The sequence below is a fragment of the Vanellus vanellus genome (genome assembly GCF_965231255.1).
Source record: "Vanellus vanellus genome assembly, chromosome: 1".
In the NCBI taxonomy this organism is placed as follows: Eukaryota; Metazoa; Chordata; class Aves; order Charadriiformes; family Charadriidae; genus Vanellus; species Vanellus vanellus.
This window is the reverse complement of record NC_138905.1, coordinates 121,107,989-121,252,167: the sequence shown is the minus strand read 5'-3', so window position 1 is coordinate 121,252,167 and position 144,179 is coordinate 121,107,989. Positions and strand designations below refer to the sequence as shown.

Sequence of the window (144,179 nt, the reverse complement as noted above, 5' to 3'; positions counted from 1 at the left end):
TTACGGTAATATTCAAGTTGTGGTTTCACGGTCAGCTTGAACCATGCCAAGCCCACGTCCGCTGCCGACAGGGGCAGGTCTTACCTACCCACCAGCCCGAGCCAGTACGCGCTCCCTCCTGCCGCGCGTTCCCCTGGGGGCTCCAGGGGCGCCACGAATTGCTGCAGCATTGGGGAACTGCTGCTGCTGGAAGGGAGTCCCCTCAGAAACGTGGTGGTGCTGCCGGTCAGACCAGCACTCTGATCGGACTGACAGAAAAAATGTTAACATTGTGTGAGGGGAAGACCTTACCAGCATGAGTCGGTGATAAAACCGAACCCTCGGGAGGCTTTTCAGGGGGAGGGCTGGGTGGGGAAGTTTTCTTTATTACCAGAAAAAAAAAAGGGGGGGATATTTAGCACTCATTTTTTTTTATTAACTTCTTTAGGTGTTTCTTGAAAGTGAAAAATCTTTCTGTTTTTAGCTGCCAGAATTGAAACCCATCAAACAACCAGTCCCAGCTCAGCTTTTGGGTTTCCCACTGATTTTTTTAAACAAATAATGCCATATTATAAAAAAACAAACAAACAAACAAACAAAAACCACAAACAAACCAAACTATCAAAGAGATGCAATTGGAAAAATATCAATGAGTTATTCTTCTATTTAAATTGTTCCCAAAGAACTTACCTTTTATTTAATGTGCTCATAAGTACAGACGTGTACTAGATCCACAGGTTAGGAACCTCTCCTAGCCCAGATCTATTGATCCTAATTTACTGTTGTAACAATCAGCACCACTTAGTATCGCTTCACTCCTGCAGCGAAGCACATGGGATGGTGCACAGCACATCCATTGATGCAAGGGCAGGATGAGTACACAAAGTTTTCATTGAGAATAGAAAGTTGTAGAAACGTTGACTGACACATATTTTCCTATTTTGGTTTTCTTGTCCTGTATTGTTGTTTTATTCATGGTATCCACCTGCAATCGTGAAGTCCTACCCTAACAGCAGATGTGCGCTGACTGCACGTGAACGGCCTTGGCAGTAGTATTTCTTGAGTGTAGCAGGATCTTTCCTCGGGGTTTTATTGTTGAGGCTGTTAAAATGCAGAAGGGTTACAACAAAAGAAGCAAAAAAACCCACACCAAACTGAAGTGGTCATACCCAACCACAAGTTAAACATTAAAGCGTTAAGCCCACGTCATGTAGCTTACTGTCGATATTTGGCCCTGGGTTGGAAGGGTTGTATTGCACAGTCTGCTCATCAGAGCCCTGGTTTACAAATGCTGAATTATAAACATTCCTGTGACTTCAGTTCTGGGCTTCTCTTCACTAGATGCTACCGGATTTCGTTCGTTGAGCTGTTTCCCCCCAGAAATAGGCATCGCAGACGACACTAAACTGGGGGGGCGTGTTGATCTGCTTGAGGGTAGATTGGCTCTGCAGAGGGATCTGGACAGGCTGGACAGATGGGCTGAGGCCAATGGTATGAGGTTCAACAAGGCCAAGTGTCGGGTCCTGCACTTGGGTCACAACAACCCCATGCAGCGCTACAGACTGGGGGCGGAGTGGCTCGAAAGCTGCCTGGCAGAAAAGGACCTGGGGGTGTTGGTGGACAACCGGCTGAGCATGAGCCAGCAGTGTGCCCAGGCAGCCAAGAAGGCCAACACCATCCTGGCCTGCATCAGGAATAGTGTGGTGAGCCGGACTAGGGAAGTAATCATCCCCCTGTACTCGGCACTGGTGAGGCCTCACCTCGAGTACTGTGTTCAGTTTTGGGCCCCTCACTACAAGAAGGACATTGAGGTGTTGGAGCGTGTCCAGAGAAGGGCTACAAAGCTGGTGAAGGGTCTGGAGGACAAACCTTATGAGGAACGACTGAGGGATCTGGGGTTGTTTAGCCTGGAGAAGAGGAGGCTGAGGGGAGACCTTATCACCCTCTACAACTACCTGAAAGGAGGTTTTAGAGAGATGGGAGCTGACCTCTTCTCCCTGGCGACAAGTGATAGGACAAGAGGAAATGGGTTCAAGTTATGTCAGGGCAGGTTTAGATTAGATGTTAGGAAGCATTTTTTCACTGAAAGGGTTATTAAACATTGGAATAAGCTGCCCAGAGAGGTGGTGGATTCACCATCCCTGGAGGTGTTTAAGAAAAGGGTAGATGAGGTGCTTAGGGACATGGTTTAGGAGTGGTGGTGTTTTTATCAGGGTAGGTTAATGGTTGGACTTGATGATCTTAAAGGTCCCTTCCAACCTCACTGATTCTATGATTCTATGATTCTATGATCTGCGGTGCAGAGTGGTCCATGGGGTGCCTCAGCCCCCGGGAGGGCTCCCCTCCAGCTCTCAGCACACCTCCGGCGTTGGCAGGCGCTGAGTCCAGATGCTCGCCTGGCTCTACGGTGCCTTCTTCTAAACCTGGAAGTGTTAGAGAAGGGGAGGCATAAGCTTACAGCACTATGCCATGCAAGAAGGTTATTGTTTTGTTTGGTTGTTTCGCAGTTTCCAATCTTCTGCTCCTGCGTTTTGCACATATCAGCTAAGGCAGAGCGGGTGAATTTCTGGCCTGCTTCAGACAGTGGCAAAAGTCCAGTTTATTTAAGTGGATGAGGATTTCACCTCTTCTCTTCTTAGTCCTGTTAAAGGACTTCATTTAAAGAACTTAATAACTTAATGTAATATTTTCAATAAAGCCCTATGAGATGAATAAAGCAGCAGCAGCACCGGCGGAATGATGGCACACTGGTTTTCAGTTAGTGGTCCTTGCAGCTCCTCAGACCTGCAGACTACTTCTAAAGTGTAGCAAGCCTAATTTTGGCTTAAATTTGCTATACAAGGGCTCCCACCACAACTCGAGCGATTTTAGCTGTCCACAAATCACAGAAAGGCTGAAAACCACATGTAGGGCATTCGTTCATCTACCAAAGAAGTGCAGCTCTAAGCTACAGCAGCAGGAGTTTACGCTGGGTCTACACACCACTGAGAGCAGGTGTACAGTCCTTCTGCCTTTTGAATATCCCAACATTTCTCTCTTTTACGCACTGTCTCACCCGTGCTGGTAGGACCCAGATGCACAAGGAGAGATTTCCTGAAAAAAACAATCTAGAAATGGATGCCTCGAAAGTTCTCCAACAGCTGAAAAACATCAGTTCTTATAAAATATGTGACAAGTACCGTGTGAGGGGGTCTGAAAGTCCTGCTGGCACTCACTTGGGACGGTCTGCATAACTGTTCAGGGATTCACCTCCTGTGAGTAATGGTAAACATCCTAAAGTTATGCTGGTAGAAATTCGGTGCAATGCCACTCTGTATTATTCATCGTACCGGAGCGTGTGTCTGTGCCTGCGTGTGTCTGTGTGTGTGTGCGCAAATCTCCAGTGCTGTGTGGCACACGTAGCTCTCCGTGCTGCCGGACATTCGCACATTTGTAAAGGGCAGGCGCTTACTGTCCCCGCAGCAGTGATACAGGGCTCTTTGGAGACAGCCTCTGCCCTGCAGGCAGAGCTTTGGCACTGCTCTCTCCCGTGCAGCCGGTGCTTGGGTAACGGTTTAATATCGCCCTTGCTTTCACTGCACCAGGAATCTGGCCCAGCAATTCTGGCATCTCGTTTGTCGTTGATTAAGCAGCCCTTCATTATCCGGTATGGGATACGCACTGTGGTTGAATTTTGAATATTATTCCCTTTGCAGATAAGTACTTTGGGCCACATTCATCCCCAGCAGAACAGCGGTGCGGACAGTGTTTCTTTATTTGCTGCAGCCGAGCTCTGCTCCGCGTGGGCGTCGCTTTGCCGGGAGTTTGGCCCAGAGTCTTTTTCCGTCAGTTTTGCTGACTGCCCGGTCATGCTTTCTCCCCAGCGCTTTAGTGTGGGTTGTCGGACACGTCGGGAGGAACCTGCTGGGTTTTTTTAGGTGAGCATAGCATGCCAAATTAAGGAAAATAGACCTATGTTCCTGTCTGCAAGGTAACATGAGTGAGAAAATGTATGAGAGAGGGGTGCATACTGCCCTCCATATAGAGGGGACGCTCAGCCTCTCAGTAATTTGGCAGTATATGTGTACATTGAAAAGTCTAATGCTTTTGATACGACTATAAATGTAATCACATCTGGTGAACTCTAGAGCTGTATGTAATTCTGCAACCCTTTGATGTATTTACATAACTCCAAAAACGCGGGTTGCGTGCACGCGTGCACAGAAAGACAACAAACTCCATAGCTTATCTGTTTCCTCCCGAGTGGGGTAGCACAGGCGTACCCAAGTCTGGCTGGTTTCGTACAATAACATGGTTTTACCTTGATATTTTAATCGATCCTGAACATCTGAGGGGAATTTGTGTCTCCCATCAATACTGTAGCAATATTGCCACTTTTCACTATTGCTGTTGTTCTTCTGTGATGCTTTGGATGCGTCAGGGGGATGAAGACCAGTACAAAAAGCCAGATCCTGTCATGAGTATAAATGCTGCCCACAGCCTGATGCCAGCTATCCTCTGTTCCTGGGGCATGCTCAGTACATGCTGTGTCCCCCATATATAACTCAAATACAGCTTCTTTTCATTTGGTGGGTGCGCCTTGGTTGTAGGGTGAGAGTGCATGTGTGCTCCAGCTCCACTGAGAAGCCATTGCTTCCCCATCCATGCTGCACCACAGCCCCACAGCAGCTCTGTAGCTCCAGTTGGGTGACTAGGCGGGCACAGTCCCACTGGTTACACTGGCCTGATGAATGATTATTTGTTTCATGTGGCAGGAGGGAGTCTCGTTATGTGACAGGGACTTTTTCCATTTCGATCGTATGATGGACTTGTGTCTGGCCACGTTCCAGGAGAAGCTGCAGGGTCCATCCCTTGGGTGCTGCCGTGACTGCTGCCGTCTCTCTGCTCTCCAACGTCCTGTGAGGTGGGGTGCCACGGGGACCCGTACATCTGAAGCAGGGTTAACGAAAGCTAGTCTTGACTCAGGACACTGGGAAATATAAGAAAACCTGCTCTGTTGCTACGAATATATCCTTCCAGGGTTAAACCCTAAATCAGGAAGGCACTCAAGCAAGCGCTTAACTTTCAGTTTGTGTTATGATTTCCTTGTTTCAGTTTCCTGAAAAGAGATGTCTCCCTAAACCAGGCTTTAGTGTCGTTTTGGCTCTTACATTAGAGTCATGCTAGCCAGGGGATGCAGGGCAAAATCCATAGCCACGTGCAGACCCTGTGACAGACTGTCAAGCACAAACATGACCAGCATGAAATTTGGGGTGGGGGTGGAGGAGGTTCTGGCAATAAATACCATCTGGTTCAGCAAGTTAGTACCAGATGTCTGGAAGCTTCCAATTCCAGCCAGTAAAGGTGGAGCTGAAATAATTAAAACTGTATTTCTGTTTCGAAAAAGCAAGGAAAGCTCTCACAGCTTTTTTTAAACAATGATTTCCAGAAGTAAAAAGACAAAAGTCGTGCCTTTTGCAAACTAGGACATGTCCCATTTAGACTAGCTCTAAATGAACGTCCAGGTGAGAAAGAAGAATAAACTGTCAAAGGCTGACTTTACAACAGAATTCACCCCTTTTAGGATCACCACTACACAGCAGTATGGGGGAAAAGTCAAATGGTCAGAACAGTTGCATATGCATCTTTCCAACTCGTATTGGCTAACATTTGCTTGTCTTTGATTCCCATACCATGTGGTGTAGAGTTGGCAACTGGTTTGCAAATGTTCTCCGTCATCTTCTCTTCTATAAAGAATCCGTCTTCTTGGGGAAAAGTTGTGATATGAATGGGCCTGGCATAGTTCAAAAAACTTGTCTTAAGCCCCAATAGCTTCAAGCAAGTCTGAGCTCTGAAAGAACAATCTGTTTCCCACCCTAGAGTGACACGGGGCATTTCTGGAATGGAGTCCGCACCTCTGAGCTCAACACGTGCTTCCTAAGTGCAAAATCCTGCTTTTGTTGGGTGAACCACCCAGGCAGCGAGAGCTCAGGAGAGGCAGAAATCCCTGCGCCGCTGTCAGGCGTTTCCAGCTCAGCGGCTCTCTGAGCTGTAGCAGACTGGGCACGCTGGGGGTCCTGCATGCCCCGTCTCCACCACAGTGCGAGATGGCACGTGGTTGGTCCTGTGCAGGGGACGGGCTCCAGCGCAGGGGACAAGCAGCATTTCTGGGCTACAATGAGAGGCGGAGGCAGCCAGCTCCGTAAGGAGCATTGGGGCCCCTTCTCTTTGTCTAGGTGTCGTTGGAAGTTGCTTCCCAAAGTGTATGTAAAAACCTGGGTTAACCCACTTAAATAGGTACATAGGGAGGAGAGACCCAGTGCATACTGGCACACTGAGCAAAGATGTTCGAGAGGCAGAAATAAACACTGATGCAGATCAAGTCCCCTCTTTTCGGGGGATGCTTCTTGGCTGGGGGTGAGGTACTGTTATGGCAACACAGTGATAAAAGTAGGCATGCTGTGAAAACATGACCTAACATGTTTGGGTTCAAAATATTTTTCTGTTCAGTTTCAATGAAATTTAGTAGTTTCCGTATTCTGTGTACGATGTTTCGAAAGCTTGAAATACGAATCCCATAAATCCAATGAATAATGTGGTGGGCGGGGATTTACTAAGGAAGGGAGGAAGGGAACTAAAAGGCATGTCATTGTTTCTATGGGACTTAAATCTGAACAACATCACTGTTGAAAGTTTGCTTTTACCAAAACAAGTGTCTACTGCTTTTGAAGATATTTAAATTCCATGGAAAGAAAAATCTTCACTTAAAACCATCGCATTGGTATCCCATTTGGTCATCCACAGATAGCTGAAGAAGGTGTACAAAATGGGACTTTGCCTTGTTTTGGGGTTTCTCTAATAGGCCATCAAATTAAGTACATCGTTTTCATGGATCTGAAGAGGGACAAAGCTGGCTCCTTTAAGTAGTAAGGGGGAAACGTACCAAGATCTAGATGGTGATACCTTTCATTGCACTGTGTGGTACCATGGTTTATAAATGGTTCCCTTACATCATGAGGACTGCTTCTGGGGCAAGCTGCAACTCTGTGTTAGTCAGTCTATCAACGTTTCTCGTGAGTAAATGGGTAAAAGCTATCTGAAGTTTGATTTGCAAGTTAGTGTCGATGTGAGAACAGATAACGAACGAAAAAAAAATGCTGAGGAAAAAGATTTTTTTTTTCTGATAGTGCCTCACTGCTTTAAAAGATGAAAGAAGTGCAAGGTCATGGGCAAAAGGAAACCTCTTGCGTGAGAAATGGGAATTTCCAGGCTTTTAGGGAGAACGGAGAAAAAGCCAGAGTATTTTAAATGACATCCACATTCCTACATTTTTCCACATTTTCTGGTTTCCTGACTTATTGATCCTAACTTATTAGCAGTTATTTGGTGTTCTAGTTACTGAGCAGTACTTTACATTATTTACATTATATATTGTTATTATTTTAAATTGTTTTAATGGTCTCCCAACCCCTGCACATGCAGACAAATGCACCCCGCCTGCCTCAACTCCTCTGTACTTTATTACCGGACATGGATAAGGGATCCCAGAAGATCCATGCTCTGAAGTGCTGTTAATTGAGCGGCTGGACCAGATTTGCAGCTATTGTAAATGGGCACAACTTCAGTGAAATGATATTTATTTATATCAGCTGCAGATCTGTCCCAATCCTGCTGTATGCTTCTAAATTGGGAAGAAGGGATTGTGGAAATCCCCGATATCTCAGGTGAATAATGGGGCTGTGCAGGACAGAGCACATCCCAGAGTTCTTAATTCAGGAAAATCATCCACTACAGAGAAAGAACAATTTTCCATGAGAATTTCAGGGCTGACTGTTTTCTCCTGTATGAAATATTTCCTAAACAGACTGTATGGAAACAGAAACATCTTAGAGCCTCAACTGTACTAGTTCTTGAGGAGGTCTGGGGAAGGAGAGATGCTTATCAGTCTATAAAAAGATAAGGCATTTCCACTGAAAATAAACTTTTAAAATATTATCATATGACTTTTGTTTCTTTGGTTATGCAGCTGCCTTGGGATCTGAGCTCCTGGTAAACACGTTGGCCTGTTAAAGGACATGATTCAGACTGTCCCAGATCCAGCAGCTCACATCAAGGTTAGTTTACTGTTTATTATGAGTCCTCAGATGTTTTGAGAGTCATAAAATTAAAGAATATGTATACATACTGTAGGTTTTCTTGCACGTTTATAAATTGTGCTATTGTACTGCACTTTTATTCCTTGATATTTATATGCTATTGTCTGAATCAGTCCTGCAGTCTTTGTTGCTGACACCTGTACTGATGTGCTCTGCAGTATGTGGATATTTTGAGGATAACTTTTTCTAAGTTATCCTTTAACGTTTGGTACGCTTGATCAAATACCCCTACTTGAAAAGTACTGAATTCATATGTCCCCAGTTCTGCTCCATGAAAGTCATTGGCAAACATTAAGTTCAACTGAAGAAGGAAAATGAGCATAATGCAAAAATTCAAAGCCAAAACAAGCATCCCTTTGAAACGACTCAGTGTATAGTATTATGTCATAGGAATGTAGACATGTAGTTATGTAAACTGTGCTATTGCCTTAAAAACAGCGTTGTTTTGCTACATTTCAGAAGGTGGTGTACTGTTTTTACTGTATTGTTACTATTACTATTACTATTGTTACCGTGTTTTTCTTACCCTTCTTCACTGAAGACTAGGAACCTGCTAGATGTTACAGGCGTAGCTGATGATGTGTTGCTCAGAACAAGACATTTTGCGGTATTGCACATAAACAACAGCATTTCAACCTCACAAACTGACTGGTTTGGGGGATACTGTATTTCTGCCTCACTATTTCATCATCTAGGGGGTTTGTTTGGAAAAGGTTTCTGGACTGCTTCTAGGGAATAACAGTAATTCTCTTTTGCAAAATAAAAAGACACTCGTATAGCAATGCCTTAGGTGGGAAGAGCCATCTGATCCTTATATGGAAACAATATGGTGAAACTGCATGCTTCTCATTCACATGGATTTTGCCATCTGAAAATACTGCTTGTGTAATAAGATTGCTCTAATCAAATAAATAGATTAGCCACGCTAAGCAGGCTGTAAGTGAAAAGTTTTCTTTTAGTCTTTCTGGCTGCCTTTCTGTCTGTCTTTCTGTCTTTCCTTGATGTTACATTTTCTACAACTTCTTTCATGGAGCTTCTTCTCAGTTGACTGCTACCTACCAGTCAGCAGCTCTCTACAGAAAAGCTTAATTTTACAATTTATTTTTAACTGAATAAAAATTAAATATTATTTTAAACAACTCACTTTCCCTGTAAAAAGGCAGTGAAGGAACAAACCTCTCTCTGTACCTCCCTACAGCGTTTCTGCATTGTGTTTAGATACTGGGATGACTAGCAGTAGCATGAGAGCTTGTCCTTTCCCTCTCTCCAAGTTTTCCAAAACCCAGCATTTTTGCAGTCTTCTGGTCCTCGGTTGTTTTTATGGAAAGAGCAGAACACGGCTTTCCCCCAGTAAGCAATCTCAACATGTCTCGTCACCTGGGTTCCAACCAGTAAGACTTCAAAAAATCGAAGGGGATTTAGTACCTCTTCATGCTGTCTAAGTGTCCGCAGCGCCAGAAATAACATTAGGAAGAACTGAGTTTCATGGTTTTTGCCAAAACTGGTATCTGAAGTAGGTTTTTTTAATCATGGGAGTTAGAGTTTGAGAGAGCAAGGCTGGGTATGTGTGCATGTTATTACAGCGAGTAAAAGACAGCTGCATAAAAATCTCTTTAATGATGTGTGCAAGGGAACTTGTAGAAGCCCATTTTCAGCAGAACAGCACACAGAAATTGCTGTTACATTGAAAAAGGGTGCGAGGAAGGCAACTACTTCAATACTGTGTTTGGGATGGGAAAGCTAGCCAACTAGGCATCAAATCCTTCACATTTCTGTTTATGTCATTAGGGTCTGCTTTGGTCTAAACACATTCTTTAGAAAGCTGCCATGGATGCTCTGTTCAGTTAGACTTTAAAGTGGACATAACTGCATTCTTAAAACTAAGCCATGAGAAAGTATAGTGCATGTGACATGGGGAAAAGACTATTTGGTGTGATGGTCTTTTCTAGCTCTCAGTGCTGTGGTGATGTAGAAGGGATAAATTGGGTTCATTACAGTCATTGTTGATATGGTTTTGTTTAATTAACTGTACTCTGTCAGGTAGTCACGTGGTATCATTGCTTTTATTTTCTTGAATAAGCAGACACAGCCTCGTTCATGCACATTTAGAGCGGTAACTTTGAACATCACTTTCTAGGAAGTGTCTGAATTATTAACATTTGACAGATTTTAAGATTTAAGTTTTCTGCCTGAACATGTACAGAACATTAATGCGAAAGATAAACGAATATGGCAATATGAATATTCAGAGACATCTTATTTTGCAGAAAGGGTGATTTAGTTTGCATTATGTGAGTTTTTATGTGTGCTATTTTGAAATCAGCCTTTCCCAGTACCAGGAGAAAATGTAACCAGTCTCGCAGCTCTTGTGCTCCATTCCTGAATGAGAAATGGCAAGAGCTGGATTCCAGCACCCAGGCAGATCCTGTCCAATTTTGGGAATGTTTTGAATGTCTTAATGTGTGTGTCCTCATTTTGTTTGGGCAGCTTCGTTCCATAGCTACTAAGGGTTGAGCTTTACATTTTTCAGCTTGAATGAAGCATCCATAATTGATATGGTGAACCTGTGTTCTTGTTGCTCCCTAATGCCTAGTATCACCTGAGTCACAGCCTTGTGTTTTGCCCAAGCATAAAGGAAAAAAACAGTTGATGTGGACAAGAAAAAGGATGTATGCACTTGGACTTCTAGTTTGAGTTCAGCAAAATGTGGGGAACTTTGACCCTGATCTTTGAGCAGTTCCACACACGTTTAGTGCCTGTGAGAGGGTTGAAATAAGTAAGACTACTCACATTGATGAAGTTGAGTGTTTTCCCAGTGATTTGTGGGTTAAGCACCCTAGTTTAATAAGGTTTGCTACTGCTAAAGGCTTAAAATCGTACCATTAGTTTGGATTAGTGGCAAACCGTTAGGAAAATAAGTGTTTATTTGATTTAAAGCAGGACAAATGATTTCTTGCTATCCAGTATCCCCAATTAGAATGAAGAAATTATTTTTGGACAGTCATTTTGACAGTTTTTGATAGTTGAAAGGGCCTGGATGCAAAGTGCTCAAATTTATATTGAGGTTTGTGTATTCCCTCACTCTTCCGGAATAGGTTTTCTTTAACGAGTCTGCACGTTGGAGAGGAGTTTGTAGACAAGACTCTTTGCAACCAACTCTGTCCTCACCTTTCACCCTGCCCATGCCACTGAAAGGGGCTGTCATTTTAATTGGGAGCTGCAAAATTTTTGATGTTAGTCAATATTAAGGAAGATTTTTGTCCCTCGGGGGATCAAGGTCTTTCTGTCACCAATAGAAGTTTTCAAACACAGCACAAGTGGATTTCTTGTCCTATGTATGCTAAGGGTCACTTCTAGAAAACACACCATTTTTGCTGTCTTTCCATATGGGCTGTTGCATAAATGTGCTTAATTCAGTTTTCACCAGGAAGCTGAGACTTTGCTTGTCAGTCTGAACTAGTTTGCGTTGGGTAGTTCATCATTTGGAAGCTACATAAGGATCTAGCTGCTTAGACTGCTGTTAGATAAAACGTCTTAACAAGAGTTATATCTCATCAAACTCAAAAGAAAGGTTAGAGATGTTTTCAAGAAGTCAGTGGCTACGTTATCTGTTTCTATGGGCAAGAGTAACTGTCATTTACACGCATTTTTTAATGTGATTCCCCCCCCCCGTTATTAATTGAACTCTATACTGCTTCATTGAACTATATTCTGCTTGGTATGGTGCCATGGGATGAAGTGCTGGAGGGAAGAGGGGTCCAAGAAAGCTGGTTAATATTCAAGGACCGTCTCCTCCAAGCTTAGAAGCAATGCATCCCTAGAAAGAGGAAGGCAGGCAGAAAAGCCAGGAGGCCTGCATGGATGAACAAGAAGCTCCTGGACATGACCAAAAGGAAAAAGGAGGCCTATAGGGAGTGGAAACAGGGACGGGTAGCCTGGGAGGAATACAGAGGAATAGTTTGAGCAGCCAGGGATCGGGTTAGACAAGCCAAAGACCAGCTAGAACTAAACCTGGCCAGGGACATTAAGACAAACAAAAAATCCTTCTTTAAGTATGTCAGCGAGAAAAGAAGGACTAGGGAAAATGTGGGCCCTCTCCGGAAGGAAACGCAAGAACTGGTTACCCGGGACAGAGACAGAGCTGAGGTACTCAATGACTTTTTTGCCTCAGTCTTCACTGGCAAGGACTGCAGCCACACTACCCAGGACGCAGAATGCAAAGGTGAGGATTGGGAAAACGGAGAACCGCCCACTGTAGGTGAAGATCAAGTGCGAGACCACCTAAGGAATCTGAGGGTGCACAAGTCCATAGGACCTGATGAGATACATCTGCGGGTCCTGAGGGAACTGGCAGATCAAGTCGCTAAGCCACTAGCCATCATATTTGAGAAGTCATGGAGGTCTGGCGAGGTTCCTGCCGACTGGAAAAGGGGAAACATAACCCCTGTTTTCAAAAAGCGAAACAAGGAAGACCCAGGGAATTACAGGCCAGTCAGTCTCACCTCTGTGCCTGGCAAGATCATGGAGCAGATCCTCCTGGAAACTCTGCTGAGGCACATAGAAAACAAGGAGGTGACTGGTGACAGCCAGCATGGTTTCACCAAGGACAAGTCATGCCTGACAAAGCTGGTGGCCTTCTATGAAGGGACTACAGCGGAAGTGGACAAGGGAAGACCAACTGATGTCATCTACTTGGACTTGTGCAAAGTGTTTGACACTGTCCCACATGATATCCTGGTCTCTAAATTGAAGAGACATGGATTCGACAAATGGACCACTCAGTGGATAAAGAACTGGCTGGATGGTCGCACTCAAAGAGTTGCAGTCAATGGCTCAATGTCCAAGTGGAAAGCAGCGGCATTCCTCAGGGGTCGATACTGGGACCTGTACTGTTCAACATCTTTGTCAGTGACATGGACAGTGGGGTGGAGTGCACCCTCAGCAAGTTTGCCGATGATACCAAGCTGTTTGGCGAGGTACACACGCTGGAGGGGAGGGATGCCATCCAGAGGGACCTGGACAGGCTGGAGAGGTGGGCCCAAACCAACCTCATGCAGTTCAACAAGACCAAGTGCAAGGTCTTACACCTGGGTCAGGGCAATCCCAAGCACAAGTACAGGCTCAGCGGGGAATGGCTGGAGAGCAGCCCTGAGGAGAAGGACCTGGGGGTGCTGATTGATGAGAAGCTCAACATGAGCCAGCAATGTGCAATCGCAGCCCAGAAGGCCAACCGTATCCTGGGCTGCATCAGAAGTGTGGCCAGCAGGTCAAAGGAGGTGATTCTGCCCCTCTACTCCACTTTCATGAGACCCCACCTGGAGTACTGCATCCAGTTCTGGAATCCCCAGCATAAGAAGGACATGGACCTGCTGGAGTGTGTCCAGAGGAGAGCCATGAGGATGATCCGAGGGCTGGATCACCTCTACTATGAGGAGAAGCTGAAAGAGTTGGGGCTGTTCAGCCTGAGGAAGGGAAGGCTCTTGGGAGATCCTATTGGTGCCATCCAGTACCTAAAGGGGGCCTACAGGAGAGCTGGGGAAGGACTTTTCACTAGGGCGTGTAGCGATAGGACGAGGGGGGATGGCTTTAAACTGAAGAGGGCAGGTTCAGATTGAACATTAGGAAGAAGTTTTTCTCTTTGAGGGTGGTAAGGCACTGGAACAGGTTGCCCAGAGAGGTTGTTGAGGCCCCATCCCTGGAGGTGTTCCAGGCCAGGCTGGACGTGGCCTTGAGCAACCTGGTCTAGTGGGAGGTGTCCCTGCCTATGGCAGGGGGGTTGGAACTCAATGATCTTCAAGGTCCTTTCCAACCCAAACCATTCTATGATTCTGTGATTCTATACATCACATCTTACACTCTTACAACAGTAGTCACAGAAATACTGTGCAAAAGCTACCTGAGTTTTTCATTTATTTTTTTTTTTATGATGTATGCTTTGTATATACTGACCATTCAATAAAGCTTTTATTTTTTTAAGGTTTCACTTCTGCTATCAGCAGCTTCATTTGCAAAGATAAAATGCTTGTTTGGTTTTAGTTAGCTTGTGCCATCACTGCAAGGGAATTTTGTGGAACCAGTTCTCAGGAAAAAAAATGAGTTACAGCTGTTCCTTTGGCCCTCACTGGTAGAGGCAGAGTCCAGGGTATGACTTGTAGGTAAAGAAATTACTGCATTTGTCATGGAATGGAGTCTAACCTGGGGTAAATGGGTACAATTTTCATTGAATCGAGGCTGATTTATGCCAGTGGAAGACTTGGTCTGTGTATATTTAGATTGTCCGATTTTTCTGTTTGTTGGTGATGATTTTGAGATCTGGGATGACTGAAGAGACAGGTGAATAGCAGCAGCTGAACAGAGCCTGCTTTTCTCTTGTAGAAGGTGAAAAACAGGGACACTTCTTGTCCCAGATAGCTTTATCAAAGAGGCCATTTTTTATAAAAAAATCTCAAAGGGCATCAAACACTTTGAGCCAAATTTAGCTGATCTGTATCCGTGCAACCTCATTTCTTCTGTGGATGTAACTAGAAGTTGTTGCCTCTGAATCTGTCAAATTGAGGTTACCAAATCTGAAAACTGTACCTAATATTACAATGAAGGAAAACCTGGTTTCTCAGAAGAAATGAAAGAATTAGTCCATAGCTGCTTCTGAAGATTACTCCTGAATTTAGCCCTTATGCACCTGGGCTATGAATTAGTTTGCACATGCACATTGATGGGAACAGTCTTTTTTCTTTTTTCAGTGGTGCCCAGTGATAGTACAAGAGGTAACAGGCACAAACTTGAACATAGGAAGTTCCATCTTAACATGAGGAGGAACTTCTTTACTTTGAGGGTGGCAGAGCACTGGAACAGGCTGCCCAGAGAGGTTGTGGAGTCTCCCACTCTGGAGACATCTAAAACCCCCCTGGATGCCATCCTGTGCAACCTGCTGTAGGTGACCCTGCTCTGGCAGGGGGGTTGGACTAGATGATCTCCAGAGGTCCCTTCCAACCCTGACCATTCTGTGATTCTGTGATTTCCATGCACAGAATCCCATATTGTCATTACAAGTATTACAAAACCTGATCCCGGAGCTCCTTTGGTGGCTAAAGAATATCTTGGATTTCAAATTGTGGTAGTGTAGAGATGCTGCTGGATGTACCTGATCTGTTGTGTTATTGTTAAATTGGATTTTTTTTTTTGACTGGTATTATTCATTAAGGAGCATATTCTAGGTCTGATATTATCTGTTATTTTTCCTGGAATTGTAGAATCTCTAAATAGGATTCAAGACTTCTTATGCTGGGAGTTTTGTATGCACAATGCAGTCTCTGCCTCAATAGGCAAGGGGGACAAGAAGGGAAGGAGGATAGAATTACTGTTATCCTCCAGGATAAGGAGGATAAAGCCAGGCTTTTCCTCCTACGTATTTTTAGGGTCTTGACTAAGCCAGGAGCCTAGTCTTTGTGGATTCTTTGCATTGCTAAAGCACTTCTTTCATTGCTTATAAAATGATATTTGGGCAGATCAGCTAAGAGTGAGAGTGTGGAAATCTGAGCCAAAGATACAGAGACCTTTGCCCAAAGTTACATGTGAAGTAAGATAATGGCAGATACATTATAGCTTAGTTGAGTAGGTGATCCATATGGATAACATGATACTACTGTATCACAGTATGTCACCACTGGAGTCAATTTGATAACATACTCCCATCCCCTCCAGAAAATCAGAGAATCGTAGAATGGTTTAGGTTGGAAGGGACCTTGAAGTTCCAACCCCCCTGCCATGGGCAGGGACACCTCCCACTAGACCAGGTTGCTACAAGCCCCATCCAGCCTGGGCTTGAACACTTACAGGGATGGCGCATCCACAACTTCCCTGGGTAAAATATGGAATAAGTGCTCCTGATAGTTGTTGGCTAGTGAACAAAACCTCCCACAGGTATGAACTGGTGATTACCCCATGGAGATATTGCCTGCAATGGCCTCTAGCTGTGAGACGGTGCCTTTAGCCCCAGTGGACAGAGGTGAACAAGCTACTGTGGGTTATCTGGGATGCAAACTGGGTGCCTGACAGCTGTTCCAGGATAACTGCTGCATGCAGGCTCTCATCTTGTGGGTTACAAACGTCCCTCGGTGACAAATGTGAAAAAGCATCGGTATCAGCAGTCCCTGAAGCTGCTGTTGCTGAGTAGCTGTAAGCCCCATCCCCTTTGCTTACCCCTCACTGTGTACTTCATTCATTATTCTGGCAAAACTTTAAAAGCTCTTCCCCTGCTTTTGTACTGTCAGGGTAACACCACTGTTTCAATTTCACTCTACTTCTTACTAATTATGCTAGCTGGATCACAGTTGCTAAATCTTGTTTGAACGATAGCCATGGTTTACTCTGGATTCTCATGAAATAAAGAAACTGAGTTTATCACGACTGTAGGTGACGCTCCCCCCACCAGCGCTCGTTCACCGAGCCCCCAATGTACCAGGTTTAAAATCCGGTGCGTTATTTCCATCCTCTGTCAGCGTACATCAGTTACCTGTAATAATGTCAGAAACACTACTGTATTTGAAAGCTAGAATCTCCTTATATGCAGAAATTGTGATTTACTTCTCAGAAGTTTTTAATTCTGGATTGTAACCAAATGATTGCCATAGAGTTTACATGAGTAAATTCTTCTTTTTTCTTTTTTCTTTCCTTTTCTCTTGAACTCTACCTCCTCTCTGCCTGAGCAAATACCTCCTTACTAAAGGAAAAGAGAGATAATGGCTTCTGTGTACTATAATTGATGAACTTTCAGCAATTCGGAGCAAATCCAAGATTGCTGCCAACAGCCAGATGGAAAACAGTGTTAATGACATGCTCAAAGAAAAGTATGTTATTTTGATAGGAGATGGTCTAGAGACTTTAATCTCTATTGTTCTGGGGACTAATGGCATGGATAATTCCTTAAGTGAGGCCATTTTAAAACAAAAATTATCTTTTTCATAAGCAGGAAAGAGCAAACTAAAGAGTACCAAATGCATTTTCAATGCTCTGGCTGTTATATATGCTTTACACTAACCCTTTGTTATGTGGAGTCAGATGTGTTCAAATCTCATTTCTGCAGTCTGCCAGACGGTTAAAAGTCTGGACATTTCTACTGCTGATGGGTAGAAATCATAAAGTGGATGGTCCTGGAAACTAGAGCCAGGGTGGCAAGCTGAGGGTGGGGAGAAGTTATGAGAAGAAGTTGGGAAGGACAAACAAGACAGACTGGGACAAGGACAGAAAGGGGAAAAAAAGGCTTTGGCAAAACTGGGAAAAAAGATTCCTCCCCTTCCTCTTCCTCCCCTCTTGGGCCTGGAGTGGGGTGGAGGGCTCCCAAATCTCCAGCCTGTTTTTGCTGCCCGTAAATCTCTCTCTAGTCCACTGCTAAAGTAGGTGTCTCCTCCTTCTTAGGTCCTAGCCATCACAGCAGATGGGGCCAGCCACTCCACTAGCCCAAGTGTCCATGCTGTGTTTCATGCCTCCAAGGCCGGGCCTTTTGCATATGGCGCAGTGAGAGCACTGAAGGGAAGGGGTGCAAGAAAGTCTGCCTTGGGGGGCTCCACCAGCATGGTGCTTGGGAAGCCTTGGGACTCCGAGAGGCTGTAATGACAATCTCCTCCTTCCTTGACATGTGGTTAGAGAAACCACCTGCCCAGGACTATCCTCACACAAATACACAGTGCAAATGCTAAAGATGTTTAGAGATTACTGTTTAGTGTACACTGGATTTGCATTTTACATTGATCTGGCCACAAATATCCTAAGCAATGGATCATCTTCAACCTTTCTTGAGAGGTTATTCCCCATGACCCATTATTGTGAAGCATTTCCTCATATGCAGCCACCCTGCTCCCCTCTTTGACCAGCCTTTGTGTATCCGCTCTCTACAGATCCACACTCGTTTAATTTCACACTGCTTTTGCTCCTCCTCACCTTCTTAAAGAGGGAGATTTATAGGGATGGCTCAGGGGAGGTTGCCAGGCATCCCACAGCCTGTCTGCATTAGTTCTGGTCACAGTGCATTTCAGGTGATGGGGGCCAGGCAGCCTTTCCCCCCCATCACTGCTGCAGCTGCATCCAGCCCTGCTGTCAGCTGTACTTGCCACTTGGTCACGAATCACCAGATTGTTATCCTTCTGGTAATGCCTCCTAGAGCTGGAAGCATGCTCCAGGGGCTGTTGCTCCTGCAGCCCACAGACAGGAAGAGATGCTTTCCTTGGACTTGGTGATGTGTTTCCTCTGCACATGATGCTCAAAATTAATCTCTCCTCTCTCTCACTCTCCCTTCTCTCTCTCTTCCCCTCCCCACTTCATTCGGATCTCATATTGCATATTTGTACTGACAACCATCCTCCTTAAATCTGGATTCTTGCTTCATTATTTCCTACCCATGTTCTAATCTCCTCAAGACTCTTTTGGACTATTTCAGCAGTCCTGTTGGTGTCCCAAAGTTGACTTTAGTGTGTAATATCTTTTTCTGATGTGCTGTTTAATCACCTTCTTTAGATTATTAATACAGACATTACCTCATAAACAGTTACAGGCATTTGATTAGATACCTTCCACCAACTTACTATTTTATAGTTTGCCATAAGTCTTTGCCCATTATTCTGCAGGACATTTTGAGACTCAGTGTTCTTTCCCAAGCCAATTCAAATTCTTGCTGTGAAAAATATTTCTTCTTTGGCTTAGGCCAGTAGCCAGTATTTGTGTATTTCTAGGCATGTTTCATTAGAAAAAAAGAAACTGATTCTGCACTAGGTGTATTCTTGGTTCAATTTTGATTTGTTATTGAAAATGTGCATCCTGTCCTTTTTGCCCTAGAAGAACACAAAGGATGACAGGACCACTGCTGTCTCCCTAAATTCTTATGTCTCTCTTGCCAGTGAGCCCTGTACCCAACAGGCTCTACAGTGTGCTCCCTTCACTGTCATGTCCTGCTCAGAAATAGAGCTTTTTGTTGCCTAATGAACTGCAAAACCCAAATGTTACCCTCCAGATCTACAAAACCATTAAACTCAACTAATGTGGGCGAGCTTTACTGTATTACACACAGAATCACAGAATGGTCAGGGTTGGAAGGGACCTCTGGAGATCATCTAGTCCAACCCTCCTGCCAGAGCAGGGTCACCTACAGCAGGTTGCACAGGATTGCGTCTAGGTGGGTTTTGAATGTCTCCAGAGTTGGAGACTCCACAACCTCTCTGGGCAGCCTGTTCCAGTGCTCTGCCACCCTCAAAGGAAAGAAGTTCCTCCTCCTGTTAAGATGGAACTTCCTATGTTCAAGTTTGTGCCTGTTACCTCTTCTACTATCCCTGGGCACCACTGAAAAAAGACTATTCTCACCTACCTGGCACCCTCCCTTGAAGCATTTATAAGTACTGATAAGATCCCCCCTCAGTCTTCTTTTCTCTAGACTAAAAAGACACACGTCCCTCAGCCTTTCCTCATAAGAGTGATGTTCCAATCCCCTAATCATCTTTGGAGCCCTTTGCTGGACCCTCTCCAGCAGTTCCCTGTCCTTCTTGAACTGGGGAGCACAGAACTGGACACAATACTCCAGATGCGGCCTCACCAGGGCAGAGTAGAGGGGAAGGACGACCTCCCTCAACCTGCTGGCCACACTCTTCTTGATGCACCCCAGGATGCCATTCACCTTCTTGGCCACCAGGGCACATTGCTGGCTCATGGTCATCCTGTTGTCCACCAGGACTCCCAGGTCCCTTTCCACAGAGCTGCTCTCCAGGAGGTCAGCCCCCAACCTGTACTGATGCATGGGGTTATTCCTCCCCAGGGGCAGTATCGTACACTTGCCCTTGTTGAATTTCATTAGGTTTCTCTCTGCCCAACTCTCCAGCCTGTCCAGGTCACGCTGAATGGTGGCACAGCCTTCCAGTGTATCAGCCACCCCTCCCAGTTTTGTGTCATCAGCAAACTTGCTGATGATACACTCTATCCCTTCATCCAGGTCATTGATGAATATAATGAACAGGACTGGACCCAGTACTGACCCCTGGGGAACACCACTCGTTACTGACCTCCAACTGGGCTCTGTGCCACTGATCACAACCCTCTGAGCTCTATCTGTCAGCCAGTTTTCAATCCACCCCACTGTCCATTCATCTAACCCACTCTTCCTAAGCCTGCCTATTACATCCCTTACACCCCTAGCCCAGTACTTCTGTTGCTTCCAGTGTTGTTTTCGTGACACAAAAGGGATCAATTTCTTCTGAGGCCTGAAAAGAGTGTTTGGCATGTGCATTATATATTTCTTATTGTCTGTGATTACCTTGGATCAAAGATAAAATTGCTGGCAGTCATTATCACCTCTGTGCAGAGCAGCAGAGGTTTGGTAGGACACTGTAAGCTGCTGTTTCAAATTCAGCAAAGTAGCACTCAAAAGGAGGTAGATAAACCTGCAGCGTGCTGCGAGCCTTCCAGGATGAGCTGACATAATTATTTGTCCATACTGCCTTGGTCATATGTAGAGATTTTCCACGAACCCAGAAACCTGGCAGATGTCAGGTCTGCGAATAACGTGGGAAGAAGCCTGCAAACGTGACAAGTCCTGTGTCCAGCATGGCCCGCCTGCGGGCTGAGCGCTGCCCGCGCTTCTCGGATAGGTGTCAGAGGGAGCATAGTAGGGTATGTTGGCTTAAATCAGTGGTAATCTCACTGCGGCAGAAATCTGAACACGCACCAAACGTTGTTGCCACTGCCCCCGAGGGAATAGCTGGGAACAGGAGAGGGAGCTTTTTTCCCAAACATGTAACCCTTTTTACCTCTGTGTTTTATATTTTCTGCTCTGTCACGGGGCCTGGCGTTACGAACGGTAACGCTCGCTTCATGCCCTCCGGGGAGGAAAAACAGAATAAGATGGGATAACTTTAAAATGGCAAATGATCAGGGAGAGCCTTAGGACGTGCTGGCCAAAATGCTTACCTAACTTTAGCTGCTTTTGATTGGTATTTAGTTTAAGGAGTTTCTGGGTCCCCTGTTTAGAGAATGGGGGGAGACCTATGTTAGGAAGGAGTGAATTGTCCTTGGGAAGCGCCTCTGTCTTTCCACTGTTTACCTGGAGACTCCAGAGTAGTTCTGTTTAGCACAGGGGAACTTCTAGGTTGCTCTTCATTATATGGACTAAATCCCATTTTACATGGCATATCCTCAACATGTAATGCAGAACTAGGGGTACACCCAAGCCTTTTCCAAACAAGCTAGCTCCCAATCCAAAAGCAATATAATCACACCAGGATGACATTTTACACAAGTGTATGAATCCTTTGGAAAGCAGGGAGAAGATGGCAGGCTGTGCAGGACCAGCCATGTCCCAAACCTGAGCCTGGATGTCAGGGCAGGGCAGAGGTTTGCACAGCAGAACTGCAGATGATGTCTGAAGACACCTGGGGCAAAGTTCTTGCTTCCTCGTCAGCAGGAGACAGGCTAAGCTGCCTTCTTCCCAGCCTCCAAACTTCCTTGCAAAGGAACCTGCATGGGTGAGCGGGCAGGAGCCTATAGGGCCCTCCTGTAGGACCTCTCCACAGAGAAGGGGACAAGGGCTGCAGAGCACAGCATGCTGCATGGCATGGACCCATCTGGCACACGTGTCCACGTCTGGGACATCAGAGCTTCCCTCCCTGACATTTACACTGAGGCCCTCAAAATGTTTAAAACTTGAAGTGGAGGCCAATGGAGAATTCAAAATAATTCAGTTAGAGAAACTAAGGGAAGCCACCTACTCCTTAGTTACAGCTTCAGTTGTCCCAGAACTGCTAACGGCGCGTGAACCATCACAGAGATGTTATTAACTCAGGCAGAGGAAAATATACTTTCAGTTATTACATGCTAATAAAGAACAAACTAAACAAATTTAGGCAACAGAAGCAATTATATCATTAAACATTTAACTGCAAGATTGATTTTTAAATTGCTAATAATTCAACCCAAAGCATGCACACAAAGAGGAAGGGGGAGGAAGGTAATTTTAACAATTGAATCTAATCAGTGCCTCAGTTCAAATGCGTGGCTATAAATGTCAAAATACGTAAGATCTGATGCAAGAACAGAAGTGGAACCAGAATGGATGAGCATTCCTCACTTGACCAGATTCCTCTAATTGGGAGGAAGTTAAACACATGGAGCGGGGGAACTTTGTGAGCTGGGTTATCTCCCGAGAGCTCTTTGGATACCAGTCTATGTTCCTGAGCAGCTTTTCAAAATCGACAGGAAGCAGTGAACTGAGGCACAAATTGCAGGCTCGGCCTCCTGCTTGCATGAGCCCCTCCACATTGTGCTGCCGTCGCCTGCAAAGGAGAATAAGCTGGACACTTACCGAATCAAAAGGGGGCTGCTGTGAGGACGGCTCCCCAAGAAAGAAATGGAGACATTTCCCTCCTCATCTGAAAACAAAACTGTTTTCTGTTGCTGTTCAAATTGCCTCGAAAGGAAGGGAGAGACTGTCCTGGGCTGCCGTGGAAGGTGGGTTTGATGAAGATCAGTGCTGTTGGGGCGCAGCAGGGTGGGACGTTCTCTCCCCTGTAGGGTTGTATTTGTTTTCACAGTTTATGGCAGGGCTGCTCCCTTTGAAAAAGTATAAATCTTAATCAAATAAAAGTGATGTGCTGCCATATTTACCCATCTCACTGGTTGTCCTACATCATGTTTTAGCATATAAGTTACATGACAGAGTTATCCAGGGGTTGCCAGCTGACACAGAAACAAACCCTCATGTTAAATTGCCTGCAGATGTCCTCTTCCAACTCCTGTAAGGAACTTCTACCAGTTCTCTCTCTCCTTTTTTTTTTTTTTTTTTTTTTTTTTTTTTGGTGTGTGTTAAATAAAAGCAGCAGAAGAGGGGGAAAACAATCTCAGTTGAATCTCTGTGCTAGTGCCTCTGTTTGCAGGACAGGAAGCCTTCAGAAGACAATGCAATTTATAGGCCAGCACAACCAAAAACCCTGTGAGGATTTCCATTAACTTTAGTGGACCAAATGAGTCGTGGTTATTTTTAAGACTGGAGCTGCCTGAATAATGCCATGCCTAATGCTTCCAAGGTGGGCTTTTCAGGAGATACAGACCTGAGGAGGTGAGGAGATCTTTATGTTCTGTTGGCTGTGATTTATTTGTTACTAGTATTTATGGATTAGAGTTTTAACTAGACATCCCTTTTGTTTTGATATTGATCTAAAGAAATCAGGATTTTATCTGATGGACTTAACTTCTTGTTCTGTTTCACAGAAACCTCCAATAAGATTGTGACATTCTTGAAAACATTCACTGTTTTCATTTACATGATTAGGAATTTTTGTTTTGTTTTCGTTGTATGAATTTACTGAAGTTTGTGAACTTTTTGCCTGGCTGTCTCCCTTGCTTGGGGAAATCACAGAATGTTGTTTCTTTTTCCTGGCTGGAGGAGTATGGGCTATTTATGCGTAGATTTAAAATACGCTTTCTGTGAGTGCTTACATGTTCCTCTTTGCGATGTGATATTTCTGGATGGTCAGTCTAGCCAAAAGCAATTGTAAAAGCTTAGTGGAGAGCAGAGCTCCCATTTAGACACCTACATGAAATACCATCTCTTCAAAAACTGTTAGTGCCAAACAACTCCCACTTGGAACAATGGAAGCTGGTGCGTGCCGACAGCTTCCGAAAATCTGGCCTCACACAGCTTCGAAAGAGATTGATTGTCAAGTCCAGCAAACTGTTTTGTTTTGTTTTGTTTTGTTTTGTTTTTTTTCTGTACTCGCTTAGCTCATCACAGAGAATATTATCTGCACTTGAAGTGTGCTCAGCAGTTGCAGGTGATGCACTGGGAGGAAGGTTCCTCCTGGGAAGGTGGAGTTCCAGGTGGGTTGGTAGGTAGACAGGCAGGTAGGTAGGTGGGCAGGCAGCTTTTTGCCAGGTTGGCTTCAGCAGAGCTTTGCCAGGAGTGTTGAACTCCGCTAGGCGGGTAGAAGGAAAGCCCTGGAGAGCTACCTCTATTACTCCCCCACGTGGATCTTTTTTCAGTAAGAAAACAAAAGCAGTTTTCCCAATTGTCTTAAACTGCTTCGGAAGTGACATAAACAGAACCAGAAAAGGCCTCTCTGACATTACTGAAATAGGGATGTCCAGATGGGAAATTATAGTAATATAACTCTTGCATTCTAACTTCGCGTCCTTCTCCTTTCCATGTGTGGGCAAAGGAGATAAATTTGCTCTCTGGAGCGACACATGCGCTTCTTTCTTTTGGTTAAGCCTGAAACACTTTTCCTTTTCCTCCTGTCATGATGGAGTGAGGTCTGCAGGAAAAGTAGGATTACAAATTAATGTTTTGGGAGCTTTATTTCTAAACTAAGTTATCTTTGAGGCTTTCCGAAATGTTTTTTTTTAATTCTATCTATCCAAGTCACTAGCTATTTTTTCAGTAAGGCAGACCTTTCAAATACAGGAACAATAGGACTGTGCTAAAATGAGGAAAGATTAATCATGACAATCAAATAACGAGTTTCAATTATTGTTGCTTTTTAAACATGGTAAACAGGTTGTGGACCAATATGCTTGCAAATGACCTGAGTCTTCCTTTCCAGTGGTAATCTGTATTCTTTTGAAAAGCTAATAAAAGTGGTGTATGAAAGAAATTCCTGGGGCACTGCAGAACTTACCCTCCTAGGGAGAGAGCCAGATGTGCCGTTAATAACCTAGCAAGCATTCAAAGCCAGGGCAGTAACCGCTTGGTATCACCTAAGCCAGACGTTCGGTGTCGATGCAAGGCAATATCACATACTGGTCACATTCGTGGCAGAGAGCTGGAAGACATGTGCAGTCTTATTAAAGGAAGAAAAAAAAAGGAAAAGAAAAGGAGGGGACAGGGAGAAGGAGAGGGAGACAATGTGTCTGTCCTGAGAAGCAGCAAAGTAGCAGACACACTCCTCCACATGTGCATTAGTCTGTCAGCCTGGATTCTGTTATCCAGATGTTGGGGTGGATCCTATGGCAGGGACCACGAAGGAAAAGGCTTTTAAAAGAAATCATATTTCAGTGGTGAAATTAACGTTACCAGATTTTTCAAATGCAATCACTAGTGTAATTTTTCAGAATGCTTTAGTAAAATAACAAATTCTAGATATAATGCTTTTTACAGGCTTATTTGGCAATGCCTCTTCCAAACACAAGCGTCAATAGCTTTTAGAACCAAGCTGCCTTAGAGTAAACGGCACATGAAAATTATTCTCAACCCGGTCCTACAGAACTGAAAATTGTTTGTGGAGGGGGTCCCAAAGTCCGATGGGCCTTTCTCAAGGCCCCACCCCTCAGCATCAAACCCTTTGAGACCTTTGGCCATCACATCAAAATGGTCCTTACGCATAATAAAAACATATATGTTTGCAGTGGAAATCAGAACACATCAGCATCAAATAAGATTTTTTAAAAATCCCAAATTTACTTTCCCAGGCGCAGCAGAAAAATAAATTACTTATGGCATTTATGGTATATTTGTAACTTGAAACTGATGGCTTCATGTTACTGGGCATAACGTGTGCGGCATATAAACAAACACTGCACAAAAAGACAAGTCCCAGCTTTGTCTCTCTGACACTTTGCCTCTGTGACCGGGATCTCACAACCAACGCCACATGTGTATTTCTGCTGAGCTCGTGTTTACGTTGAGCTTGGCTCAGCCCTGTGCTGATCTTGTCCACGTGTGGCGGGATCAGGGCGTCCGATGGGAAACTGGGGTGCGGTGATAGGAGACGATGTGCATGCCTGACCAGCCGTGGTCATGACAAGGGGAAAGAGAGAGAGCATCTGTGAATAAACATTTATTTGAATGTGTTAAGCAATGTGGTGGTTGTTCTTGCCTGTAAATTTTTCATGAGGCCTCAGGAATGCAACATTTACGTAAAAAGATGGCGATATGCAAATGTTACTAAACCTCATATTCATGGCTGATAAGGAGGCACTGCTTTCAGCTGTCCCAGGAAGCAGAATGTGGATATGTGAAAACTTGAAGAGTGGATTTGTGATTTTGTTGCAAATAGAAACAAGGCAATTTTATATCAATATTAGTACAGTGCACTTTGGAAGCAGTCTGGATGTTTTCATACATAATTATGGCTTCGGTAAGATTGTAAATTTATAGAGACAGCTGGTGTATCTTTTCCCACGTTGGAACGGTATCAGCTGAGTAGGTCTTGTGAGAAATCTCAGTTCGTAGTTTCACTGAAAGCCAGACTCGCACATGTAGATTTCTTTGTGGCATTTCACCGTGGGATATGATCTTGACTCTGCTATGAATCTCAACAGTTAGTGGACCTCTGCAGTTTGTTCTTGCTTCTGTTGCACAAAGTACGTGGGGAAGTGCAGCACCGCCTAAGCGGGGTGAAAAAATAATGTTTTCCTTTCTGATACAGCTGGGGTGTAGCTCTTAGTGCCCAGCAGAGATAACAAAGCTAGTTGAGGATGAGCCAGCTTTGGTGCTGCCCACAGCAGAGACACGCTGGCGTGATGCTGATGGCTCGCTCGCTCATCCTGCTTGGCAGCTGCACTCTTTGGGTTCAGCATCCCCTCTCGCCCCGGGAGAGGGGAGGAAGGGGCCCGTGGCTGCCTGCCCCTGCCCTGTGGGGCCTCGAGGAGCCAAGTGTTATCTCAGACACCCATTAACCTCGCAGTCTGCCCTCAGCGCTGAGCTCACGCCTCAGACGGGGCTGGGCTGAGAGCTGCCGGGGCTCTGTGGGCGAGAGCTTTCCAGGCGAAGCAACCCGTCATCACACACTGCAGTTTGTCAGAGTGAGAGCCTTGGAGCCGGCAGGGTGTGATTCATCCATCCCGGCAAGGTCTCTGAGGCAATCTGACATTATTCGGACTGATATCATTAATTAATGAGGGCTGAATGTTATTCTTAGACACTGGATTGAGTATTGGGTAGAGAAGCCTATGAAAGGGCTCTTTGATTTTGGAAAATTCCTACGGCACTGTCAAATTTGCTAACAAAATTAAATCATCTGCCAACTTTCCAACTTAAGGAGCACATCCCTTCTGGAGGCTTGACTGAGTCTCCTCCAGTGCCTTCTTGGGATCAAGGGATTATTTGATTTATATTAATGCCAAACGAAAATGATAGATAGCCTCCAAAAAACAGTCATATTAAATCTATCAGGCGGGCTTTGGAGAAAGCATTTTTGTTTGTTTGCTTCAGCACAGAACTGATCCTCCCCCACCTTTGTTTGGCTGTGTTTGTTTTAATGTGGCCAAGGTGGAAGCCAGCCAAAATGCAGAGGTTTTGTGCAGCCTGGGGGTTTGCCACGGGGTTGTGCCCGAGCTCTGCCCTTCTGCCGGGATGAGCCACAGCCCCCTGCGTTGGGAGCGAGGACCTGTTCACACAGCCATGGCCAACTCAAACGAACCCCAGATTTAATGAGGTTTGGGTCCGGTATTGAAAAATGTCAAGGTGTGCTCCAAAGCAAATGAAGAGAGTAGCTCCCCCTGCTCCCGGGGCTCGCATCCCGGGGGGGGCTGGTGCGGCTCTTCCCTCCTCCCGACCCTTTTCCTTCCCGGAGCTGCCTCTTGCCCCGGTGCCGGCTGGCCGCCCGTGGCACGGACCTTGCAGGTGTCCAGAATTAGCAAAGCCTTTGCAGGCCTCTGGCGGCAGATATATAAATATTATGCTGTCATTCCTCTAAAACCCCATCCCCGGCAGGGCTGGGAGCGCGGGAAGCGCGGCCCACATGTGGACCAGCCGGCAGTCACACATGGATCCCATTGCAGCCCTAATAACGCTGGGGTGGGGGGAGAAGGGCAAGAGGGCTGACAGCAGGTCAGCAACCCCCCCACTTCCCCCCCTCCCCCCCAGTTTCTCTGTCTCCGTGCTGCTCTTGGTCTTCGTGTAAACAGAGAGGTTCCCAAGCGCGGCTGGTTCCACAGTTTGCTCTTGCTGCCATGGTTTTTTGGGCAAGGAGGTGGCATGCGTGGGCAGCTGGTCTGCTGGGGCGGTGGGGGCTCATTGAGTAACTGCTGCAACCAAGCCTGAGGCTTTTTGGTGGAATTAATATGCGTGTTATCTGAGGTAGGCATTTGGGGGATGATACCCACATAGTGACGGTAATCCTGTTGCCGAGCATTCATCTGCAGCGTGGGTCGGGTTTGTCTTCAGCTGGAGCAGGTTGTTCTGAGGGCAGCCACTGCAATACGTGTGTGTGCCCGTACGCACACACACACACACACACACACACAAAGCTGGGAGCAGACTGGCAGCCACCTTAGCCGAATAAAGCACACGAATGCTTACCATTTGGGGAAAAAAAGAAAATCTGTTATAGATTGTGCTGATTATAAAGAGGTTTGATGTGATACCATACGTTCAGCAGCAGAAAGACCTGAATTCCCTGTTTGCTTTGGTGTGGCTTGTGTCCGTGAACCAGGCTGAAATCTGTAATTCTGGCTGCTGGAGTGGGGATTTTTTTTAGGGATGTGTGTGTGACTTGCTTTAGATATCTGCTCTAGAGGCGCCCTTAAAGCATTTTGCTTCCATTGCCAGGATCAACAGAGGAGGTGCTGGAACAAACTGATACATTAAATAGCAACAAGTTACCCAGACCTGATGGTATTAATCCGGGACTTGTGAAAGGCTTGAAGAATGAAGTGCCTGAGCTGCTCACAACAGAATTGTAGGGACTCGAGGGAAGCAGAGAATTTAGGAGTGACAGTCTTTATACTTACTTTTAAAAACAAACATGAGAGCAGTGCTGGGAAGCACCTCTAAGCCTTACTGTAGGGCAAAAATAACACCTAACTAGTCACAATAATAAACAATGGCAAAGTTATAAATACAACTCCCTACATCAATGATACGAAGGAGGTGAAGTGGGACATATTTTCCAAAGGAAAATTGGAAGTCTTTGTTGTACCACAATTTTTAGAACGCACAAAAAAGCAGATTTGGAAGAACAGGATAATTTTTTTTTTAAAAAGCGCAAGGAGGTTTTGTGTTAAGGGCAGAAGTGATATTCAGTCACCCATTAAAAATGGATAGGAAAGAAAGAATAAGAAAACAGTAATAAACATTCAGTTTTCAGCCTGGCACCCAAGATCAGCACCAGGGTATCTCAAATTGCATCCTAAATCTGGCATTGTTTAATACATTCAGTAATGAGCTGGAAAACAGGAAGTGAGGCCCCAGTCAGATTGGAGATCATATACATGTTCATGTATTTTTTAGGTTATTCAAGGCAAGCTGAAAGAAATACAGAATCTTTCACCAAGCCAAGTAGAAAGCACTGTGCTGTGACAAATCAATATGGAAATGCATCTGAAAAATTAATGTAGGTAGGAGAAAAATACGTGCCATTGAATAACTATCACTGTGATTAAGTACACTGAATACTGCTGTTGAGACACACTGCATTAATCTTCTTCCATGATGAAAACTGGTCTCCTAGTCTTTGCTTATCAGTTTCTAATTTATGGTGAAATATGAACCTACATCCTACAACAACTGTTCCCCTTTGATAACTTTCTTAAAGTTACTCTGCAGAAAGTCCTGTGCTTCTGGTACACTTGTATTTTGTCCGAACCAACCAGTGATCCACGTGATGCAGTGGCTGACAAATGGCAGTGATGGTAATTAATACCATAATGAGCTGTTGTAGCTGCTATGATGAGCCCCTGTGCTTGTGACTGGGGTGGATACAGGATTAATGTGTGTCCTGGTACTGCTTCTCTGCAGAATCATTCTTGGTGCTGCTGTTGTTTTTGGTACAGAGTTTGGTATCAGCGTGTTTTTTGAGATACCTATGTAAACTATTTTTAACCAGTTTACATCTTCTGTCTCTTGCAGTATAAAAATGTTCATTTTTCAGCTTGTACTAAGAGAAGTGAGAGAAGTTCAGTGGTTTCAGATATAGAGAAATGGAATATGAAAAAGAAATACAGAAGAGTTGGTGTTCACTGTTGTATTAGAAATTCATTCTGTAACTCCCACTTTTTCTGAGACGGTAACACAAAAGGCCCCTGGACACATTGTCAGGTGGTATCCTTGGAAAAATGCTTTTAGTGAGCCTCAAGATTATTTGTGGTGCCTGCAAGATGCTGTATTATTTGATGAAGTTTCTACTGGGGCATCACATCTGAGTTTGCATGAGAACTGGTCACTGGGAAGGGGCCACAGGCCCTGACCACCAGTGACCCCTTTTGGCCAGGGGAACAGTGTGGAGCAGGAGGAATCTGAGAGAACATCCTTCCTGTCACATCAGTGCCTTCAGGCATGGCCTCGAACATCCACTTGGAAGATGAGAGAATAGTTTGGTCTCTGTCCCACTAGGAAGCCTTCCCCTTTCCAGAGGAGACTGCCAAGGTTAATAGCTGTGTGTGGGTGTAACCTGAGGTGTGGTCCACATCTTGTTTTTTGGGACCTCGACTAAAACCATCACTAAATAACCACCTGTCTGCTGGTGACAACTTCTGGTTGTTCCTGAGCTGAGCTGGATTTAAAATGGTGATGTGAATGACCCAATTTCTATTTACAGCTCTCCCATGCTCCCAGATATATCGTTACTTGGGGAACCACATAAAGCAGTTGCCACATATGTCTTTCAGAGTTTCCATTAGTATCAGTTCATGCAGAGGGTGCCAAGTCCGGTTCTCACTTATGTCAGTGAGAGCCCAGTGCTCTTTGAGTTCCCTCAGATCCGGGAGCTGGTGTGGCTGGCGCTGGCTGCCCAGGGCCACCCATTTTGTGGGAAGTGTTTCCTGCCTTACCATCTCCCATTATTCCAGTCCTCCTGATGTCCTGTAGGTAAGGCCTATGAAACCCTCCTCTGACTTACATGCCATTTCTTCGTTACTTTATGTCACTAGGTTCACGATTCATCTCACTTAACTTTACTTGTTTGAAAGCTAAACCTGTCTTCAAAGCTAATGGACATAGAGGCATATCCAGAGTGCCTTTAATCCCCTTTCAAAGTAGATTTCAAAGGAGCCTAGGCAACTCTTTTAGTCTAGATGTCGAACTTTTGGGCAGCTAAGGTAAGGTAAAGATAATCTCGCTGAAGGATTTGCATACATTGCTGCTTCTTGATTCTGTAGTGGAAAAGTGCACACAGGCTCGAAGAGTCTCCTTAAACTTTTAAAATAAAAATCACATGCCAACTTTATAACAGTGGATCAGATGGAAAAAAAGTTCTACCACATATATTTCAAACTGCTATCTTGGGTAGTTTTAGTACCCAGTTAAAGGTATCAGAGGTACAGGGATTAGCAATTTGGATTTATAAATTACTAAATTACTTTTTTTTTCTGGTTTCTGTGAGGGGTAGGAGGGCAAAAGTGGTTCATGGCCTCATGGGACTCTGACTTTTTGAAGTTTCCAAACTCAGTTTTGTATGTTAGTTTTCCTTTCACCAACACCTGTAGGATTACATATAATTTTAAAAGTATATTTAATCTGGTGTCTTCAGGAGTTTGGTGAAATATTTTGCTTTACTGCTTTGTGTCTGCTTGGCTCTGCCTAAAAATTAAATACACACTAACCTTTACTTTTCCTTGCCCCACAATGAGGTTCTTTTAAAATGGGTTTAAATGTACAACCCTATTACCCAAGGTGATGGTATCATTCTTAGCTAGGATCACTTTGCCTCTTGCAGATCTTAGCTTTGGCTGACAAGGAGGCACAGCATTCCCGGCTATTTGCACCATATGGTGAATAACTGCAGCTTTTATCGTGAAGGAATCCCTGAGTGCTTTTCAAACTATTTTTATAGGAGTCACTTCACTCATCACTGAAATGGAGCCAGTGCTGGGGTAAAACATGGCAACCACTCAGTGGTAACCGGAGCCTGCAGCGCTTCTGAAAAACTGGGACCAGTTTTGCAAAATATCAATATTTTTTATGACGTTGGTCATGGGAGGCCAGGTCCTCAGTATGAATAAATTAATGTTTTAGCTTCGCTGGTGTCTGCAGAGTTGCCGTGATTTCTACCCATGGCAAAACTGGCTCTGAGTACGTTTTGCTCCCTGAAGCTTTGATGATGCAAAAGCCTCTTTTGTCTGATTTCCCACTTGGTAAATCTTGAAGCAGCTGTCAGAGGAAGCACCAGACGTTGTCCGGAGGGGACATCAGCGCTGTCCAGAGGGCACACCAGCGCTGTCACTCCCCGGTCCTCGCCCCTGCTGCTCCCTGACCTCCCCAGGCCTTTCCCAGCACCATGAGCCCCAGCAAGTGCAGGCACTGCACCCTTCTCGCTTCAGGATGACCTGCCTTATTAGCCTTGGCTTGTCCTTATAGCCATCACCAGGTGGTGGTAACAACCCAGGTGGCTTCTGGTCGTTGGTCTTCAGATGGATTGGGCAGCTCTACCAGTTGCCTGCTCAGTCCTGGGCATGAGGTCTCCCTCTGCTTCGGCCTTCTGCTGTGCGGTGGGGAGACAGCATCTCACCAGCATCAAGAGGGCCAGCAGTATCTTCCCACTTCATGCATATGTTACGGGGATAAATTAATCCAGCAACACAGGCAGAGAGCTGCAAGGTGGATGCATAAGTTAAAAACAAACAAACACCAGGTAAAATTCCTGAGCTAAACAATACAAGGCCATCTCAGATGCCTAAAGCTAGAAGTCATGGCTTTCTGCCATCACTTAAGGCAAATAGAGATTAGCCCTGTGAAAGTTTCTGAAAGGAAACTCTCCTCTCACGCAGTCAAAAGCCCCTCTTAAATCTGTGGGGTGTTTGCTTGAGTTGGAGCCATAGGATCTGGCCTGGCGTGCATCGCCCTTGCAGACACAGTGCTCTTCATCAGAGGGAAATCACACACTGAAGAAATGAAACAGCAGCTCCAAAATAATGCTTTTTGTCTTCAAGATGTGTAAATTCTCATGATCTTGTAAATATATGCCTTAACTGGAGGCTTTCCAAGACAGGTTAATATGAACCCTGGGATTTGGTAATGCAGGACTTCCCACGGCATCACCATGGGCTTTTCTGAGAGCATGTCCTAAAAAATATGATAAAAATGAGGGCCATGACGTTTTGGGTGGAGTTGTGTGGAAGACAGCATGTGGCTGACAGAGTTTTTTCCAGGAAACTGGGCAGTGGGCTTGTGATTTCAGATGCTTTACTAGATCCTGCTGGTGATCTTGAGCAAACCAGGCTGCCCTTCTGCTGGGTGAGGTTCAGATAACGCCTAGCCCCACTGTTACATACTTTCATGTGGTTTAGATATAGAATATTTATATTGTTTTGAATGAAATAGACCTTAATGAGAAGGCAGTTTTGGAAGTGCTGGCTGTAATAGCAGCACTGTTAATATTACTGTTTTTGGCATGGCAGGCACAGGAAAAGTCTTTCTAGAGCCAGACATCTGACAGGCTTGACAGGGGGTAGCATCTCTTCTATCTGTCTTGCTCTGCATGTGGCTATAACTTAAGACTATTATTTCCTCTGTGACAGGCAAATAACTTTGGCTAAAAATTGACTTGGATGTGGGAGGCAAAGATCAGTTTCACACATGTAGATATAACCTATTGCACATCATCTTCCTCCCTCTTCCAAAGATAAGTTGTGAGGGAGTTTCCTGAAATACTTCACTCGCATGAGCATGAGAAACTTGTGGGTTTTTTTTTGTAAGGAGAGGTGCTTAAAAGAACGGAATGAGTCTGTAATTACTTAACTTTCATTTATGCCAACACCCCTTTCTAAGATTTTAATTTTCAGGTAGCAAATCAACATTCCATTTTCAAATAGACTGTTGGCTGCATTACTCTGAAGCATTAAAATGTTTCTGTATCCAACTTGTATATTTACATTTGAAAACAAAAACTCTTCAAGAAATATTTTCAGATTAGTCTTTTTTTTTTAAAGAAGTAAAAAATGATAAATCATTTAGAAGGGAATGAGTATGGGAATATTGCCACTTTTAGCTATATATCACTGAATACATTGTCAGGAAAGCAATACAAAATGTTATACTTCCCTGCTTTGAGGAGTTCTGCTCTCTGAATGGAATAAAATTGAAGTAATGTAGAAGAATTACCTTGGAAACCTATCAAGGAAATAAAAAAGATGTAAAATAACTTCACAATTCTTAATTTAAGTATAGTGACATTTCACGAGAAAAGACAATCACATACAATTTACTGTAATATTTCCAGTCTGCTTTCTTGCACACTGGATAATCTTCATACTTTTGGGATGCAACAGCAAAATGACCAAAACCAGAGGTCCCTGGAGAGGCTGCCAAGCCCATGCCTGCTCTAGGTAAGGAGCAGTGGAGCTGGTCGTGTTGTGACCCACATAAGCATCACCTCCATGCACCTGCAGGGATGCTCAGCACCAGTGCAGCATGGGGCCCGTTGCGTGGCCACAGCCGAGGGAAACCATCCCAAGGCTGCCTCATCACCAGATGCTTTTAACTCCAAAGGCCAACTTCTTGGGGGCAAAGAGCTGATGTGAAGCAGTGGAGCTGGGCACACGACAGTCCCATTGCAGGACAGCAGGGAAGCAGTGGTGCTGGGGGTTCTAGGCTGATCTAAAGCAAAAATGTTTCTTCTGGGAGAAGTTGCTTAACTTTAAACAGCTCCTCCTCTCTCGGATTGTTCAAGGGTGGGGAAAATATTCTCCCGGCAGGCCTAGGTTGCTCACCGTTCTTTAACATGAGGGTGTTTGAACACATATCTTACCCTCTCCTGTGTTCAAACCACAGGGTCACAGGAAAGCTTAGGATGTGGTGGAGAGCAAGGCAGGGTGGCAGCAGAAATGCTTTCCCTCCTTGGTGAGATTGATCCACCCTCTCATGCAGGGTTTATGGAGCCAGAAGTTTTGATTTAACCGTTCTCAGTGCACCTGGTGAAAATGATCAGCATCAACGGGTACTGAGTTTCAAAGATGAAACTTTGCAGCCAGTTCTACATGGACAGAGATACAGCCATGGTGGATGTGACTCCAGGATCAGGACTTTGCAGTAAAGATTTTATCAATAGGAAATGAGGAAAAAGTTCATATTTCATGATGTAAATTTTTCTTCAGAGTAACACAAGACTTTTTCTTCTATGGGAAAATAGATCTTAAACCGATATATAGGCACACAAATAGAAATAACTTCATTTTCTGAGTGAAGGTTGGTTACTTGGGTTGGTGGCCCTTGTCATTTTTTTTTTAAGTCTGGGCAGCCTGAACTTAACATCTTAGAAGATGACTCCAGAGGGACTCCACTGTCTTCAGAGGGAGTCGGTCTGACTAGCCTAGAGATTTCAGATAGCTAGCATAAGCAGAAATGTATCCCCTACTTAAACTCAGATTTAGCCTGGTAGGCTAAAAATTTCAGAACTGCCAGAAGCAGCTTACTTTCAACACTGAGGCTGTTTTTAAATCTTCCCCCCTCACACACACATGCATTTTTTTTGCTATTTATCACTTCAAATTGCTCTCTATCAAATATGAAAAGTGTTATGAGTAACTAGGATGAAGTGCAGGCTCTCAGGAAGACAGTGACAAAACTCCCCTGGCTTCATTGGAGACAGGATTTAACCCTCACCATCTTTTTTTTTTTTTAGCTATATGTATATACTTTTACTGGTTATGAATGCTATCACTTTTTGCCATTTTATTTTGGAAGAGTCTAATGTTAGATAATAGTCTGTAGTTTTTTGAAACCAAGTCGCTAGCCTTGTAAAAGAAAGGAAATAATCACTTTTAAGCATAATTTGTATGTTGATAAAAATGGCCACATGTATGTGTTAAAAGCAGGAGACAGTAAAGCCGTCCAGAGGGAAATGACAAGATAAACTGGTGAGTAGGGTTCTTCACAATAAGGTAAAATGTTCAAATGTTTTTTTAACAAACTATTCAAGTTGTAAATAATGCCTTTATTTTTTTTCTTCCATAGCTGTCCATGAGCGCAGAATTATTTTCTACACATTGTATGCCCTTTGAAGTAGTTCACACATTGCATCAATACATTTAGGCTGTGGCTCGCTCACAAGTTGTGAATTCACAATGTTGATTTTAAAAAAAACAACTTATCCTTGAACCGTGTGATCAGTCTGCTCCCTGCATTTCCTGTAGTACATTTTCTGAATGGACAATCAAAATTATCTAAGCTACAGGGCCAGAAACAAATCTGGCAATGCTCAATTTTTTTTCACTGAAGTCCTCCTTCAGTACAGAACTTTCATGAATAAAGACACCATGGAAAGACACTTGTATCCTTAGCTTCCAAAACACCACAGTCTTGTCACAATTTCATGTCAGTGAGTTCAAAATGTGCCACACGAAAACCTAAAAATATGTAAATTTTTACAACTGTAGAATTTATGGATTAGCAATGGTTATTTCAGAAGGATGATGTAGCACACAGCTGATAATTCCTTTTCTTTATTGAGTTACAATTACAGTAACTAATGGTGCTACATTTTAAGGGCATCTGTAGAAAATCCTACTGAATTTTTACTAGCAGTTATTATTGAATCTCAAAAATAAGTTATTAAAATGAACTTGTGGAGTGTCAAAAATGCCAGACATTGAACATTTTTTAAAATATGCAAATATTTGCATCAATGCCTGCATTAATCTAAGTATTTTGACACACAGTGGAAAAGCATTAGCACGAGGAATACATTATACAAAACCGCGATAATCACTGAGATTCTATAACATCTTGATGACCTTCCAAAATCTAGCCGATATAAACTTTGTTAAGCTAGTAGTAGCGATGATGTAATTCATCTTGTAAACAGCTTAAGAGATTTGCATGAAAAACATCAACCTTGGCACTTGAGGTTTTTTAAACAAGCCACCAAAAAAATGTATACACAGAAAAGTCACATATCTCAGCTTTTTTGGTAGGCTTCATCTCACCTAATTTCAGACATCTGCAATGTCTGCATTTAAGCTGTTTATCCAAAGCTCCCTTTACGTGAGCGCTCCTCTCCAGGGCGAAGGAACCAGCCATCTTTAAAGGCAAAAATAATCTCAGCTGAAAACAGTTGCTGAAAATTAACCAGAAAAAAGAAAAGATTCGTACAGAATAAAGTCCTCCTGATCCCCCCAGAAGATATTCTAGCAGTGCTATGTCACCGAAAGAGGAGACACCTGCAAAAAGTGGTGAGGCCTTTGGCAGGAAGGAAGGGTTGTCCTCTGGCGGGTGGCCGGGCAGGAGAAGCGGAGCTGTCCAGCAGCGCCGGCACAGCGCACCCAGCCCTCCTCGGGGTACGGCCGCTGCGCTCGCTGGCTGAGAGAGGACATACACATGGGGAGGGAGTCCTACCTGTCCCTTCCAACCACAAGCCGGCACTGCGCTTGGGTGCTTTACAGCTGCAGCGAGTCTCGCTTTTGAAGCCTCCTTGTTTGCAGGGGCTAAGAAAGTACTGACTGTGTCTGACATCATCCACAAATGTTAAACACAAGTGGAGCTGGGTCGACGGAAGTTCTCCTTTGAAACATGCTTTTGAAACACTGCAGTCTTCAAAGCTGGCTTACATACCCTGCGCTGTGATACACAGCCTTTTGTTTTGCATAAGTGTTTGTTTTAATGAGGTAGTGCAATGCAGCTCATCAAAATCAAAAACATATGATGCACCCTAGGCAAGAGAAAGGCAATAACTACACAGATTTTTGAAGAGGGCTAGTCATACCACAGGCTACCATTATAACAGAAAAAACAACAAGAATTTTAATATAGCTGTCTGGCCAAATATATTAATTTAAATTGAATGGCTTTTTCTGATATTATAGCTGTGAGGCACAATGTTCTACTGGCAAGCATCTTCAAAACCTTTTTTAGAAGATTTGCTTCAAATTATTTCTGTGCACCAGATCTTGATGGTATGTACATTTGGGAGTCTAACCAAAGGAAAAAAGCTTTTGATTAAATCAATGACCTTTCCTGGAGGTTGAATGAAACGGAGATTGTAATACAAAAAGCTACCTCCTCCAAATACTGTTTTCTTCAAAATATTTACTTTAAGCTCTCCGTCAAGTTTGCCCTAACTTTTTCACAAATGTTCATATCCTTGTGGCAGCACAGAAATATGCTTTCCCATTAGCAAATCCTTTAAAATAAATTTTAGTCGTTTCCGCGATCACTTCCCCAAATGGCTTGCTAACCACCAATTTCCATTCTTTGCCAGAGAAGATTGCTGGGTGCTGTTTACTCTTGGAAACGTGGTCTTTATTGTGCTCGTGCTTCTTTAAAACCTGGTAATACTTGTTTCTCTTATCTAACTGCATCTCTTCCCACTTGGCAAACTGGAGACATTTTCCTGCTGATGTGGAGAAGAATGAGTGTGATCATTACTTAAAAATTATTTTCTGTATTGATTTCACTTGATAAAAAGCGGTGTCATCTTATCCTGGCAAATATCCTTTCACTTTGTTATTATTCCATGAAGCAGAGCTTGGGGAACCCACTGAAGCTACGAACAACATGTAACATTCTCCCCAGCAACTGATGTTAATGAAAGTTGAGTCCCACGAGGAGACCAACAGCTTGTGTGATATTAGGCTGCCTATTATTAGATTAGGCTTGCTACAAAGCTATCAGAAATTTCACCAAAAGGCACAGTCTCAATAACAACTGCTGTGCAGAGCTGGTGGAAGGAAAGGATTGCTTTCCTGCTCACCTGGGTGGCTCCATTTTCAGGTGGCTTTGGGGCAACCTACAGACAGCCCTGACATAGCTTGAAGTGGTCTCTTAAGATTTCTCCTTGTGCTGTCTGGGGCGGATACTGATTCTCTGCAACCCAAATTGTCTTCTACAGCAAAAGAAATCTTCAGTGACCCCTGCAGGGAAGGCTTTATTTTTTAGCCTGTGCACATTTGATGCACCATAGATGACCCAATGACGATTTGACAGTCTGGCTCTATGCTGATAATGCAAAGATCATTTTAGAACAGAAAACAAGTCTTTGCTATATACTTTTTAGAAATGGAGTCTACTGTTCTTCATTCCCACACCACCACTGTTTTTCCCAACATGCTTTCCATCATTTTGAGAGTGATTTATAGCAATTCTGATAAAATCAGTTAAGTAAACAATCTTCTAACATTTCTCCCATCCCTTTTGCATCACGTATTACATTGCGCTTCACTTCTAAAGAGCTGGTGGGCAAGTCTGACCCCCTCACAGGAGACAACAAAATTCTTCAAGGTGTAAGGTGACAGCAATTTGCTTTCACTTACAAGACAACATCTCCTCCTCTATCCCCAAAGAGTATGAAAATTGCTAATGGATTATTAACTAATATTATTTCCATTATAATAGCTCTGCTGCTCTGTAACACAAAGTAGTGGCCAATCCTTCTCCCACCCTTAACCTGTGGTACCTTTTCTGAAATCCCCATGCAATCATCCTCTGCAGTTAATAGGAGTGCACCAGTGGGGCAGAAACAAGGGGCAGCATCCTCCTTCAGCGAGCTGCCGCAAAATAGTTTTGACCAGAGAGTTTAGTGGTTCTGTCTTGGTTTCCAGGTTGCATCAGTTGTCTCCCCAGGAAGGTCTGGATGGAAACCTTGCTTGTGGAGGACCACTCCTGACAGCAGCACGCGACCTCAGGGCATGAAGGCAGCATGGGCATAGCACTGCTGGGCTGAGCGCACACTGCTGCCTCAGGCACATAGTTTCGCACTGCTTAATAACAGTGCAGATTCACACTGTTTTGCATTGTTTTCAGTTACTTCCTTCGCCTTGAGATTTCTCCTTGGAGGCAGGTTGCCGTCCCTATTTATTTGTCCTGTGCCCAGACGAAAATCTAAGATCCAACAATTTTGCAAACCTTGGGACTGAACACAGAATTATGGTTAGCCCCCACAAAGACAAAGGTCCATGCCAACTTAGCAGACCAAGCAGTCTGAGTCTAGAACTAAATGACAATGCTCAGGACTGGTTCTGTCAGCTGCTCTCATCCATGGGCAGAACAGTGCCCTGATCAGTTACATACAGTCACATTTGGCTAAAAAATGTTTCAAACAGGAACTTTTCTTCTCAAGAAGTAATGCTCTGCTTTAGTATGTTCAGCATCGTTTCTTTAGCACAACCAGATAAACAATGATTTTCTAAAATAAGTTTATTTCTTTATGATGCCAGAATAACCTACTGCATATGCAAAGACTGTTTTCATATCTAGATGATTTTTGGTGAATTCGTCCACTTACCTGAATGCTTTTCTGAATTTCTGACTCTACCATTGGTCACTACATCTGGTATGGCTGGAGTTTGGCAAAACTGTTTTTCTTCTGACCTAAATGCATTTGATTTGCTATTCTGTAAGTGTTGGAAGATGTCCAAGCCTATGTCAGATTTGAGTATTTTCCAGCAAAATGTTCTCATTTATAAGCCTGGCTTTTATGAAGCAGAGATATATCTTTCTTTTATCAAGGCCCCCAGCTGTAATTCTCCCATGGCCCAACCTGGAGAGGTTCTGATGTCTCCAAACACACCCTGATTTCAGAGATGCCAGTCTCAGCACAGCTTGGGACTCAGCCCATGGTGTGATGGGCCTTTTATCTCTCCTCAGAGGTGAAAGAGGCAACAAGCAACAGCTGATTGATGGGTGTGATCAGATATCTCCCATGAATCACCTTGTGGCAGCGTGGCATATTTCTGTTCTGCTGTTCTTTTAATATTGTACACAGGGATGATGTTTGTGACTTTGGGTAGGATATCACTTTCCTTCTACTCCCATTCATTTGGGTTTTTCTTTCTAGTTTTCTAGAAACTTTCTTAATAATAAATGACATTCTGTTAGCTTCCGATTTGAGTTGCTTTTTCTTCCACTAGTTTTTGCATTTGCCAGTAGCGACCTATATTCCTACCTGCATTTGCCTACTGACCTTGGATTCAGGAAATTGCCCAAGTGCATGCTTTACTTTGAGGATAAGCTTAAGTTTCACCAATTTTAATGGGATTTAAGCATGTGCTTAACGTGAAACCTAAAATAAAATGTTCTTCCTGAATAAGGATGTTCTCCTGAGTCAGACCCTGCATGCATTGCCTTAGAATAGATCCTGGCTGTCCCTTGAGTATGTTAGACATGCCGGATGCTTTCAGAAGTGGTTAATCTGAAGAAAGAATTCATCTCAGAGTCATAAAGAAACCACAAGTTTCCTTCACTTTCAGTCTGCTTCTTTGATATCGTTGGTCAGCTGCTTGTGCTGCAAGAGCATTTGTGTGGAAAGTATCATACTCTTATATGGTTGTGCAAGTAAGAGGTCTACCCAGCTGCTCACACATAAGAAGCTGGTGTGACTTCTATTTCTTAACTCTGTGCAGATGACCCTCTTTGCAAATACAGGCTAGGCTCGTGTACTGACATTTCGAAAGTGGAAGTTGTCCGATAAAGACTAAAACCTCCAAGACTCAAGAAATAGGCACAAGATGATAAAGCACAAATGCTGCAAAACAAAGGGAGTGCAAGAAGTGCAAGGGGCACATACACTCCCATGACTCTTCTTCCTTGGACAGGCAACACACTGAGATTTTTCTGAAAAGGGTCAGTGTCAATACACAGCACACTACCGTATCAATGTCATATGGGGAGATACACGCCATTACTCCTGCTTGTGGTGCATTGTTGTAAATGGGACATGGCTCTCTGAGTATATAGAAACATTTTGGTTTAGAAATGTTGTAGAGTGTTTTGTCATTTCCTAATTTTCTCACCCTTTTTTTTTTTTTAAATAATCAAAAACAACTCATGGAATTAAACTCAAATTTGCAAGTATTTCAGATGGCTCAGAGTTGTATTTTATAAGGGGTATATTATTCACTTCTCCCCCAAATGAGGGAACAATGTTCCCATTACGATATGTTTGCAGTTCTCTTCAAAAACCACTCTCTCAGTAAAGTCCTGCTCCCTAATGATCTGCTTTACTTAGCCTAACTTAGCCACTACATAAGGATGTTTGTTACCCTACTGTATCCTTTGCATTTCCTTAGTACATGCTAAATATTTGGGGAAGGGGATTCTTTCCATGTCTTGGTCAGGGAATCACCATGTAATGAACGAGACTGAAACCCGAAATAGCATGGCGATTAGAGCATGAATTTATGTCTATAATTTCCATACGGTACTTTAATGCATGAGATTTATTTTAACCTGTAGGTGTTCCAGCTTGAAAATGGCAGGGTAACTTAGATTTTAAAAAACTATAGGAAAAAACCCCACAATAAGAAAATTAGCCTGAGGGAGAAAATCCTGCAAATGAAACTTCACCTATAGCAGCTGAATATGTTGTTAAGAGCTGAACACACTAAAATCATCATTGTAATTTAGGAGTCAACTGTTCTTACTTCTTTTATACAGTCTTTAAAATTAATAACATAAATTACCATGTATGAATCTGGCTATTCAGAGCACACAGAGTTCTGTTGTTTGGTATAAGAAGCTTGCAAAAAGCAATCTACTTGTTTTCTAACCTTACTTGAACTAACATGTATCATTTTATTTGTAACCTGGTTCAATTTTGTTTCAAAAGACAATTTCTAGAATGACAGCTTAGTAACATCAGACTTGCTGTAACTTTTGCATTTTTTATTTTTCTATTAGAAGCTCAAGCCAGAAAAGTATCCCACTTCTTGGCAGTTGATTAGAACCATTTACTATAATTTTTGACACTGCAATTATATGGTTCTGTGTCAAATAATACATTCCAAATTCTTTCCTCATGGAGAGAGCCGTGTGGCTGGCAATATCTCGATGGACTTGCTTGGATTATACTTGCGATATTGGCAGATAACACAGCTTTCGTTCTGCATATGCTTGGCTTGAACAAAGCCTACACAAACATAACTTTGAGAGAAACGCATTCTTTTGTAACATTATTCTTGTGTTATTTGTACTCCAATGGCAAACAAAGCGTTCCCAACCTGCAGATCTGGGGCTGCCATTGTGCAGGACCTGGGAGGAGTTTGATTGAAGGTCCTGATCCAGGAAAGCATCTCACCAAATGTTATATTGTGGTTCAATTGCTTGTAATTCCTTCTGCCCCCCTTTGCAGAGGACAATTAAAGAGCAAGGGAGAAGCTGAGCTGGGGAATGAGTGACTGAACGATGAAACTGCTGTCTTGGCAGGTGGCATGTCCTGCTGGTGAGGGATTGAGGTGATCTGAGTGCTGTGCCTGGGGCACGTGCTGGTCTGCCATGGAGAAAGGAGGGTGAGCTTTCCCTCCTTGAAAACATTGAGAATCATCATCTTTTCTTCCTTTGCTTTCGTGACAAGTGCCCTGAAAACAAAGTGTTGAAACCACTTAAAATATCTGTTCGAGGCAATGGCCAATGTTTTCAAAGCCTGCTGTTATTTTTGTTCAGGCCAAATCTACTCAGCAAGGTTGTCCTGAACTAACAAATGGCTTCAGCTGTCCCCAAACCACATTTGTTGGCAAATAACTGCATTGCCCATAAATAAATACAGTTTCACTGAAGTGTGATGGAAACGTTGCACATGGTAAGAGATCTTTGCAAGACTGGAACTGCAGCTTGGCCTTGGAGGGGAACAAGCCCTGTGCTTGAGTGCTAGGGTGTTAAACCACCTGGCTATCTTAAATACCTATGGCTAGTTGGCAAAGTAGGTTGATATGCTGAGTAACTCTTTATGAAGTACTGCCCTAATAGTAGTGTCAGCAGCTCAGGGTAGGAAGGTCAATCCATCTATACAGGACTGTTTTTTAAATGGCATTTTTTTCTGTATTTTTGGTCAACCCATTGTCAATATCATGTCTAAAAAAAGGTCTGTTGAAGAGTATTTTCCACATCAGACAGGAAAGCCCACGTCTTCTGAGAATTACCTGCATTTTTTTCATCTGCTGTTTTGGTCTCCTAAAACTCTGAATATCTGATTATACTGGTAAATCTCGCAGTTGACTGACCTACATTGGACATGGAAACCAGTGGCTTCAAACATTTGTGCCTACAGTATATGAAGGCATAAATAGAGACTCGGTTACAGCTAGAATGAAATTTCTCAGAAAAAGTAAAAATTAAAAAAATAAAATCCCAAGCCTGAAAAACCACATCCGCAAATTGGTTTCTTACATTTTACGTAGTCTTCACTGAAGTCAATGAGAATGTAGTGTTCAGTTGTGTAAAGATAAGCCCATATATAAGTCTTTGCAGGACTGAAGTTCACATCTGCATTGTTATTTTCAAAACCCAAATGAGCTCATTAAAAAGAAACCCAACAGTTACAGTTGCTAAGTGACAACTATTCCGGTACCAGTAGTGTCCTTTGTTGAACCTAAGAACTGAAAAGCTATGAAATATTAACACCTAAAGAAAACAGAAATCTTGTTTACTTTGAAGTCTAAGGAGAATTTTCTGTTTTCTTTTTCCTGTTCCCATTCCCTTTTCCTGTCTCTTTTTCTTTTCGCTTTTCCTTTTCCTTCTTTTTTTTTTTTAATGCTAGATCATTCAAAAAAAAAAATTGACAGTGACATGAATAACATGTCTTCTCCCTTCTCCTCATAAAATACTTGCCATTTACAAGCCAAACAAAATTTTCACCTTGATTCTTTTGGTTGTTAAAATAGAATTGTGTATGGGATACTGGTTACAACTTTATGGGTGAAAAGAGGATCACCCCTCCATCAAGACAGCCATGCAATGTAGAGACAGATTTGACTGGAGGGACAGGCTTGCCTCAAGTAGATCCTGTCCGGATTTCATAAGGACACGGAGCACTCTGCCCATTCAATGGAGGGGTTGAGAGCTCAAAGATAATCAGCTTTCCATGAGGTTGTGTAGCTCAGTAGGGAGGTGAGGGAAAGAAGTTGCATGCCCACCAAGGGAAAGGCGGGAGGAGCATTTTGTGCTGCGCTGGGTGCATTTTGATTTTGGCTGCCACTGCCTGGCACACAGGCACCTGCACAGAGCCAGGCTGGCTACAGTGCCCTGACTCTTGCACAGCGTCTGTGGGTGGCAGGAGGGAGCGGAGGAAGACTTGGCAGTGGGGAGGAAGGATTAGGGAGCAAAGATGCAAAGGAAAGCAAACTGCCTTAACGCCACAGCTCCTTTTTGAGAAATGCAGAGGCGCTTCATACATAATTGTTGTCCACAGTACGTTGTGGGAAATACTGGGCAAATTCTAGAGTCAGTAAGATCAAGTGACTCGAAGTCAGATTAATCCCAACAGAAGGAGGGGTAATTTAAACATTTATCTTTCGGTTGATGCAGTCTTTTGAGAAGATGGAGATGAAGAAGTAGATGCCCCATTATTCAAGGTCGGGTCGGATGGGGCTCTGAGCAACCTGATCTAGTTGAAGATGTCCCTGCTCATTGCAGGGGGGGTTGGACTAAATGACCTTTAAAGGTCACTTCCAACCCAAACTGTTCTATGATTCTGTGGTTCTATGGACTTCAGTGCCGTGAACTGAAAAAGTTTGGGGTGGGCCCAGGACACAGATCCTTTTAGAATAAGTGCCCCATTCTAATGCTGCATACAAAACTTCATTTCTGTTTTACTGGATCCCAGCTAATTGCGAATGGTTGTTGGGAAAGTCACAGGCCACCAAGGTAATTCAACACACATGTTTTAGCAAGTTTTTCACACATGTCTGGCAAGCCTTTCATAGCAGGAGAAGGCTTTAGGGATTCTTTCCTGGGCCTTAAATCATGTATTAAATCCTATCAATTATTAGTTCCCTCCCTGTTTCCACTTCTGCTCATTTTTTTGTTATTGAACAGTACTTTTTGTGTCTTGTAACATGATCTACTTAGGGTTTTGAAACTCAGAATTTCCAGTGTGCAGGAAACTGTGACAATGTGTAATTTTATTTAATTCTCAGTGGGTTGAAACCTTAATCTTGTTTAGGCAAGAGGAGTTTTGCTGCTCAGGTTGGTGGAAGCAGGACATTGTCTTTATTTTTCTTAAAACACTGTGTAACTTACAAAGTGCTTTAAATATGGGTAAAAAGATAGTGATGATGACAAATCCCAGGTCTGTAAAACTCTGAGTTAGAATTCACAGAATCACAGAATCTCCTAGATTGGAAAAGACCTGTAAGATCATCTAGTCCAATCATTGACCTAACACTGACAAGCCCACCACTAAACCATGTCCCTGAGCACTATATCTACATGAACCTTAAATACCTCCAGGGATGAGGACTCCACCACTGCCCTGGGTAATGCGTGCCAATTATCTTGGCAATTAACTGTATCCAATGTGTTTTTTTGAAGTCATAAGCATTTTATGCCCACAGTTTTTATCTATTAAAGTAATTGAGAACCCCTTTGCTCTCTTTCTTGCAGGTGTATTTAGTCCCCAAGAGAAAATATTTTGGTTTATCATTGCCAAGATTTGATTTCACTGTAGTACTTTTAGGATAATAATCTAATTTTCTTGTATGTTGTTGGAAATGTCTTTCTCTAAATGCACTAAAGTTTTGAAATGTGGTCGTAGAGAAATCACATCAGGTAGGACTTTATCAATGTGGCACTTCTTGGGTGTTGGAAATACTTGGTATTTGTCATCAAGCTTTACAGATCCAAGGTATGCTGTTAATCTTTAGAAGAGTTCACAGGCATGTTTCATTCCAGCAGTAAAACGTTATTTTATAAACTGCTTGAATAATTCCAACAGTAGAGAGTTGCCAACAAAAGTCCTTTCTCCTACCCAGATGACCCTGTGTGACCACCACTGCAGGTACAGGGTATAGCTCCTCGACATGGGATCTAGCAGAAGAGAGGAATGAGGGGTTTCATTGCTAGAGAAATGAGGGAGCTATTTGTAGCACATCATCATGCCACGATGCTCTTCAGAAAGCCACAAGAAAACTGCAGTCTGTACAGACATTTTTGGTTATTATTTCCTCTCAGCATGTTTTCTCTGGTCTTCAAAAAGATAATGAATATTTTCAGTTTAATTGTATAGCTGAGATTCAAGATAGACTAGTGTTAGTTAACAATGATTTTTGAAATTATTTTTTTACTCACAAGGCATATGGTATTACTGGGGCTCAGAGAAAGCCAGAAATATCAGACAGTTACAGAAATGTGTGAGTCTTATCCTTTTTGGACCACACAGCCTAGCCTTGGGAGTATTCCTAGAAGATGTACTATCGTATTTTCCAAGTGCTTAATTTCTATTTATTTTTTGAATCTTATTGCAAAATAATTGTTCAATGGTTACTGTTTTCATGTTTTCAGTATTTTAAAGGGCCAGCAAAATGTATCCATCTGTCCTAGACAGAATAAAGAAAAGAAAATAAAAGAAAAATAAGTTACCAGTGCAGTGGAAGTAGTTTGCTTTTACTGTATATGTATGCAGTATGCATTTAGTGTTTAGAAACAGTGATGGGAATGGTATCTCCTGCAACCTGAATTTCTCCTTCACAATTCTGACAAAAGAAGGATGTTCCAGGAGAAGTCTAATTAGTGCATTCCTCCATCAACCCCCACCATATTGCTCTTCTCCCTGCCACCCACAGCTGAAGGTGGGATCAGGCAAGGCAGGGCAATTATTTCATTTTTAACATAAGATACTGAGAGATACCTGGCACAGATTGAGACAAACTAAGTAGACCAAAGTTTTGTTTATATGTCTATTGTTTCTTTTACATTTCCTTTCTTCCCCACCACTAATGAATTCACCTTTCATGGAAGTGAACTGTCTAAATGGAAGGGGGCTGATCAATACTGGGGAAAAAGATCAATGGGGAATCCATTTTTTTGCTGTTGTTCAAATATTGAACTACATCTGAGTTCATAATTAGCATAAAGATGTATAAAAGTTCTGAGGGTTTCTATTTGTGTCTGTCTGTCTGTCTGTCTGTCTGTCTGTCTGTCTGTCGGGGTGGGTGTGGGGATATTCCTGGGTGCGTGCATGTATCTCAAGGTGGTCAAAGGGTGGCAGTTATTAAGAATGATCTGGATTAGCCCTGGTCTTTCTGGGTCACTAGGTTTCAAACACAGATATTTCACATCTGTTTCTTGTTCACAGCCACTAACAAAGAAGTACAATACCAAGAGAGTCCCAATTTTAGATGCGTGTCTGGTCCTTTAAGGAATTCAGCTAGTTACTTAGAGAGACGGGGAAAAAAAGCACAGCCATACCTCCTATTCAAATTTGCAGATTAGGCAAAAGCCTGGGGTGAAAGGTCAAATAAAACAGTTGGAAGCGTTTTCTATAGACTTCCTGGTCCTGGAGAGGAAAAAAGAGCACACAGTCCTCCAAAGCATGCTATAAAAGCTAGAAGAGTGTGAGAGACACTTTAATAGGTTCCATTCTTGATGCAAATCTTGAATCAGCCTCACTAATATGGTGTAGAAATCCAATATGCCAGACATACTTGCTGAGTGCAATGCCCATCATTCTAGGGATGGTAAGACCTTGAAGGACAGCAGTCTTAATAACCAGTTCAAACTTAGTGTAGTTCAGTTAAAATTATCTAAAACATTTGGAAGAAAGTGATGAAAAATGTTGGCCTTTGCCCTCACAGTTATTTCTTTTTTCATTGCAGAGAATTTCCTTTTTGAAGGGTTTTGGTTTGGTTTTTTATTTATTTTTTTTCCCCGTCCTGTGGTATCATTGTCACTTAACCAGCTTTAAATTATCATCAAACACAAAATAAATAGCTTTCATATCAGTGGTAACTTTCAGCCAAAGGTTTTAGTGCACTTTTATTATTAATCCATACAGCACTCCTTTGGCATTAGGCGCTACAACTGTTAACATTTAGGAGATGGGAAAATTAAGGAAGAATGAAATGAACATTGGGTGTGATTCATCTCACATAATCAGAATTATTCAAAACCCGTGTGTCTCTGGTAGTTGTACAGGTTCCCTTTGTAGGTAGTGGAGAGTGAGAGAGAAGTACTTTAAAGGTGCGATTAATCTCACCTCTTTTAATTAGCTGTTGTAGGTGAGACTGAATGACATGATGAAGATAGTTGTAGTGGGGACTGCAGAAAAAGTCTTGGAGAACTAGCTTAGCCTGGACATCTACATTTAAAATCATTGAAGCCTGATGAAGTGAACCCAACTTCAGCAGACAGAGATGCAATTCCCTGTCTGCAAACGAGTGTGTCAGCACTTCCCTGTTATGAAGTACATATGTTGACTATTGCAAATAACTCCTGTGTCAATATAATTGTGACTGCGTCAATGTAATTCATGTAAACAGAGCTCCCATTTCATTTCCCATCTCTGTGGTATTATTTTTATGTAGAGAGTATAGCTGGTCTCCAAAGACGATCAGAACAGAGAAGGGGGGCAAACAGTGGTGTAGCCACCAAAAATATACAAGCTTATACAAGCTGATACAAGCTTAAAGAGCATGAGTCAGAGTTAGGGACTCAGAGTTGGTAAATGAAGTACTTTGATTTTCATCTAGAAAATTTCCAACTTTTCCCTTCTGTAAAACTTTGTGAATTGAAAGGCAATCCATTCTTGATTGCTCTTGTTCCATGAAGTGAAGTCAAGAAAAAATCGTGTTGCCCCCAAATCAGGCTCTCTCCCAACTTTTCAGCTCTGCCAGCGAGTGAAGTTAATTCATTGCTATGACAGGAAGAAAGGTGGGGATGAAGGAAGACGTGAAGGGACTAATTGGTCGAATGGGTTGGAGCAGCTGAAAATAGTGCATGGGGTGATTGAAAGGAATCAAAGACAGGAGAGTGGGAAGATGTTAAGCCGTAACCAGCCTTCAGGGCAAAAGTGAAGGTGGGTGCCACTGCAGCAGGAAGACGTCTCATTTATCTGCTTCTGCTAAAGTACTCTTTTTATTAAAAGAAGCAATTTCTGACTTTGGAAAGAGCTGTTCATCACGTCGCGTCGGAGGAAATGATACAGCCAGGCGAGCCAGCAACTCTCCTTTAGAGGGGCACGGAGCACCCTCTAGTGACTATCATTGCTGAGCTGCCCGCGGCTGCCAGGGGCGCTCCCAGCGCTCAACGCCAACTGGGGGAACATCGAAGAGATGAGGACGCATTCCTCTTTGCTCCGCTGTAGTGCCAGACCTGGTAGTAAAGGAAATGAGAAGTGCGAAAGCTTGGAAACAATTCTGGAGGAAAGGGTGCTGCGTTGCCCCAGTGGCCAGGTAGTGATAATTTGCATTAATTATGTGGCTTTACATGGGCTGCTTGCTTTGACATAGTAATTGGAGTTTGGCCAAAAGCAAACGCCCCACTTCATTCAGAGTAGCACCTTCCTCCCAGAGTTGACTTCCACGCTTCTAGCCATGGGTCAATGGGCATGAGTCCACCCCAGAACTGGACCCTATTTTTCTCAGGATGGAGTTTGTCCTGTGCCCTCAGACCTGATGCTGCATCAAATCCACTCAAGCATGGAAGGAACAGGTCCCTTGGGCAGCCCTGAAGGCCCAGCAGTCCTGGGGACGGGGGACAAGAGTCCGTTATCCTGGAACATGATGGTCCCGCAGTCCCTCGGGGCAGGTTGTGAAACTCCATTCTTCTCATGGGCAGCCCTGTTTGTTCCCCTGCTAAAAGCCTATTTGTGAGAGTTTTCTTTGTGGTGAGGGGAGAGTTTCCCCTTCTGTGAGCAGATTTACTGACTTTTTCTTCAGAGACAGCTGAAAGCTGTGAATTAAAGGGAGGAAGTCCTGCTGAAGGGCTTGCTGAAAACTTGGTAAGAGTGTATTTGGCCTTTATACACCAAGATGAGTATGGCCAAACTGATGTCTGGAGCTACATTTAAGCAAAATGCTACATCCTTTTGAGAAGATTAAGACCTTTTTAGGTGTATCTTAGTGTGCCATGAGGCAGCGTTAATTTGCTTGAATTTCTTAAAATCTGCTTCCAAAAACTGCAATGCAGAGTCTTTTATTGTACTCAAGTTTTTTGATTTGTAGCCTGGTTCTACCTGGAGAAGAACCTCCTTTTTACGTGTTGGTAAGAGAAACAGTTCACTTTTTCTTTTCTGTTCTCTCTTCTCTTTGTTTCTTTTAATACCCACATCTGCAGGCACTGTATGTCTGCATACTAAGCACAACACACAAGGGCAATATGTCTCCAGCTTTCCCAATTACTTACCCAGAGTTATTTATACTGTAAAGAAATCTGGACAGCTAAAGTGATGAAGGCCACATTATTAGCAGTACTAACAACATTTTGAAAGTAAAAAGGAAAGAAGCTATCTGGGCAGACTGCTGAGCAAGTGTTGTGAAAGTAAAAGACATAGCGGCACTAGCGAGGGTAGCAGAGCGTGCCTTTAGTCTCTTGGTCAGCCCAGGCTGAGAGCAGTGGTCTTGGTTTACCTCCCAGGCAGCAAGATGGATTGCAGATCTGGTTACGTAGGGAATATTGCAATATATTTCCTACATCCTAACACACTAGTGGATATGATATAAAAAAATCTGAGGGCAGGATTGTTTTTTAGAGTTAGTGGTGTTTCAAGTAGCATGAGAAATGGTCTCTTTGGAAATATCTTACATGTGTTTAGGTGAGTACATGCACATTGAACATATTTCTAGTACATCCTAGAAAGGAGGCAACAAGCAAAATAACTTTTTTCTTTGGAAATTCACCTTCTTTGTTAGTATTTAGTCTAATCACTTCTTTCGCATGGTCAGACCAAATCTGTAGGTCTGTACAGGGCCCTGTTGGTTTAAGTAGGCTTAGGTCAGCACAGATCGGATTGTCTCCAGTTTAGAAAGCTCTTCTCTAAAGAGGGAGCTCTTTAGTCCTAAAGGTCGAAGGCACTTAAAGCATGTTTAAGCATGTCTGTATTCAGGAAAGAACTTAAGCACAGCTGTAATTCTAAAGCATGTGCAAAACGCCTATTTTGATCAAGAAACTTAAGCAGATGTGTAATGTTAAGCACATACAGTAGTGTTTTGTTGCTCTGTGGTTTCTAGAAGCAAGCTTGAATGTAGAAGAAAATTCCAGCAGAAAGGAGCCCAGACAAATTAGGGTGACACGCTTGAGAGAGAAATTAAGAGTGTAAGGGAGTGTTAGGTGGCTAATGTGGATTTTTAATACTTTTTTGTGTTTTCATTCTGTTTGTTGACCAAGCCGCATTTTTTCCAACTCGCACAGCATTATTTCAGACAATAACCAATAATTGCCTAACATAACAAAAAGAGAAAATAGTAGAAGTGTTTGTACTATTTTTCTTTTGCAACTGGATGATGGTGATTTGATAACCCAATATTTTCCTTTCCTTACAATACCAAGGCCCTGTCTTGCAATTGGATCGACATAAGCATAAGCACTCAGAAATCTGCCTGTGGGTATTAGCTTGGAAGTCAAATAAACTTCATTGAATTCTTTGGCAGAGAATGTATGCCAGTTTAAAATGGTAAAATCCTTACCAGGCTGTGGGCTCTGTGAAACTTATATAATAATAATAGAGCTCAGCAGAGTATGATATTGCTTGCCTTATGCTTCCAAAAACCCTATGTAAATCAAGAGGAGGTTTGTCTATACGAAGGTAGGCTGGAGAAGAATCATAACTAAAACCTGCTTGTGAATGAATTTGTCAGATCCTATCCACCGGAGAGCTGGAACTGATACTTCAAGCCTCTCAATATATTTGAGAAAAAAAAAAACAACAGAATATCTTGGGCTTAACTGGAGTGGAAGTCACCCAACTGAAACATTATACAATGCTTTGAAATTTCAAGAAAAAGGTTCTAATCTTTTGGCTGTCTTGCTCATTGTTTGGAGATGAAAAGGGAGGAAATCAACATCCCCGTGAAATACAATTACTGTAAATTGCTTTCTTTTCATACTGTTTGTAATGAAAATAGGAAAGTTACCAGAAGTTACCTACTCTGCAGAAGCACGGTAATTCGGTGGATGTAGACTGCAAGAAGACGTTCAGCAGTGCAACACCGGATTTCTATATGAACCAACTAACGGAGAGTATAAGCTATTGCACGGCAGTGCTGACTTTGGGTTGCTCTTAAGTGACCAGGAATCCTCTTTGCAGTGGAAGAAACCAGAGCTCCTTAAAGTGAACTATAAAATCCAGCTAAACTTGTACAGGGAGTTTATCCTGTGGCACCTCAGGATCCAGAAAGGGGAGGAAAAGCAGGGTGTCTGCACTCCCCTTCCCAGTCTCCCGTTGGGATCTGGACTCAGCTGGAGGCTTGCTCAGCCTCTCAGGCTGGCTGAGGAGGCCCTGAGGCTTGTGAGGCAGCTGGAGATGAGTTGGGATACAGCCCCAACTGGGAGACACACCGCTAAGCTTGAAACACGGAGTCCCTGGGGGCAGCTCTGCCAGATCCTGATTGCACTGTGCCTATGTCACTCTGTTGTGTTTAGGGTTTTCCAGCTCTGCGGTCCCCATGGGGCACCTGAAAACAAGGATTTCCCAGGACCTAGTGGGTGGCAGAGCCATTCTCATTAGCAAGGGCGGGTGGATGAGCCTTTCCAATGCCTAGCCTTGCATTAGATGGAGCAGTGCCTGCAGGACGAATACCCGAGGGCCAAGCAGGCAGCACTTCATGTCCTCTAGGTTCACCTCTGGACAAGTGCATGGCCACGTGTCACCTTCTTCAGGTCAGGCTAGGAGGGGAACAGTGAACTGGGACTTACAGCTATCGTTGAGTACCGTTTGGAAAAAATGCATACCAAATGCCAGCGGTCATCACCAGTCACAAGGCAACGCTCTGTTTTCCTTTTCTTTTCCTAAGGAGCAAGAGAAGGCGGCGTTGGGAGAGGGTGAGGTCATCTGCTGCCACTAAATAACGCTATGACAAGCCATCATTATTTCTTGTTCTTTGTTATCATACCAGAGTCCCTGGTCAGAGGGCAGGACATTATTACAGTGGGAATTATCTACTCAGTGCTGCAGTGCTTGCAAGCAACCTGTCCATCGTTTTGTGTTGTTATAGGAAACATCGAGAAATTGTAAACCAGTTATAGTAAGACCATCTTTTAAAAATGACAAGGTTATTAAAAAATTAATACATTCTGACTTCTAATTTTTCCTTCAATTTTTGATGGTCCTATTTTCAAGCTTTTTTCTTCTAGCTGAAAGCTCAGAATCTCTTGACACCAGGAACTGTCTTTTACAAAAACACAAAATGTTGCGAGAATCATAAGAGCAAGAGGGTTGTGCCAGCACTGGATCCTGAGTGGTTCTTTACATGTGAAGTTTTACACTGTCTGGTACTGTGGAAACTTTGCCTTTTTAATTTTTTTAGTTCAGCACTTCTAAGCAAGCGTCTCGGGACAGGGACGGTACTTTGTTTGTACAGCTGGTAGTTTTGGGGTGCCCTGAGACTGCCAAGTGCTACAAAAGGAAAAATAAAAATATAACACCGAATAAAAAATTACTATCGTAATCCAACTGGAAAGGGAATCACCAGTGAAACCATCTCATTTTCATGCATGGATAGAGCTGTGAAGTAAAGGAAGAGACTGGAAAATTTAAGACTGCTTATGGCATTCAGACACTTGCTTTTGAAATGTATGTCTTTTTGTGACTTCCTTCCCTCAGTAAGAAAGAGGCATTAAAATGAAATTATTGTCTCCATTCTACTTGCTTCTTCTCTAAGAAAAAAAAAAAGTGCTAAATCAGATGGGCTAGAAAGTGTCAATAGCTCAAGAATCCAGGAATGAGGTTAATGGACAAATATAGATGTGGTGTAAGCAGGGCTAGACTTCATTAACATATTCGGAGTTACACCCGCTTATACCAAGTCTGGCTTTGGCCCTGAATCAGCAATTCCCCAGTGAGTAGACTGCATGAAACTAGTGCCGAATTTGGCCCATTTCATCTGACATCTGCATCCTGCCTCAAAGTGGCATGTCACACTTACTGCACATCAGATCACACCTGCCCAGGCAGTCACAGGCAATTGACTTTTTTGTTAAAAAAAAAAAAAAATTAAAAAAATTTAGTCATATATCATCAAGAAAAACAACATTGTTTTAGGACTCTTATCTCTTCACTCCCAAATATCCTGTTTCTTCGAGCAGCAGTGGCCAGGACCAATAGAAACCTCTTCCTGCCATTGGCTGACTTCATTTCCCAGAGTTAGCACAATCTCATCCGCTCTAAACAACCTCATCAAAACTTCTTTCTGGTCAGAGCGAAGCAATAATTATTATTAGCAATTATTAGCGATCAATAATCTTGATCACATTATGGCAAGCACTATTAAGGTAAGAAAGGGGTACCTTTTTTGTTGGAATTTTTTTCAGTGGCGTGTTCTTTGGTTTCCTTTATCAACCTAGATAAGTTAGAATTGGGCAACACCCCCACTGCCACAATAGAGGACAACAAGATTTCCTTTGTACTGCCTAGTAAATTTCCTTTTTCCTACTCCAACCATCCGCAAGGCTTAAAAACTTCAAACTCGGAAAAAAAATTGGGTTTTTTAAATTCACTGTTCAGTGCTGTGGATTGCATATGCGAAGCCCTTTTATGAGAGCTTCTGAAATTTCTTGTAGGTATCATTCTGACAACTTGGATGTGTTTGCGGACTGCCATGAGGGGAGAGGGTGTGCACTGGAAGGAAAAAAAGGGTTCCTAAGAGCACTAACCTTTTGGATACTTTTAAATGTTTCTCTTATTGATGGGGCACAAATATTAGCAAGCGGGAATGAGAGGCACCAGCTCTTCTTTCTCTCTCATGCAGGTGTTAATTATGTGCTTTTCTAGAAACGCTATCCTGATACTCAGGACCTTTCGGAATGTTATTTTAATGGTGGTGGCAAGATCTCATGGGTGTGTTCTTTTTATTTTAATTTTTTGGACAATAAAATCCTCTTATTGGCTTATAAATTGATCTCGATGCATGGTTTGTTTCTTTTTTAAGAATGCTTTGATGAGTTTTTCAGGTCGTGCCACTTAGAAAGTTGAATAAATCTATATGACTATCTATCTAGTTTTTGCTTCTCTGTATGTTGCAATAGATAACAGTTACAGATATAGCAATAGCCGTGATTAATTGCAGAAGTATAACTGTAGCTAAATGCTTTGTGATAGTGAAACTAATTTTACGTAAAGAGCAAACCAGCATGTACAGTGGGGACTGCAGCGTTGTGTTATCAGATTTGGGATCAAGGTATTTGTTTTCTTCGTGGTGTTGTGTATTTCTGTACTTTTCTAATTATGCCAGAGATTTAGTAAGAGATACGGAATAGCAGCGGTGCCTGGCCATTAGCTAAGTGGAGCTGCAGATTGATTTCTCACTAACTTCTGCTTAGATGTCTACATTTTAAAGATCATTTGATGCTTTTCATTATAGTTTTTGAAATCTGAAAGTCTAGCCTGAAGACAATGTGATTAAAAAACCTAACAAACCTTCTCTTTTTGCAATCACTGATGCTTTCAAGGGGCTGTCTATGGAGACAAAGATCCGAATCTCCTCTGCAGTGCTAGCCAGTATCTATTATATGCTAAGTAGCTCCTGAAACAGCTGAATTCCCTTTGGTTTTGCCGCGCACTTCAGAGCACACAGGACATGACAGGCGGTCTGTAAGAATCTTGAGGTTCAGGGAGTCAAGTTTCGTGTTGCTAAAAGCAGGGCTATGCGCTGAGATAGTAATGCTGGGTTTTGCGTCTATTAATCAGAATGCACTATTGATGTTGATGGGAAAATGTTTTTCAAAAATGATGTTACAATGAGATCAGATGTTGTATGCATTTTGAGGAGCTCTTATTATTTATTTTTTGACATTTTGTGTTGGCTGAATTGTAATAGGGTAAATGATTGTAAACAATATCTCATCATTATTATTTGAGCTCCATCTTACACTTACAGAGGTGAGCAGAGGCTGTGTGCAGCTGTGTATTACGCAGCCCGTTAACGCAATGCAGACAGCAAAGCCTCCTGAGTGGAAAAACCTACATTTTTGCCTCCTTCTCCGGGAGCGTGAAACTTGCAGGGGGAGATAGGCATCCCAAACTGTTGAGGATTTTGCTGCCTGGGGTGCTGGGAAGGCCTTATATGTTGAAGCAAGGGTTTTATTTATGCAAGTGCAAAATGTAAAATGTCCGAAAAGAAATGACAGGTGCTTTGTAATCTAGATGCAGGAAACGTACTGTGACATGAAGGTAAGCTACTCCAAAGAGATTCAATACCTCTTCTATACTGAGTACATAAAGAAGTCATTTAACTGAGAGGTTTCCGAAATAAAGAAATTCCATTTGAACACCAAATGGGTGTTTGTGCTTTTGCTAAACAGTTATGCTTTGCAATTTTTTTTTACAATTTCAATATAATGACCTATGTTGTCTGCTGGCAGCGGGTAGCCCAGCTGTCTCAGCATAAGTGACAAGAGGCTGTGGCCAAGGAAGGTGGAAAGCTTTATCTGGGAACTCTGCGCCAGGATTTCACTCTCTTCTTTAGGGAAGCTGTGGAGTCATTTAATGTCAAAATTGGGTTGCGAATGGCTATTTTTTTGTTCATAACTGGACAGAAATTGCTCTAAACATATACAACTGCAAAGGTGGCCCTCCAGTAAGACTGTTGGATTCATCCTTTTCGTATCAGAAACCTGCAGGCAGACCCATGGGACACTCGGGGCTCATGAGAAAACAGGCTGGCTTAACTGGGGCTAATTGGTATCTACGAAGGCAAGCATTTGTGTACGTTTTCTGGCACTGGGGTTGACATCATGAGCATGGCTTTACTGGGAGATAAGTCTCTTCTTGTCCCCTGCCCTCCTCCAGCTGCCACCTTCCCCTTCTCCCCTGTGATGGGGAAAGTGCTGTGGTGGACGGTTTCTCCTGAGAGGAGGACTTAGCAGTGCCTTCATCCTAGGCTACAGCATGGATGGCTTACTTTAATTCTGACCTTTATGCTGTAAGAGTGGCCGCCCTCACTCAGGCTGGGGGCCTCTCCCTCTGACCGGGAGTGGGGCTGGCTCCCGTGGAGGGCGGCGTAGGAAACTGGGGAGAGAAAAGTGGTGGGAGAAGGTGTGCACCTCTACAGCCAGGATTTTGGTTTTGGTATGCTGGCGGGGGGCTGAAACTTCTAATGCATTCGCTTCTCTATACCTGGTGCGCACACGGCTAACCTCACTATTATGGGGTTTGCCATTTGAAGGTTTAAATGTTTTTTTTTTTCAATTTTTTTTTTCACCAGTCAGGATTTCAGCAATAAGGTTACGTGTTTCCTTCTGGCGCAAGTAGTACCTGAAAGATATGTGCAGTAGCACAACAGTGCAGAGCACTGAAGCTGAAGACTATCAAATCAATACAGCACTGCTAATTATAGGTGTCCCACTAGTTACTGTAAATACAATTTGAGAAAAGATCAAATTAGGCATCTGTCTTTTTTGGTGTTTGTTTGTTTGTTTGTTTGTTTTTTAATAGAATGGAGCAAAAACTATTTGTTACCTTGGGATGAAGTAAAAATACTCATCCTGAAGGTCATTTTGGGTTGTTTTCCATTATCATATAGTGGAGGAAAGAACATTAATTAGAAAATTACAACTGGAATTTTACTTCCTTGTGATGTAGCAAGCCTTGTTATATTTCTCTCCCTGCCTGCCAATGCAATTGTACTTATTCTTAGAAAAGCTCTTCAGTAAGTTATCTTGACTTTATAATGATTTATTGATTACACTTGTAGATATTTCTTTTACTCTAATTTACTTCTAAATATGCATGTCTGCTTCTTATTGTTGACTTCTAATGTGCTGTTCACATGGAAGCTATGATTTCTGAGAGAAAAAGTCTGTGTATTTGATAAAGGACAGGAGAATCTGTGGTTTCTAAGGCTTGAAAGAGCATGGATATACTGATTAAAGCAGTATATAGTAGCAAGGTTTTTTTTTTTTTTTGGTGAGGAATCTTAGTCTGTCCTTTTCTGTATGGTATTACTTTTCTCTCGCTTTCTTTTAGAAACTCTAACTACTCAAATATTTCTAAATCCAAGAAAAGCTGGAGACAGTTAAAATCTGTTCTTGGCATATGGAAATGTTTAAGTCTTTGTTTAGAGGCCTGCATCTGCACTGAATCCGACAGAACTAATACAGTAATTTGTATTTCTGTTCTTTGCATTAAAAATTATAAAGATTATTCTTTTTTCGTTGTCATCTCGGTTAGCAAATGATCCAATGGTATGTTTAACTCTAAGCCTGTAAATACTTCCATTGGCTCTGTTGGTATGACACAACCTTCTTGAAGCGAAGCACACACCTGAGTGCTCTGGTGAATCGGAAGCAAGAACAGCAAGAGCGCCTTAAACCACTTAGCCTGATCTTGCACTCCTTAATTCAAAGTTTCCACCAATTTCATGAAGATTTTGTTCCAATAAAGGCAGTTGAATCAGACCTATAATTATTTCCAGGTAAAACAGTATTTCTAACTCAAAAACAAATGCACAATTTCCAGGAAGAAATAGTCATATAAGAACAGAAGAAGATATTTGGGGGATTTTTGTATTGTTTTCTTTTGCTTTTAATCAGCGGTCATTTAACTCAATCTGGTTTGTGGCTACATATGCCAAAACTAAGTCAAATATAAGGATTTTTCTTTCCAGAATTAAGTTCCCAGACAAGGAACAACAGCTGGAAAATGCGTATGTTTGACTGTATGAGTTCATTTGTTTGTTTGTTTGTTTCTTAACAAGAACTATATTATAATAAAATGTTCTTCAGCAAGTTCTGAGTTACAAAAAGCCTTTCAGAAATAATGTTCAAGGAATCAAGTGCTCTTGGAGAATGACTTGCTGAAAGATAAATACAGGAGTAGTTTTGAGAAATGTGAGCGCCAAATGAAGATATTAATTTTCCAAGTGACAGTTTATAATCCAGTAAAAATATTAAATGGTGTTCACTCAAAAAGAAGTAGGCTTTGTAAAGCAAGTTTCTAAATCAAGGCAACAGAATTATTTTGAAAATCAGCAAAGTAAGTGGAGAAAAGAAAAAGAAAAATTGGGTTTGTATCACCTGTATTACCAATTTTAACAAAGTAAAAAATGATACAGTAGAAAATATCACATGCAGTACCAAACCATGTCAAATTAACAAAAATCTTTTCATTGACTGCAATGTGGTTTCTATTAGATTAATCATTAACTATTTAAAAATTAATTTCTTTTGGTAGATAATTATACAGAAGAGAAATACTAGCAGCCTTTCACATTGTCGGTAATGAAAAGCCAAAGATCTGACAAAATGACCTGAGTTCTGCTAGTCATCCTGCTGTCCTTAGTTCATATTTGTGTATTATAGAAGAAATATTGACTGTGTTCAAAACACCAACTTTGATAGAGCAACTTTGAAGCACTTGTATGAAAAAGGTATCAATCTTTTCCTTAAAGGATGAATGTGTCTTTATGGTTGAAAGGGTTACCTTAAATGTTGTAACCAAGCTTGCCTGCAGTTGGATAGTGCTGTGTCCTTCAATTTATTCCCTCCCACTGCCCCCCTTAAAGGAAAGACTGTATAATCCTGTAAACAACTCATCACAGTGAACAGAGGGAGAAGTTGTTTTTCGAAATCTGGTGAGACTCAGGTTGCAAACCTGTATCACAAGGAAGTTCTCTCTCTCCTTGGCATGCATCTTTAGGCACCGGGTTGCATGTAGTCATCCTATTAGAAAGATGAGACATTGCTTTCCGGAAAAGGATATTAGTGTGTAATAAACAAGTAATATTAGTAATGGGTTTTAATAACTACTGTGTACAAACCAGTGATTACCACTTCTGGTAATTATCATGTAATAAATCTAATTTGTTTAAAAGTAAAATGAATAAAATGACAATTATCGCCATAAAAATGTCATTGAATATTAAAAGGTAAAAAAGGATCATGAGTAATAGCAATTTTTTAAGACTAGGCTGAAGGACACACCAAGCAATCATCCACATACGGTGGACCAGGCAAGCAGTCTTTCGTAATGGTGGATTTTGGAAATTAATGGGTGGAAGGAATGCATATGATATGATTTCTCCCTTCACCTGCAGAGTATGTTTATGTGGAGTGTATATCTCAACTGATGGGTGGAAAACGGTGTCACTAGGCTGGCGTAACCTTTTCACTCTAGGAAAAGATCTGACTCGCTAAGTTAAATGTATGGGTTGCCAGGTTAAGCAGTGCCTGCTAGATGGGAAGGAAATACAACAAGAAATGACAAAGACTGGGTGTATGCAAATACCTGCAGGAAGGGGTGGTGAATAGCTATTTATGGGAAGTGGCAGAACTTTTTAAAATGACCTACCTGACTTAAGAGAGATGAGAGAGCGAGGTACAGAGAAACAGTGCTATAACTGGGAAAAAAGCCACAGGAGACTGGAAATGTTTCGTTTGACAAATCCCACAATTACAGTTGTGCTGAGGGAAACAAGTAGCAGCATATTAATTCTACATGGAAGATTTTGCATAACTACAATGCTAGCCTGTAAGATTTTTTTTAAACCTCATTCTTTAGAGTTGAAAAACATCTTTTTTTAGATGGTATGTTTATTACCTTGGTAAACAGTAAAATGCTGCCACAGCAATTACCTTGATGATAAAGAGTCTGTAGACAGATACTTCCTGTGTTCATTTCCTACCCAGATAAGTCGCCAAAATCAGGGACTACCAATACAGGAAATGCTTTCAATAGGAACTTCCTATCTGTTAATATCTAATTCACTGAAAAGATCTAAGCCCTAAGAAAGGTAATGTCCTACCTGTTACTATTTAAACATTTAAGCCACAGTACAACACATCAGTTTGTGTAAAAATTTAAGACCAGTGCTGTTATGTTGGACTATAAAATATCAGGGCTCTTCTCCGCAATGGCAGGAAAAGTGACCCTTCATTTTACAATACTGCAAATCAGGATGCTTCAAAATACATTGTCATTCCATTACATGAAGAGAAGCAACCTCCCTCCAACTCCTTCTTGCCTGCATCCTTTCCTTATTTGTATGCGTCACCAAATAAAATATACGTTTAACTAGCCCTTGAGGTAGACTTCTCCAACAAATAGTTCAGAGCATGTTCTGCATATATTAAAGAGTCACGGCCATCTCTTGCAATCCACAGTGACATATATATTCAACTGAAATGACTGAAACAATAATTTGCCTCACTGTATGGAGAAATAAAACCATGACTAACCTGCATGTTTGAACTTCTGCTAAGAAAAAAAGAAACCTAGAGCAAAAGAAAAGTAAACAAAGACAGAAAACCTCCATTGCTAATCATAACTTCAGGGTAATTACTTTCAGGCAGATAAATAGAATGAATGAGGATTTACAAAACCTGAAGTGAAATTGGCCAAAATGAAGTCTAAAGTATTTGGCCAATGGCTTGACTGGGGCCAGGCTTTCACCCAAATTATTCAGGAGCTCAGCCCAAATTTTGTGCAATGTTTTGCCAATGATTCCCCTGGAGTCACTCCAGGTTTCTGCCACTGTGACTGAGATCGGTATCTTGGCCTTTCCCCATAATGTTGAGTAGTCCTTTGCTATTGTGGCTTCATATGTATCGCGCCTTTTCATCTTTGAAGAACAGATGCATGTTCAGTTATCTCCTCAGACTACTGTGGGAAAGGCAGTTGTTTAAGTTCATGTTGTGGTCTAAACAGGCTGGGAATCTGAGGCTGGATTTACAGACCCCTCCAGAGACCATGACAAATGCATCGCTTGGAGCACTGGCTGTTGGACAGGAGAGCCAGTCTTGTGGAGACCTGACCCAAAAGCCCAGTTACTGCAGATGGGTTCTGTAAGTTGAAGTTAGTTTTGCCAAGTAATTTCCACAAGGCCATGGGTGAAGAAGCTCTAGGAAGTTGCCCTGGGCTTTGGTTTCACAGAGGTGTTGGGGAAATACACGCTCTGTTCTGAAAGCAGTGTTCCTGGGACATGGTTAGCCAACTCTTATCTACTTGCATACATTTTTATTATTGTTAGTCTTTGGCGTATTCACATCAGCTTCCCTCATACGTAAGGTATTCCCTTGGAAGTGCTCAAAATTGTTGCTTTTTACTAATCAGATCAACTCACTAAAGTGGTGGCCAGAGACATTTTTCACATTATTTCCATACAGCCATTACCTTTTAAAAAATTTTCCTGCGATTTGTCATCAAGGCACCATTACATGTACCGTTTTCATGGAATTCAGAATCTGATTGTTTAGTCTACCTAAAGGGGGAAAAAAGAGGGGGATCCTGTGCCTTTAATGTTGTTTATAACAGTTGGACAGAGCTTGTCAGGTGAAGGTTAATTGCTCTCCAGTTAAAGCAGTTCTCTGCACAGATGGGTTATCAGGGCTGAACACTCGTTACAAGATTAATCTCGTTTCCGACAAGACTTCCCTTTCCTTCAACTGATTTTTGCTCAGCCATTGGACCTGTCACCAGCCGTTAAAAGAAGGGTGGGTTACCTCTGGGATATTAATGCTTGTGTGCAGTGAAACAATGCAAAGTGTGTGTCATATCGGTAGGGAACATCTTTAGGAGACAGCACATTTCAGTGCTGTTCTGAAGGTCGAGATTCATAAACAACAGAAACAATCAGGAACATTTGTATTAACCCTCTTAATGAATACAAACTCCAGCTGAATCATCCATAGGCTCCTTTTTCATGGCAGTTCTTGTCTAAATGTATTTTTTTAGTTCCAAAGGTGTATTTTTGTTGAACATTTTAGTCAACAAAATAGCCACTTGTGAGATGTGGAACCCGGGACCCACTTCTGTCCGGTCAATTAACTGATGGATGTGGCCACTTGACTTTTCCTCTTTCTCTAAAGCTGCAGTAAATCAGAACTGGATCCACTGTATCCAATGGGCTACAGAGGTATAAGATGGATGTAAAGTGATAGGAGAACATCATGTTCTTAGCATACTATTACCTTGCTAGCCAAGACTGCAGCAGATCTGCCTGTCCAGGGTAATCCTCAACAGTTGAATAGAGTGAGTTGAAGGAGGCTATGGCATGAACACAAAAGTCTCGCTGGAGTTTTGGGTTTATTTCAGGAGTTCTGATACAACCAAAATAACACAACTTGGAAAAGTCTCTGGCTGCCAAGTTTCTTCCACGCAGCTTTAGTCAGTAAATTCCAACACACTAAACAAATATTCAAGGCAACAAACAGGGTAGCTCTTGTGTTTCCTCAGTTTCCTGTCCTGGCTTCACATCAGCGCAATCCTGTCGATGGTGCTGAGTCTCTCCATTGACTTCAGTGAACTTTGAATCAGGCTAGGTTGCCTCAGCCAAAAAAGCAAGCTCTGTGGAGGGTCGCCACAGTATTCATTGAATGGTCGCTGTAGATGTGATCCATCAAACCGGACAGACACATGCTGGACTGAAAGCGTTCGAGCTGTTCCACTGATGTTTCAGATTGAGTATGCAAACATGCCTCATCATGCTGGGCTCTGCAATGGCGAGGTGACAGCCCTCACTTTCTTTTTATTGAAGACAAATCCAGCACATTTTATACACCTGTAAGGACAGAGGTGTCTTCACATGCAGAGCATTAGACAGGTTAAGTAGTGAGGACATTTATGTCCAGGAAGACATCAGAAAATCATGCTCTGATTTGGAGCAAAAATATATGAAAAGGATACAGAGAGACAAATCATCATTCTTGTTTGATAGATACTAAGCAAAAAAGTTGTCCTTGTTCCCATGCATAGGGCTTGTACATAGTGAGAAGAATAAATTTGTAAATATTGATAGTAATATTGGTCAAGAAACAGTTATTGTCCTGAAAAGAAGGTCTTTACCGAAAACATTTATTTTTGATATATGTTTTATAAACATTTAACAAAACTAAAAAATTATCTGAAAACAGTTCTTTTTTAGAAAACTTCAAGCTATGGACAATTTCTTAATTTTCTTTTTTGTTTTCTTTTTCTTTTACATTCTGCTAAGATTAAAAATAAATTTTCCTTTGATTTAGAATCCACAGGTTTTAAGGAAACTCGCTACAGTTACAAAGATGAAATTAAAGGTAGACAGGAATTTAACCTCTGGATGTCATACTCTTCAGCAGTAGGCATTCAGAGCCAAAGAAGTTCAAGTAAGTGGATTCCATTACTGGTTCTAATAAGATAGGAAAAGTGCACAGTAAATCTTTACAATCCTAACTAAACCATTGGTGCTTTACGCCAAAGGAGGCAAGTTTAGTAGAAAGTCTTAAATGGACCAGCTTGAACAGGTTTTTATTCACATGTGCATAAATAACATGCTTTTGGACACATATTGCCGCTAACTATTGCTAATCATGCAATGCTTTTGCATTTTGTTTTCTCACTTAGGATGGGAAGCTTTAGCTCCAAGCATTCAAAATGGGATAGCAATGAACAACAAATTGCAAAGCTGCTTGGTGGGCAAGTGTGTTGCAGATTTGACAACTACACCTTTTAAAAAATTGCATTTGAATAGGTGTTAAATTTCAAAGTATAGCACAGTCTATAAAATGTATGTGTAAATTATTGACTTTTAACTCATTCTGCGTGAATTCTTTCTCTGTAATGGTGCCCAGATACTTTCCAATTAGCATGAATGTTAAATCTTAGCTGTCTTCAGGTTCACTTTTTTTCCCCCACATCTTCATCGCATACTTAATCTAACCTTTTAGAACCCAAGACAGACCAAATTTAATTCCAAGTATGTTTCTTTCCTGAGCCTGGGCCTTCCTAGTGGTATTTTCCTCTCTCATAGAGGTTTTGTTTGGCCTCAACCTCTGTCACTCTCAGCTGCTTCTTAGAGGATGCAGTTCTTGCCAACTCTCATAATTTTTATCAGGACCCTTGTGATACTTAACGGTTTTCTTAAAAGACGGTTTCTTAAATTATATGAACACTTGAAGTCTTCAGTTTTCATTGACAAAAGACTCTCTAGTATTAAAGAATCTGCCCTAAAGGCTTACAAGCCAGGAGGCAGACCCAAAGTGCATTGTTTTTAAGTACTTTCTATTTCTGAGGCATGACTTAAAAACGTTGAATAATTCATGTAACAGGGCTGAACTCAGCACAGGGCAGCACCCCTGCAGAAGAAACACAGATGTTGCCTGGACTTTGCTTACCCACTTCTTAAGGGACTTCATGTGGTGTTCGTACCACATAGGTCTTGACCTAGTCTTATGTGCAGAGCTCGATCTCACACAAAACGAGTACCTTGTCTATGGGTGTGAGGCAGGTGAACACTCAGTAACTTGGAATTTTCGGGTGCATTTTTTACTTACTAAAAATAATGAGTCAAACGCATTTCTGGACATGTTTCTATTCTGTGAGATGGGATTCGGATGGATTCGTGCCATCAGATGTCTGATACTAAGTCTTACTCCTGAAGCTGTAAAGAAATAAAGCTGGCAGTCTAACCTCTTGGAGAAATATGCTTTCTGTATAGTAACTGACAAAAAGCTTTGTCTCATTTTCCAAAATCTGAAAATATCCAATGTTTGTAATATCACAGATAAAGATAAGGCACGTTTATATATCTTAGTAGCAATTTTGTCTCCAAATATGGCAGTTTAGGGGGCTTGAAGGCTTTTCTGACACAGGAGAGGGTCAATTCAGAGGGCCGGTAGGTTGCTTGAGAACGGTCAGCGTTAAGTGGGGTGTCTGTGATCCACGAGGCATTGTTTTCCTTTTTTTTCTGGATGCTCTTCTGTTCCGTTCCTTAGTGAAAAGAGAAGGACTCCGAGAAATTCAGAAGATTCAATATGCAGACAAGGAAAAATGCTGCAAAAAGTTCTTTGTGAAAGTTTCAAGGTGGAGATAGAGAGAAGTGGGACACAATATTGAAATGAAGGTGACAGTAAGGAATTTTATAATTTTTGTCAGTAAAAAATATTCAAAATTCATGAGATGATGACATCAGCTTAAAAATCATGGAATTTCAGGGAATAATATATGTTATGTTGTTCGCTTTGTTATCTGCTTTTTAAACCTTGAAATTCACATTTTTTTTGCTGAAATGAAAACTAACAGGCTTTCAGCTGATTAGAATTTAGGTTCAAAGGAACCTAAGGTTCAGGAAGATCATGAAAGTTGGCAACTACAGTTGTTAAAAAGGAAGCTTGATAAATCCTCAGAATTAACTCTTTTAAAATCTTAGATGAGATAAAGCAAATAGGATTGGGATGATGTGAAAAATGAAACTTCTAAGTTTGATAATGACACTAAAACTAGATGCTGAGCAGAAGCAGGACCAATGCAATCTGCTCCAAAATAATTTACTAACTACTTCATAAGCAACTGAAGCAATAATAATCAGTGCCGGTGAGTGCTGGAAAAAAAACCAAAGTGAAAGGTGGGAAAACAAATTCTGTCTAGGCAGTACTTTGAGTCATGAAGTATCGTAAGGAGGACAAAGTTTTAGACTTTTTTGAAACTATCAGTTTAGTGTACAAAGGACACGAGGAGAAAAGAAAAACAAAGTGATTATACTCTGAATTTTCATGACAATGAGTATAAACTGTAATCTCCAGTACTTCAGAGACCATTTAAAATCACCAGACTTGTGTCAATAAACGAGCATGTGCCCAAGCAAAGGAGAACAGAGGCCCAAACTTCCAAAAAAGTCTAGCTTTGCAAATAAAGAAGAACCTATACAAAACACCACAAAAGTTTCCTGATTTTTCGTGTGAATTAGGCAAATGCACAGAGAATGCAAAGGCCAAAGTGCAAGCTAAACGTTTGCATTTGCTTTTACAGAACAGCGGGCAGTTGTAGAAGACTCTTTTTTTGTGCAAAGACCCTGAGACTCTTTTATTAAATATGAGTGGGCTGAAGCAGAGTGCTCTATTGCGTCCTTCAGCTGCAGCCTGGCAGAGATGCTGTGCAAAGACCACTGCTCTCCTCTGGGAGATCCCAGCTGTGGATGTGGATGTGCTGCCCACTGCAATGTGGAAATGCCTTACGTTCCAGGCAAGTTTAGTCAGGGAGAAGACAAGTACTTCCCTACCTGCCTTGTACTTAGCACGTGGCAGAGTGAGTCGCCTCTCTGTTCTGGGGGATGTGATGCCTGTGGTGGTCCCAGAACAACCGTGGAAACAATAGGCAAGGAGGAGTCCTCAGTTCATACATGAGAATGCATTCTCCTTGTCACACATATTGTTTGCGGGGCAGGTCATTTAGCAAAAGGCTTAGTAAAACATGTCAGAGATTCGTGTTAAGAGTATTTTAAACTCAGCTGGCTCAGAAAGAAACTACACTGTGATTCCCTAGTTTGTCCTACTGCTAAAACGCCCCAACAAAGCTGGCATGAAAAATGTATTCAACGAGCCACTGTGTTTTTCTAAGCTGTATCTTCTGTGTTTGCTGTACTATGAACGTGTTAATACCTATCCATTCTATTTCAGTCTGTTACCCAATGTGTCCGCTAAATACCAGATGATGATTCTATCTTCTTTTAGGTAACAGAGGAAATTTAATGCAGAAGCTCGCGATAGAAGTGTTCAATTCCCTGACCTTCAACATCTTCCCCTCCCCCCCCTTTCTCTTTTAGTATTCCTTTCTGTTTTACTTTTGAAGCTCCTTAGAGCCTGTGGGCTTGCTGATCAAATGTCAAAACATATCTCTAAACTAAAATGAATATGTTTTTCAAGTTCGTTTTGTACACTGCTCCAAAAAAAAAAAACAAAAACACCTCATTTGTCTCCATATATTGAAGTCTTACAACACTAAGTGATGGATATGCTCTCATATAAATTGTAACCACTGTGGATATCTTCAGCACACCAAAGTCTTCATGAACAGTACCTCAATTGCCTCTTATTTTCTCAGTTTACCAACCTCTCTGCACTTTTAGTCTGGTGTGAAATGGGACATTATACGACTCACTGCTAAAATTTCATAGGCTGCCTCAAAGCTCAGTTAATGCTGAAGTGCTCTGAGAAATAGCTATAAATTAAAGGCTGTTATCTCTTATTTACAAATAGTTCTATTTACGTGAATAGAAGGGCTCATATAAAAGATCAGCATGGATTGCAAAATTTTTATCCAGCAAGTTTTAAAATTAATAGAATAGTTTTCTTTGCAAGAATTGATGATTTCATTGACACTTAAAAAATATTGTAACAGTTAAAAAAATATCCTCAAGGACTGTAGTAGAAATACAGAACCAGGAACTCTGGACTTTGAAAACTGCATAAAGAAGAACTGAATTTTCAAATAACTGATTAAAAAAAAATGTGCATATGACAAATGTGTTATTTAGTGTACTCAACATACAAAACCTAAAAGTGTAGGAAAAGTAGAATACAAGAAGATGTGGCAGGAATTTTAAATATTTCTAGAAAACATTTTCCCCACAGTGGTGACTGTAGTCTGAAGCTTCAGAGGGTAATAAATAGTTTTAAAACATGCCTGGTCAGTGATGAAATACTCAACATGAGGAAGCAAAAACCTTCCTGAAGCCTTAGAGCTGTTTTCCGTATTCTTACAGAAGAGTTGGTTTCTAAAGATCTGTTTTCTATTTCAGTGTTACTGGAAGTATCTTATAAGAAAAGAGCTCAGAAACCGTTTATATATTTAAGACATTCAGAAGAGTCAGCGTTCTCTTAGTAAAACCAGGTATGCGTTTCTGTTAACTCGGATGGAGCAAAATTAGTCTGCATCATTGAACAATTGAAAATAATTTTGTTTTGGTAAAGGTAGTCTTTGAAATCCTCAGCAATCAGTTTGTATTTTTCTGGCTGCAGAATTACAGTCTTGCGAAATTCGTGCTTTGAACAGATGCCTCGTTCAAACATGGGTAGCTGAGGCTGGGCACCCACACGTGTATGTGCATTGTAATTATTTGCTTGACTTGCAAATGTATTGAACACCCGCAACCACAAAAGCCCCATCAACTGGATGTGTTCCAGGTGAACTGAATGATATATTAGGCAAACTCTAAGGCTTTCCTTGGTCAAATTCTGATCTTCAGTCTGTCAAGCTCTCAGAGGGAAAATAAAACATAAAAAGCCCACCTTCCTGCTCTCATGTCAAGTGCTCTTACCCACTCACTGTTGCCTTTGGCTTACCTTAGCTGTTGGCAGCTCCTGACACTGGCAAAAGCCAAGTCCCAAAATTGCAGTAGGGCGGGAGTATTCTGCCCACGAGGGCTGAGAGCCATCTTCCTTTTGGTGGGATGTGCTACGTTAGGGAATTTGCCCCTGCAGGGGCCTGCAGGGATATCCCCTCCTACCCAGCACCAGTATCTAAGAATGAATCATAGAATGGTTAGAGTTGGAAGGGACCTTAAAGATCATCTAGTTCCAACCCCTGTGCCGTGGGCAGGGACACCTCCCACTAGCCCAGGTTGCTCAAATCCCAGGAGCCTTTATCTATAGCAAGGAGGGTTCAGGGCTGAAGAGGGGCACTGTCAGTACCGCACACTGCGTTTGCTCCTGCTTGTTCTCCCCTCCGTGAGGTCCATGGGTGGTCCTGGGCAGTCAAAGGGCATCTAAAAGTGGAGACATCCCTCCAGTTTCCCCCTTGCCACCATGAGGTTGACGCAGAGAGGGAGGTCAGCTAGAGCAGAGCCAGAGAAAGCAGCTGCGGAAGGAGCCTGGACAGGGATGAGTCGTTTGTATGGTTTTAGCTGGGTTTGCTCCAGGCTATGGAGCTGAATAGCTCTTTGCCTTTTCTTCCCCCTTCCTCAGTCTTTTCTCTTCACCTCCACTCCACTTCTTGCCTGCCATGTATGGTAGCCTTTCATTTTTTATTATCTTCTGTGTAGTTCATTCAAATTGAAAAATAACCTCTGGCACAACTGTGACAGTCACAGTGGCCATGCTATGCACTCAACTTGTGCTTTGTATCTATATTCCTCAACTTGTGTCCCTTCTGCATTAGCTGCAAGCATTTTGTGACAAAGTCTATCCGCTGCTTTGCCTCAGTTCAGTGCCCAAGATAGCGGAGTCCATTTCTTTCTTGCATCTAACAGTGCATAACATTCATGGTTAGTAAATACTATTGAGACATTTGTAAGGACCTTCTTGTTGCAGTACCATGGTAGTTTCAAAGTCCACAATAGGAAGTCAGCACATCATGACAAGAGTGTTTCCTCATACCTCCTTCTCTGTAGAGTACACCTTTGATGGCAGTGCCGGGTTTTGCTGAAACATGGTAGTGTTTTGGACTGAGGGTTTTAATTGCAAGTGGCTGCAAAGTCTGTGTTTTTGCATCTTTTACCAACAGAAAAAAGAAATTAAGCACATTTTTTCACTGCAAAAGCAGCATCTCCCTACCCAAAGATTTCAAAGCTGGTCAGATTATTGATTTCAGTAAAAGCATTCCAGTTGTTGTGTTGATTCTACAAATGTGTTTTTTCTTACTTGCATAATTGTCATGGACAACAAGGCTGAAGTAATTTCTTCCTTACTTTTATTCCTTCTTTCTGCTTTTATATGCTTGACAAGCCAAATATGGAAATGGGATTTTACAATGGCATGGTGACATTTGTCATTGACTTCTATCACGTGTCTCAATGAGTGGTATGCATTATACCTACGGGCGTTTAGTGTATGGGTTTTCTTAGTTTACTGAATACTGGGAGATTTAGAGATTGCTCAGGTCCGCCAGGAACTAAATCAACTTGTTCTTCTGGTTTTCCCTTCCTACAGAACAACATGTATCATTTTGCTTTATTTAGTCCATGCTTTCATTTTATTAGATTGCAGAGAAACGTAAATGGTGTCTGTTTACATTCCTTACTGATTCAACTTGAAATTATGACCAAGTATGGCTTGAGTAGTCTGTAAAAAGAGATGGTAGTTTCTGGCTCTCAGACATATAAAGGTGTTCCTGGAAGCTCAAAACCCAGAGTGCAAATCAGTTAGCCTTCTCGATGATTTTGAAACCTCAAATCCTTTGAAATAGTTGGCAACTTGCCTGTTTCATATTTACGGTTACACAACTCTTCCTCTCTGTGACTTTTAAAAGTTCCTCCTTCCTTTTTTCTTTAAGTCTTTTGGCAGCATCAAAACAGCTTCTCTCTCTCTCACTCCTCTCTCCCCAGCCCTCCCCCCCTCTAGCTCTCTCTCTCCTTGGTATGGCACATTGTTCTGTGGAAATGGGTTGTTTTGAGTTCACACTTTGTTTTCCTGCTGTTTTTCTGGGAAGCTGGATGTGGCACAAAAGATATGGGAACAGCTTGTAGGAAATGGGTTTGTTTGGGGAAACAATAAAAGAGAAACAGCCCGCATACCTCTCCTGTGTGTTTGAAGGCATAGCATACAGTGTATGAAGACATTTTGGCAGTCATTCGCCAATACAGTCCAAAGAAAACTAAATCAAAATATTTTCTTTTAGCATATCTTAAGTGTTGCATCCATACAGCTTCATTTCACATAGTAATGATTATTAAATGCTTAGTCTTATTAGTGAGGTACAGGGAAAAGCATCTTAGTGGTTTCTATTGCCGTAGTAAATGCGTATCTCAGGGATCTGGACTTGAGATTGTCTTCATTTGCATTGACTTTCTCAGTTCGCTTTTCATCAATGGCAGCAGGTGCTCTTTTTTGTCCTTCTGGAGCTAATGCTGGTGTCATTGACAAAACCAGCCAGTATCAGAGCTGTAGGGCATGGTTTTAGTAAGAGCAATGATGTTGGTAATCACTAGTTCAGAAGAGATACTGCTACAGGAAAAACTGCAGGATTTTTCTTGTTGCCACGTCAACGATATCACCACATGCTTTTCCTTTTCTTCTTCACATGTACAATTAAAAATGGGCCACAACCTGTTTCTGCTGCATATGAGACTCAGCAGAAAGCATGGTCGCAGAGCCACAAGTTGCACAATAAAGATAAAGGTTGAATTTGTGAGGTAGTTCTAAAAAATGGAAAAAGAATGAAAGAAGTTGAAAATTTTCTGAAGTAATTGCTTATATTTTGTGATTTTTGGATTGGCAATTTTGTTGAGAAAGACATTGCTTAAATAAAGTAGTAAGAACTCAGTTTAAAAGCGAAATAATTGGGATTAAAATTTTTTTGGCTGTCACAAAGCAAATGTTTTTTTGGTGTATGTGAGGGTTTCTTGTTGTGGTTGTTGGGGACAACCAAAGAACATTCACTCCAGTCTTTGTCTGCCGTAGGTATGAAACATTTTTTTGGTCTGATCTGTTGGTTTGGCTACCTCTGTAACTGCAATGTCAAAAAGCATACCAGTCTTTGACTGATCTCATAGTTAATGTTTGAGCTAACTCAACAATATCCTTACTTTATACTGGTTCAGCAGAGCAGGTTAAATATCCTTAAACATAAGCACATGCTTAACTTTATTGCTATTTCACTAAGCACTCTCCTGTGTTAATCTTTGCACGCACAGAAATGACTTAATGCTGTGACATTCAACCTGTATTAATTTCATTAGTCATGTTTTGTGGCAAATGACTAAAATAATGTGTGCTGAAGTATGAATCAAGTTATTCATTACAAACAATTATAGGAAAGTATGTTGGGCTATACACTGTAAAGGTTATCATGACAGGAAGTCATATTTTACGTACACAGTGGGCATACTTGGAAAGTGCATTCTGAATTTAGAGACATTACCCATCTGTGCAATATTCCATATGCTCGTACAATGGGAATACCATGAGAAGCATATAATACTATATATGTCTATATTCAATGTATACATGGAAGATCCAGAATAAAATTGGTAGAGGAAAAGGAAGGGAGAATAATGTAAACCAAAGACTTTCTGTTACAATGTTGTGCAAAAATGGAGAGCACTCTTAGTGTAGTGAATTTTTTAATAGCAACTTGCAGTTTAATTCCAATTATCTCATGCAGACAAGTCAGTCAACAATATCAAGACAAATACATTTGGAAGTAAATAAAAACATCCGTACAAATAAAGATGGCTAAACCAGTGTTTTCAAAAGCTATAAAGCAAGGAAATTACTTTAATAAGTTTTGGATGTGATAAGTGTTCTCTAAATAGGAAGGTGAGAATTTTAGATGTGCAGGAAGGTGGTGAACATAGGGGAGCATCCAAGACCTTGTCAGCCTGATGCAGCAGGTGAGAGGATCTCCAGGTCCAGGGGTCCCTGAGGAGGAAGGTGAGCTGCAGGAAAGCAGCTCTGCAGATGCCTGAGAACGGTTCCCCCTCCCTCTCTGTCAGCTGATTTCTGTGCCTGGCTGCTGGTTTGAGAGGACCAGCCAGATTTAACGGGTAACACACCCTTTTGTTTTCCCCCAATTTCATTGGGGTAAATAATACTACATTTGGAGCTAAGGTCCCCCATAACTGCGGTCATCCCAACCAGAAGGTGAGTGACCTGTTCATCACACCCCCATGCACACACACACACACCCATGTGCGCACGTGCACAAACACCACACACAGAGGCACTACAGGGAAGTGATGGGTCACCCAGAAGTTCAGTTCATGGCCATCATCCAAGTGTCATTTCCCTAATGCTGTTAGGCATTCATAAAACCCAAAAGTTCATCGGAAAGGAAACTAATTTGGGTGCTCTTTTCAGTTTTACCCCTAATATTTAATTCTTTCATCAATGCAATGGCTGTAAAGGTCTCTTCATCCCTTCCTATACATTTCTCATCAATTTGCTGATGAGTTTCTCTTTGATACATAGTATACCTTAGAGAAAAGTATTTTAATGCCTGAATTATTTTTACTTTAAAATTTGTTCAGAGACTGAGGGTGGGATTATCTAAAAATGTGTGTGTACATATACTTAAGTGCATATTTATAATGGACATATATAATTATATATATAAATATATATGTGGTGGGTCAACCCACTACAGCTAACAAGTAGTAAAGTTAGTATAAATGTAATGTATAATCTTGTAATATAATCTTTTGGCTAAACAGTAGGAAAAAAAGCTGCAAATGTTACCCTGTTGTGATAATACTGGACAAATCTTTTGAATAAGGCAGAAAAAAATCATGTGGTGTCTTAATGTTAAGAATTTTCTCAATAGAGTTACCAAAACCAGAGTACCAGGGCAGTTACCCTGTTCAAGCAAAGCCTTTAGTTCTGGACAGATGTCTAACTCCAATACACACGCAGTAATTCTTGAAGACATGCCATTCAAACTGCTGGGGCTACCCGTGATGCCAAAGATTTTAAGAGGAAACGCAGAAAGAATAGGATTGCACACCTAGAATGGGGTCGGGATCTTGTTTTGGGCAGCTGTTTTGGTCCCAAGACTTTTTCCCAATATCGTTTTGATCTATTAGCAAAGGTTCATAGCAGGTGTGGCATGCAGCCTCAGTTCACTTCCCATAGGGCTGCAGGCCGCTTTACAAACCTGCCATCTGCTTTGCCAAACAAATCTTTGCTTGAAAGATTGCTGAAAAAAAACCCAGATGTTTATATTTTTTAAAAAAGTAGAAGGTTGTCTGCTTCTTCAGATAAAGTCCTGCACAAGAAAAGCACGGTAGAAGCAACAGGCTCGCCCTGGACTGAGGCAGAAATGAAAGGCAGTTTTATCCAAGTTTTCCCGATGTTCTAGGCATTTTGAAGCCCTAGAAGTTAACAGCCAAGCATGAAGGAGGAAAAAACTTCAAGCTTTCAAAGTTCATAGTTGACAATACTATCAAGATGAAAAGGAATAAAAGTCTATTGTATTGACTGAAAAAATAGTCATTCAAACTTCAGTGTTACTGCTCTTTATATGGATGGAAGTACTAAAATAAGCATACAAAGCTACAGTTTCTTTAAAAATGCGTATACAATATACAATCTGCAGGATACAAATGTATTGTTTTTAGCACTGGTGAATCAAGGTTGACATAATCATTCAGGAATACGTATTCTGAGCCCAACTGATCATTGTGCAGCTCAAGCCCTGCAGCCGCCTAACCCCCGCTCGTTCGGCTACTGGTGCAGTAAATAAAACCTGGTGTTGCCTCAGCCTTTAAGTAGTTTACCAGCACTCTGCTCATGCAGAAGGAAAAACGGAACCAGAGTCAACACTCTGTAGCACCAGATTGTCTGCTTTATTCCCTAGGCTTTTTGATACAGTCTTGTGAATTTTGAGGGCCACTTCCATTCAGAAGCCTGGTGCAGTTCTTTGGTGGTTGCGCATGGGCAGAGCTGCTTCCAGGCGTACCCCTCTTGAAGTCACTCGGGCACTTGAACATGTGCTGCAACAGAAGCAGGATGGAAGCTTTCATCATTGCATTTGAACAAGCTTGCTGCACTGCTTTGATGGTGTCCAGGGCACGTGACATGTATGAAAGAATTTCCGATTTCGATTTATTAACTCTTGGTTTGGGGTTAAACTATTCACTGCAGGTGAAATAATTGGTTGTGAAATGGAAGCTCTTTAAATTTCTTGGACACTTCCTGATCTCTGGAGGTTAGTGGTTCATCAACTCCACTCGGTGTGATTTTAGTGTGTGAGAATCAGGGTAGTCCCAGATACGGCACTGAACTTGGCATGAGGGAGGTATGTTTTCTAAGCCAAGACACAGGTTTAGTCATTCTTACCAGAGTTACCTGATCTACAATAGTGCAACAGTGATTTTTTTCTTATTTTATGAAGCTCTCGGAGACCTGGAGGTGAATTCCTGGTGCTATAAATAATATTCATCTATGATGAAAGGAGGTGACAAAAATAGCTTGGGGAAAAATAGGGTTTGCTAACATTTCGGGAATGACAGTCTATATGTTAGAAATGGTGATAAAGCACCACAGTCTACATTTGAATTTATAACGTCTCAGAATTTGTTCATTAAGGCACAAAATGATAAACCATTGGGCTTAGCTATGAGGCCTCTGTTCACATTACTAGTCCTAGTGAAGCCAGGAGAATGACTTACACAAAGAGGCCTGCAGGATCAGTCCTTAAACATCTGCTATTGTTTCCCAGAAATAAATGGAGCCGGCAATTTCATAACATCATTTTGATGGATGCTTGATTATTCCTTTTTTCAAGTGGGACTGTGGCGGTGGCTCTCCTTTGCTTCCAAACATCCTTTGTATTTTTCTCAGCAAGAGGTGAAGATATCAGATAAGTGTCAGCACCGGGCCTGTGTTTGGATTACCACAGACTGTCCAAGCGCTCTTTGCAAATAGGTGGAGGATGTTAGCTGAGCTGGCAATAAGATTCTCATGGGTGGAGGTGAGGACAACATCTGTCTTTCCTATCTTGTACTTGCCAAGGCTTTTTGTTGTTCCTGAACTCTCTCATGAATATACTATGTGGATTTTTGTCTGATCTAATGAATCCAAGACTCAGAGATTTAGAAGGAAAACATATTCCAGATGCGTGCTGCAGTTCCTGACTCAGGTGACTGCATTTTAAGTAGTAACCTTTTCCAGTATGTTCCACACACCATATTGAGTGTCTTGCAAAACCACTTCTTTTGCGAATGACCAGGATAGAGTTGTAAGAGCATCACGATTAATAAGCTATAGCAAGGCTAAAGCGTCAATCATTTGTCTTTTGTTTCACCGATTATTGCTGCATGCAATGAATCCAAGGCTCAAAGACTTGGCTTTAAAGCGGGACTGCAAATTTAGGCTAGAAGCCCTTTAGCAGTTCAACCACAGCTTGCTTTATCGCGCAGTGATGCCTGTTGCAGACGTGAGCAGAGCGAAGTTTCAGACTGGAAGACTGCCCACTGCTCTGCGAGGTTCTGGTGTCCAGCCTTGCGAGTGCTCTCTGTTCCAGCGTGGAAATGACACTCCTGGCCTGTTTGAAATTAGGCTTTCACTCCAGATAACCAGCTTCCTAGAGCACCAGAAGATGCAGTCTGAGGAAGAAGAGAAAGAAGAGTAGCAAGCGAGAAGAGTGACTTGGTAGAGTCTGGAGCGGTGGTACCAGGACACATACTGTGTGCAGTCCTGCACGCTGCCACCTGTTCTCCCTTTCGGTTACCACTGGACGTAATTCGATTGCACATAATTTCAGTAACAAATGTTGTCAAGTATACAAGGGATACTGAGTGCAAAAAAGCATGGAAACCATAGAGCTAATTGCATGGTCTTAATCAAAACAATCTTTCCTCAGAAAATGCAGGTTCTCTCCAAATGTGACTGTTTTTTAGAATGTTTTAACATCTGCAAAACACACGCCGGTGCGTTACAATTCATCCTTTTAATAAATGTTTGGTGAAAGTTTTCATACAACAGCTTTTTGTCTAATTTGAAATGAAAATAAGTCCCAGCATGTCAGAATTCTTCATGGAACAGAGAATTAATTTTTCTGACCAACTGTAGACATCCGACGAGTGATAGGAAACAGCCTATGTCTGAATGCGTTATGGCTGTGGGGAGATCTAAGCTTGTGCTTACATAAGGATTATCATGGAATCAAATTAAAGCAGTAAAAGTTGTTTACATTAATGAGGAGAAATATCATAAAACTGTTGTCAAAAAACAGATTATATAAATTCAATGACATATGGCAAAGCTAATTAAAAGTTCTCAATTGCAGTGTTATTTTAAGTCCCTCATAGTCAAGGGTAACAGGGCCGTTTTGGAGTGTGGGAGCACTGACTCCACAAGATGACTCTACAAGCGATAAATGCATTTAACTGTCTGCAGTGTCTCTCAACACACAACAAGGGTTGTTGCTGTATTTGTGTCTGCTTGTGCATCCTTCTCTTTATGTCTAGTTCTTGCCCAGCATCCTACTGGTTTGTGGCTAATATTTTTCATCATACTGGTGTGCTATTGCCTGCTAGGACTTTGACAGTGGTGGCCAGTAAGTCCTTGACTTTCAAAGTTCTTGAAGCATTTTTTTGAGCAGAAAATCACTCGGCAGATTTTGATTAGCCAATGGGGTTAAAAAAGATCTACTAAACCCTTTCTGTTACACGGATTAAGCAATAAACCATGGAAATATTTGAAGAAATGGAAAAAAACGAGCTGAATATTTTAAGATACGCATATATACACACACATACCATGAGTGTACTACCTGGAGATGTGATCCAATTTGATTGCTGTGCAGATGAATGGAAATGGTGTCAAGTCTAGTCAATGGTGTCAAGTGGAAGCTGGGGTGACAACACGGAGGGACTGTGCACAAATGTATTTGATGCACAAGCCGGCATGTTTCCTAATCAGAATTAACTTGAGAAAAAGTATCACCAGGCTCGAATGGCCTCCAAAGTCTTCTAAAATCCTGCTGCAGTACTTTTTGCCCAATAACCCTCAGCACAAGCAAATTATGTTAGATGACTGCACACCTTATTGTCTTCTTTAGACGTTCCTTAAGTTTGATTGAGCTTTAGGAAAAAACGTGTTTGTCCTTAGCTCCTGACACTGCATATAAAGGACAGGTCAGCTTGCATATACTTCTCATGATGGGAACTACTTCAATCACATTTCCTGTAACTTCATGTATCTAGGCCAAGTAATCTTGCATTTGATTAAGTAAACACCTTTGTCCTAATGACTTTATGCCTACTTTAAAGGCGTTGCTGTACCTATTGTTCTACAGATTTGTCAGTCTGTTATTCTTTTCTTTTTTTTTAACTTATCAGTGTAGTATAAGTCAAAACCAAACAGAGAAGACATTTTGTCCTTTTATCATTACTGTGGAAAGTCCAAGTGAGAAGCCAGGTTTTGCATTGTACAAGCAATCAAAAAATAAAAACAAATCTTAATGAAGGAACAGATTTTCGTGTTTTGCTGGTGATGTCATGAGGGGAATTATGTGGAGATACGTAGATGGAATAAAGAAAATCCGGGTCCAATATTGACCTCAGATAATATTACCAACATCTCTACTTCACAGACTTGCATGAAAGACCTTTCCCACCTGCCACTGTAGCAGTATGTGTTGGTTTCTTCATATTACATTACCCCCGGCACTGGTTACTAGAAATGAAAGGCTTCATTTGTGAGATTTCATAAGAATATGGTATTGTCATGTGAAATCCAGGAAGATGACCCATCCACTACTAAAATTATTACCATAAAGGTACAAAACTTGGCAAGATTGAAAAGAGCCTTATAATGCATCTATTTTATAATAGTTATTAATGTTTACTTTGCTTTATCCCACTTACTGCTTGAAGTTGCCCAACTGCTCCAGTAACAGCATTAATATGGATGAGAAATAAATATTAACATGTATATGAGTAACGAAAAGTATTTACTAGAAATAGAACTATCATCCATATGTAAAAAAAACCTTGCCAAACATTGTCAGTATTCATAGTTTTGTCTATGTTTATATGTGGCCAGACCATGCAGCTATCCTTCATGATGGTAATGCTGACAATTTTTATGTTACATTTGGTCTGGAAGCTTGCATTTAGAATTATAGCAGAAAGCACATTTATAAGCCCCTGTATTTAAGAAAGAAATACCCATATTTCTTCCTGTCAGCCATTCAGTACAGTAGTTTGCTGTTAGAGCCTTCCTTTCACAACTTACTCAAACCAGGATACCTAAGTAGGGTTAAGGCTTGAAGGCTTTAATGAATAAAGAGAAATCAAAGATAGACAAGATGAAACGATGCATGCAAGGAGCAGCTGACGGACATTTTCTATCTGTTTTGGGGGATACTAAATTATGCCAGTTATCAAACATTCTCATATAGCTGAGAAATGCTTCATGTTTCTTGATGCTATTTCTATGCTTTCCCACAGTATGAGTTTCATGTGAGGTTATATCAGGTTGTATTAGCTCTGATTGTTCAGCATCACTGTGTCTTGCAAGGTCAGCGAATTAAGAAATGGCTGGACCAGAAATCCTCATTTTTTAAGATCACCGAGAGGAAGAAAAGCAGCAGTGTCCAACCCTGGACACACAACTCCCACCCATGTATTGCAGAAAACTTTTCCCTGTGTTTGAGGATATGCAAGGACCACATATTTCACCTGTAGAGGTTGCTGGTAAATTGGTATCACTGGTCCTGCCTGCATTTGAGAAGACAGTTGGTATGACTGCCTGAGTCCCGGCTGATGGGTGGAGTAACAGAACAGACGCTAAACATAGTTTCCATGTTTCCCACACTGAAACCTCAATCTCACTTACCTGCAAGAAGAGAAAAGGTGGTTAAAGAGTTAAGGAGGAAGTAAGGCTAATTCTAGTTTAGACCATCTTTGCTAGTTATGCTGACTCCTTAAAATTATGCAAAAGCTTAGGTGGCCAGTTCAGCTTTTATAATTTGCTCAAGGGAGGGATGATACATGTCCTACTGTCCTTCAAGACAGGCCAGCAAAGATCAGTGAGGACTCAGAGTAAACTCTCAGAGATACTTGCTATCATAGACTACACATTAACAAGCCTTCCACATAAGGACCAACCCAACAGCGTGCAAAGCTGGCAGAAACTCAGTTATTCCGACAGAGCCTTTACAGACCTGTCAGCGTGCACTGATAACTAGCAGGATGGAGTGCAGATGAGTGTTTGCTATTAAATCAGAACAAAACTGTAGCTAGCAAATTGAGGGGGTTTTGTCCATGAATAACTATGCGTTTTTCCTGAAATGTGAAGTCTGAGTCTGTCTCTTGGGTTCATTTATGTTTGTCTTGGTTTTGCCTTAGTCTTTTAGATATTCACACAACCCTTATTAATTTGGCCCATACTTCCAGCATTTGCTGTCCTCCTCAGGAAGTTAAAATGTGTGTACTTTCCCTCTTTGTGCAACATAATAGGCACTCATAGCATAAGCAATATTTACTGTCATTAGTAACGCCAACAAATAGAAAACACATATTTTTTTGTTTACATTTATACTTACCCTAAGTATTTTTAAATTAAATTGCATTAGGTGGAATCAGGTTTAATAGGAACCAGAATAAATTTGCTTTGTTTCAGTTGTGTGAGGGAGGATGAAAACTATGTCCGTTATATAGTGTGTGATGCCCATTTTGAAAAGGCCCATTAGTAAATGGTCTACAGAGTAAAATAATGTTCTGCCTGTTGTATTTGCAATCTTGTATCTGCTTTCTCCTGTATAATTCACACTTTCATGTATTTACTAGAGCTCGCTCTTTCAAAATTAACACTTCGCTACGTGGTTTTTATTTGTTCATGTATTAACTCTACAGTGGGTCAAAATAGAGGGAACTGTGCAGTAAATAGTCTCAGGTGTGTGATTGCCTGGCCAGGCTGTGTATATCTATATATGTATGTATGTATCTATCTATCTATATTTTCATGAAGAAATCTCACAGGCTATTGAGAAAGAACTTTTTATTTTCCTTCAAGTGTAACATTTTCTTTCTTGAGTTCTTGTGATACAGTCCCTGCTACTTTACCACCCAAGCACATCCCCTGCTGTCTCTTAGCGCAGTGTAGCCAGGGAGCAACCTGTGGGGAGCAAGAGACCAGCAGCCATCGCACCCCACACCTCCTTGAAAAGCAGGAGCTGTGAGAAGGCTTTCCCAGAAATGGCTCATCAGAAAAGCTTCAGACCACTGACAGCAGCAGCAGTTTTTAGCGTGACTGGGCAGGCCAGAGAGCCATAGGAGCCTGAGAGGCATGGCAAAAAGGAGAGGTGTTATTCTGGCATCCCTTCTGTCTCGCCGAAGCTCGTTCACACCCCCAGGGACCCAAGAGGCAGCAGTTTGGCAGCTGGACACAGGGTGGGGGAAGAGCGTGCAAAGCAGGGGTGCTAACTAGGGAGTTAATATTAATGGTGATAGCCTGGTGGTGACCTTTGCACTCAAATGACATGTTAATAGCAGTAATGACATGGTGCAGATTTCTGTCTGAATTTTGCATCCTGGCCGGTGGCGGGAAGCATTAGTGTTGGTGATTCAGTCACGAGTCTCATGGCATTTGGCGGGCTGCTTGAGAGCCCATTCCCCAGGTCCGGAGATTAAGGGGTAATCTCAATTTTCATGAGAAGTAACAAGAACAAAGTGATGTTCCAGCCCTTGCGGTTGCAGAGAAAACTATCAATATTAGCAGAGTGCACCCTGAGGGCTCACAAACCAGGCGAGTAAAAAAGAATGATAAATGTATACCCCCTTAAAATGAACAAATGCAGCTGCTGATTTTTAGGGCAGCGTGCGGCTGCCAGAGCTTGTGCAGAGCCCTTTTCCAGCAGCCGGGGAAGGTAGGAGCCTTGCAGGCAGCCGCCTGGCTTCCCGCAGCCGGTGGACTCCCATCGCGCTGGCTCTCTTCTCTCTCCCCTCTCCGCCATGTCCTGCTCTGCTGACAGGGCCACATGGTTTTATTGTCCTCCCTGTCAGCAGGCCCACACACGCTGCCTCGCCAGGGTGCGGTCACACGCTGAGCACCCTGCCCCGAATCTGGATCGGTCTCCCCCCCTCCCCATCATGTCCCCACTCTGCGTCCCCATCCTTGGCCCCCATGCCTCCAGCCATCGCCAGCTGGCCACCGCTGCCACGGCTGCTGTCATCTGGTGTGCTGCACGCCGAGCCTCCTCCACCGGCCCTGCTGCTGGAGCTTGCTCCCCGGCCGCTGGTGTGGGCCACACAGGAGGGAGGTACCAGGCTGCCCCCTGCCCTATTTCGTCCCAGGGCAGAGCCATAGTGCCAGGGTGGGAGGAGGGAGTCCTGCTTTGGGTTACCGTCCATTTGCACCCTTACGCCCTGTGTTCACCCTAAGTAGCTCATTGAGAAGGGGGACTTTGCTTGGAAGGCTGCTTTTGGAGGGTTGGCCCCCTGAGCCTGCGCAGTGCTGGGGGCCAGCAGGAGCCCAGACCAGCTGCCATGGCCGGGAGCCTTGGCTCAGGCTCTGGCAGCATCAGCCCTTCCCACAGCTTCCCGATGGGCCCAGCGGGCATGCCACTTGCCCGAGCCGGGTCCAGGCACCACCTCGCTCCCATGACTCGGCTCCAGATAATGTGGGGAAGGAGTTGGTGCCAGCATATGGCGGTGGGGAGAGAGGGTGGCCTTTGCTCCCTCTGCCGTCTGTCCGGTCTCCAGCCAGCCACCATGGCAGCCACCCGAGGGGCCTGGTGAACCCTGCTGCCCTCAGGGGCTGTAACCATAGTGCAGCCACAGTGAGGGAAGGTGTCCAGGGAAGCCATTCCCACAGCAGCCAGAGCGGGATGCCCAGCTGGTTGGTCCACCAGGAGGGGTTGCGATGAGAGGGAGAGAGGTGGCTGGGTGGGCATGATGTCCTCTTGGGGCTGGTGGCAGGCACCTTTACCAAAACCAGCATCAGATGCTGGCATAAAGAGCAGGGTCCCTGGATGGGAGGTTGCGCCCAGCTGTGTCTCAACTCCCTGTCCAGGAGAGCCTTGGCTTCTGTCCCAGAGGAAGGAAGAGAAGCTCCCAGTGAGTCAGCAAGGCACAGCGTTTGATTGCTTCTTGCAAGAGCAGTTAAAGCAGCAATGGCAGCTTGCTTATGCCCCCAGCAGATCTGGCCTTCCACATCCCTACCTGGGATGCTGGAGGCCTGAGCTTCGCTGCCTGTCCTGCCCTCTCCTCCATCCTAGCTCCCTGCCTCTATTCGTAAGTGTTTGGTAGCCTGTGTCTGTGCATCTTCTCAGCCACTGGTGGGAAGTGTCTCCCCAGGGGAGAGGTTGTCCTCCCGCCATATGCTGGCGGCGTGTCTGGCACCATGAGTCCTCACCTCCACCGAGCAATGAGCATTTAAGCAAGTGACCAGCTGTTTGTCTTCTTGTGAGGTGGACAGGCCCTTTTTTTTCTTTGGGGGATATTGTAATGCCTTCTGTGAAACATGGTCACACTGACTTCTCTGGTTTGCAGGAAGCGTTATCAGTGGTGAGTGAAGACCAGTCCTTGTTCGAGTGCGCCTACGGATCGCCCCACCTTGCGAAGACAGAGATGACGGCCTCATCCTCCAGTGAATATGGGCAGACGTCAAAGATGAGTCCACGTGTTCCCCAGCAAGACTGGTTATCGCAGCCCCCGGCCAGAGTCACCATCAAGATGGAGTGTAACCCAAACCAGGTTAACGGGTCAAGGTAATAAGACCAGTGTTACCATGGCTCAAGTACACTTTTTCTTGTGGTGGGTATAGCTCAGTTGTCTAAATCTGAGTCTAGCGCCATTTTAGATGCCCCAAGATATCCCACCTGGCCATCAGCTGCTGTCCCAGAAGCTTACAGGCCTCCTGCACATCGTGGGTCACATCTGCCAGCCCTGTTCAGGCGTTGTGGAGGGTCTCAAATGGTGCTACAGGCACAGTCTTTGCATGAGCTTGTGCAATACCTTTCTGTGTTCCCTCTGTGAATCATTTTGGATGTGAACTTTCATTGCATGCTAGGTGAAAGAGCATATATTAAAGTTAGCAAAGCCTGAGCATATATTAAGAGCATATATTAAAGTTGCTGTAGTCTGAGGCAGCACCATTGATCCATCTAAGGGTGCAGCATATGTGACGTAACACTCAATGGAAGTTGTCAAAGTACAGTAATTGGGGCAGTTGCCTTTGCTCTAAGTGCAACCAAACAGAGAAGCATAGGAAGTAAATTCGTGTAATGGCAGAGGGAGTGAACTATTGATCTTTACTTTTATATTTACTGTAAACATAGTGCCAAAAGGCATAACCGTGGAGTTGGATTTAAAAGGAGCTCATTGTGAAGAAACAGCACATGCAGGGAGGCAAGCAGGGGAGTTGAAAGGAAATGGAAAAGAAATTACCCAGCTCAACAGGCAGTAGCCACAACATGTCAGTGCATTAATTGTTGTCTCGGGATGTTTTTTATGAATATCACTATGAAAGAGAATTGTATTGATTAAGCTGAAAGAGCAGCATAGTGGATTTGTGGATATTGACTAGTAGCTCTCAGAAGCATAGGAGCACTCTATGGGATTTCTTCCATCTGAAAAAGCACAATGAAGATTTTTTTTTTTCAAGGAAACTATCCAAACAAGTGCTTTCCTGTTTAAAATGCCTCACTGTCAAAACAGTTTTCCTTTGGTGTTGCTGAAGGGCAGAGGTCCAGAAGGAGTCGGTTGCTCACAATTGTTGTTGATGTACCAGTGAAGACTGTGCTTCACATCTCTCTGTCACAAACACCCGCCTACTAATCTCATCTCCCAGCATCAGTTGTTTAGAAAAACCTCAGCCATGGGCACTGTGGTTACTGTTCACACTTGCTGTGCTAATGTGATGAGCACCACAAGCAGGATAAAGTGGTTTGACAGCTTATCACACCTGCACTTTTCAGTGGCAAGGATGGAAATTGTGCTAAGTCAAATCAGAATTTCCAGTGAATAGTCAAAGATTCGAGATACGTAGAAATAAATGGTGAACTGAAGTTACAAAGAATTACGGGAAGTCTTCTTGTAAGCCTACTTATTCAGAACTTGTTCACAACCAGTTTCAGTGAGTTGTTTCTTTTCTTTTTTTGTGCTAAGCACATGCAGAGATATAATCACAAATGAAGTATCGATTCAAAACCAGTTTTACCTGCTTCCTAAAATAACCTCTAAGTATTTGTGCTGGCATGTCTGTAAGAGAACTGATCACTGTTTTTCTCAGTGTAAATTCATAAAGTGCATTAGAGTAGATAATTAGTGTTAATTGTTACTGAGATTAGTGGTAGTAATTTGTAATGTTATACATGACTAAAGTCAGTCATACACATCCTACTTTGACATACTCCCAGATATTAAGGAAGAGTCTAGATGATACAGATCCATTTGAAGTGGTTGCTCAATCACATTTTTTAAATACTCAAGCCAGAACCCTGAATTTGCTGTCTTGGATTCCTGAAATACATAACTAGCCTGAACATTAGAGCTCAGTTTGTGAATCACAGGTATCTGGCTGTTGCTGGGATGGTTTAAGGGCAAAACCGTAGGCAGTAATGCCGTCTTTTATTAGCTGAAACCTTGTCTGGTCTAATCGTTGTTAGCAACCCTGGTAAGGATTATAGTCTGATTTAGGAGGTCAGGACCCTTACCAAGTCCAAAATGTGTGTCCCTAGTCAGATCAGCTAAACTGGGTCCCCAGGCAAACCCATATAAGCCTGTGGGTGAGAGAACGGTGTAGAAAATGTAGAAAAAACGGGCTGTCACACACCAGCATGCCCCAAACCAGTAGAGATTGGTAAGAGCCCTGCTTTGGGAGCACAGGCAGCTCCAGGCATTAAAGCACCTGGCTCCTGCAGGGGCTGCCTTGGTTCAGAGAGGGCCAGGCACCCTGCGGCATCCCTGCTACTGCGGGGTGCCTGGGAGGGCAGCCGAGCCCTGCCTTGCTATCCGGGAGGCCTGAAAGTGTCGTGGATGGAGGTGTGTTTGGGCACGCAGCTGGGAGGGATCCTGTGCTCAGCGCCTTTGCTTCTCTCCCGGGGGCTGTGCCCTCGTCGGATAAAAACAGGAGTTAGCCAGGGAGCGGGGAACCGCAGCACAGCCACCAGAGCAGAGCGTCCCAGCTGCAGGGCTGGACTTTGGCTTCCCGTCTCTCACCTGAACCCAGAGTTCACGCGCCGCTGCCTGCCTGCCTGCCCGACTTCAGCAGGCAGGACAGGGCAGGCTCATGTTCAACATATTTTACAGCCTGGTGGACGGCTCAGGTTGTCCTCAGGTTGGGGGCCCTCACGGTCCATATCTCCCAAATCTAAGCTATGTTCAATACTTTCCAGGGATGGATAAGCATTCAGAAGCCCTGAATTAAACAGGCTGTTTGGACGTGACTTCATAATGCCTATCATTTCTCCTTCCTTTATGCTATATTCTATTAGTGCGGGCATTGAATCACTTAGGGTGATACTTAGGCTACCTGCACAGTCAATAGACAGGAATTGGCCACTCGTTTAGGCTGCCTGAGTTGCTCTTTGCAAAGAGAGGTATCTGCCTTTCCTTCAGTGGTCTCCGCACTAGCTGCACGAAATGTTTGTGCATACGGTCTGCAACTTGTACTAGCAGAACAGTCATCTGCTTTTGCAAGGATGTATAATCTGAGCATGGGCAGAATTGTCTTTAAATCAATCTTTTTTGGTTACTCACGAGGCATAATTTTGATTCATACTTTTCCAGCAGAACTGTTAATTGTTATAAAGAAGTGGCACCCAGGGGTTGCCACTGGAACCCCAGTGACACACTTTTGCATCATCCTGACCACCTTTACCACCATTACAGAAGTAAAGAGATGAAAAGAAGAAATGTTATGTACTTACCCTCTAAAAAATAGCATTAGGTCTACCTACTCCATCATTAGGACTTGGAGTTTAGTGCAAATCAGCTGAGCAGCACATGAAGATTAAGTTCTTCATTTTTCTCTGGGCAGCATCATTCAGAGGTGCTTAATGTGGTCACCACTAGGAAGTGAACAGCTCAGCAGTGGCCATTCTTTCCCAATATCAACCAGTGTGTGAGCTGGCACACGGGCTACGCTGCTGGAAGAGACTGTACAAGTTACTGCTCTGAACGGCAAAATGTTTTTGATCAGAATACTGGTTTTCTAAAGGGCACATTCTGGCTGAAAATATAATAAGAAGAAATGTCATTCTTTCTATATTGAATTAAAAATAACCTGCAGCATTGGAAACAGGGTCTCCTTTATTAATCTTGGATTTGACAGCCTCCCCTATTGACAGAGCAATGCAGAATTGCTAACTGGAGAAAACAAGAAAATTCATACTTCACTGCAATTTCTAAGACATGACATTATGCTGCAAAATAAAGAAAAATCACTTATAGACTACCAAAGATAAGAATATATTAACAGTACCAAAAATATTTCATATATATATTGCTTGCTTATTCTTAACACAAAAATAAAAAGTTATTATTGTCATTAACATATACTTTTTATTTCATCAGAAAACTATTATTTTATAAGGCCTATCACATACCTGAAAGAACAGATCTTAAGATTATACTTTCAATTGGGAGAACTAATATTGCCAAATAACAAATATATATATGTTATGGCATTTCTAAAACTCTTATACATGTGTGCATGCAATACATATAGTGTTAATAGTTTGGGAATTGTAATGCTTCCTAGTATGTGATATTCCTGTCAATTGTAGAAAAAAGTGTGCATCCCTCAAGCCTTGCATAAAATGGAATTACTCATCAGTAATATTGCTAAATAATCATAACAAATATTCTGATATATTGATTAGTACTGTCAATATGGAAGTCACTACACGCCAGTGTGATATATGTGTCTTTTCCAAATCTGAAAACCATTTTTTCCTTCCTGAAGTCCTATTAGGCCTTTGCCACTTGTACGTTGGTTTCCTGACTGAGTATCTGTTCTTCGTCACATGCATAATATCAGCCACAATTTATATGCGCAGATTAGTGGTACGCGGCCCTTCTGCAGACTATTTTGCATTTTCTTTCCTGCAGAAGCCTTCCCCACCCTGCTCATTTGCAGTCCATAAATTTATTTACTTAAATGAAATGCTCAGTTATTAAAAATGCTTCATATGTTAAAAATTAACACATGCGGTAGCTATAGAGCTTGGAGCTGCTTTTAGTTTTTAGTAAAACTGTACCTTCTACTGTACCTTCTCTGTTTACACCCATTTTAAAATCTAGGTTGTCCCAAAGGAGCCTAAAATACCCCAGCCACACTGCAGAGCTGTGGAAGTGCTGCCTGTAGGATCTCCAGAGTATCCTCTGTAATCGTCTTCCTATGGTGGAGCCTGGGTCTGAATAATACAGTGTAAAGAGGATGCAAAACAGGGTACCAGACCCTACAAAGTGGTAGCCAGAGAATAGTTAGCTTTATGGATTTTTGCTGTCCAGCTCTCCCTTCTCACTGCGTTAGGCTGCTTCCTGGCCATATATTCTGTCGTCTGGAAGGGGGTATAAAATTTTAGGAGCGTACTAAACCTCTTACACATCAACAATTAAGTACCCACTTTACTCGCTCTGCTAGGACTCTCCCCAGATATACTTTGGCTATAATTGCCCTACATTAAATCTCAAAACATAACAGTCTCAAAAGCAGCATTCCTGTGAATACCGAAGAAATAACATCAGAACGAAATTAAAGGGTTATTTTCAGTGTACTGCAGAGGGATTAGCTACGCAATTTTCTTTAACAATAACAGTATTTTTTAAAGCTAAACCCTCCTGCACAGCACCAGAAAATATAGCCTAAGGGCCTACCTTAAATTAAATAAAGCAAGAAAAGTTTAAATTAAAGCTGTCATTTACCTTGCTGTTGTTGCATATATAATGCAGATTGTCACAGGTGGTATCAAATTGAGTTTCTTCAAATCCATTATGTTGGTACAGCCGTTGTATTTCTTCCAGGTACATAAATCTAATGAGACCCTTTGTGGCACCATATAGTCAATCTTTCTCCTGCCTGTAATAATATTCCTTCCTCCTATTTATTGCTCTTGAGCCAGATCAAAAGATTCACCCTGTTGTGGTAAAGCACTGTAATACAAATCTGGAGATTGCATATGTCATACTGTTACTTACTTTTCTGTTTATTTTTTCAAATTAAGTATGAGCAATTCTATTACAATGAATGAATGCAATTCATATTACGTGTGTAGGGTGAAATTCACTCCTGCAGCAGCGGTCTCACGAGGCCCTGGGTACTGCCGAAACAACATTTAAATCCATGGATTGCTCAGTGGTCCCTGAATACACTCACCCATGGGACTCCGCCATGCCCATGTGTGGGGCTATGCAAAGGTAGCTTGGAAGAACTACATTTACTGGTAGGTAATGAATCTTTTTAAGGGAGACTGAAGTGGAACATAGAGTCTTATTCAGGCCACAGATAAATTTCACTTGCCATGAGCAGTGTGATGATTTCATTGAAAAAGCATTTGGAAAGTTAGCTGCACTGAAAGCACAGCAGAAGTTTTCAAACATCAGCTTGGCTTATACAGAAGTTTTAACGAAATGCCAGAAATAATTGTTTGTCATTAAGATTTAATCATGTGCAAAATGTTGTTTTAAGTGCTACCAATTGTTGCTTGAAAACCATTTGAGAATGAAATTATCACTTAATACATCTTTTGTGCTAGCTCTTTAGGGAAATAGCATTTTTCTTTGCATGTTACTGTTCTAAATTTTCATCAAAGAGCCTCTGTACTAGCTGGGTTGGGTGCATCTGACACACAGGAGGACTTCTCAGAGTCTGGAGTGACCTCAAGTTTTTTTGGTTGGTTTTTTTTTTTGTGTGTGTGTTTGTTGGTTTGGTTTTTTTTCTTTTCCCTTGATGTCAAGTCTCTTAAGTGGTAGCTATTTTGTGCTATACAAACCACCAAATTTGAATGGGTAGCACTTAAGGTACCTTGCACGGTCTAGCCATTTGCTAGCTGGTGTGCCCAGCCACTAGGGAGGGTGCATTCATCCATATGGAGCTCTGTATTGCCACCACGACAGAACCATCCTGCTCCCAGGATCCCAGCTGATGTGCTCTAAGCCAGATGAGGCACCTCTGCATTATGCTCCAGTCTGTGGTATGACACTGGTAGATCTAGTCAGAGCATTTGCACACCTTGCTTGCATCCAACATGTGGAGAAACAGAGTTGGTCTGTAGTAATCACCCTGACATCACTTGTTTTTCAAGGGCATGGCTTTTTCCATCCCTGGAGCACAACCCCGTGGCTGAGGCTCACTGCCATCCCTTCCACATCTGGTGGCGTACCACCGGCATGCAACCCTGGTATTCTTGGTAAACCTCAGCTCAGACTAAACAACAAGCGTGGTCCAAAACCCACGGCAGTCAATGGGACTCTTTCCTCTGTCTCCAACAGAGCTCGAGTCAGCCCCTATGTCAGTCCACAGCAAAGCTGGAAGATCTGTCTTAAGGGGATGACTTTCCTAATGCGCTTATTAGAGCTGCCTATATACAGTAACATTAATCTTGGGTAAAAAGATGTGGTGTTAGTTATCTCAGACTGATACTCTTTTTTCCCACTGTCTGGGTGGTTGGTGGAGTGGCTGCCTACCAAAGTGAAAAAATTCCAAATTCAGGATCTTCTCCATGTGGGGAGGGCTTTATGTGTGACTACTTCAAGAAGTTCCTCTTTGCTCTGAAAATCCACCAGCTTAGCATGAGTATATGTGTATGTGTGCGTGCATGGTTTGGCTCTGTTCTTGAGGCAAACGTGTTGCCAAGGAGAAAAACAAACCTAGCTCACCAGTATTATAGCTACTTTTTTGCAGCTTTTGGGGGGGTTCTGGGGTGGCAGGTGCTAGCTAAGAAGCTTTCCACTCTGGGATAATGTGTTCATTCGTAATTGGCATGGTTACATTTTGGATTGACCACTGATGCTTAAATTGTGTGCTTAGCTTCAGGATTTTAAGAGGGAGATGAGGATAGCCAGAATTTCAAAAGCGCTAAGCAACCAAAAGCTCTCATATGGGTGGTGAAATATAAAATTAGTCTTCAAATAATGACATAGGACCCCACAGGAGTTATGATCACTGTCATTATTTATGACTATTGCTATCATTACTGCGTTATTTCCAGTACAGTATTTACTGTGTGTAGAGTGTTTAGAGCTGGTGGTTGTGGTGTTCCCCCAGGCTGGCACATCACAGGCACTGTTGGTAGGTAGGTTGTCTCTGACCCAGCGCGTTTGGAGATGAGTTTTCTGCTCTTCCCCTTCATTGGTAGGTGTTATATTTTGATCAGGGTAGTATCAGTGGGGGTGTTCAGTATTTAAAGCTTAGGAGTAGCATTCTGAGACAAAGCGGAAGGTGAGTAAGACAAAGAAAAGGGGCTAATCATTGACTTTACCATTTGACACACGTCGGCCTCACAGCCCAATAATGCTCATCACGAAAATTAGCAGACATTCCGCAGACACGGGGGATTACTATTTCCATACAAGATGTCACTTCTGTTTATGCCTAGCACGCTCTACTTTGCTAGCTTTCTATACAATTCCTGCCCACAAAAGAAGGCATATGTGGTTTGAGAAGGGCCCTGTCTCCTGGTATTTCATATTTTATGAAACCACAAATACAACAGGCTTACAAGCTCTTGAAATGAAATACAATTTGAGAAATGTAATCCATTACCATTATAATAGAATTTCTATAAAAATAATAAAAGAAAAACAAGAGAAAATAGGTCCTGAAAGTTATAGGCCAACTGGGAAGTCATTGTGGCTTTGGCCTAGCTATCACCATGTCAGACTTCAGCCTTCTCCCAGGCAGCAATCTAATTGTAAATTATGTATATACAGAACATCATTTCTTAGCTTTGGCTTTTAGTGACCCCCTTCCCTTCTTTCCCTTTCTTCACTCCAACCTCACACATAAGAAATATTGAAGTGTTTGCACTAATGGAGAAATGACAACGTGCAGTCAAACTTAAACCAGCTGTTTCCCCACACTATGAACACAAAGAGCCAGGCCGGTAATATTTATAGCTTGACTGGCCTCTAGTGAGCCAGACGCTGACTGCCTTAATTTGCCATGATGGCCTTAAGGCTTGAAGCAGCTGTGGACCGCAAGATAGCCAGGGAAAGTTAGGCAAGAAAACCCCAAGAAACAAAAAAAGAAAGATTGTTTCAATTAGCAAAAGTTATTGTTTGATTGAAAATGAATGGCTGCTGCATATACAACTCAATAAACAAGCATCTTTTGTTTTGCTTGCAGAAAGCCAACAACGTTGCATGTGTTGGCATGCGGTGTTTGCTTTCTCCTTTCACTGGAGCAAGGAACAGAAGGCACCTCTACGTGCCAGGCTGTGACATCTCTGAGCGTCCCCTGGGCCAGCCCCATGCAACCCTGAGCACCTACTGAGCCCAGCGCACCCCACACCCGGTATCTGCCCCTGTTTTGGATGTTGAGGGCATGTGTTAGCATGGGGCTGCCCCAAGCCCAGCCTCTCCACAGCCCTGGTCTGTTGGGGATGTTGAAGACTGGTTTGGTTGCCCCTGCATTCGCCCAGCATGGAGCAGTGCACTTCCATGGCTGCGTGGCCCAATAAGGACTTCGGTTTTCCTCGTTTTTCTTTTCTTTTGTCTTCTTGGGACTGCTTTTGATACTCACCTTATAGCAAAGATAAACAGGCTGTCACCATGGCTTCAGCGTCAGCTTAAGCCAGCTTTCGCCGGCGGCGCGAGTCCCGAGGGGCTTCCCTCCCTTCCACAGACCTCGGCAGCTCACTCCCACCCTGGCTGTCCCCTTTCCTGTGGGCAAGCATCGCCTTCACACAGCCGCCCCACGTGGGTGGGAGAGTGACTTAGGTTATAACTAAGCACCGAGTTAGGTACCCACCCACTCACTTATTTACTTATTTGCGTACTTGCTGGGGAAGCGGCTCCCCAGCCCAGTTCACTAAGCAGTTGTGCGAGAGGCTGCATGAGCACCCCAGGGATATTCCGACCTACGTGCCTTTTCTGGCATTTTAATGCTGGAGTCCTCTGTGGGGAATTTTGCGCTGCTTCCAAAAGAAGCCTTGGAAGGGAAAATAAAACCTCTGCTTTCCTTTCAGCAGGTTAAGCGTGGTTGTGCTCATGCAGCAGATTTAGGGGCAGGTGCCTGCACAGGAGCAGAGGGCTTGGTGCGCTGGCAGGGCTTGGCCTGGTGTATGCACAGAAGAAGCTGGGCAGCCACATCCAGCTGTGGTGCTGGGCGATGAGTGTGTGTGGTGGAAACCAAGCTCTGTCAAAGCAAGTGTTGGGGCCTCTGATGTCACCTCTGAAAGTGTTTAAAGTGTTTTTCGGAGTCTCACTTAGCACCCATGGAGATCACTGTTGGTGCCAGGGAAGCAGCCCCTGGGGCTCTGCAAAGCAGCTGGTGCAGCCACACTCCTGCTCCAGTGGCTGGGGAGCACAGGCTTCTTCTCACCAGGGAGGGTTGGGCTGTCCCCAGTGATTGCTGCCGAAGGGGAACCCAAAGGGGGATCCACAGGTCCCCTTTTCGCATGTCACTGCTGTGTCAGGTCTCAGCAGATGTGAATCCCACTGATTCATGAAGAGGAAGAGGGTGTAGAAAGGGGCAGGGAAGGGAGTTTAGGGCTGCAGATGTGTAATCCTTTGAACTGACAATGTGGACTAAAATATGTCAGGTGTGCTTTAAGAAACAGCAGTGTACCTCAAAGTAAGAAATCTCAGGGGAGTTTTGGGTTTTTCTTCATGGGCCACTTTTTTAGTGACAAACCACTTTGGTGGGGGGAAGCACTGACCAAATTCACTACAACTTGAGTAGTTGCAGTGAATGGAGATGAGCCTGAGCATGCTTTGCAGTACACTGTGTATGAGCTGACCTTTACATGATTTCATTTTGGCTAAATATAAATTTACGTGTGTTCACCCAAATTATCTGAGGGAGCTGGCTTTTCAGAACTCTCCCTCTTGTACATAAGGACAGGATGGGGACATCACAGACCTGCTGAGGCCATTCCACTTTTTCTCAGATCACTGGCGTTACAAAATGGGAGAGGGAAAGGCGAGGAGAGGAGAGGAGAGGCGAGAAGAGGCGAGGAGAGGCGAGGAGAGGCGAGGCGAGGAGAGGCGAGGAGAGGCGAGGAGAGGCGAGGAGAGGAGAGGAGAGGAGAGGAGAGGAGAGGAGAGGAGAGGAGAGGAGAGGAGAGGAGAGGAGAGGAGAGGAGAGGAGAGGAGAGGAGAGGAGAGGAGAGGAGAGGAGAGGAGAGAGGAATCTGTATCCTGTAGGCCAGTGTCATGGTTTGTTCACCAGAGCCTCACAGAAGAAAAGTTTCTGGTAGCTCAGCATGTCTTCTGACCTGACCAGCCATGGGCTGGATGGGGACCATGCATAGAAAACTCTTCAAAGAGATCCTTATACCTCTCTCCTGAGACCCCTTTTCTCTAAGTAGCCTCTGTAAGGAAGTTATCCAAGCTGTGGATATTAAATTTATAAAGATATGTAGGTATTTCAAGAATACCTTTTTTCTCATTTATTCCCCTCTGAAATTCAGAAATATTAGAGGGGTTTATGTTACAGGAATGTCACAGAGATCATGTAGAATTTTGCTGATTTCTAATCTGTGTTTCTCTGACACCTTGCATTTTAACACAACACAGGTGTTTTATGTCACATGGGGAAAATAGTAGCATAGTGAAGAGGAAAAAATGTGTTTCATACACTTATTTATGAACTTACATCTGCTTTCATCAGAGTCAATGGTTGGCAAAACTCCAATGGCCTTCAGTAGGAGTGGGCGCTAAATTTAACCGTCAAATCAGCTCAATTCTAAGTAACCCTGAAAAAAGGCGAGGCCTCCAGGTCCAAGGACCCATGGAGAAAATACTTTCTTCAATAGACATTTATCAGCTATCAGAGCTGAATCAGCTCAGGACTGGACAAAGTGCCCTTAGGTAGAGTGATTGTGATCTTTCCACTTTTTTTTTTCTTTTTTTTTGTAAATTCCAGGTGTAACACAGTATATTTACAAAGGGTAAAAATAACATGCAGCTGTGAAGAAAAACATATCGTGTTTCATTTCAGACCTGGGACCTAGGATGAATCATTGCAAAGCTGCACCCTTTACACTGGGCACACTTTCTGAAAGCTGCTTTTCCACTGCCCCTGCTCCCTCAGTGGTTCAGAAACAAAGCAGACTCACAGAAAGTCCTAAAAAAAGCCTTTGCAAACAATCACTCTCTTGTTGTTCTGGGCACTAAAAATACCATTTTCTAGTGTCTGCTTGCATTTTCAGTTTTGCTTTCTATACCGTAGAAGTCTATTCCAGCCATTTGAATGGTTCAGTGCTATGCATAAGCACACGCTCAATTTGAAGTTCCTGAGTAGTCCTTTTAGCTCCCATGCAGCTGCTTACATGCTTGAAATTACGCATGGTCTTAGAAGATTTGCTGAACTGGGGTTTTGCTTGTCCACCCAGTAATCTTAACGGGACAAAACCCTTAACTATCTGCTCCTGGATTTTAATGAAAAGTTATGACTTATTTATGATCTTCTTCCCTACCCCTGTCTGTTTATATTCAGATCAGAAAACCAGCTCAGGAGCCCTGTCAGGTTGCCAAAAGCTGTGTGCTACTACTGGATCTTTCACATCATTTACTGTTCAGTGTTTACAAGAGTGTTTTTAATGCGCAATTGCCCATAGAAGTGGTGTAGGCTGATACTGATGTGATACTTCACGTCAGCAGCAAGGCTTTGACGTCCCTATATCCCAAGTTCCTTTTCACAGAAAAACAAAATAAAGTAACTGTGCCTGTTAGGCCAAAGGATGCTGCTAACTCTCTGTTTCCTAAAAATGTCCCTAAAAAGTGAGTGAATGGGCCAAATGGTTCTTTCTTCTGTCTGTGTAACATAACTGACCTTGGGAGTGGGGGTGGGCATCTGCACAGGTATAAAAGCAGGCATTGGATGATGTTTCCAAATATACCTTATTTAGTATCCAGACTCACCTATGCATATATACCATTTGTATTTGTTAAAGGTAAACAGAAAAAGCCAACATTTTAGTCACAAGCAATCATCACAAAAGCTCTTTTTTGACATGTTTATGTCTGAAAGAAAAAGTTACTTTGTTTTGCTTAGCTCTGTTTAGACAGAAATAAGCTGCATCCCAGAATTATATTTAGAGGTACGTAGTGGGATAGAAAAGTTAAACCTGAGAGAATAATGCCCAAGTATTCTGGTTCTGAGAGGAAAGGCTAAATCCACCGCCGGTCACCGACAGGCAAGACCATGTGCTGACTGCATCTTCCCTTGTGGTTATTATTCAGTCCTGTGGCTGACAAAGCAGTTGTAGGACCTTTACACAAGGCAGATTTCATATGTCATGCATATGTCATGCGGCACCCAAGATATTTTATACCTGGAAAAGGCATGTGAAGCCAACATTTCCCAGGCAACATTGAGGGCCCTGTTCCTTCTCCTAAAGAGGATGACAGCATCCATTGAATGGTTTCTGTGATGCCCTTTATTTTTAAACTGAAAGCCATCAGCAGTTAATTTTTTTTTAATATATACATTAATACAACATGGTAAAATTAGAAGTAACACTGCATAGAAAAAAACTGATATACTTAAAATGTACTTTTAGTATTTAAGATGTATACTAAATCTTTTCAGCTTTCCAAGGGCTAGTTATTTTTTAGAACACAAGTGTGAGAATTATAACTGCATTACATATACCAATAGCAAAACTCTTCTGGGAAGGCACCTGTATTCTGGCCACTGGTGGGCTTACAGTGACATTGCTGCCCAGCACTTGCAGCACAAGCTGGGGTTTCTGAGCTGGGGAGAGCAAGAGGATCTGGGTGAAACACGTTTTGGGGGGCAGATCATGAAACATGCTTCCAGGAGTCTCGGTCTCACAGCATCTCTTGGTTCTCTGGACTGTACATTAGTTGGTTTGCAAGGAACCAAAATGAAACATCTCAAACTGACTTGCTGCTTGTTTATTAAGACCATAGTAGAGTTTCAGGAGTTAAATGGCAGGACTAAAAGAAAGCTTGTTAGTAATGTAGTATCACTAAAGAAACCAAAACCCAACTAACACCCTCCTTCCCTTGCCAAACAGCCTTCTTACATTTAAAGGTATTCCCTGTGGCTCTGTTCTTTATTTTGATTTTTGTAACAATTTTTCTCTCTCTGATGAAACACGTTGTAGACATTAAATTAAGGGACAAATATGTCTGTGTCTGCCAGAAAGAAAACTGTGATGCAATTAAAATGCCATTAGGCAACCCCCTGTGGGATGTTAAACCTAAAGACTCTATTCAGAAAGCAAAGCCAAAATTAAAGAGGTGTCTGGTTGCAGATCCTCTGCAGATTTCCATTTCTTGACTACAGTACCATGGAGACTGTGCTAGTCAGGAGCTGAAAGGTTTTTCCAGTCATGCGTGTGGTATTTTGAATCACAGCTTTGGCAAATGTTCCTTTTCTGTAAGCCATACGTAGAAGTGTGTCTACATTGCATGACATAAAGTGCAACTGAGCGTGGCCCACATGAAACAATGACAGCAGTGGAGATGGGAAGTTGTCCAAGCCTTGTCCAATGCTTGGACAATGACAACTAGTAGTAGTTTTCCCTGAGAAAATTTACATTAAATGCATCTCTAAGTTTGTGGACTTGTCTGTGAGGTGTTTGGAGAGAGAAGTACAGCTACTTGCAGCCATCAGACTCAGCAAGCTCGTGAACAAGCCTCCGTTTTAGCTGGGTCTCTGGAAATAGATCATTAGTGTTTATATGTTTGGAGGCATATAAGAGCCTGATCCTTTGAAAATAAAAATAAATATGTGGTCCGTTGAGGCTGGTCATTTTTTCTTAGGCAACTGAAGGAATTATCAGAGTCATTGGGTGGTAGGTACCGAGTTTTTCAGTGACAGCCCAACCCTGGTGCTTGAGTTTTGTTTTTTTTCCATTTCATTCAGTGTGATTCTTTGCTAAGGATATTAGTAGGGACTGGAATAATAATAGAAGAACACTTCTCTTCTCTGTCTAGGAATTCTCCTGATGACTGCAGCGTGGCAAAAGGAGGGAAAATGGTTAGCGGCTCAGAAAATATTGGGATGAACTATGGAAACTACATGGAAGAGAAGCACGTTCCACCCCCAAATATGACTACCAATGAGCGAAGAGTCATTGTGCCAGCAGGTTAGACCTTCTACACAAAAATTGCAAGCAAAAATGCATTTCCCCTAGTCTACTAACATTATTTGAGAAAATTTGGAGAAAAGTGGTAATGTGATGCAGGTGACCAGGAAGAAAAGAGCAGTAATTTTCCAGGGCTATTAAGAGAACAAGCTGAGAAATATCATAGTGAAGCCATCTCCTCAACTTGTTCTTCCCGTTTCAGCAGCAGAACCGGCTGATTGCAGGCACTCAGATCTTGTATGACTTCTCTAGGTCCTTTTGAAGTATTTCACCCTAAAGTGGGCAAAATGAAGAGCCACTTCCATTTCCTAACACCATGGACTAGCTGGGTGCAGAGTGTGTGGGAGGGAGAAAGGATCACTGTACCACACGATGTCCCCGCAAATACCAAATGCAGTCCGGCCCTCAACATTCTAAAAACAGAATAGCTTCTGTGAAATAAAACAGTGCGTGAAAAGCTTTTATCTAGGTTATCCCCTGCGTTTGGGCAGTGTAAAACATTTTAGTAAGCAAGCTGACAACTCCACTGCAATATAAGAGAATTGAGAAATTCTTGGTTAGTCTTGGCAAGCTTGGTTGTGGGATTCAGCAGTTGATTGAACAAGAAGGCATTCGCTCCTGTTTGCTTTGTCGTCCAAACAACCTCTGCTGGAAGGTTTGTTGCCTTAGTTTGCAAAATAATTAGCATGCTTATTTCCGAAGTCAAAGACCATCATGGCATACGTGGGTGTTCATAAACCACTGGATATACACAGCACAGACACAACACCTGCAACCTGCAACCAGAAGAGAATGTTTTGCTACTAGTTCCTCTCCAGCAGAGATGTGCCTGTCTGAAACATTTCTGCTGCAGCTGTGTTGCTTAATATTCTTACAGTTTTTCGGTTGCTAAGACATGCAAGAGTACTAACTGTGGCCAATTTTGCAAGCTGTGATTATTTCAGTTATTTGTCAAGACACGTGTGGACAAATATGTTGCAGTATCCTCTGCAATGGTATTGACAGTTCTATTCTGAAGCACAGAAGAGTGATGCACTGAATAATGAAGTGTCCTGCCTAACTGGAAGCAGACCACACTGAAATTCACATCATTTGAATGTTCTTCTAAAACATTTGTCTTCTTAGTGGTTGGCACTTTTTTCAGTCTTATAGTAACCCTTAGCCTGGTTAGCTCAGAAAGATTTTTTTTTCTTAGTGTATTCCTGGAAGTGTATTTTGAGGTGGATTTGAGTGACATTCAAGGAACAAGATCATCACAGTCGCAGCCTTGCTATTTTAAGGTCCCTAGAAAAGATGTATGGGTGAAAATCAGTTAGAAGCATAGAACTGTTTACGTTGGAAAAGACCTTTAAGATCATCAAGTCCAACCACACTGCCAAGTCCACCAGTAAAGCATGTCCCTAAGCACGACATCTACATGTCTTTTAAATACTCCAGGGATAGTGGTTCAACCACTTCCCTGGGCAGCCTGTTCCAATGCTAGACAACCTTTTCAGTGTCGATATTTTTTGTAATACCCAATCTAAACCTCACATGGTGCAACTTGAAGCCATTTCGCCTTGTCCTATCGCTTGTTACTTGGGAGACAAGACCAACCCCCACCTCGCTACAGCCTCATTTCAGGCAGATATAGGGAGCGATAAGTTCTCCCCTGAGCCACCTTTCCTCCCAACTAAACAACCCCAGTTCTCTCAGCCGCTCCTCATAAGACTTGTGCTCCAGACCCCTCACCAGCTTTGTTGCTCTTCTTGGACACACCCCAGTACCTCAGTGTCTTTCTTGTAGTGGGGGGCCCCAAAATGAACACAGTATTCGAGGTGCGACCTCACCAGTGCCGAGTACAGGGGGACGATCACTTCTCTAGGCCTGCTGGCCGCACTATTCCTGATACAAGCCAGGATGCTGTTGGCCTTCTTGGCCACCTGGGCACACTGCTGCATCATATTCAGCCGGCTGTCAACCAACACGCGCAGGTCCTTTTCCACCAGGCTGCTTTCCAGCCACTCTTCCTCAAGCCTGTGGCATTGCTTGAGGTTGTTGTGACCCAAGTGCAGGTGTGCAGGTCATGTGGCAATAAAAAAAGCAAAATTCATGTTTCCAGCTGTGGTAAATTTCTAGTTATCATAGATGAGAAGCATTTAAAAGTTATAGGCATAATCAAAATGTTTTGGTAAACTTCCTGGTATTTGGTTGTTTGCTTCAAACAAAACTGAATGTACTTGTTGGACTGCTCTGCTGTAGATGTGGGCTATCTCGTCCAGACCCTACGTTTACCAACTAGACTTGCATCTCTCTAGATTGCTATGTGTTTCGTACCAGATGGAGGAGTTCTTTTAAGTATTCTTTGGTGCACTTCAGTGAATAGAGAAACTGTCTGAAGCTCCAGAGAGTTAAATATTCTGACTTTCAAGGGCTTAAAATGCCAAAAGAAACATCAGAAATGGGGATGCACTAGTGAGTGAAGGATTGGGAGTGAGCAACAGCATGACAGACTGAATAGTTCCTAGCCCACGGAAAGAGGTCCCTGTCTCTTTCAGACCATCCTGAACAACAGTCAAAAGAGAGGGGATGGCAATGAATTAAGCCACAGAAAAGCTGTTTAGGCTGTCACTCAAGTCCCAGCCCTTCCACGTCTTCTGTGCGACAGAGTACAGCCATTTGACCTCTGTGTGTTCCACTCTCAGTCTTTAGGTTATCGCTGAATTGTTTCGGTTGGAAGGCATAAACTCTCAAGGAGTTTGTTTCTCCTTAGTTTTATTGTTTTCTCTTCAAAAAGTACAAATTCTTCATGGTAGGAGCTGTCTTCCGTTATGGGGATGTGCACTGCAGGTCATTAGGAACAGTGCTTATTATATCTCAAGAATAGGGAAAAGTAGAATGGAAGAGAAATAGAAAAGGGGGAATTTAGAGGCAAAAAAGAAATTTAAGTTAAAATCAAGGATTCATTCAAAACCACAAGGTATTTGGCCTTATGGTTTGCTAAAAATCTGGACTAGTTCTTATTTTTTTCCCCAGATGGTTTTGCCAATACTTCAGGTAGTAAGTAAAAACCCACGCAGGTGTAGCACCAGTAAAACACAGCAGTCTAGGAAAGGAAGTGCAGAATATTTTAATAAGACCCACTCCAGTTTATGAAATAACTAGCCAAATCTGTGAGTGCTTATTTAGCCTATGCCCAAGGAATGCTACTTCTGACTTGAGTGGAAATTTCACTTGAATAGAGATAGAAATTCAACAGAGCGCTTCAAAAATTGTTCAGATGCAAGCGGCAGTGCTGTTGGTGTGCTCTCTTAAATACTTTTCTAAAGAGTATTCTCTGCATGAGGAGAGGAGCCTATGTTAATCTGTGGATAATAATGCATAAAAATGACAACACAAAACAACTGAATGGGAGAAGGAGCTCAACAGCAGAGAGTTTGTTGTTAGTAATCAGACTCACAGCTCTTCCCTAATAGTTTTTCATAGACAGTTATTCTCCTTTGCATTCAACAGGACAAATTAATTCCTCATGTATTTCCAGCAGTCAGTAAACAAGGGACTAAGGTCTCTCCAGTTTGACTGTGGTCTACATTTATTTTGTACCAGTCCAGCACATCAGCACTCTCCTCTCTCTGCCTAATTTTTATGCTTTGTGATACCACCAGATCCTACGTTATGGAGCACAGACCATGTACGCCAGTGGCTGGAATGGGCAGTAAAGGAGTACGGTCTCCCGGATGTGGATATCTTGTTGTTCCAGAACATCGATGGGAAGGAGCTGTGTAAAATGACCAAAGACGACTTCCAGAGACTTACCCCAAGCTATAACGCAGATATCCTCCTGTCACACCTACACTACCTCAGAGAGAGTAAGCTAGTTTTCTGTCATTATGGTAGTGGCTACAATCAATCTGTGGTTGATATCAGTCTTAGATTTAATGGTGTGGATACACTTGGCTGGGTTTTCAAATGTCTGTTGCCAATGTTGCTGTTCCTAAGAACATAGTAGGGAGCCTGATCCAAAGCCTCTTGAGTGTGATGGAAAGATTTCCGTTAATTTCAATTGGCTTTCACTCATGTCCATCAACGAAAAAAGTTAGGAAATATTTCTACGTGTCCATCTCAGAGAAGAATGAAGTTGAAACCCAGCATATTCATCAGCATACTGTAGGAAGAAAATCATATGGGATTCAGTGCTAATGTTTTTTCTGGTCACATACTCATTTCTTTCTATTTTAATGATGAGAATGCTAAACAAGAGTGCAAACATTGATTCATAAAGCAAATTCCAGGCATGATTCTAAGGGCTGACAGCAGTTTGCTCTACCCTGAATAAGATTTCTCTGAATTGAATAAAATTTCTGTAAATTCACGGAAAAAAGTCCCTGAAGTCCAAATGCAAATTACTTGTAGTTCATGGCTAGCATTTCAAAGGGAAAGAAGGGACTAGTGAATTCCTGGTTTGAGGGGTCTCATCTAAGCTTGAGGAAATTCTGCAGGTTTGCCTCAGTTTGAAGCAGTTAAAGTGAACGTGGTTTTTAAGGAAAAAAAAACAAGCATTGCAACACCAGTGCGGTGCAGTCTTCTCCACACGCACACTATCAATAATCAATCAGAAATACTACGCATTCATAATGTTGAAGAAATGAATGCCCTAGTTTAAGCTGTAGCACAGACACCTCCCTCCAAACTGCAGACTGAAACTGACTGTTGGTAGACTTGCATTCAAACAATCCTGTCAGGGGAAAATATGGTTTAAAAAGATAATTCACAATTTTTTTTCATTTTGGTGTTGCTTTTTGTTTTGTTTTGTAGCTCCTCTTCCACATTTGACTTCAGATGATGTTGATAAGGCCTTACAAAACTCTCCACGGTTAATGCATGCTAGAAACACAGGTAATGCTGGCACTGCTCCCATTGCTAGAGGTCATCTTCTAAAAGCACAGGATTCCTTTTTATGGGTTGCTTGCTAAAAATGGAAATGGTAAATCAGGAGGGAGACAAGCGTATCCTCTCCTTGCTGTGTGTGTGAGTTTTATGGACAGACACACAGACAGAAGGTGAGATCACGTATGGCCAAATGGTGCAAAAATGGTCTCCTTACTGGTAATTTCTTGTGTCCTATAAGAGAATGGGTTCCCTGACACATGATAAACTGCAGACTCGGGCCCTTTATCTCTGAGGACTTTTTTTTCTCGTTCTGTCTCATTGTACTGTCAGATCTACTCCATGGATCCCTTGAAGGTTGGTGGAGCTCAAAAGTGCTTCAGCACTTGCCTAAGTGGTTTGGGCTCTGGTGAATGGGGACTGTCTCCCCTCCCATGCAGTAGATGTCGTATAATTCACTAAAATTGCTGTTTAGGCAGTTGGCTTATCTCATTTGTCAGCTATATGGGACTTGAGCTGGAAACTTCACTAAGTTTGATGTTGTAATTTCCACTAAGTCTGATCTGAATGTAAAATGATTTTTGTTAATATTCACTCTTCTGTTAATTTGGCCCAGAAAAGTATTGAGTGTAGGTAGGTGAACAATACAATACATGCCTCAAAAGCATCTGTCTTTCAGGATGTGACTTAAAATATTTATGAAAATAATTCAGAATAAATTTTGTCTTGCTCTAGCAGTTGTGCAACACAGGACGGCATGGAATTGTACATATAGTATGGTATACATACTGATTAAAGATTTTTGGAATATTGCATGATCATGCCTGAGGGTATTAGTTACCTACAGTGACCAGAAATAACAATTCTTTATGAGAAATGAAAAAGATAATACAAAGGATAATGCAAAATAAAAATAAAGGAAAACCTTGGATTGCGATGCCTTTTTCACATTTCATTTAGTTTTTCACTGTGGTAAATAGCAGTGAATTTCCTAGCAAAATTAACTAGATTAGAGCTCTCCCTGAGATTAGATGTTTGCCACTTGACATAAAGCCCTACTGCGGGCTGTAGGCCTGCTGCAGACCCCACCAAAAGCAACAAAAAAAAATTAAATTGACTTTGATGGGGTTTGGAATAAGCCTTAAGCCCTTTTTAAAAATAGATGGACTCGATGGTCTTTTCCATCTCTGGCTTTCCAGATTCTAATTTGCCAAGCAGTTTCCACATACAATTATCCAAGTGTTGTTCGGCAGTTCTGTGTGTTATCTTTTTCTATATGTGTGCACTGACAATGATATTTTGAAATTCATTTCACCAAAATAAGATTGTCTGCATTTCTGTCATTGGGAGTGTGAATAATATCATGCTGATATATCAGCAGAAGGAAAATTAGGTGTTCTGGGGGCATAAGAACTTTGGAGTGGGATTTTCAAAGGACCCCAAAAAAGTTAGAAACAAGTTCTTCTCGAAGTCAGCAGTAATTGCACAAATCCATGTGACCCTTTTCATGTTCCTAGAGATGGTCATTAGAAGTCTGTTGATGTAATTAGAGCAATTTCAATGCCTGAGATAAGTGAGATACCATTTTCTATATCAAACTCAATATTTTTAATTTTTTCACTCTGTGAACAGAATGTTTCTGAGGGTCTGACCCAAAGCCGACGAAAGTCTGTGAGAAGATTCCCACAGACACCAATAGGCTTTGGCCCAAGCCCTCAGACTCTGTTGAAACTATGAACATGTTTGGAAAGCGCATGCACTAATGAAGAGAAGGCAAAGAAGTTTTATTTCAGAAGATATGAAATCACCTACCCAGGTGGACGTGATTGTGAGGAAGGTAGAAAGGATTTCCTGAACCTGTCTTTCTCTTCTCTTTACACAGATTTTGCTCAGACTTTTATCCAGTAATTGAAATGGATTTACACAGATGCAAAGGCTATCAGAATTAAGTTTTATATATAACAGTCCTAAGATAGACAGTAATCATTCGTAGTCTTCGCTCAGACACACTACAAGAGGGAAAGTATCAGTGGACTTAGGGGCTGTGAAAATGAATCTTTAGGTGTTATGTCTTCTTCTTTCTCTTTAGGAGGTGCCACTTTTATTTTCCCAAATACATCAGTTTATCCAGAAGCAACACAAAGAATTACAACCAGGCCAGGTATGAACAATGACCACCTTTTGTATGCTGTGATCTTACTCATTTTTTCTCTTGAAGTATCTTGTTCTTTTTCTCCTTCAACTCTCTTTTCTTAAATATTAGGCTGTATTATTTACACACACACATATTCTATACATATGTTTTTTATATATGTGTGTGTAGAGTGAGATGATTAAATAGATAAGTTTAATTTCTGTTTCTTCCACATATCTCTGTCTTTGAAGCAATGCTATCTAGTTTATAAAGCACCAGAAAATCAGAAGACCAGAGCTGCATTCACTGGTTCTGTTGCTTTGTCCCAGTGCAGCTACTTTTCGGTGTGCTTCAGCTCTCTGTAAAATGGGGCAAGAATACCCTCTTTTATAATGCTATTTGAAGTATATTGGGAAAAAGTATTCTAAAAATGCAGGATTCACATTTCTCCTGCTATCTGCTTTTTATTTATGTTTGTGGCAAATAAACCCCACAACATCTGATTGTGAGTTGAAGAGACTAAATAAGTAAAATCAAAACATAAGAAAGTTCTTATTGCTCAAAAGTTTGAAGCCCGTGAAAGTATTGTGGGTGTGCTGGTTTGTGAAAGGCTAAAGGGAGTAATTAAAGAAGATGAGAACATTGCTGTGAAGCTAAAAATTTTCTTTGCATCACCCTTCACCACTAAAGATGCTGGAAAAATACCTAATCTGGACATTTGCTTTTCCAGTAATAAGTGCAAAGTACTGTGAGACATCAAGAGGAGTTGTAGCAAAATACATTTAAAGGAAATCCATTACTGAGCCAGAGGCATACATCCAAGTGTTCTGAAGGGACATACACTTGAATTGACTGAACTCTTGTGAAAAGATACATTCTCTCATCAAAAACAGAGGGGGTTTTGGATAGCAAATCTTTTATCTTTTATCAGTGCTCTAGGGTATAATCCGTGAGACTATACACAAGTAACTATTTTATATACACTTGTATACATGTATATATGCATGTCTGCAGATTTGTTAATTGATAATTTAAAAAGATAAATAGGGAAACAGGTACCAAACCATTACATGATCAAATCCACCCTACTCAGTTTCTAGGAAAACAAACTTCTGTTAGAATTGTTTGTCTATAACAATACCGTAGTGAATAGAAAGGAAACCCGTCATCCAATGCACACATTTGGCATTTGGCTTTCATAAGACATTTACCAAAGTACCTCACAACTACTTAAAATGAAAGTTAAATCAGCATATCATAAGAAACAAAATATTTTAACAGATCAAGAACTGGCTGATTAACCTGTTACAAAGACTAAATAATGGACATCTTAAGTCATCAGTGCTTTAGCATTCTCTACCATGATATATAATTATTAGTAATTAGAAAAAGGACACAATAAAAATTGGTATAAAACTTAGAGATGACATATGATTTTGTCATTACTTAAAACCAGAGATTACTCTAATGGATTCCTGTACAGGCGCCCAGAGCCTCATTAGAGATCAACGAACTGGCAATACGTTAACAGCTGGAAATACAAGTTGATAAATGCAGTATAAGACACAAGTTATTTGCATATCTTACTGATTTCAAATTAGCCCTCTTCACTCATAAAAGAAGAACTTAACATAGGCATCTTTATTTATGGCACAATGAAGTGTGAACTAGAGCACTGCTCTAGTTGTTGGCCAAAGTGAAAAAAAAAAAGTAAGCAAATGTAGAAACACAGTGGAGGATCATATGGGAAATCTGACTTTGCCATTAAATAAATCAGCAGTATGGCCTTGTACGGAAAGCTGCGTGAATCATCCCTTATCAAAAAGGCTATCTGCAGAATTAGAAGGCACTTAGAGCAAGCCATGGGAATATGGAAAATCTTTCGAGCATGTTGAAAGATATAAAAGTTTGAAATTGTTCAGCTCAGGGTCTGGGGATGAGGAAACATGATATAATTATCAAAATAAAGAGTGTCACAGACTACCTACTTAGTCTTAGTATTAGAAGAAAATATATTTTTTTAAAAGTCAGACATTTTCATGAAACATTAAAGCAGACTGTGGCCTTCATGGTCAAAGGGTTATAGTAGCACCCAGGAGTTTTGAATGGCATGGAGAAATCTGGACATGAATATAGATGAGAAGACAAAGCATAGCTATAGGAACAATTACCAACTATGCAATGTAAAACTGGATGCCGGAAGCTTTCAGTAGTTTCCAACAAAAATGAAAGTGTAACATAAGACCAGAGGGACCCAGGTCTCCTACAGAAAATAACCATGCCAATTGAGAGGATTTCAGGCAAAGGCTAGAATGAGTCTGCTGTGAAAGAATACTATTTTATGGGTATGTTTCCACTGGACTTGAACAAAAACTGTTTTTTTTTATACCATGAGAGATTCTGTGATTTCAATATTTGTTTCATCCTGACTTGTGATGGAAAAATAAAATACTAGTGTTCTCTGAAGTAAAAAGTTCTAAAAAACCCCACATATCAGACATGGGGGAGTCCTTCATTTCAGCATTTTTATCCAAATCATGTTTACAGTGACACTTACAAAACAAAATGCTTTATGTCAACATCAAAAGGATCTTCCTGTGTTGACACAATTCCTTGTGGGAGTTGCAGTTTGGATATGGGGTGTCTCTATTCTGTGTAAACTGGTGTGTCCTAACTAAACATTTCCTATAACAAACGATCATGTGATTTTGAAAATATCATTTTATCTTTTACAACTGAAAGTTGACAAACATCTTTAAAGTCAGCATTTTCATTCAGAAAGTTTTGGGGTTTTTTTTCAGAAATTTAGTTTTCTCTCAAGAAACTATTTTGTTGGCTTATTCTATGGCTTTTCTTTTAGTTAAATGTCACATTTCAACTAGACTGCAAAGAACCTTTTCCATAACAAAGCTCCCTCATGTGAGAGCAATAGCAGACCCTGGTACAATCCCTTGATGACATGAAAAAGGTCAAAAATGAGGGGGGGTGGAGTAAATAATATTAAATGGGAATTAGCCAAATGCCGGGATGCAATTCTGGAGAAAGTAATTAAGCATTGCCATTGTTAAGGCACTACAATAGAAAATAGGAAATGAGCAGGGCTTGTAATGAACTGCACTGACAAAGGCGTATTTCTTCAGTCACCTTTACAACAGAACATGAGGTTTCAGCAAGGTGAAAGTAATACAATGAAGCTATCAGGAGCTCAGGAGGACCTAATATGGATTTGTCTACATGTCTCATCAAACAGGAGCATTCCCATCAAAGATCTGTCCAAGATAAGGACATGTTGTACTAATATCTCATGAATAAGAACAGATCTGCTTATCTAGGATAGCAACATGTTTATCAAGGCACAATGCTGAACTAAGAATGAAGCTGGAATTTTGCGCTATTTCAAGAAAGGCTGATAACTGGATTTTTCTTTTAACGGAGAGGGCGTAATCAGAAAACGATCTTATGATGTGTTGAGTTAGAAGGCAAAACAGTTTTCTCACAGTACTAAATTTGTACCAAATATATTTTAAGGCTGCAAGTGCCACCAAGTACAAGCACACAACATCACACAGCCCTATCAGTGTACAGATGTCTAATAATTTGGAGACCCACAAATAGGAGAGAGAAGGAGAGGAGAGGAGACTGTGGAATAGTTCTCAAGAAATCAGGGATAAAATCACACTAGTTATTCAAATGTAATACAAAGATAAATTGCCTATCTCAGCAAAGGCAAAGTTTTTGAAGTGTAAGATTCAGGGAGACGACAGGGCTGGTAGTGCCAGTCTGCTCCTCAAGCCAAACAGATGAAATAAATTAAAGGCAATTTGGTTGCAAATTTCACATTACGCTTTATTTCCATTTGATACTTCTGCTCGTAGTGCTTGGAAATGGGCAGAGATACATCTGTTTTGCACAGAGCCAGTCTGTGACTGTTTCTTTACTTCCTATCTGGTTTCATTTCCAATCATCATTTCTAAAATAAAGCATAAGCACTGTTAAGAATCAAATCATCTGCTCCAGCTTAGTTCTACCAGGTGCGTACTGCTACCTTTCTGAGATCCTGGGCAGGCTACACAAGTCTTGGATTTTGGCAGCAATTTTAGTTAACGTGTTAAAGCCAGCCATAGAAGAGTAAAGGCAACTGCAAAAGATTTCAAAGGGTAAACCAAACATTGGAATTTACTACATATACTTTATGAAGAAAGCTTTTATGGTTTAGTTTCTTCATTTTTATATGCTAAAGCATTTAAACGAAATAGAAGTAATGAGTAAATGAAAGAAAAGGCAAACAAAAATTCAGATACGTAAAGTTAAGGAGCTTGTCCCAAGAAACAGAAAGGAATACTTAAGTAGATGAAGCAGGAAAAAAGCTCTCCAATAAATATGTATACATATATATGTTTAACATTTAAGCATGTTCACTGTTTTCACATGTTATGTTTCTAAAGATCGGTGAGGGTAATGGGGAACGGAAGGGAAAATGAAGGAAAAAGAATTATTAGTAATTTGAAATGGCTAGTAGAAGAGAAAAGAGTAAGATTGGCAAAATGCAGCAATCAATTATCCCAAAAGTTTGGCTTCTGAATTATGAGAGTGAGACCAGAGAGTGCATCTGAGGAAGAAAGCACTTGCAAACATGAGGAATAATATCACAAGGGGTGCATAACAAACTACATGATGGCAATGAGAGCTGGTGCAAACACAAACATACAACAGTGGCTTAGAGGAATCTCCAACAGACAAAACCAAGACTTTATTGTTTCACATACCTATTCGCAGGTGGAAGAAAAGGGAACTCTCGAACTCAGGCTATAAGATTTGATCAATCTCAAGGGATGACAGCAACAGACTAACATAGAATAGCGCATTAAATCAGCTGAAGTCTTAAAATATTGTTATATGCTGAGATTGGGAGGGAATGGTACACAGTTAATGCTTAATCTGAGCTCTGACCTCGTGGGGGACTTTTCCTGCAAGACTAGCATAAATTGTCCGTGATGTGCAGTGTGTGACATTCCTTGGTATCCTGGATTGAGGAATGAGACCAAAGGGAGTACTTGGAGATCCTTGGAAATTATGGACTTTAGAGTATTTGTATCAGCTATTTTGGTGCAGTTCAGACATCTAACAAGCATAGGCACATCTAAAGAACAATGCAGAGGGCAATGAGGTACTATTATTTTTGGAGACAATAAATACAATAAAGGTTTTTACAAAGAGTGTCCTTCCTATTTCAGTAATTTTTCCAATCCAGTGTGTTCCCTAGAAATGTGCCCCTTATGGACATAAACACTTTACGCCATATCTGCATGAATCGGTGTATTTTGCCTTTGCAGATTTGCCTTATGAGCAAGCCAGGAGATCAGCATGGACGAGTCACACCCACCCTAGTCCTCAGTCAAAAGGTAAAAAACATCTGCAGGTGTCTAACCTGTGAGCCTAATGCACATCTGGTGCAACCTGGGTAGATCCTGAACTGAACTAATAGGAGCTACTTCAGCATTCCGCTCTGGAGGATTTTTACCTGTGCCTGGGCTGGAAAGCCTGTTAGCTGTGTATAGGCAATACTGGGTGGAGTCACTGGGGCAGCCGCATCCTTCCTTGAACTCAGGCTTCATCAGGTCCATGACCTTATAAAGCTAAATCCTGTTGTGACTATCATTGAGTGGTGAGCAGCAGGATTCCCAGGCCTGTGATCTGTCACAGATTTGATGACCATCTTCCAAACTAGAAAAGTAATTACATGGGTTTTTCCATTTTCAGCTACTCAGCCATCATCCTCAACAGTTCCCAAAACAGAAGACCAGCGTCCTCAGTTAGGTGGGTGTCATTTTTTTTTAATTATGCCTTGGTGTGACAGGGTTTGTTGAACATGATGAGAAGGACAGCTCTCACCTGCCAACCAGAAGCAAATTGCAACATCTGATTCAGACCACTAATGAGATATCCAGCTGGTGACCACTAAATCCCCAGACGTGTATGAGTCGACTCTACATCTGGATCTGAGATGAAGGCTCTCATGGCAATAGAAAATTGCTTTTAGTAATGTTTAATGGCAGTGATGACCTTTCAGAGTGAAAAAACTGTTAAACAAAGTACCTATGTACAGTTTAGGGACAAAGGTGGAAGGTAAGGATGTCAAAAGACCATATGCTTCACAGTAGTTGAAATGCAAGCATTTAGAAAATGTGCATGAGCAAAGAAAGGAAAATGGATTACAGCGTACAGAAACCTATTTGAATTGGGCTCCTGAATTAAACAGGAGAATTCAAAGGATTCTTAGTCTATTGGGAAACTGAGGAGAAAGTAGACGTTTATGAGTTTGTAGACCAGTGGTTTTGCAAAATGGGTGCATTTTGTGTTTTCAAAGCATCTATTCCATGGGGTAGGACCTAATCCCATATTGTGAATTAGACGGTGTTTTGGACAGGTAGCTAGAAAGCACTGCAGAGATTCTGAGTCAGTTATGGCTTTTGTTAACAGCAAAAAGGTAGAAATAGGAAATTAAAAAGATTTGGATGATATTCTTAGCTCAGAAGGCTCTGAGCCTGTTTTTATCACATGGATTTCAAATCATTATTCTGTTTTTTCTTATAGCTAAATAAGACTGTGCACATGACTACATCTCATTAACTCATATGAATGCTGCCTGGGAAGTATTATATTGCTTTTTACCCAAATAGCTTTTTATCTAATCTGGCCTTCCAACCATGATAATCTTTCAAGAAATATGGTGATGATTTATGTAAGTCTTTAGGACCGTTTAATAGCTGTGTGAGAGCTGCACAGGTTACTTCGATGTATGAGGAAAGTAACCTGATTGCCTTCTTGGCTGTAAAACTGGCGGCCGTTGAGAACAGCTGTCCAGAGATGTGGCAACCCAGCGACAGGGTCATTCAGCAAGGGGCAAGGGGCTGTGCTTGCAGCCCATCGCTTTGGCTTTTGTACTTCTGTCACAGCCTTCCCTTTTTCCTGTTGTACTTCAATTCAGGCCAAACCAAGTTTTTATTTCCTGAGGGAATCCCTTGAGGAAAACAATGAGATGCTACAGACGTTGTGTGGCCAATGCAGGCTCTTCTAAAAACCCTAGTTGCAAGGTTAATACAGGGGATCCCTCACCGGGCTCTAGTGACAAAGAAGAGTAGACCCAGCCACATTGCCTGGGTTCAGCCATGCACTCTCAGCCCTGCTCTGGAGGCTCTTTTGGCACAGAAAGAGTTAGTGGCACGGGGAAAAGAAACGTGGCCTTACAAGAAGAGAGAAAATTGCTTTTAGTAATGTTTAGTGGCAGTCCTTTGCAGAGGGGACTTTCACGCTCATTACCTGTCTGTGCCTGGCATGCTGCAAGGGTCGATAGTACCAAAGGGTACCCGTGTGTACGTGTTCTTTGTTTTAGTAGGAATCAGAATACTTCTGGACCAAATTTATGGTGTGGCTGAATATATGCTTGTGCACGCTAATGCAGTACAAAAGGCGAACATGTATCCTTGCAATTGTTCTTTTGCACGCTCAATTTTAAGGGAAAACATGCAAATACTGCAATGCAGAGAAAGGAACAGCTTTCCCCAGTGTTGAACCTGCTGTCCCATCAGGCAGTGTACACTGCCCTTACAAGGTTAAAAAATAATCCCTAAAATGTTTGACATCACTGTTACATGACTTAAAATCTTTTTTTCACAATTTTGTAGATCCATATCAGATTCTTGGACCGACCAGCAGCCGACTTGCAAATCCAGGTGAGAAGGGATTTTGCTAATTTAGGGGAATTTCTCTTCAGTGTTTAGTGTCCCCACTTCAGCTTTAAGGCCAGACCTGGAAGGGGTTGTGACTGATTTTATCACTCTTCTGTACGACTCAGTGGGAGTTGATGATACCCAACGTGTTGCAGGATTAGGTTTCTAAATTACACAAGGGTGGGACTGAGGTCACACATTAAGACACATAAACTCATGTATCTTAATGTAGGTGTAGCTCTACATATGAGCTACATGTCTTATTTCCCATGATATTCATTGGAGACATAGTTAATATAGCTCTCCATAGAGAGCTATTAAAATCATCCTGGAGTAGGCAGTTACATTTAGTCAGTCAAATACCTCACTAGACGTATTTGAGCTCCTCATATCAATAGGAGTTCGCTTCAGTTGCCTAAACGTCGGGATTTTGTGAAGTGCTGCAACATATCCCATCTAGGGCATGAGTCTCTTACCGATCTGCATCGTGTGTGTCCCAGATTCTGTTAATCCACAATACAGTGCCATACTGACCTTGACAAATAGGAAAAATAGGGGAAAAAGCAGGAAAGCATAATCTATTTGCAAAGAATAATTGGGTTAGACACCTAAAAATGTTCTTCCACTTTAAGAAGACGTCAATGGGGTGCATTGCGGACAGGGGCTTGTAGCATATTTTAGCTAAAGACGTGGAACCTTCTTGGTGAATTAATAACACTGATTGTGAACTGTGCAGATTTCACTGTTGCTGCTCTGAGTCCGCAGGACACACTGTGGCCATACACCACCATAATCAACATCATAATCTGCCACAAAGGATTGACATTGTACCTGCCGCTTCCTATTTCCCTTGCTTTAACAGCCACAGGGCACAGCACAGTGTTCTTTATTCCACATTGCAGGTTTCCTCAACCCCCAGTAACAACATTTCTTCTTACAACAATTGTGTGGCTTTTTAAGGCGTGAAATGGCTAAAATACTGATCCATTTCCTTTCACTTTATCCCAAGTGACATCAGTCACAGTTCTAGATCAGCTTACTTTCTAAACAGTTTGGCATGACATAGGAAAGCAATTAAATATAAAGAACAGGATTTTCCAAATGGCCTAAGGCAGCAGGTTTCCAGGTGACACTGATCCTAACTGGAAGCGGGGGCCTACCTCCCTTTAATTTGTGAGTAAACCCTGGCTTTTACAATTTTGTCAAGTGTCTATTTGGTACCCTTCATTACTGTGGAAGACAGTAACTTGTTCTGGGTTGGGAAACTTTTTTAACATTTCGATACGGAATTCCTGCACACCATCATTCCTGTGCTTTAACATGTTTTTGTGTGTTTATAAATTGGTGGAATTACTCTCTCATTAAAAGGAAATTGACAGCAACCATTTATTTTCATAGGACTATATATTACATTTGGAAGGCAAGTGTTTATGTTAGAACATATGTTGGATTGCTTATTCAAAAAATTGTGTTTTGTCCAGTGCTGAACTGTTTATTGCTTTTCAAAGGCTAATCCTCTTGTTATGTTTCGTGTATTAAAACTTGCATGCCTTGCTCATACCATGGATTCTTTTGTTTGTTTGTTTATGTAATGCATGTTAATGGAACAGAAGAAATTCATTAAGGACGGTTTGGATAAATATAATTTAAACGAATATGGGTTTCAGTTGCACTGAAGTATAAACTGCTAATGGATTTCAGATGCTACTCTAGCTTGATATTATAATTCGCCACTTTAAGCTTTCTAAAGAAAAGTTTGTTTATTATACCCACATATCTGGTTTGGAAAAAAAAAAAAAAAAGAAACCCAACCGATTCCTGGTCAGAGATGTACTTAGAAGTTAGCACATACAAGCTGGTTAGCAAATTCTGCTGACATTGTGCTTGTGAAACAGATTGCCTTGCAAGCTGCTTCAGCTGTATTTTGCATCATTTCAGTGCTGCTTTATTAAGAAATGCTAAGCTTTTAACATGAATATCAGTGGCAAGGCCCTTCAAAATCTACTTTCAATTGCTTAAAATGGTCAAATTTTGTTCCTATAACTCTGGGCAACACACTTCTGCAGAGTTGACAGCAGACTAATTATTTTCTTTTTGAGATTAAATTGGCAGAGGAGTGAGAAAAAAACAATAACTTTTTAAGTCTTTACTTCAGTAATCATTTAAACTTGTTTGACACAGAACGATGACAAGAGTGTATTTTATGGACCTTTTCACTGTTCTTGCAAATATTTTGCCCTATGGTTGTATGCAGTGCAACAGCAAGCTAATAAGTTTCCGTTCTGCATTTCCCCAAATGCTGCAAATGGATGATATGGTTTGGCACGAGCCCAGCTTTCTCTAAACTTCTCCATTTTGTGTAGGCTTATTCCATAGCAGAGAACATTTAGTTGCAACATAATGCTGTGAGAACAAGCAAAATGTTACGCAAGTGAAAGCTGTTTGTCCTGAACTTTAGAGATTAGTTTCCTAAATGAGCGCTGTATTATTTCCCCATCAATTGTCTACACTGAATGACATTAGGTAACTATTAAATCTCCGTGTAATGGCATTCTGCCACTCAGATGAGGGAAAACATGACACATTACCATTATCTGTGCTCTTTAGGATTTCACGAGACAAGGCTGGGAGAAAGGGGACTAGTTAAGAGTAAGAAGTAGGAGCCGACATTGCAACATTTCCTAATAGGGTCCTATGTGAGAGGCTGGAAGAATTGATGTCTTAACATTATTAGTCACTAGTCCTGACATTTCTAATTCGTTTCCCCCCGCAGGGAGTGGGCAGATACAGCTATGGCAGTTCCTGCTGGAACTCCTCTCGGACAGCTCCAACTCCAACTGCATCACCTGGGAGGGCACCAACGGGGAGTTTAAGATGACCGACCCCGACGAAGTGGCTCGACGCTGGGGGGAGCGGAAAAGCAAGCCTAACATGAACTATGACAAACTCAGCCGTGCGCTTCGCTACTACTACGATAAAAATATTATGACTAAGGTTCATGGTAAGCGCTACGCCTACAAATTTGATTTCCACGGAATCGCTCAGGCTCTCCAGCCTCACCCCCCCGAGTCGTCCATGTACAAATACCCGTCAGACCTCCCCTACATGAGCTCCTATCATGCGCACCCTCAGAAGATGAACTTTGTAGCTCCTCACCCCCCTGCTTTGCCTGTAACATCGTCCAGCTTTTTCGCTGCCCCTAATCCGTACTGGAATTCACCAACTGGAGGTATCTACCCCAACACCAGGCTGCCAGCTGCTCATATGCCTTCTCATCTTGGCACCTACTACTAAGTGGGGAAAAAAAGAATCACCAGAAAAAGCAAACAAAGACACTTCTCGCTGGGTTACAGTCCCTGATGAATTGCAATGAACTCGATTGGAGTACACGAATTACAAGTGCCTAAAGAGACAAGTGAAGGTTTGGCTGGGAAAAAAACACATTAAAAATAGATGTCAAAAAGACTCTTTGTAGAAGGGATTTAAAGGAGTTATTCAAGAAGTATTAAGATACTAAAATGTAATGTATATGGGCATCGACTCTGTGGACCAAACAACAATAGACTATTGTAGGTAAAAGCATGAAATGATAAGGAAACCTACGAAAGCTAGTGGTCTTAAAAAGTTGGTAAGCTTATGTGTAAAGTTTGATATCTTGCTAGTGTAAACTGGGACTATACTACAGCAATATAAGGATAAGTCTATAGTGACCTAACATACAATATATGAATCATTACAAAAGAGGGGGGAAGAAGTGGGGAGGGGGGAGAAAAAAAACCCTACCTGTATTTTAAAAATCAAAACATATCAACAAAAGAGACTTGGTTTAGTGTGGACAAAATGATTTGGAATATAACAGCACTGTTTTGGTTAAAATCAAATGCGTTCCATTCATCGGAGTGTTATCGTCTACTCAAACTGTGAAGGCAACCCAAACTTTAAGATTCCTTGACAGTATTACAGGAACCCTGAGCCAAACATTGGAAATGAGAATGTGCTGAAGGGCAAGTGTATGATTGTAGGTCAGAGGCCCACTCCTGACAGAGGAAGCAGAAAGGAGAAAGAGGAGGACAAAGGCGGTGAGGATGGGAGAAAAGAAACTTCTTTACCAGTAGAGACTGAAAAGACTGAAAACTTCGTAGCGTTGGGACTGTGAAGAAACACTTGTTTGGACTTGTGAAACATATTGCTCAGTATCATGCCATTCCCAGTATTACAGGAGGAACAGACTTGATTTTATAGTAAAAAGAAAAGTGGAAAAAGGGAAAAGCAGAGGAATTCAGAAATCAGAATATGCATCTCTTTTTAAAAAAAAAGTAAAACTGGAATTGTGTTTGATATTTAAAAGTTACCAGTTAGAACCTCATCATTATTAAGGGAGTTTGCTTTCTATTGGTTAAAGCAAGAGACAACCCCTGACTGCCAAAATCAGAAATCACCTAAGTATTTTTGTTAGGCGGGCGCCAGTTTTTCTTTATCGAGTCGCGAACGCTGTGCGTTTGTCAGAATGAAGTATACAAGTCAATGTTATTTTTTCCTTTTTATATAATTATTATATAACTTATGCATTTATACACTACGAGTTGATCTCGGCCAACCAAAGACACAAAAAAGGGACAATCAAAAATATTGTGGCCTTGAATTTTAACTCTGTATGCTTAATGTTTACATTATGAACATATTAGTACTTAGAATGCAGAATGTATGTAATAAAATAAGCTTGGCCTAGCATGGCAATTCAGATTGACACTGTAGTTTGCATTTGCATTTGCATTTTTAGTGCCTGACACCCCTATCAGATCTCCTACACACCATGCTAAAATATGCTAGGCATTTTGTTTTAACATTTTCTTTTGTGAAATCTGACAATCATGAAAACGTAGGACCGAACAGCAATGCTTAGCCTAAGTTCAAAGTGGACAGGTGCTGTGTATCTTCTTTTCCAGACAGTTCCACTAAAATACTTGCAGCCCATCTTCAACAGTGCCTTGCCATTCTTGTCGTGAGCTTCTTTTGCCCAGAGATTGCAACCATGCCCAATTCTTGGACAACTTCATGGCCAAAATTGAAACTGAAGTCTAAAAGAGGCCTCTAAGGGAGAATACTGATACCCAGAAATTATCTTTTGTTGCAATCAGATTATGCGGCATAATCTCAGCCTGAGATGTATTTTCATACTGAATCATATGTTGAATTACCATGCCCCCTTGCTATTAATACATACTGTATCGTTATTAGTAAATAAAGTGAATAATTAATAACTTCCATTATTCCTCACTTTAGAATGCAGTGTATGGTAGCTTGTTAATTTGTGATTGCAGTCCATCCTGGCTGTTTACAAAGGGCAGGATGTTTTCTTTCTGTTCTAGATTTAGAGGCTTCCCACACTGTACCCTGGGCCCCTAACTACATCTGGTGCCTAATGGCACGACTCCATTTTTTTGCAACACCAGCTGAAGAACTGGTCTGGAAAATCCACACTGACATTTACGAGTGGCTCTCCACAGCAGGCAGTGTTTACTGCAGAGACCCCAGACAGCTCAGACCTCCAACTGTATCCCTCTTTTTTGCTGTTCTTTTGTCTCCTTTTCAAACAAAATGAGTGTGTTGTCAGGTTTTATAGCAAATATTCTGCACATCCGTTTTGTGGCACATTAATTGGTGCTGTGCAATGGGAGCCTACTTGCCAGACTCCTGTGTTACGGGTATCTTGGTGGCAGTTTATAAGCACAAGATTATATTACTAATGTTTGAGACCTGAGCAGTGGCATCATAAGCCTTGTGATCATTTGGGAAAAAAGCACTGTAAGTCTGTGTCTCTTAAAAAATAAAAACTCATGGAAAGGCTAGAAAAACTGAACTCTTGGAAAAGGTTAGTCACCCACTATTTTAGAAAGTTATGGCAGGCACACCTACACGCTGACTATAAGAATAATAGTTTGCCTTTCACTGGAAACACATCTACAGATGCTTGCTATCTACTTCATGTATACTTCCAACTCAAAAAATGGTGAGTGTATTGTTGAACCACCTTTTAATTAAACACTTAAAAATCCAGATAAAACAACCGTCTTTGTTTAGATTGGCAAGGACGTGCCTGGAGGCCTCCAAAGCATCCCTAGTGCTCAGAAAGTGCCTGCAAGATTTCCAGATTGTATTGCCTGGCTGCTATCGTGTGCAATGGGAACAACATCCTGACATTAAAGGAAAGGGTCCAAATCCTGAGACAGAGATGGAGTAACAGCAGATGGCGTGATGGAGATCCCTCATGATGAAAAGCAAAATCCTCCAGTAGGCCATGGGTAGCTCACTGGTGAAGGGGTCCTGGACACCATTCTTAGAGCTACACCTTTCCTCAGGACCAGCTCACAGCTTTCCAGGAGCCTTGGAAAACCCAGATTTTGCAACCCTGAGGATGAAGAGAAGAGTGAAAGATGGAGAGACCCTACTGCTGCTGCATGGGGATGGGTGGCTCTGCTACTTGCAGGGCCTCCCTACCCGAGGGGCAGCAGCCACCCCATGGGGTCTACCTGCTGGAGGACAAGGATCAGCCAGTGTCTCAGGGCACTGGCAGAGGCAAAACAGGCAGTGGACCCATGATAGTGTCTCTGCTACTGGCTGCCTGCTAGCCAATCTGGCCCTGCTACTGGGAGCCAGGAAGCCTGGAGTGAGGCCAGAGTTTTAGTGGCTGGTTCCCAGTCCAGACCCTGACAAGAGATGGGCCCAGTACAGCCAAAATGCTCAGGGAAGCTGAGCAACTCTGTGTCCATACCATGACAGACATCCACATGAGGGTCAGCCAGACCCCAAGACCTCGGCTGAACGTGCCATCTGTTTGCCATTTAAGAACCTGGATGCATGGACAACATGGCCTTGATGGGTCCATCGTTGTACAAGTTGGTCATGTTGATAACTTTGTTTAAATTAGGACTTCTTTTAAAGTCAGTTGTCAGCCAAGTCTTATACTTTATTACAGCACTCTGAAGACTGCTCTGAAAGTAGAAGCTTTATTTTTCCTGAAATTTAGAGATATACCTGTGTGCTTATCTTTCACCAAGAAACACGCGTCTGTCTGAGAAGCTAAAGTGTAACATGGGAAGTGATGGTGAGAAAAAATTTAAAATTAGGAAGCTCAAATTTCACTGTTCTTGATCAAGATGTTTCCCCTGATATTAAATTGGTTTTGGTGAGTATATAAAAATGCCTTTGACGGATGTATTTTACAACTCTTGTATTGTGAGTCTTAAGGGAAGATCAACAGAAGTTAGGACAGGACAGCACCAACTGTACTGAACTCCTTCATTCCCCACACTTTCCACGTTCAGAAGGGTCCACATTGGCTACTTCAAACACCACATGCTTTTTGAACTGCCCGCAGAATCACAGGGATCATCAGTGATTTAGGCATTCTTCTGCAAACTCTTCTTGCTCAGACTGTTTCTTACACCAGCTAAGATCTATTTTTAAAATAAATTTTTAAATACAGATGCATTAAAGAAAGGTAAAAAACTACTCTACCTTATATTATATGCTTAATGATCCCACGATCTTTTTCTGTGCCGTCTTTTCAAGTTTTGGTCACATCAGGGGAATGGCCCTGAGAATAGTCTCTGCTCACCTAAATCGCTGGTAAGTCAGGATGGCACCTCATCCACCCAGAAGTTTCAGTTAAGTCAGGCCTGAAAAAAATTTAACTGCCTCCTGAAGCAATACTGATGCAACACAAGTGCTTAGTTCCCTATCTGGTCAGTGGAGGGAGCCTTCAGATATCTTCACAGCAGATCCTGCCTGCCTTTGGGACCTACGTTAAGGGCATTAGGTGCTACCACGGAGGCTCACAGTGGACTGTGTCTAGTCCTTGGGCTTGGCTGGAACCTTGCTGACCATCAATAAGACAAGCCCTTTCATGAGTGACAGGTAACCCAGTTATGTAGCAACAATGCCTGGTGGAAAAAACAGGGCTCCCTTGTGCTTTCTTGGTAAAGATATTTCTTTTTTTTCCCCTCACTGGAGTTGTCACATCCATCGCTGTGTTGGGCTATTGGGAGACCCCATCCTTATCAGAACTCGGCTAAGAGCTCACAGCCCTTAGGGTTCAGAGGAGACCACTCTCCAGCACCTGGTGGTACACTGAGGGAGGCAAGGGCTAAGGAGTCCATGATTGGTTAGTTAGCACTATGGCCCTCCCTCCATAATGAGCACTACATATACACACACCTGGGCAAGGCATGAAGCCCTTGGCTATGCACTCCCTTGTGACTCTTACCTGGTTATGTCTTGAGCTCTGTGCAGACCACACGAATGGGTCACACCAAGATTTTAGCAAGAGAAAACATGAAGTCTGGGTTAGCCACACCATTTTCAGGAAGCACATGAGGCTGCTCAGAAGGCTGTCTTGACTCCCTGCTTATTTCCAGGCTTCAGCTGCAGCCTCCAAAGTGGCTTGGCTCCACCACTGTCCCTTGGGTGGTGCGACCGCTCCTTCGAGGCACTGGCAGCCAAAACTACATAAGATGCATGACCCAGTGAGAGCCTTGCTTGAAGAAGAGGGACCGCTTGGTGAGCAGGTTAATGAGGATATTAGGCCAACTGGAATGTGGAAAATTGTTTGAAAATGTAATGGCTATCATTGTTTAAAAAGGCACATATTTTCAAGACAACTAAGTAAAACAGCTGGGTTGCTTAGGCTAGGAATTGCCCCAAGATGTACTTTTAAATCACTGGAGTAAGGAGTTCTCAAAACTAGGCTCAGAAAATTTCTTGTGTTGTGTATCAGAATCTTGGGCCATATATATATATTTAAAAGAATAAGGGGCAGAATAATCTTCTATGAACAATCCTAGAAGAAGTAGTGAGAAAGTCTACTTAGGAAACCCCATCCACCCCCCTCACTATTACGGAACTATTTTCTTTTGTATGCTTACTGATGTTTCCTTAACCCTGTTCTCATTTGAAAAGGTCTCAGCTCCAGGGATTTCCACCCATTCCCTCAACACAGAGGCTAATGCATCTCATTATCAAAGAGAGGGTTTTTTTTGCTTTCCTGCTATTTTTGTATTTTGCAATTTCTTCTGATTACACTCCCCATGCATCACACTCCAGAGTTCCTAGCCTGCCTCAATGTTTATGGCTTTCCAAATATTTGTAGGTTTTTATCACGCTCCCTTTGACTGGATGTTAGCCAAGCTTAGACATACTCCACTTCACAAACCTATCCTTCTTCTTTTCTGATAATTGTTAATGGGCCCTTCTTTATTTTTTTTTGTTTCTGTCTCTGCACATGAGCAGACAGTCCCACTGTCTAAACTATTTCCATCTATGACTTGTCTGGCTGCCATCTCCTTCCTACTGGAGTCTATGCCTCTCTCCCCAGTCAAGGGGGGAGCCTCTCTCCCCAGACAAGGGAGTCGTGTGCTTGTAGCCTGAACTGGCTGAAAGGTCTTCCTTGAGCAGCTAAAAGACCCTTCATCTCTTCAGCTCTGAATAGACTCCCGTGTTCTTTTTTGTCTGGAGCGGTTTTTCTCATGAACTGAAAAACCTCCCTTCCTCAGATCTCTCCACCAACAGACCACTTGGAAGGTTTTTCCAAAACATTGTTGTGAACTTGCACTAATTCCACCAGCTCATCTTGCCCAACCATGCAGTGTTTATTTTGGCCCTGTTCTATCTGTGTCCTGGCCAGGCTCAAAGCTGCTTCAGACAGAAAATGCACATCCACAGAACGCCCAGCAGTGTGTTGCTGCTTAATACTAGATAATCATGAGTGACTTGGAATAAATTATCGCCGTAGTCCTTTTAGGTTTCAAAACAGTCCTAAGAGGATATGATAGACAAGTTTTAAGTTTTAGACACTTCTTTCACTTAATTCTTTCATATATTTTTGCAAAACTAATTACCAGTTTGTGTCAGCCAACCAGCCATTGTAGGCCCCTTGGCCACCGGAGAGGTGAGCACAGAACTGCCAGGAATGATATAGGGCTTCAAAGATCACTTTTCTGGACCCTCCTGGAGAAGAGCTGGGGGGGTTGTGAAGCTGCCCCATGCATCTGCAACAGCACTGACCACTGAACTGGTCAATTTTTAAAATACTATGCCTTTTCCTGTGTATGTTGGGAAGACGTACGTTCACCTGCATATCTGTAGCCAAAATACAAGGGGAAGAAAAAAAAAGGTGAAAGTCAAAATATCCATTTGGTTTATGGTTGAAAAATCGCTCCATGCTGTCTAATTCCCAGAAACACTTGTCTGGTACATCAATATATCTCAGTTTCCTGGGATGAGAATGGCATTCAGATGACCCAGCCATGAGTCGGATCCTATTGTGCTGGATATGGTAAATACAGATCATGACTAACAGATGTTGCTTTGAAGTACTCATATCTTTAAATACACAAGACTAATAAATGCTGGAAGAGGCTGTGTTTTTACCAAGACTAGCTGAACATTTTCCATTTCAGCTCTTTCTTCAAGGAGGGAGGGTAGGATTGTTTTTTTCTTCTAAAGTGCTCCGAGGATAAGTCCAGGAAAGACGCAGAAGGTGCTTGGGCATTGTGATGGGCTCATATCCTGACACGGATAGACAGCTCACAGCCTGGCTCCCGAAAGACCGAAGTGTTTGCTGTTTCCCTGAGTGACTGCTAGTTACGACTACGGAAAAGTTGTAAGTGGCTCTGAATGGTTGTAAGCAAGTTGTAAAACTCCCAAGATGCGTTTCCCAGGAAAAAAAAAAACAGAAAATTACGACTAAAGCAAGTGGCACACAGCCTTTGGAGCAGAGCAGGACTTGGTTCTCCAAACAGATGTGAAAATGAAGGTTGTTACGTTGACTGTTCCTGGAAGATTAAAATGGAGGAGGTGGTAGGAAAGGGGGCATACAACCAAGGATGCAGGGAAATGACAGAGCTATTATCAGTTGGGCTTGGAAAAGGCAAGGAAAAATAGGAGAAGGCCAAAATCAAGAAGGAAAGCAGGAGAAAGAGACTTACAAGTGCTGTCAGTGGGGGTAGCAAAGTATCGTGACAGTGGCCCCTTTATTAGCAATTTATGGAAGGGGGTATAAGTGGCCCATTAAGACATCCTTGCAAGGATTAGTCAGTGCTAAGTGTTAGACTTGATTTGATGATGTTGACATGAGATCAGATCTGAGTTGTCAGTAAACAAAGAGCCAATCAGAGGATCAAAACATGGGCTGAAAACATGAAGGCATCAATCAAGGAGGTTGACTTAGCTCAACCTCCCCTCCCCCTTAGGCAAAGGGGAATTGCATGTGGTTGGGGGATGCCTGGAGGCTTCAATACCAGGGGAAACCCAAACAGGTTATTTTCCTGTATAGGAATGGAAAGTGAAAGATGGATCTGAGAGAGGTGGGAAAGAAAACAGCAACTGGATATGAAGAGGTTAACAGAAAGATAGGTGAAAGTGGAAGAAAAGGACACCATAGACCCTATGGAATTTAGAGGTTCCAAAAAACCTTTAGAGAACCAAAAAAGGCTTAAAAAGAAGATAAGGTCAGGTTTAATTCAAAGTACTGAGCCCAAAGGAGATGCTGGAGAGGAACTGTGATGTGCAAGTTGGAAGGAGGAGGCAGGTTAGTACATCTGGGCTAAAGTAACAGCTGAATCCGCCTGAGCTGAGGAAACGGTGGAGTTTGTAAATGTTATACTTCATTTCTCTTTCTACACTTACCACTTTAGTATATTTTCAGCTAACATTTCATTAGGATTTCCACAAACATTTCATGTCACGACTTCATTACAATGTAGACTGTGCACTGAACAGCTGTAAAATAGCCTTGCCAATGCTGGTAATTTGCTCTGGGAATGTAATATCCAGTTCCAATCACTGATGAGTGCTGTGCAAAATGAGCTAACCAGCATTTTTCATTTCTTTAACCGCTTACCTCAACAATTAAATGTATTGCAGTGCTAAATGTGTAGTATATAATAAATCATTTCAGGCTGTATAAAAGCATCAGACGATACATCTCTGTTGTTTTGTCATAAGCTGTATAAAATGCTGGCTTAGCACTCTGTAAATGGCTTTGTTCACTCTTGTTATTTTAATTGTATACCAAACCCAGTAGTTTCATGCATACAGTGTGTTTCTCCTGCTATGTGCCAAATCCAATATGCTCTCCTTTTCCTATTAGATGCAGATCACAGTAAAAGGTTTTAGCATAGCACTCTGTGAGGTGGGAAACAAGTCCCTACTTTAACATTTTTGATGTTCCACTGTAACTACTGGAATAGCTCTTGACCTGAGACATGGTAGGTGTTCCTAGTTACTATTGCATTTCCATTTCCCTACTTTGGCTAAAAGCTGAGACAGTTGGTTTGTGGCTCAGTCATCTATTTCTCAAAAATGTTTGGTGGGCTTCACTGTAATTATAATTATGCTATAGAGAGTCATTAGGGTCTAGCATGCCTTTTTTCTTCAATTTTGGCACAATACAATGTAAAAATAGAGAAACGGAAAAGGTAGAGCAGCTTTATTTAGTCAGAATACCTGGCAAAATATAGTTAGTTGACTGATGATAAGGTTTCCAAAAGACCCAAAGTAGCTTAGGCTCTCAAATCTGATAGACTCAAGATAGGATTTATGTCCCTCAGTCCCTCAGATGTTCTAGAAATCCTTCCCTGGTGCTTTGTTGTTTAACAAAGTCGCATTCATTCAGAAGGACTCGACGCTGAGTGCACAGCCCTGGAGGTGACCCACCCTCCAGCAAAGGCAGCCATCAGGTGGTAAAATGCCACCATACAAAATGTTCACTGTTAAAGAAAAAATAATTCACCAAAGCACTTTTCAAAACTGTGACTGATAGCTTTATGTCCTCATGGTGGGGCTTGGTGTGGTCTTGAAAAGAAAAAGAGCTGGACAATGATGTGGATTAGGGATTGTGTTCAAGTACCCTTGACAATGAAGTCTACAGTCTCGGTGTGACACCTGCATGTTGATGTGCAAATGTGACCTTCTGTCCCCAAGCAAGCTCTCCCACACAGCTGGAAATACAGGCCTTACAGTTCTTGGACCTCAATGAAAAATGCCCATGCATTTTCTAACCCCTTCTGTGGGGCTGCTGGGGCTTCTTATGGTCTTCAGGGTAGTAGCATCCCACAAGTGTCTGGGCAGTCACTTATTTCAAGGCTGTTGGACATTTGTAGGGAGAAGCACTCTTGCAAACTGTGAAGGCGCTAACGAGTTTCCTGAACAATTATGTAGCATGAGACTCTAAGGAAGGTCTGAGTGCTTGTGGCATTGTCAGATCCGATGGCCAAGTGATCTGGGCGCGGTTGTGGTTCATGGTGAAGCATATGGAGAATTCACGGGCCTCCAGGGAACAAGCAGTGCTCCCAACCACCTGCTGGGCCTTGCATGGTTTATCTAATTAGCCTTGTAATTAGGCTTCTGGAGACTCTCAGGCTTAGTCCCCTGCCCCTCCTATAGAAAGAGGTGACCTGAACATTTTCTAGGAGTGGTATAGTTTGCTCCAGTGTTGAAGTAAGTACAGGAGTGCATGTTGGGCTTGGCCTGCAAATACTTCATGCCTCCACTTTCACCCTCCCTCATGTTGCACAGTGACTGACTGAATCAGTTCCTTCAACTCCTCCTATCCCTTGGCTCAGGCTTTGAGATCCACAAACCATGGCTCCACTGTCAGCTGGACACCCCCACTAATCAGTCCCTACTGGTAAGGTTGCTCACAGTGCGGTGGGTGTGCAAGCCACTGGGTGTTTTTCTCTTCAGCAAGAAAATAAAAAAATCTGTTTTAAAAAATACAGGAATTGGTAAGAGAATTTGAAACCCACATGTTACTGGCAGCAGTGTGCTCACGATGGAGCACTGGGGCAGGACTGCCCTCTCTGTGCTCCTGCAGAGCAGTGGACAAGGTGGGCTGCCAAGCTGGGACCAAACCCACTTCCACAGCCATGCCAGCAGCCCCAGAGTTCAGCATCTCTGGGCTGGGGACAAAAGCTTCACAGGCTGCCAGCGCACCCTCTGCCACAGGGCACTGGGATAGAGGCACACCAAATCAAAACCTCCTGCTTTCTCATCCTGCGTGGCCGCTGATCTGCTCATATGGTGGGGTTCATCTTGGGACACGAACCTGTGGGGTTGGGGCTTTTGCCAAGCAGTCCTGTGTACCCCCCCACCTGCCTCAGTGTCCCCTCCCCCTGCAGCCGCCGAGGGAGGGCTGGGCACCCTTAGGCACAATTTGGGGCTTCTCTCAGATGACGGTAGAGTGTGCGTGCGCACATGTGTGTGTAGTTTCCATGCCCCTAATGCTCCCTGGTAAAGTCTCCCCATGATCTCGTCATTCCCACACCAGTGCTCTGTAGTACTAAGGGATCTGCAGGATTTTGCCAAGTGGTTCACAACAGGCTTTTTGAGGGCTATGCTTTGTGACACAGGTCGTATTCAGTCTCTTTGCCCTCTCCCCTCATTGGATTCCTCCTGGGCTACAGCTGGGTGGCCAGGAAGAGCTGAAAGCACAGGACATTTTTGGATGCTCTCTGTATTTCAGGTGCTCCCTGAAGTTTCTATTTGAAGATCTGGGCTATGCCTCTCACCCCAGCCTGGAGTAGGCTGCAGTGCGAGCCTGGTCCCCCCAGAGAAAGGGAGATCTGTGAGAGTGAGAGGTGAAGGCAGCATGGGCTGGGAAGGCACTGCTGACCATGACGTCCCTGCTCTGCTGTCCCGGCCTGATGTTACACTGCAGCTGTACCACGCTGCAGGTGCACCACACTGCAGGTGCAATCCTGCTGCTCCTTCTGGCAAGACCCTGCATGTTTTATAGTCCCTGTGCTGTGGGTGACACTGCATTCACCCCAGAGGCAAGTGGTCACCCCCTGCTGCAGTGCTGGCCGGGGACCCCCCACAGCCGTTGTTGAATGCCACGATGTTCTACTTGGCCTGGGACGGTCCTGCTCACGAAAGTCAGCCCTGGTTTGTCTCCTCAAGCTGCTGTAATACCAGGGGACTCAGGAGACCCTGCACCTCCAGCCCTGCCCTGCCCACACATCAGCCCAAGCAATGTCCAGCTCCTCCAGGAGCCCGGGGGCCAGCAGCAGAATAACCGGAGCTGCTCTCCTCAAATGTGTCAGGACGTATTCGCCAGTCAAGGCATATTCCTACTTCCCCCAAAAGATGGCACTAGGATTCACCAAAAGTGAACCACCCAGTGCCCTGAATATTTGTACATCTGTGAAAAATGCCACCGGGGTCCTCCACTGCGGTCCCCAGGCCTCGTCCCCCATAACTGAGGGATGGCCCCTCCGGAGCGTGCAGCCACCACCTCCCCAGGGCAGACCCTGAGGGGGCCCTAGGTTACCGGCAACAAAAGCAGAGTGAAAAACAAGTTGCCATCTGCTGGGAATCAATAGCAGACTGCGACGTCTTTTGGTAGGATGAAAATACCCCCACCCCCCATACATTCATGGCTGATTTCTAAGACAATAAGAAAAACAAATATACACTATTGCAATTAATCTTCTTGTGGGCTGAAATTAACTGCTGTAGTAAAATTGGCATCATTAGGATTTTTACTGAGAAGTTAATTATTTTTTCATTTGAGCAACACAGCCCATAAACCTATGAATAGAGTCTGTCTGGTAATTTAGGCCACATTTTAAGTTTTTTTTTAATGCAAATGTTTCTACATAATGACAATTATAGAAATATTTTCATGATTAAAAGAATAAAACTAATGAAAATACCTTTTGGTGAGACTATTTTTCCTTGCAATTTTTATAATACATTGAAGAAAGATTTTTATCTGTCAGTGAAGGAGTAGTTTGTAGCCTGAAAAACAATCCCTATTCCAAGATAATGGACTCTTTTTTTATTCATTAACGTCTCTAATAGAGCTATCACCTGAATAGCTGGTATTTTTCTTTTCATTAAAGAAAATGATAGGATCACAGCTCTATAAATGAAAAGAAGTTCAAGCGTGCAGATGAAGGGTTTCTAAAGACAGCAGAACTCCAAGGCTGGAAGTGCTATCTCAGTACATTTAAAAATGAAGGGAGCGCCTTGTCAATGCAGCTCACCTTCCTGGGCAGCTCAGCAGCCTCCAAGGACTATTGGGTCTCACAATGGCCCAAGCAAATATTATTCCTTAGCAAGTTCAGCAGTGGCACGTCTTGAAAGAAGATCTTTCGTTTTGCCAATGCTGGTGTCTCCTGAAAGATATATGCCTGATTAGTGTGTGCTTCCGATTTTTTGGACTAGTGGTTAGCATATAGTCATTCCTGCTGCTAGCAGCCAGAAAGATGCTTTTTTTTTTCCTCTGCATGTAACTGCCACTAAAGCATGATTAAAAACACAAGGGAGAAAGTCAGTCTGAAGACTGTACGTACCCCAAACTTACTTAACCGTGGGCTTCCTACATGATAGACCTGGAGAAGGTGAGGTCCTTGCAATGCAGATGTTCTTCTAGGTACATAAGCTTGGAGGCTTCAGTTGAGCATGTTGCTACCCCTGAGCATTACCCTATTTTAACTGTGAGAATTATGATTTGTATGTCCAGCTTATTTCATTGCCCACTCTTCTTTTTGTGCTTAGCAATACCCTTTTGCTACTTGTGTGTCTTTGGGTAGGAAGTTTGTCTGTTCACTGGTCTACAAATTGCCATGCACCGTTACAGCACAACTACTAATTAAATAGCAAAGGGGCAACACAGTCTCAGAGGAGAGGACTGCTCTGGGCTGGATTCCACCATAGCCCTTCCAGAGAGCAGCAGTTTTATGCCTTTTGTAAATTCAGGATACCCTGGAGGAAAAAAAAAAAAAAAACAAAACCAAAACACAAACACAAACACAAACACAAACACAAACACAAACACAAACACAAACACAAACACAAACACAAACACAAAAACAAAACAACAAACAAAAACAACAAAAATACTTTACAAAACAGACCCTGATTGTAGAATGAGCTGTGTGAATAGTATATATATATAGGATGCTTTGGAACAAAACGTGCGGGCTTGGGGGAACTGTGTGTTTTAAAATGTCCTGACACTAGATGGAGCAGTGGGTTAGAGCAATCCCCTCTTTGCCGGAGACCCTGTTTTGAGCACATTTCAGGTCCGTGCTGGGGTTTGGCAGGACGGTGCATGTTTGTCGGCCTCCGTTCAAGAGGCGCCAGGGTCTGGAGGAGCCGTGTGGTTTCGGGTCAGGACACAGAGAGGTGCTCAGCTGTCGCAGCCGCACCAGCCTGCTCCCACTCCAGCCCCACTTCTCCTTTGCTCGCTTCCATTAACAGCATCCTTCCCCAGAAATTACAGAAAAAGCAAAGCTAATTACCAAAATTCTACATCCCCAAGAGGACGGGAGCAGATCTCTAGTGCCAAAATAGGCACTGGGTTGAGTCTAGCTCTGCTGCCAGGACTGTTCCCCCGCAGCCCGTCAGCGAGTCCAGCTCTCACCCACATGGCGGGGCCGGTGGTGGGTGTAGAAGCCGGCACGTGTGCGTGCCCGTTGCCCTATCAGGGCACCGGCACTTCATCTGGCAAGTGCTGAGCTGCCACGGGCAGCTGTGGGCGCCTGCCGCGCTCGCTGATGTCAACGGCAGCAAATGGGAATCGGTGCTTTGAGGATGGCTTGGCACCTCACAGGCAGGAGGCTTTAATGTGGTTTGTTGGGTGTAACTGAAAGCAGCTTTTGGCCCAGGGGAATGAATATTTTTTGCCTTTGTATATGCCTTGGTTTTTGTAATCATGCTGTTAAATGTGTCTTCTGGAGAGCGGTAATTAACAGAGGATATATTTTGGTTACTTCTTCAGAAGCCATTGAGTGTGGTTGTTCAAGGAGTGATTTTTCCCTCTTCTAAATAGATGATTGTTTTTCATCAACACATGTGCCGGCAGCATGCTAGGAACAACGACTCCTGGGAGGATTTCCTTCATGATGCCATGAATTAGGCACATGAAATCCTACTGGCCTGTGCTGCACTCTGTGGTCTTGAGCCGCTTCAGCAGTTTTGGTCGCTCTCTCACTACCCCAAGAAATATTCTGAGTGCAATTTAAACCTGTCCTGGTGTTTGATACTTACCTACTTATTAGGCCATTCTTCAGCACTAGTGGTCAAAACTGGGAGATCATGAGAGCGCAAAGGGTGCCTCTAGTTGAGGCATTACTTTATGGCTTATGAAGACTGAAAAGGAAGAAAATGGGATGCATTATAATAACTGAGTAAGGCTTTCAGTACAGTCCCTCATAACTGTTGTTACCTAAATGTCTCTTTCTGTACTCCTTGCGACGTAAACCTGAGCTTAGCTTGCCAGAAGAGTAAAGATTCTTCTAGCACGCCAAAGAGGTTTTCAAAACTTGAGCTTTTAAAGCCTATGGAAAAATAGGCATTGAAATGATACAGGAAAATAATAAGCTTAGAGAGGGAAAGAGGTATAAGGTAATGATTGCAATAAAATGGTTACGAGCATGATTTCACCATCAGAAATGCTGCAGCAGGAATTTGAGACTTTTTTCATTCATCGAAAGGGGCAAAACCTAAACAACTGACTCAGAAATATTTTTTTACGAACAAACAAGGCAAGTTTAATTTAGTTTTGATGTCAGCAGGGACCACTTGCTCATCTTGCCTGACCTCCTTCATTAGCAGAAGCCACACGATTTCATCCACATACTCCTGTAATGAACTTGACACTAGGGGAAGAGGTTCTTAATTTTTCATGAATATCCAGGCAGTACTACAAGAATTCTGTCATTTTCAACCGTTTCAGCACAAATGTGTGTTTCTGCCAAACCTTCAGCCACTGCCGTGTTTGTTGTTCTTTAGTTCCTTTATTTGTTTACTGTCTATAGCAAATATTATGTTCTCCCCTGTATAAGTGCCCACCCATCAGTCAGGGAATAAGAAACAATCCCACATCCCTGAGGTGACTCACACACCTCGTGGATACTGAATCACCATTAAGATGAGGTGAACATGTGGTGTGCAAAGCGGAGGCTGGAACGTTTTCAGCCAAAACATTCAGAAAATACTGGTACGCATTAAGGAATTCACGGGAGGGAAGAGAAGCAGCTTGTGAATGATTATTTAGAACCCAAAGGACTAAACTGAGAAATCCCAAATGCTTCTGGCTGTCACCCCCATTTCAGACCATTCATTTTGTATAACCCTAAAACCGGAGAGAAGTACAGAAAATTCAGCTGAATTCTAGCTCTAGTCTACGATCTCTCCTCAGCAGTCCCCACTCCAAGTTTGGGCACTATTGGGCTAAACTATTATTTGCCTAGTACTATGAACACTAGCGATACAGTGGTACACTATCATACACCATACCACCCAAAACGCCCTCTGTGCCCTGAAAATGAGGCTCTGCTGTCCCTGCCATTCTCAGGAGAGGTCTGGAATCAGCAGCAACGTCTCTTCAGAAGAAGATGCGGCTGAGCTGTGCTGGGGGCTCCTGCTTCAGAGTTTCCACCCATGTCCAGGTTGAGGAGGACTCAGGATGATCCTCAGTAGCTCTCAGGCAGACTTATCCCCTGCCCGGGCATGGGGCAGGCGGAAGCCGTGTGTGAGTGATCAGCGTGGTGCCAAGCAAAGCTACCTGCCCACCGGGGCCTCAGCACATGAGCTTGGAGGCAGCATCATGTTGAGGCAACTGCTGGGCCCCCAGCAGTACTGAGCACAGGCAAAGCTCGCTTGCGGCGGCACGGCACAGCACGACGTAGGCACCCCGCAGGGGCTTTTGAAACTCCATTCTTGAGCGATCTGGCCAAGGCTATACTGGAAGCACACTGAAATTGTAGGAACTGAGTCACAGATCCCAGCACATGCATTCGTGGAGGATGCTTTTACAGGATAAAAGTAAATCTTCTTCAAGAGGCCTTTTTTTTTTTTTTTTTCCCATATGAAGGTAATTTGGGGTGATTGTATTGTTCAGAGTTGGATGCATGATGTTTTGTTGTTGCTTGAACTGAGAAGTTCATGTGTTAAACACTGTTCCAGAGCTGTACCCGATTGTGTCCAGGTTAATAGACAAGCCTTTGTCAAGGACATTGTGCAAACACATTTCCACAAGACATTATTGTCTGGAGATATGAGCAAATATTTGCCTAAAAAGTGTAATTGACTATTGTTCAAGAACTGCCACCTGCCCCTTGGTTTTCTGGCACTCTTGTAGAAGGGACTACACTTTACAGCATTGGCTTCAGCCAACATTTCCACAGCAGCCAACTTTTGACTAACAATTAAATAAACATTCAGCTTGCTGATTATTTTTTTTTTTCTCCCCAAGGCTGCGTTGCCTTTTTGTAATAAAGGAAGTGTTATGAAGAAAAGGAGAAAAGGTAACCAGCCTTGCTTCAGCAACAGGGCTGTGGGGAAACGGCATACATGGGGAATGGTAGTCTAACATGAGGGACACGCTGGAGTAGTCATGGACAAGACCATGAGACCAAGCAGCAACACAAAGAACAAGCTCATCCGTGTTGTCAAGTTCATTGTGTTAGCTGAAGCTCTGAGAAGTGATGACAGTCACGATGCTAGAGGATGGACAGACAAAAGGCGGCTGTGCAGCTGTCCTGTAATACGTGATGCATGACATGCCAGGCGGTTTGAGCAGGAGCACTGCAACCTCTTTTTGCATTTCCAGTAAAGCTGCCCAAACTGCAAACAAGTGACTTCAGAGATAAATGCTTGCCCACCCACCTTAATCTTAAAGGTATATTTATACAGAGATATATTTTGGAAAGCTGCAGTCAGTTTCAAAGTGGAAAACCAAATATTTCTGTTTGAGAATCTTGAAGTTAAATATTTTGATGGTTAACCACTGTCTTATCAACGCTTTCTGGTTCAAATAGTTCAAAAAGTTTCATGGGAATACAAAATATTTGGTCAATTAAAATGGCTATTTTTCTGATTTAAACGCTTTTGTTAAAAATTATTTCATCCATTTCCACTCATGGAAACTGTATTATTTTCCAACTGAGTTTTCTTCATATTTGTATCACCTGTATTTCAAATTTCTTCTCCTAAAAACAAGTGATGTTACTGCTAGGCTAAGCTGTGCCAGGAGTTTTGTGGAGGTAGTAACCAATTAGAGATAAGTAATTGCATTAGAAGCATTCCCTTTTGGTTTGCTCAATGTAATAAAACATTTTGCTACCAGTTAGCAGAAATTAGTATTTCTTTCTACATCTATCAGATTTCCCAGCTGACTGGCCCCTGCGACCATGGCTGTTGCAATTCTGCTGACCTCCAAGCTCAGCAGATGAATTTATTTGACTCCCTTCAGTTGTTTCTTCCTCTCAGACACTGACTACTTGCTGAAATGGTCCCGTCTTTTCAGAACTTCACCAGAATCATCCTAATCTTGACCTTTACATTCCCACTTGTCCTTGTCTTATTGCACAAAATATGGCTCATGAAATTCCCGCTCTGCTCAGGCCTGACCATACTACCAAAATAGCTTGAATTCACCCCATACTCTTTCTTCTGCATTGTCACTGCAACGCCCCCAGCTATCACAGCTCTCCAGAGTCTATGCATGCTATTATATACAAGAGGATTCGTGGCATCTCTGTGCTCATCATCTCCATCCTTGCTCAGAAAACGATTGTCAGGTGGGGGACATCCAGCCCTATCTGAGGATGACAAGAGTTGAGCGGAGATACCTGTGTTTGCATGGTGGGACTAAGCTCTCTGAGGCCCTTAACTCCCATCATCTTTTCCCTTTGATCTGTTACTGTACTTGTGTTATGGTAACCATCACTGTTGACAAGAAGAGTAAAATAATATTACCAAAACTTCCCCAAAATAGCCTCCTCCATCGCTCGAGAAGTCCTTTTTCAACAGCAGCTGTCAACTGCCCGCAGCAGGAAATGCTTCCTCCGGTGTGTTTTCCTCCTGAGGGACTTAGCTCTGAAACATGCCATTGTGCAGAGCATGGATTCAATACACAAAAGGCTAAAAACTGCGCCGCATCCTGTCCTTGCTATTCATAAAGTGGAGTCCTTCTCTCACTCTGCAATACGGTGAAGGGCCAAAAAGAAAACCGCAGGTGCCTAACCCAGTAACGCTGTTGTAGCAGAGTCACATCCCTGAAGGCTGAATCCTATACCAAAGGTGAGCACGCTGAAAACAGAACAACGGTTAGAGAGCTGACGTGCCTGTCACTGCCCGGAAAGAGAGGGAAATGAGACCCTGAACTATTTCCTTGCACAAGAACTGCGCGATCTGCTAAGCTGAAGGGACGAGATGTGCTGATGAGTAACAGTGATTTCTACTAGCAGATTGCCACAAATACGTTGTTTAACTTCTGAAAAAAACCCAAACCATCACACTTGTCCTTCACTGTGCAAGCGGCTTTACTGGTGTAGCGCTCTAGGTTTGGTATGGCAAAGACCTTGGCAATGTCTCTGCTGCCCAAGCCTTTTGGAGAAGGGAGCAGAGGTGGGTGAAGGTGGGCTGCAACAAATTTCTGTTGAGCCAAGAGCGTGAGTGGGGTAAATACCAAGAAATGTTCTCCTGCTGCTTACGTTTAGTCACTGATGAGGCTGCACTGGCCATATGCTGTGCCCGCTCTTGAGCCAAGGTAAATCCAACAGTGTCTTTCCTGCCAGCTCAGGAGCCAGGGGAGCAAAGGTTTCACTGATGACAAAGGAAACCATTTCTTGATGCATGCCAAGGTTATAATCGGGGAGATTTGCGCAAGCTGGGAAAAACCTATACTTTTCTTCTCTCATGAGGAAATTGAGAAGCTCGGTCGCCAAATATCTGTTGGGAGAATCAAGAGGAAGCAGAGGTGTTTATTCGCCGAAGGAAATGGGAGGGCTCAGCGACTTCAGCAGTGACATTATCCGGGCGTGGGGCATGCACGGGGCCATGCTGCGACTCTCATCCTGTTGCCTTGGTGGAGCAGGAAGCTATCAACGCTAAGCCCTCCGTCCTGCCAGTGCCCGCGCTACACCAAGCCTCAGGGGGGTCATGAGCCCCAGGGGATTTTTTTTTTAGCCTCTGCTTCAAAGACGACACGTTATTCTCTGTGTGCATGTGTATGTGTGTATGTGTGAGACTTGCTTCTCATCCATGCCCTTCGCAGCCCTCTTATTAAGCTTTTCCTGTTGACCAAAGTTTTGATTCCATGCTGGAGAAAAAAAAGCACCAGAAATGCCCTTCTGTGCATCTCACGCATCCTCTGCTTCAGCTTAATGTTAACGGCTCTGTGAATTTAGTGAACAGTGCTGCCCAGGCTGTTCTACTATCCATAGTTTATTTTTTTATTATTATACTGCTTTTACCTTCCCAGGAGCTGTACATGATTCCAGGAGTACATTAGATCACATGGTTAGTATATGGTGCATGCGGTTTGGTTTTCCTTTCCCAGAGGAAAAATTACTTGTGCAATGTTGTGTTTTGATTTAGTGCTTTCAGGGGTTTTAGGATGTGCTTTTTTTTTTTTTTTAATATCCTCATTCCTTTGTGTGTATATTAGAGGGTGACAAGGAATGAGATAGCCCACAGTTCCTGTGGGCAGATGATTTCATCGTCCAGGACCAGCCTCCAAAGTGACCTTTTCCCCCAAAAAGAAGAACATTAAATTTATGGGGGGAAGTTATTGGTGGCAGACAAGTCACTCTCCACCTCAAAGCTTGAGGCAGTCTTTCAGAAATGTTGGGCTCAGGCCTGTGGCATTTCTGTGGCAGCCAGTATTGCGAAGCAGAACTGCCACAGCTTTCTCTTGGAGTTAGTGTTCCCGTTGGCTGATGGCTTCAGGGTTTTGCTGTGGTCTACATAAGTGAAGAAGCCAAGGGAGTGCAAATGGCCATGTCAGAAAAGAATGACAGTTCCTAGACAATGGGAGCTGATTATTGATTGGTACTGTGGTGCATTACTTAACATACATGGAGGACCCGAGATCTCCCCAAAGCTGCGGGCTAAAGAAACCTGCTGCAGTTCTGCAGCTTGAGCCCCAGGTGGCTGCAATAGAGCTGCAAACTCTTCCAATGGCTGCCCTTGGCCAACCAGCAGCACCTTTGCCCTCCACTTTGGCATTGGGCCAGAAATTGTGCTTTTCCCTGGTTATACCTGTCTGTCTAGTCTGAAGAACAGCAATGCTTATCCATCATTGGGACACCTCAAAGATCTGCTACATAAAATGTAAATGTTAAAGAAAAGATAGACAGGGATCTGACATCTTTTGTGGGCCTAATGCTCCTCTGGGAAATGTCAGTGCTCTGTGAGGACAGAAAGGGAAAGGGTGAGTGTACGGTGTGTAATTACCCTCCTGTTGAAGGGGGAACTAGAATGACAAAGCATCTGGGATACTGGAGGCCTGGGACACATCATGAAATTGCTGCAGGTGCATTTGTTTTTCTTTTTTTTTTCCTGGGCCATCCCTATCTTTGAAACCCATGAGACAATGCAGAGGTAGTGCCTGCAGAGCTCACCCTGGGGTGGTATGCGATCTGCATCAGGTCCTTGAGATGATCCTTCTGCCAGGCCTACCTAGCTGAGTAGTGCCACCTTCAGCACAGGGAAAAATTACAGCAAAAGTAGCCTGTGTGTTTAGTTTATACCCCTGCATGGAGCTGAACTGCTGCCCTGTGCAGTCAGTGGTTGCTCACCTGTGAGCTGCGTGCATTTCAGACATGGCTCAGGGTCCCCTGGATCAGAGACCTTTTTCTTCATCTGTGCATAAAAGATGTGTTGCCCTCCATCAGCTGGCCTATGCCCACTCCTACAGATTCTTTCTAGGAGAGTCAAAACATGTTTTTAAAATATCTGCTCATTTACACAGTAAAAACAGATTACATTATTGTAGTTCCTCCTAAAGTCCAGGGCATATGTCTATAGAGCAGCATGATTTGGCCTTTAAACAGGAGCCCTCTTACTAAATTGAACAATGCTGCAAAGACAAATTCTGTTGTAAATAATTTATTTTACTTGGATAACCATGGGAAAGGAGAGAGAGCAGAGCAGGAAGGAAAGGGCACCTGCATTTACAGCCAGTAAGATTGGTATCAACCTTGGAAAAATATCTGAGCAGGGATCAGAGAAAAACTGACAAAGATTGTCCTTTGTGTGTGATCTGCAATAACAAAAGGGGGTGTAAATGCCTTCCAAAGTAAACAGCAAACCTTCACTCTTCTTTCAGGACACAGAGCCATGTAACCGGTGATGGCAGCAGCTCATGCCTGGGATGGTGGCCCCGTTGCTGCCAGAGTTAGCAAATGAACAACCTCTCTGACCCACAGATCTCCACACGTTCTCTGAACCCCTCTCCTGTGCCCTGAACCCCAGCGCTCCCTGTGCTGAGGGAGGCATCCCAGAGGTCTCCTCGGGTCCCCTCAGGTACCCCACGTCCCCAGGCACTGCCAGCTGCAGGTCGAGCCGCTTTCTGCATTGGCCACATCACTCCAGCCAGCCGGGCTTCTTCATGTCAGTCGTGCTGACTCCAGTCCCACCAGGGCAGTGACGGTGCTCTTCAGTAGCGGGAACAGCCTGCAGAGCCAATGACTTTTACTTGAATCAAATCCACATCAGAGAAAAGAAAAAACAGAAAACCTGATTCTAGCCCCTTCCTAAGGCTTGACCCTTCCCTGCTCCTGGGGAGGCCCACGCCATCCTCTTTCTTTGCAAAAGCAAACCTGACGCTTGCTTGTGCTTATCCTTCCTCTTACTTCCCACCAGAAAGGGTTTTTAGTTCTGTGATCTCCTTTTGATCCCAGGCTCTACTGATATGTAATTTTCAACGCACTGGAGACCAGACCTCTGAACCCAGCAGCACTGCTTACTTTTTTTTGATATAACCTTAAATAACCTTATCCAGAAAACCGTTAGGTTACTTCCCTGTTCATGTTTTCTACTGACTCTTTTAAGTTAAAATCTACAATACCTTTTCCTGGACCCTGATACAGTTTTTACTGTTTTTCTTAATAACCTTCATAAAGTCATTAAGTTTATTAACTAATAACATATAGTTGGGAGTCATAAAATTTATTTACATTAGATAGTTTTCCAGGTATGTGGAATGTGATTCAGCACCCCAGCCTGTGTTCTGATAAGGTCAGACAGATTCCTTAAAATACAGGAAGTTTACCAGCAGGCAATATTTATTTATTTATTTTTTAATCAAAGTAATATTCCTGCCAGCTCTGAGCTATTTCTCCATAATGTGTTGACTTTCAAGAACAGTGTACTTTGTTCCTTTGTTCCCGTCATGCTACGGTAAGCGAAGCTGCTCATGTTTTTCTTTCCTCTTGGACCAAAACAAGCTACCTGAGAGCCAGCAGCCGGCCATCACTCTGGACGGATGGTGCAGGGAGCCCTTGGGAGGATGGGGGTGACCGAGCACTGCAGTTCACAGTGCACACAGGCGCCGGTGGTGCCTCCCCATGCTGTGTGTCAGGACAAGTCCTGAAGTCACCCTCAGGTCACAGCTCACCTGCCAGGGTGCGTGCTGCAGAAACGTGCCCTTTGGCACCCAGGGACACTTGGGCGAGGGACTCCTCCTGCCCCAACAGGGACCCCAACCACCCCAGGTGTCTTCCCTGTGGAGACAGTGGCTGGGGGGTGGCAGAGTGGAGCCTGAAGACAGCTCATACGGTGGTGAGTCACCTCAGGTTGCCATCTGAGTGTTACTGCTCTCATTTCTTTGGCTTTTGCTTGAAAGGAAGGTTGAGAATAAGACAGTTGCCTGGAAATCAGCGTCTACGTTCAGTTTTGAGCTCTGCCACAGACTTCCTGAGATAGCGTGGGAAAGTCACTCCATCTCACCGTGCAGCACAGTGTCTGTCTGTGAAGGGGGAAGGGACAGATAATCTCTCATTTCTTCCTCCCTTTGTTCATCTTGTCCTTTAAGACTGCAGCTTCTGAGGTTAATGGCTGTTTCTTGTAGGGTGTACGAGTATCTTGAGTTTGGCTAGGGCCTGAAGGTGTTGCTCTAATATAGACAACAGATAGTAATAAAAGTAGCCATGAAATTGCTGTCACCAGATACAGACTAAAAAGTTAAACAAATGGCATGCAGCTGAGCTTCTATGCCAGTGGAAACTTCTCTAGTTCTCTTGGTTATCTGGAGCTCCTGTGGCAGGTCAGTGTGGCAGGTTCTTATAATGGCACTTGAAATCTCCCAATACTTGAGTTTTTCTGAAAGCTTCATGTCCTGGAGTCAGATAGTTACAGCTGAGACTCAGCTCCCACTGAAAAACAAGTTTCTCTACTTCTAGTGGTACAGAGAAAAGCTTTAACATATTAACGCTGGAAGGAGAGAAAGAAGTGGAGAGAGCGAGAGAAGGAGGAGGGAGGGAGAGAGAAAGAGAGGGAGAGAGGAAGAAAAAGGGAAAGACATAAACAGAAAGAAAGAAAGAAGGAAAGAAGGAAAGAAGGAAAGAAAGAAAGAAAGAAAGAAAGAAAGAAAGAAAGAAAGAAAGAAAGAAAGAAAAAGAAAGAAAGAAAGAAAGAAAGAAAGAAAAAGTAAGAAAGAAAGAAAAGAAAGAAAGAATCCATATTTTCTTGTTTTTTAAGGTCTCGTGATGTTTACGCCAGTCTTAAGATCTTTGGTGGGCTGATTCGTGGTTTCTGAATGGATATCTTTGGCAGCACAGGAATCTCATTTAAGACTTTAAACAATTATGTTCTCAGAGTCTCCAAATAAAATGCTCATGCTTTAACAAACACTGGAAAAGTGAAAGGCTTCTTTCCCATTTGGATCAGCAATGGAATGAATGGAAAACTGGTGCTGTGTGCTGCACTGATAAAAGAGCAGACAGATTTGTTCCTAGCAATGCTGGAGCACATCAACTAGGAGGACCTGATGCATATTTCATCTGATGCTGCTGGTCTGTGGGCAGGTCGTGTTGTTCCTGCCAAAAAGTGCATTTCTTCTATAAGCTAAGAGAGATGCCACCCTCAGTATCTTTGAAGACCCCATCTTCTTTTTGAGTGTGTTGTCGGTCATAGTATTGTAAGATGTTGGGGAAGGAGGTCTCCCAGAAGTGAATAAAAAACTCTGATGATAAGCATCCTCTATTAAGCCCTCCTACTGCAGAATCGAGTTCAAAGAGTAAGCAGCGATATTTACGGTACAAATCTGCCAGCTGGCACAAGTCCCTTAGCCCAATCCCAGTGCCTTGGCTGGTGCAGCAAGCTTGCCCACCTCCATAAGCCAAGGCAGTGGAAAAGCACTCCCCTCCAGCTAGATGAGGACAGAGTCCAGTCCTAGGCATAGTCTAGGCATCACATGGAAGCTAGAAGTCACAATCTCTTTCGAATACCCAGGGCTTTGATCCCCACAAGCAAACCTGCTTCAGTGGATACCGTTCAGCATAAGAATTAGAAAATCATAAGGCTCACATAGGCTGGGTTTAGAGCTTGACTGCGAGGTCTTCTTGTCATACCATAGAAATCAGTGGATGCTGAGGGGATACTCTGGGTCCTGCTCTGCTTCATACGTGCCCCAAATCCAAGGATAGCAGCTGTTTTGGTAAGAATCCTCATCAGACGGATCCGTGAGTTTTCCACTCCTAAATTATGAATATGAACTCTAGTCCTAGGTCAGCTTTGAGCCACAAACCAAATCTAAACTTAATCTGGATGCAAACCCAGCCCCTTCCCCCGTTCAAAACACGCAGGAATTCCAAAGGCGAATTTTGGAATTTTCCATGGTTTGTGATAGTCTCTGTGGAGCAGCATGTGGGCAAAGCAAGCACGTAACATGACTATTGAGGGCCAGATGAGTGGAAGCAGTTGTTTGCTTTGCGGGTAATACCTTGGAAGTCAATGAGGCTGCTCTCTAGGGAAAACATGGGAAATCAATGGCAGAATCTGGCTCTGTGTCCATAACCTCCTGTAACTACAGCGTTCAGCAAATGTGCAAGAGGCAGAGCTAGCGGGGAGCACTAGTGGGGCTGCTGCTAGGCCACTGCAGACCTGTTTTCTCCAGGTTTGAAACCTGAGGGAGGAAAAAAGAAAGGGAATGATAGAAATTTCAACAATTTCTGTCTGAGTTTCCCATCCTTTGGATTGTCCGCCTCTAGGAGAATTTGCCCTGTGAGCATCTGCCGAAGTGGAGCAAACTATTCAAAGTGGGTGAAAACTCTGTCCTGTTCAGAGGGCTTACACAAAAGGCTTACCCAGACGCTGAAGCTCATCAAGTCCCTGTACCTGAGCCCTACTATGTGGGCTGAGTGACTGGCTGGGTGGGCACAGGGCCACCTCGCTGCCCAGGAATGCCTGTTACCCCATGGATTCTCAGCTGTTTGTAACCTAAATGTCACTTAGAGTGTTTTTTCCCAAATGTCAAACTTCGGATGTGCAAGTGTATACGAAACCCGATGGTGGAGCTGGTTTGGGAAGCACTGGGTGAGTTTGCCTAGTAACTGTTTCAGACATATATTCCAGTTAGACAGCACAAATGTTCGAATTCCTTGGCTGCTTTCTGTAGTCCCAGGTCTTTACCTTGGCTTCAGATCTGGATCAGACCAGAACTGCTTGGGAGTGATTTTCCTTTATCAGCTACTTTACAGATAATTTACTAGCAGTCCAAGCTGCATATTTACTTTGAAGAGCAGAAATTTCATCTTTCAGATAAGATTACTCTCCTACAAGTAAATATTGGGCAGAAGGCAAGGAAGAGATGAAAACTGCAGACAAAAAGAAAAGGAAATGGCTGATCAGGCTATTAGATAGTTAGTTCAGGTTGAAGTACCTTCAGAATCAGTCAGAAAAGCGATTAGAGGGGGAAATAGTTCATGGCTTTGTAGGCCGAAGTGCAATGCTCTACACTGGCTTGTGATCCTTGCAATGTATTCACCTGGCAAGCTCAGTAGATTTAGATACCAAAAGTTGATTCAGAAAGAGTCTGGAGAGTTAGTATAAACACTATTCAGCTAAATGTGGCTTTCCACTGCATCATCAGAAGTCTGTTGCATGCTAGCCCAAACTCTTGAACAGAAAAATGAAAGCCCGGCCTAAAAGCCTCTTGTCTGTGGAGGGAATGCTGCGTTGCAGGGCAGCTGGTGCCAGGCTTGCGCACCCTTACCATGAGGGAGCTTTTGGAGGATGGAACGTTTGTAACAAGCCGTGGGAAGCATGCCAGGGTGGGGAACCCAGGAGAGAGACAAAACGATGACAAGTTGCATCAGCTGCAAACCTGGGTGCCGCATTTCCATGTGGTGCTTGGCTACCCTGGTGACAGACACGTTATAAATACCTCAAGACAGACCCATTTTGGAGGGGTGCCTGCAGCTGT

At 42.6% G+C, this 144,179-nt stretch overlaps 1 protein-coding gene across 1 annotated transcript; it reads left to right on the top strand.

The window, feature by feature from the left end:
• The first annotated feature begins 54,825 nt into the window (after window positions 1-54,825).
• Window positions 54,826-117,680, top strand: ERG (ETS transcription factor ERG). Its single transcript, XM_082498685.1, has 10 exons — window positions 54,826-55,146; window positions 84,492-84,709; window positions 99,078-99,229; window positions 102,874-103,077; window positions 104,024-104,104; window positions 106,185-106,256; window positions 111,563-111,631; window positions 111,990-112,046; window positions 113,915-113,962; window positions 116,733-117,680. Exons 1-10 carry the CDS (start codon window positions 55,129-55,131, stop codon window positions 117,251-117,253), a joined length of 1,440 nt encoding a protein of 479 aa, XP_082354811.1. The 5' UTR covers window positions 54,826-55,128; the 3' UTR covers window positions 117,254-117,680.
• The last annotated feature ends 26,499 nt before the right edge of the window (window positions 117,681-144,179 follow it).

Coding starts and splice junctions, on each gene's coding strand:
- ERG (XM_082498685.1), top strand. Junction 104,105..106,184: donor AATGCATGCTAGAAACACAG/GTAATGCTGGCA, acceptor CTTTCTCTTTAG/GAGGTGCCACTTTTATTTTC. Junction 112,047..113,914: donor AGACCAGCGTCCTCAGTTAG/GTGGGTGTCATT, acceptor ACAATTTTGTAG/ATCCATATCAGATTCTTGGA.